Raw genomic sequence first — 119,582 nt, forward strand, 5'->3', positions numbered from 1 at the left:
AAAACACGTTCCCTTATTTCTCGCTTTGTCTCCCATTCGTTGAAATCGTCCAGCCAGTCTTCCACGTCTTCAAAAAGGTCGTCGTGGTAGGAACTTGGCACTCACAGGTTCTGCAGAGTGTTATGAGTTAGTACTGTCGCTTCCATACCTTCCACCGTAGCCATTGTGCTCCCGGATGGCGGTACAATCTCTGGAGCCAGTCCCTGAATTCTCCGGCTGGCACAGTGCACTGGTGTAAGCTCCGGTATGGCTCTGATGTTCTAGAAGCTAGGTTGGGTCTGTTGCATAGGTCAAGGGTACCCAGCGCGACCTTAAGTCGAAGCGTAGGGCCCTGGTCTCTAACCGCCGACCAAGCACACGAGAAAAAAATTGACCGCATGTCTGCTTGCTCCGTTGTAAATGACGTCAAAATACGATAGTTTTCTGCCACCCTTGATACATAACACCCTCTCTTCTCCCCCCTCCCACCCCTTTCAACATTTCCCTCCCTTCTCACTCCTCACATGATAAATGCAATCGAGGTTTTGCTGAATTCAATTCAAATTTCCTTCGTTCGCCCTGCTTTCACGCCATCTGTTTGGACCTTTTATTACTGTTGGCTTCCAGCCGGCTGCAATGCCGCGGCATCAGTCGGCTTGTTTTTCACGCGTAGCGTCTCTTCGACAACATTTCTAAACCGTTGATATTTCATTTACTAACGTAAAAGCCAGTCCAATGGGTATTCTTCATTGAATGAAAGCTGGGGATCATGGTTATGTACATCTATTTTGCCTCAAATAGGCCTGAGGTATAGTTTGCGCTGTATAATGTTGATGTGTACGACCCCAGGCCATCAGTGCTAGTAGCTCGCTTGGTTATGGCCGCGCAGAATCGGCCGGTCTTCGTCTGCCTCTTCACTGGCGTCCGTCAAAGCAGGTGCCGGCATATGGCACGTGGACTGGCGCGCGTTTTCTTGCTTCTAATTCTGTGCCACCTGTTGCAATGTGTGGCAATTTACGCGTTTCTACTTAGATGTTGCTTCGTCTGCGTTAAGTAATGACTGCGGTATTGATGGGATTCTGCGAAAACATGATCGAAAATACGCGTACAGTAGCTCACTTCGATGGTAATCAGTGCCAACGCGGTGGCGGGCTCCAATTTTTAAGGAATAATGCACTGATTTTTTGTGTTCAATACATTATAGAAAAAAATGTTTGAGTAGAACGCACGTAAAGCGCACAAAATGGATTTTAGAAATGGCGAGATCAATTAAAACCTTGCGCCCGAAAGCTGCACAGTTGGCAGTATTGGTTAACGTTACAATTTCAGAAAGTAAAGCACGTCGGCCATTTTCGTAAAATATCTGATCATTACGCTGGGCACATGGGTACGATACCAACTGACCACTTTTTTCTTCATTGGTTTCTCTTATTTCCTGTGGCAATTAGCCTGACGTTGTGGCCACCACTTGCATCTGACAAATCAAGACGACAGGAAATAGTCCGTCATCACTGTTGCCGGAATGCCACACGCTTCGAACTGTCGGGTCACGTGTTTAAGTACGGTTCTTTCGCCGTTCTTAGTTTCGCTACAGAGCACATTTAAAGCCAGCAGTATAAACGTATTGTCCAAACTTCGCAATAAACACACCTACAAGAAAATATTTATGTAGGACGCGTTGATTACTGCAATTTAGCCATTACATGATCTCCGTGGCAGAAATGGTTTCGCCCTGTCAGTTACACGCCCGAAAGAGAAACATAAAAATAAAAGTGAAAAAAATAAGCGAAATAGCTCAAGTAGAAAGTAAGATTCGAAGGAAACAGAACCCTAGATCACTGCGTGATAGGCAGAGACGTTACCTCACCGCCAAAGCTCGATTTTATGGGCTGCCTTTCAAACAATACTATCTTGCAAAGCAAGCGCTCACACTACTTGTATGAAAAAGGTATTATTTAGAGGGAAAATTTAATTGATGATGTCCAATACATGAGAGAAGGTCTCCGCTGAAGCTTTCCAAGTTACTTTATTGGCTGTAATATTATCAATCCCCTCAAAACTGTTGTGGCCTATGCTGTAGTATGCTGATTTCGGCTTTTCGATGGCGGGTTCGTTTACGCTTTGCGTTTACTATGCTATAATCTGTAGTTATATAATATATATTTAACTCATAGAGGCGCTTCTAAACACTTCTTATTTTAGTATAGCGAGCCTTCCGCCGCGCAAACGCTGATTTATGTCGAAAGGAGCCCCGGCACATAAGCCTACGTTCTTGTTTGTGGAGGTTCTTAGCTCGCACATGTGACGACGAGAAGGTGTACGTCTCTAATAAGCATGGCATTTACGTATTTTAACCGATGCATTTGTAAGGCAGTGCCAAGCTTCGCGGAATGCGGTCGCAGAAGAGCGTTCCCATTATGGATCCGCCATTCTGCCGACAAACTGGATTGAACGCGCGAAAGTCTGATGCAGCTGTAGTCACTTCGTTGTGTATTTCGCTCGGGATTTCAAGAGAAATCCAAGCTTTAGATGTTTCTTTTCTACTCTTATAGTTCATTTCATGTTTGTATCACACACGGTATGTGTATTAAAAAATCAGCACAACAAAACAACCTCATTGCTAAATAAATCGTATGGGTGGTCAGTACTTTCTTTGAATCACGCCGGAGATTTCAGCAGACAATACACGGATATAGAAAAATTTGAAGGTCAAAATCAATCTGCCGCGGCTCTTAGTCCTGTCTCTATGAAGGTTTCATAATGAATTTGGAAATTTTTACAAGCTTTATAAATTAAGACCACACCATTTAAACGCACTTGTAGACACTTGTTTATAATTGACGAGTTAGCGTTGCTTTCTCGAAAACGTGCGCAGGCATGGTTTGGGTCTTCCTTCTTTTCCGCCACCTTGCGACCTTTTAGCTGATGACACTTGTGTTGCCCTTTGCGTTCACACTGTATCCGTATCTTCTACGCCTAGCCTTTCAGATCATGAACCCTTAGGTGCTGTCGTCAGCACACGCACCAAGTCCACTCGCTTGTTCGAAAGTTGAAATTGCTAGATCTTTCTTTGTGCGTCAGGCGGATTCTTCGAAAGTGCCCGCACTTTGCTGCTCAGCGAACGTCAGTGAATTTTTATCCGCTGATGCTTCCGCGTGCCGTGCAAGTGAGTGAAATGGAAACCTCACACAAAACTGCCGAGCATGGACAGGTGAGGAGAGGTCATGTGTTTTTTTATCTGATAACAATAACAAATCACCAGCCCTTCCCTGTAGAGAAAATGGGGGTAAGCGAAGCTTGTCGTGTGTGTATCTGGCCTTCCTGGTGATCTTCTTTCCTTCTCTCTTTCTCTCTCTCTGTTTCTTTCTCTCTTTTTGCTTCATCTTTCTCTCTCTCTTTCTTCTTGTCCCTGGTATGTGCCATTGAGCTTGGACCCTTTCTGCACTACCACCAGGATCGGCCCACTTTTCAGCGTGACACCACCACCACCTTGTGAGCCTATAAAGCTTCGCATAATAGCTCACGGTTTCGCCTGAAGGGCGGATTGTTGCTAGCGGTACCAAATTTTAGCGTTGCGCTCGACCTCCTCGGACAGTGTTCTAACTATACGCGGGTGCGATACGTTGGCGCGACCGAGAGCACTAGGCGACTCCTGCTGGGCAGAAGGCACAGCGAGATGGCGGCTATGAGGCGTCTGACAACACTTGCAGGCGTTGCAGGGGTGGCACCTTCGTCGGACACGTGATGATACCGTCGTATAATTGTTGGCGTTAAGGAGCGCCCAGGAATATTTTATCCCTTTGGAGGGTTTACCCCCCGTTCCGCTCAGACCAGTTGGTGCATACAAAATTGGAGTAGGAACACTAGTGTGCTTATAATTATGTGTGCACAACGCGGATGTCAGCAGCTGAAAGTAGAACGCTGGCCTATACTCCATCTCACAAGTTGGTTGCAGCATTGCGGCAGCTACATGATTTCTTAGCCAATAGAAAGGCCGAATGTCCCTCGAAGTGTGCTCATCCGCGCCGCGTCGTCTGCTCAGCGTCTGCTTGCGATACTTACACGCTCCATGGTTGGTGGATTCACACGAACAACGTTTCGACGCCGTAACCGTAAGCCGCGTTTAAATGCATGCGACTGCAGGGCTTCGCTTGACCTGTAGGCTTTCCTAGCAGTTACCGTGCAGCCTTCTTAGCAAATAGTACGGTCGAATGCCCTTACAAATGTTCACCTGCGCCACACCGTCTTTTCAGCGTCTACTTTGTGTTTACTCGCTACCGTCTTCACGTACCATGCTACAGCAGGGTAGTAAATTAATGATGCAGTGAATAATTAGGCTTTTATAGCGTTCCACATCGTCAACGAATTAAAAATGTTAATTCTGTGGTGCCATCTGCTAAGTACAAATCAAACCAGTTTTACGGCTTGGTGCCGTGTCTGTAGTCCTAGGAGCGTGAAAACAAACATCCGATCTCAATAACTACGACTAAACATACCTAATCATTTGTCCTCAGATTGAGATGTGACTTAGCAACGACAAATTTTTCCACTTGTTTCATGCTGACAAGGTGGGCTGCCAGTAATAAGTGCGAATTGGTATCGAAGCGGGTGGTCGGCTCTGTACAAGCGCTACCATGTTGCCACGGTCAGGGTGGCTATTACGGTTACCGGCGGTAGCTGACACATTAGTACACGCTGTACGACATGCATGCGCGAAGGTCCTAACGTGTTACGTATCGCTGTTCGTGTCACGTAGTGAGCAAAAATACAAACTCTCTACTTAGCCAATAATCAGCCAGTTACGCCCGGAACTATACACTGCTGCGCAAGTATATTGCCTGTGTATGCCTCGCATCTTCGCAGTGCTGCAACGACCTTCTGAGATGGAGTGTAGCTTCGTCGGAGAAGTGGTTGAGCGTTTGATGCCATTGTTGTTGAAGCCTTTAAAGTATGGCACGTGACGGTGCGTCCACGTTTCTTCGTTGTCTTTGTAGCCCCTAATCTGTATAATAGCAATATTTATTACAAATGACATATTCATAAAGGTTTAGTTCTCAGGTAATAATAATAATAGTAATGCGAACAGGTTCTTAGGCATACGGTGGGAATCGGGCATAAGTGGAGGATTCTTTGATGTTTCCGCTGCTGACATCAGCGTTGTGCACACATAATTACAAGCACACTAGTGTTCCTGCTTCGATTTTGTATGTACCAACTGGTCTGAGCGGAAAGGGGGGTAAACCCTCCAAAGGGATAAAATATTCCTGGGCGCTCCTTAACACCAACAATTATACGACGGTATCATCACGTGTCCGACGGAGGTGCCACCCCTGCAACGCCTGCAAGTGTTGTCAGACGCCTCATAGGCGCCATTTCGCTGTGCCTTCTGCCCACCAGGAGTCGCCTAGTGCTCTCGGTCGCGCCAACGTATCGCACCCGCGTATAGTTAGAACACTGTCCGAGGAGGTCGAGCGCAACGCTAAAATTTGGTACCGCTGGCAATACTCCGCCCTTCAGGCGACACCGTGAGCTATTATGCGAAGCTTTATAGGCTCACAAGGTGGTGGTGGTGGTGGTGGTGGTGTCACGCTGAAAAGTGGGCCGATCCTGGTGGTAGTGCAGAAAGGGTCCAAGCTCAATGGCACATACCAGGGACAAGAAGAAAGAGAGAGAGAAAGATGAAGCAAAAAGAGAGAAAGAAACTGAGAGAGAGAAAGAGAGAAGGAAAGAAGATCACCAGGAAGGCCAGATACACACACGACAAGCTTCGCTTACCCCCATTTTCTCTACAGGGGAAGGGCTGGTGATTTGTTATTGTTATCAGATAAAAAAACACATGACCTCTCCTTTCCTGTCCACGCTCGGCAGTTTTGTGTGAGGTTTCAATTTCAATCACTTGCACGGCACGCGGAAGCATCAGCGGATAAAATTTTATTGACGTTCGCTGAGCAGCAAAGTGCGGGCACTTTCGCAGAATCCGTCTGACGCACAAAGAAAGATCTAGCAATTCCAACTTTCGAACAAGCGAGTGGACTTGGTGCGTGTGCTGACGACCGCACCTAAGGGTTCATGATCTGAAAGGTTAGGCGTAGAAGATACGGATACAGTGTGAACAAAAAGGGCAACACAAGTGTCATCAGCTAAAAGGTCTTAATAAAACTTGTTGTTGGGCTAGTTGGTACATTCTTCATACAACGATAGGACGCAACACATCAAGGAAAAGAAATACAGGTGAAAGGAAAGAGCATCACTCGCAACTAACTTTATTCCGGGAAAGCATCGCAATATATAGCTGAGCTAACACATGCGCGGCAAAGTTCCACGTATCCCCGATACGTGGAACCTTGCCGCGCATGTGTTAGCTCAGCTATATATTGCGATGCTTTCTCGTTTGTCTCATCTGGGTGGGGTGATACGTGGAACTATATATTGCGATGCTTTCTCGGAATAAAGTTAGTTGCGAGTGACGCTCTTGCCTTTCACCTGTATTTCTTTTCCTTGATGTGTTGCCTCCTATCGTTGTATGAAGAACTAAAAGGTCGCAAGGTGGCGGAAAAGAAGGAAGACACAAACCATGCCTGTGCACGTTTTCGAGAAAGCAACGCTAACTCGTCAATTATAAACAAGTGTCGACAAGTGCGTTTAAATGGTGTGGTCCTAATTTAGAATCTAAAGCTTGTAAAAATTTCCAAATTCGCGATCAAACCTTCATAGAGACAGGATGAAGAGCCACTGCAGATTGATTTGGATCTCCAATTTTTCTGTATATCCTTTTATTGTCTGCCCAAATCTCCGGCGTGATTCAAAGACAGTACTGACCACCCATAAAATTTATTGAACAATGACGTTGTTTTGTTGTGCTGATTTTTTAATACACGTACCGTGTGTGATACAAACATGAAAAAGAACAATAAGAATAGAAAAGAAACATCTAAAGCTTGGATTTCTCTTGAAATCCCGAGCGAACTACACAACGAAGTGTCTACAGCTGCATCAGACTTTCGCGCCTACAATCCAGTTTGTCGGCAGAATGGCGGATCCATGCTCTTCTGCAACCGCATTCCGGGAAGCTTGGAACTGCCTTACAAGTGCATCGCTTAAACTACGTAAATGGCTGCTTATTATAGACGTAAACCTTCTCGTCATCACATGTGCGAGCTAAGAACCTCCACAAACAAGAAGTAGGCTTATGTGCCGCTGCTCCTTTCTATAGAAATCGGTGTGTGCGTGGCGGAAGGCTCGCTAATCTAAAATAAGACTCGTTTAGAAGCGCCTCTATGAGCTAAATATATATTGTAACGCAGGCTGATGACGGAGGCTTGAAAATAGACGCGGCCCTTTAATGGCGGGCCAGAGGAAGAACGAGCAGGTTACGCGCTTCATCGTCTTACACGGCGCCGACCTTCGCGCGCGGCGTCCCATGGTGTGGAAGCCCCACCACTGTGTGAATTGCCCCCCATGCGAAACGCAACCGTCTCAGTCGCGCCAAAAAGTCCTGTCAGCGAAGTCGACGGCAAGAAATGGAGCTTCTGAGGTGCATCTGGACGTTCACGTACGCGCATGGTATGGTTTCATGCGCACTACATGAACAACTTAAGCGCGAGGACGACGACGGAATGAACCCGGGTCGGAACTGCAGGGAACGACTTCGTAGGTTACGTCACTGAGGTGGCGTGTAACCTTGTAGAGACCAAAATTCCTTGCGAGGAAGCACAGCGACGCTGACAAACAATCAGCGTCGCTGTGCTTCTTTCCAGATCGGTAAACAACGGTAATGTCGTACTCTTGTAACAGCAGGCTCCAACGGGCTAGTCTGCCTGAAGATCCTTGAGGTTGGCAAGCCAGCACAGGGCGTGGTGATCACTGACAGCCTTAAAGGGTCTGCCGTATAAGTAGGGTCGGAATTTACTAATTGCCCACACAACCGCTAAGCATTCCTTTTCAGTGGTTGAGAAGTCTTTCTCAGCCTTGGTGAGACTGCGACTTGCATAAACAATAGTGTGTTTCGCACCATCTTGCCACTGCACAATAACTGCACCGAGACCCGCATTGCTGGTGTCAGTATGAATTTCTGTGTCAGCGCCGAAATGAGCAAGTATTGGGCACCTTGCAAACGCTGGCGCAATTCATTGAACGACTGCTGTTGCTCGTCCGCCCAAATGAAAGGCACGCCGTCGCGTGTAAGCCGTGTCAGAGGCTCAGCAATTCTAGAGAATCCCTCGACGAAGCGCCTATAATATGCGCACAAACCAAGGAAGCTATGAACAGCCTTCTTGTCTGTGGGTGGTGAAAACTCGGCGACGGCAACTAACTTGTCAGGGTCTGGTCGGACGCCTTTAGGACCAACGACATGGCTAAGAAATTGGAGCTCTTAGAACCCGAAGAAGCATTTTTCAGGCTTGATGGTGAGGTCGGCAGTGCGGATCGCATCGAGGATGATCTCGAGTCATGCGAGGGGTTCGTCAAACGTGCTCGAGAACACGACGAGGTCTACCAAGTATACGAGGCAGGTTTGCCATTTCAGCATGCACGGAATACATCAGGGGCGTAGCCAGTTGGGGGGGTTCAAACCCCCCCGAAATTTTTTCCGCACCCCCCCCCCCCGCCCCACTTACCCACCCTTTGTACTCGTCGCTTCGCACAAACATAAGTCAAGGAACCGGTGCTACTATCACAATTTCATTCTTGGGCGCTTCTGTTTGGCTTGGCAATTTACAGCGAATCATTTCTGCATATGGAAAAAAACTGTCACGGTGTTTGTCAAGGCTTTGACACTCTCTGAGGTTTTGGGCGAGAATGTGGCAGCCGCATTCTGAAGCAACAAATGCGGCAGCCGCATTTTAGATGAAGGTGAAAATGCTCGAGGCCCGTTTACTTAGATTTAGGTGCACGTTAAAGACCCCAGGTGGTCGATATTCCCGGTATACATTTCCGCCACTTCCCTTCAGGTGCCGGTTAGGCCGCGCTCGCGCAGGATCTTAGGCTACGTTCACACTTGGTCTCGGAGCTGTCGGAAGCGGAAAAATCTTGCAAAAATCCACCCGCCTAGTCGGCAAAACAGGCAGAAAAAAAAGCGGCGAGCCAAATCGGTCTCGGACCGATTTTTTCGCTATGGCGAAGCGGAAACGCGGCGGAAAGTCGTTCTGCTCGACCGGAAGCTACACTAGCATGTAAACAACCGGTCGAAATTTAATTGAACATGGCACCAAAAGTGTAGGCTGTAATGCTGATCGACGCGATCAAGAACCAGCCCTTGCTCTACGACAAGCGTGGCACTAAAACGTACTGTCAGCAATACTCGCGATAGTATTCAATGTCGCGCGACCGGAGGTGCGGCAACGAAGCCTTGGCGTGACCCAACTTCTCGCGCTTTTGCAAAGCCAGGCGAACCCATCACCACCGTTTCCGAGGTGTCCGCGTCTCCGTTTATCCATTGTCCATTTCTAGAAAACAAGTAGGTAGAAGTATAAAAGCCATTTCTTCTTCCACTTCCATGGCAGACAGTAGTTAGGCAGATTCCTCGTTGGCGCTCTATAATTCTCCTCGCACGTGCACGGTATGTTGTAGAAGTCACCGGGTGCTTTTCTCGTCGCGACGATAGATTGGGAGCGTATATCTCACGTAGGACGCGCAGGCTTTGGCGAGCCCCAACACAAGGGCCAGCCAGGGTTTTAGCTTTGGTGTTCCCGTTGCCGCTTTGGTGTCCTGGAGGCGCCGACAATAATACGAAATGATGAAATGTTATTACAACTTGTAAATAAAAGGTATTAAAGAAATATAATCACGCCTAAGCACCAACCTGTGACTCAGCGCTACCGCGCCCGTGTGAGGAGAATCACGGAACGCCAACGAAGAATTTACCGAAGGTCGCAGATGATACGCGAAGTTGCGCAAAGTGATCACTTTTGATGACGGTTGGTCAATGAAAGAACATACCGCTCTAAATAATGCGATAATGAGCGCCACCACGCCGACAAACGTACGCAGACTAGATGGATGTGGACGAAAGCGGCAGCGGCGGTAGCAAAACAAATGTGAACAACTTGGACATGCGCGGAAAAGATTTTCCGGCCGATTTGGCCTTTCCGCCCGCTTGCCGCTTCCCAATTGTGAACGTAGCCTTAGTCTGCGCGCGAAACGTCTCTTGTTTGCGATTGCGCCCCTAGGGAAGGCTGGTAGTTACTGTTGTGTTGAATCCCAAACCAGCAATTACGCAAGGCTGGTAGTTGCTGTTGTGTTGTGGAATCCCAAACCAGCAATGTACACACGAAGGGGTTGATGCCAGCAGTGAAATTCCACCGACTCGCAACAGAATGCACGAAACAGACAGCCGACAAGCATGGATTACTGTTGTGCGCAGTACAGCGTAAGTAAACTCTTGTTGCATGGCGCTGACAGTTCTCGTCGGAGTTCACGCGTCCTGAGAAATTAATTATGTTCACTATGCACTGAGCAAGACCGGAGTTCATTCCTGCATCACTAGTACACCAAACAGTCGAGATTCTGTGAGGTACGAGGCCGCTTCCTGTTTGCACCGGCGTAAGTGAAGCAGAAATGAGTTGCACGCACTACTTAAAATGCGTACACATGCCATATCTATGCTCTGCGGTGAAATATTCTGTACACATTCTGAATCTGTTGACGTAAAGGCAAATGAGCTGCACGCTCGCACACAGCGGAAGACACAGCGGCCCATGCACTTGCCGCAGGAAAAGGCAACCCTCTCGTATGAGGGAGCAGGGCGACGAAAGCTTCGGAAAAAAAAAAGCCTTACGCGTTCTTGCGCGTACTTAAGTTTTCTAGCGCAAAGACGCAGCGAACAAGCTATTGCTATGGGAGTGCGCATGCATTTTCACGTGTATAGCCGGCCTTGACTTGTGAAACGCACTTCGCCCCGACGAGGACGACGCCATCTACGCTTAACGAAGATTAACAATTAATGATGTCTTCTCCGATCGGGCGGGTCGTCTCAATGATGCGTTTTCGAAGACTGGTCCATTCAGTGGCGCGATGCTGGACCGTTGCTCCTAACGCCCACTGTACCTGTCGTACTTCCTGTATTTTACTGAGCTTACTTTACTTTTTACTTCCTTTCTTCACAAGCACACGCGAGGGGGGGGGGGGGGGTCCCATGTCGTTGACATACATGTATAGAGTCTGCTTAAACTACCGATATTTATTATCGATCACGTCACGTAGAGGAAAGCAGACGCTTGCCACCCCCCCCCCCCCCCCCCGGTCGGGCCGGTGAACACCCCCCCCCCCCCCGAAAAAAATTTCTGGCTACGCCCCTGGAATACATCATAGCTCAAAGGTGAACAGAGACCGAAGGGAGAACTTTGAGCTCATAAGGCCAGTCGGGTGTCACATATGGATGGATGAAAACAACTTTATTAAAAATTCGGCGAAGTTTAACGTCCCGGGCTCAGGTCTCCCATGAGGGGACTTCGAGGCCTTGCCTCGTCGTCGCCACCCGGGCCCGCTGGACTGCCCACTTTTGTGTCATGAGGTTGAAGCTGCGTAGAGCGGCAGCCCACCTCGACGCAAAAGCCTCCGGAGCTACTGCCATTTTCGCTGCTATAACAGGACACTCCCACAACAAGTGCGGGAGTGTCGTTCGAGTAGCCTGACAAAACATGCAAAGAGCACTCAGGTATTGCGCGGGGAAAATGTGCCGCAACGCTGTTTTTTCACGATCCTGTTCATCAACTTCCATTTGCCAACACCTGGATTTAAGATCCTACGAAGAAAAAAAAAAGTCAAAGGCTTGGGCTGCACACGCAGGACAGTCACAATGTAAGCTGGTGGAGCGGCTCAAGAGTAGCTCCAATTTCGGCACCACGCACAACGCGGCCATCTCTTCCCCTCGTTTTGACGAGAACGATCTGAACTAACCGCCCGACGTTGACGGTGAGCTGCGGCTTGTCATGCTCTCTGCACAGCAGTCTGCTGCGCCCAATGATGTCTGGTTGTAGCCGCAGACGTAGCTCTACGATTCGCTTCTTCAGCAGCGGTTCGTTCCTTGCGAGGAGACGCCATAGCGTGTACCAAAGAGTTATCCAGAATACGTGGCGCACATCTCTCATCCCTTGACCCGTGGCACGGTACGTTGTTGTTGTTCATGAAGATGATCATGGCTCTTTAACCCACCGTGGTTGCTTAGTGGCTATGGTGTTGGGCTGCTAAGCACGAGGTTGCGGGATCGAATCCCAGCCACGGCGGCCGCATCTTCAAGGGGGCGAAATGCGAAAACGCCCATGTACTTAGATTTAGGTGCACGTTAAAGAACCCCAGGTGGTCCAAATTTCCGGAGTCCCCCGGAAACGGCGTGCCTCATAATCAGATCGTGGTTTTGGCACGTAAAACCCCATAATTTTTTTCCACGATTGTTTATTGGAATCTTCAAAACGGGCTGGTGACAAATAGTCACATAGCCTGCTTGAGTTGACCAGGTCCAGTTAGGTGAAGCATGCAACTCCTATATGCAACTTTCATGTCGGGCACGCTGCGTTTGCAGCACGGGGGAAGATTATTTAGGAGTGGAAACTCCGCTGGTTTCTGCGACCAGAAAAGGTCACAAGCCCGCGGAGCCACTATCAGGCTGTCGCCACCTGGCGGCGGAGAAAGAAAGTATCGCCGCTATTGTTGCCAGGGTAACCGGTCACGTGTGTTGCTCCCGTTCGGCCGCGCGCCCGTCGCCTGACAAGTTCTGCTGAGGCCACTCGCGAGCCCCACCTGCGCCCCATAGGCTAGCAAAGAAGGGCACACTGCGCGTAGCAGTGCTGTTAGTATTACGGCCCTCGAAAAGACACCGACAAGGACAGTTGCTGTTTGACGTAAGGGCGCACAAATTCAACGTTATGGCGTTCCCGCTGAAGCGAACGTCCGCGTCGTCTGCTTGTCATCTGTTTTGAGCTGAAGACAGCCGCCGCCGAAGAGAGCGCACCCGAGCTGCATGCCCGAGCGTCTGCTTTTTTACGGGCGAAGCTCCTTAGGGTCGAGCCTTGTCCCCCGTCAAGCCGTCGCGCCATTATAGCCACGCTAGTACTCGCCGCTCCCGCTAGAGGCAGCAGCTGTGCTCTCTTTCTCTCTCGTTCCCGACGCGCTGCTCTCGCTCTCTGTCTCTCTCTCTCGTCCGTAGCTAGGGGCGCTGCGGTGCACAAGGGCGCTCATTCCCGACGCGCGCTCTCTTTCTCTCTCTTCCGTAGCTCTGGTTTACCCGAATGATCCCCCGGTGCTCCGCCCACTCATCATCATTCACGTCATGGATATGCGGTGATTTTTTAGCAGCGAAAGCTACACTGACCGCATTCTCGCCGTTTCGCTGTGGCCGGTGGCAGCACCGCAAGCTGAGCCGTTGCCTATCAACCGCCGCAGCTGGTTGGCAGCGTTTCTTTCTCTATGGTCTGACCACCCCGCGGTGTCTTACCGGCGTCTGACCACGCCGCAAACGGCGTCTGACACGCGTCTTTCTCCCAGCGAACCGCTTCACTGGAGAGGGTTCGGAATTCCAAGCACGCGAAGCCATAGTCGGAGACTGAGGAAGAGCTAGCCGTTCGGGTTGCAAAACCCTTGGACTTGTGGGCTTATAATTTATACCTGGCTTATATCGATAAGTGTGTACCTAAGTATAATAATTACAGCTAAATCAAAGGCTAACCAAGTGAAACGAAGACTTATTCAGGCTAAACCAAGCTTTCGCTTTGCATATCCAGAATGAGCTGAGCTAAGCCGCAGCAATTTTTTAATGCGAAGCATTTCTTGCAGGTGGCAATTACATGCGCGTCCCCTCCCCCTCTCTCTCCTACACTTCCCCCTTTCTCTCCTCTAGGAATCCCGAACGGCGCGCACGACAGGTGGTGCGACAGCTGCATACTCCGCTGGGGGCGCCACGGTAGTTCCGCGGTATGAAAATGACGGAGCGCGCATGCCTCATTCTCCCTCCTGTGCAGCGCCGCGATGAGCGCTCGGGCCGCTGCCGCGAAACCATCTCCCGCTCAAGCTAACCATCTCCCCGCTGCTTCGCATCCACACATGGTTCCCTTTAGCGGGAGATGGAGTAATTTTTTTTTTCTCTGCGGTTTGCACTGACCCTCCGCAAAGCGCCGCCACTGCATGCGCCCCCGTCGGCGCAAAGCAATGGGACTTTATCTGGTCGCCCACACGCGCCGGCGCTGACGGGAGTTTCAACTCCTAAATAATCTTCCTCCGTGGTTTGCAGGCACCTTAACTAGATGGCGCCACCATACTAGCGGAAGCTCGGGATCGCGTTAATTGCGCGCCTCGTCTGAATCGCATCTCGTCGTCTGCGTCAGCGCGCCTGCCTAGAGCGCGTTTATAGGGAATTTTCCGCTGCCTGACAGCAAGCGCTTGCGTAGTACAGTGGTAGAGCATCTGACTCCCACGCAGCGGGCGCGGATTTGATCCCGGGGAGAACCCGGTGCTTTTTTTCGCATTTCCGGCTATAGCGGTTACGGACACGGCCGCCGTTGGCGGCGGACACCATCGCGAACTGAAACTGTTATTGGAATGAGCCCATACCAGCTTACGCTGTAAAATCTTTGCATGTTGTAGACGATCCAATGCGTCTTCGATGCGTGGCAATGGATAGACATCGCGCTTGGTGACACGGTTATACATTTTGAAATATTAAAAAAAAATAAAAATTTGAAACTTTAAAATCAATTAAAATTTTAAAATAAATTTTGGTTGGAGTTTTCCTTCTCCTAAATCCAGCTGATATTATAAACAAATTTGACCATTACTTATGCACGGATAACCAGCACTATCCCCGTATTATGCACCACCAAGAAACTTTTACAAATACTGAAGCAAGTATAATAATAAGTTACACCCCGCCGCGGTGGCTTAGCGGCTATAGTGTTTCGCTGCTAACCATGAGGTCGCGGGATCAAGCCCGGCTGTGGCGGCCACATTTCAATGTGGGCGAAAGGCAACAACGCCCGTGCCCCGTGCATTGGGGGCACGTTAAAGATACCCTGGTGGTCAAAATTAATCCGGAGTCCCCCACTACGGCGTGGCTCATAATCAAATCGTGGTTTTGGCACCTTAAACCTAGGAATTCAGTTCAAGAACTTACAAGTCGCACTTGTAAGTCTTGTAAAAAATAGGCGTAAATGTTAACGTAAACATTTATGCATACTTTTTCACAGCTCCGCCGTCATAGGGATGCACTTAATGTTAAAGAATGATCGATGCTTCTTGAATACCAGAGGAGGGATTGTGAAAGAGCAATTCTTATTGGCTGAGGTGAACATAATTTTTGGTCTAGCATAGAGTGAACGTAAGATATAAAAGAGCAACCGCGAAGAACAGGAGCCGTTATACCTACCCAAAGGAAAGGTACGTACAACTATGCTTATAAAAAATATATGCATATTTGTCGTTATTTACTGATATAACACGCATTTGAATAGTGTTCCAGGAAGAAAAATTGTTTTACTCATATTCAGTGGCGCGCTTTAGACGATTTGACTTGTGATTTTCGAGTTAATTTGATATAATGAGGTGTTACAGTTCGTCATTAACGAGACTGCGTGCACGCCTAACCTATGCTACTTTAGAGAGCCTTCGGGTTAACTTTGCAATCATGCTCACTCCCTATAGGTAGGTAGAAAAATTGTTTTATTCATATTGATTGTCGCGCTTTAGACGATTTGAATTGTGATTTTCGAGTTAATTTGTTATAATGACGTGTAGCACTATTTACCTAAAGTATTGAGAGATAGTTTCAAAAATAAAATAATTGGGTTCGCTCGAGAAGGCACGCAGCCGCCTGCGCGGTACGTGAAACGTCCAGTATGTGCTGCAGATGATGTATCGGCACTAGGGCGCAGATTTGTCGCTACGAACTGCACAAGTTGCATTTCTTCATTAACGAGACTGTGAGCACGCCTAACCTATGCCACTTGAGAGAGCGTTCGGGTTAACTTTGCAATCATGCTAACTCCCAATAGTTAGTGGGCCCCTTTGTGTTCCCGCGGGTGTTTGGTGACTCGAGTAATCAAAATGACCCCCCTACTGGTGGTGCCCAGACTGCCTTGCGCTGGTCAAGCCCCGCTGCACTCATGATGATTTGCAATCCTTTAAATGCATTTTGCACTTTAAATGCGAAAATGCTCGAATGAAAAACATGTATAGCATACCTGAATAACTCAATCAGGCTAGGGACTATTTGTCCCCGCCCCATCTCAAAGGGGGTGCAAATAAATCATCATCATTTCTTTGGAGACAGACACGTTCCGCCACGGTCTAAGGGTTGGATATCCCCTTGTCTTGCGCTCTTAACGTCATTGTAGACCCTACAAGTGAAACGTAGTGGGCCAATAAACGAGCAAGCGCGAAATTTCTGCAACAAAGTGCACACTTGCTGGCCTTATAAATTCTGATGAAAACCATTTTTAGTTTGATGAAATATACCTGAAAGGCCATAGTCAGCTCTCTAAGAAGACCATTCCTGCTCAAATGCAAAATTACACTGCTGACCTTCGGCTATACGAGTCCAATGCGCGAGCCTAAATTTAGCCCTGATTGCGTCATGGGTGGCGAGACAGTGGCAGCATCTGCGCACGCGACGCACGTCTGAACGCGTAGCGATGTCTTTCCTCTTCATGGCGATATCAAAGTAAAACATACAACAAACATTCACGCAATAAAAAGCATACATGCTTAACTTATGTACAGCTAGTGGGGGTCCCACGCTCTGAACTTTCAATCGTGTTCGCTCCCTATTCGTAGTGGCCTCGCCGTGGACAAATGGGGTGGGCGCAAACATGCATTCCTCTCTTGCAGCCCGAGTCTTCTAACGTCACTTCTGAGCCGTGCGTGTCAAGTGCCTTCACTGAGCAAGTGTGAAATTCCTACTAGAAATTGCACACTTGTACGTCCAGAACACGAGATGAGCACAGGGTTGACTTTGATGAATTACACCTTCTTTGGCTGAGTGTGCTCTGTTGAGAAAGTACTGCCGAGCTCTCCCCAACTGCGTCATGCTTGGAGTGACAACAGCGCCATCAGTGTACGCTTCTGTCCTCTACACAGCCATCTCAAGCTAAGGGGCATGGGCATTATGGTTACAAATATATAATCATAATATCATATGTTTTCGTTACATGTGCTTTTAGAAAGGGACTCCCGCTACGCAATTTTAAAAATGTTTCACGCCATAAAGACACTACAGCCATGATAGCAGGAAATTGATAGGTTTAGAGTATAAATTACAAATAGCGTAGAGCGGCACACGCTGAGTGACCCAAGTTGGCGAGACCTTCGATGAAGAGTTGCACATACCCACTGATTTGTGGCGCAGTCTAGAAATGAGTCGAGTTGCTGTCCTTGAAGAACCCTCATGACGTGGGGTCTGCTCCTCTCAGTATCACATAAATTCAAGCGACCGTTTTCGTCACTGCAGAGCAGCACATTCCCAGTGGCACATAGATAATTACCCAAGTTGGCGTTGAAGATGTTCATTGAATACCGTTACAATTTCAAGCCAAATTTTGTGCCATATTTTTACGCAATCCTTATCATCTGGCGAACAGCCCCTGGACTGAGAAATTGCAAAAGTTGTCCCTGTATTCAAGGGTGATAACAAGCACTCTCCACTGGTTGATGGATTTCTGGTTGATGGGTTTGTGATTGCCAGGGCAATCGCCGCCATCTCTGCCTCCTCTGGTGAAGAGTGCCTCACGAGCTGTAGCGTGAGACACTCTTCATCAGAGGAGGCAGAGATGGCAACGATTGCCCTGGCAATCAAAACCCCATCAACCAGAATAATCCTCACCGATTCTAAAACTGCATTCAAAGCCTATGACACTGGTAAGGTGTCCAAAGAGGCCGCCAAAATTCTGCAAGCAGGCAAGGAGAACGTACCCAATGACTTAATTAGAATAATATGGTCGCCAAGCCCATAGTGGACTCACAGGGGACGAGATCGCCAACGAGATTGCCAGAGGACTCACACACCGGGCCCCAGCACAGGCAGACTACTCCCTGTCCAAAAAGCGAGACTTAACCACATACAGAGAAATTCTACAACACTATATAATGGGCAGGAGAACCCTTCCTCCTCCCCCCCCCCCCCCATAGATTTCTCACAAAGAAGGAAGAAGTAATCTGGCGAAAACTGCATACGGGTACCTTCCCAATCCCGTATATCCTACACAAATGGCATCCTGAGGTGCACTCTTCCAAATGCGAAAACTCTGAAGGCATAGTGACCCTGAATCAGATGATCTGCGCTTGCCCAGTGCTAAACGGTCTACATGGGAACAAATAGTCATGGGAATCCTCCCTCCATAGCCAGGAAGAACAAGCCCAAAAACAAGTCATCTGTCAGGCCCAGGCTGCCACCGGAAGCCAACTGATTCCGGCCGACGTCAAGGGGCGAAGTAGACGGTGAAAGGAGGAGCTGCGTCTCACCCCGATCACCCATACTCTCTGAAGGGTGCAAATAAAGTGTTTTCTGTCTCTATCTCTCCACGAAATTACCGTCCCATCTCATTAACATGCATCTGCTGTAAACTACTGGAGCAAATCATAGCATCGCATATCCACCGCCATTTAGAATCAAACGACTTCTTTTATTTCAACCAGCATGGATTCAGAAAAGCGTTACCTTGTGAAATTCAGTTGCTCGAATTCACAAAAGAATTACATTCAGCATGAATAACAAACAGCATACTGACGGTGTATTCTTAGATTTTTCGAAAGCATTTTATCGTGTCGCTAATTGTGTTCGTGTCGTTTGATCGTGTCGCTAATCCGCGCTCCGACTAGATTCAGTAACTTTATCTTGGCTCCGAAAGTTTCTCTCCTTGCGGCAGCAGTTCCCTGTTGTTAATAACCACTCATCGCTTATTTCTGACGTTAATTCTGGCGTACCGCAAGGCAGTGTATTTGGTCCTATTCTTTTCTTAATTTTCATTAACGATCTTCCACAAAACATATCATCGCAGATAAGGCTTTTAGCAGACGATTTCATTTTATACCGTACGATAACAACATCTGACGACCTTTTATTATTGCATAATGACATTAACCTTGTCATTTTCTGGTGCAGTACATGGCAGATGACCCTGAACTCATACAAACGTAAAGTTACGTAGTTCTCACGAAAACATTCAAGCTCTCGCTTTTCTTACGTCATAAATAGCACCGCCGTCCCTCTGACATCGTCCTATAAGTACCTTGGTATTTAACTACTAATCTTTCCTGAAGCACACACATAACAGCTACCTGCGCGAAAGCTTCAAGAACTCTGGGTTATCTCCAACGGAACTTGCGTAAATCCCTTGCTACAGTTCGTAAATTAGCATATCTGACTATTGTTCGCCAACAATTAGAATTTGCGTCATCAGTATGGGCACTCTATCAAAATTGCTTAGTTTATATGCTAGAATCAATTCGATATATAGCAGCGCGCTTCATCACAAGTAACTACGACAGAACTTGCAGCGTAACTAAGATTAAAGCAGGTATTGCGCTCCAGCCACTTGAAACTCGTCGCACGATAAGTCTTCTTGGCCCTTTCCATAGATACGTTCGTAGTAATCGACCTCATGTGTTGCCCCATGAAGCACCAGCGCGCACGTCACGTCGCCTAAACAATATCCATAGTTTCATGCGCTTATTTGGTAATACGCCGTCATTTAACGCATCATCACTGCCACGTGTCATAACCGTATGGAACAGTCTTCCTGATCACATTGCGTGCTTAACAAATCGTGACGCCTTTCGCGAAGAATTGCAAAGCTTCCTGTAGAAACATTGTATAAGGATGTTATTGGCCTGCTTTCCTTCCCTGTTTTTCATAATTGTATTTTGCATTTTTTATGTGTATCAGTATATTACTGTGTTTACGCTGTTGAAAGCTTAGCCCAGCCAAACATCTCTTGAAGTTTGCTTTACTTATCTTGTGACTGCATGTATTATTATTTATATCCATTAGTCCAGTTGAAACACTTCATTTGTGTCCCCCCTTACCCAATGTCCTTAAATGGCCCTTTAAGGTATTTGAAATAAATAAATAATTAAATAAATAAATAAATAATAAATAATTAAATAAATAAATAAATAAATAAAAGAGCAGCACGCGCCTACTGGCCCATACCCAGTGACGAAAGTTGGCATCAAAGAGGTTCACTGGAGACTACCGATGACCGAGTGGCACATACCGAGTGCTCTGAGTCAGCGTTAAAAAGTTTCTTCAAACAGCGGTACTTACCTAGTCCTGCGTCTACCTAGTGACCCATGTCGGTGTGAAAACGATTGGTTCAAGAGCGGCACGTATACACCTTGCCACATACTCAGTGACCCAAGTTGGGCCTATGGTAGCTTTCGAACACTGTTACCTCAGCTAGAGTGTACTAGAACATGGACCAATTCGCGACAAATACGACAAGCATACATAGATACAAAGTAATAATAGACAGAAAGCCACAGGAAAGTGCTTGAGGCACCCTAAGAATGCACAAGCATTAAAAGGTCCCTAAAGTTTATCCGATGCGGAGCGGAATTGAACCCACATCACAAGTGTGGGTTCCCAAGGGAGCACAGAAGTCTTCGAAACGTCGTATTATTGGATTCAACGTCTAAAACAGATTTTTGACTCATATCGACGCATTAAAAACGTCTTAAGCAGGACAGCTTAAAGACGAGCGGTGAATAGGTTTCGAAAACGCTTTCATAAGACTAGCCGTATCTGTTCAATTACCTAGCGTGCCGGGTTTTCGACAGTGCCGTTCTTGGCGGGAGAATTCATATATCAAGCTGCACCCGTTGTGTCAATTGCTGCTGTATTCGCATTGCATTAGCGTGAGTTCAGATAGAAAAACGAAGCTTTTCGTGGTGTTGACCTCTCGTCAGAAGAGACGAAGGATAGAAAATGAAGTTGACACCGCAACTCGAAGTGTTTTAGACCACGAAGAAATGCAGCGGGAGTGCACTAACATTGAAGCCACTCTTCCTGACACGGACAACGGCTCCACATCGACCTGAGAGCAGCGCTGTCAGTCAGTAGACCATGCTGGCATTAGTGCTGATTCTTACAGCGGATCCACAACATCAATAGCTTTCGCTTTTTCATAAACTGTATCATCATCCAATCCTTTCTGACGCTATCTTTCAGTGCCTTGCAGCCATTTTTGCTCGCCGAGATCACCAGCGCAAAGTTAAACGACGAATATGTCGCTCTCATCGTTTTGAGAATTCATTTATACCACGCCCTATCGTCGAATAGAGCCACTTGTCATCGTACGTCGCTGTTGAAGGAAACGCAGCAAAACTCGAAGAGCTCCTCCACACTGAGCGCACTGCCTGACCGCACTGCCTGACCTAATTGATTTGTGATTACTTTTTTCGCGTTTTGTTTTCGCAGTTTCTTACAAATTCAGATGTGGTTCACCGATGACATTTCAATTTTTCTCCTATTCCAAGTTGTAAGCATTATCTACGCGCTGTATTTATTAGGCTTTATTCGTATTGCGCATAAATAAATGTATCGAGTTTAAGAGCGTTGCCACCGGAGGAATACATCGGTACAGCCGTTACAAGGAACGGTGTTCTGCAGGAAGTGTTGCGGCGCATTTTACTGTGAGCACCATGTATAGAAAAGAATGTGCAGAATACATCGTCGGTGATTGTCAGTGCAAGCGAATAGCCCGAACGAGTGAGGGAACGAAAGAACGAGAGAGATGCGAGGGAATTATAGTTAGCGAGAGCGAACCCACTAACGTTTTCGTTGTGAATCAACAGTCCGGTGACTGACCGCCGACATCTGATCAACCGTAAAAGCAGCCGAACACAGAAATCTGTGCGCTTTAATATTGCAGGAAGTCAACGGTATGAGCTAGCCACGCTTGGGTGCATAGCGTGGTGTGATCGCGCATGCTCAGAAGCGCCGATGGTCTCTTAACACGCTGCAACCACAATAATGCGGCAGTGGCAGCGTCTGGAATAAAGGAAGGGGAGGGGGCGGTAATGAAAGGCCAGCGAAACGCACAGTGGCGACTTCCAGTTCACCGCTCGTGCTTGAGACGGAGTGGCATCGAGCAAACGACCCAGCGCGCGAAAGAACAACGGAAAAGAGGGCGGCGTCTGGCTCGGCGCGACATGATTCACATATGAAAAATAGAAACGCGCCACGCGCACACCGAGCCCTCACACCGCGGCGTTTCAACAACCCATTGCCTCCGAGATTTGTACGCGCAAGGTATCTCGAAGGCTATAAATAACACGAAACAATATTACGCAACGTGGCGGAACCCTCGCCACAGCGGTCGCATGACCAAGCATGTGGCCGTGGCTGCCAGTGCCGGCTTCCCCGCGTGAAAACGGCCTGTGAATAGTTTCGTAATGGCGCTTGCTTTTCGCTGTCGTGTGTTTCTGCCTGTTTTCTGTTGTGCTGTCCTTTGTCATGCAAGTATTGCAGTGTTTTGTTGTCTTACTTGGCACTGCGGGTGCAGTGATTTGTTTGTATGGTTTTATTTGTAGAGCAGCTGAGTTTTTCATAGGAGAGCGCTGAGTGGAGTGCACTAATTTGCTGATTCTCATGTCGCTATGTGAGGCGCATTTTCAGTGATGATATAATTAAGGCGTTCACGTACCTCAGTATTCGGATGAAAGTCAGACAGAAGAAATGTTGCTTTTGTGTGCCTGGCGTCGGGGTCCGCCGTCATGTGTGCATTTAGCAAGTTTGTCACGATGCGAAGAAAGGCGGGAATTGCTGTCTCGGCGTACTTTGCCTATATCCCCTATAGAGCTGTGATCGCGGTATTTCAGTCTCCCGTTTCGCAAGAATGTTGCAGACAAGAGAACTGGCATACAGGCTCTTTGTTAATGATTCATTACGAGTACGGTAGCGCAAGAGATGAGGTCAAGTGCCTTGTGCTGTTTCCTTGCCTTGTGCTACAGCGCACCCATACAATATTGCGCGCACCACACTGTGCTGTTATCGCTTGCGCTTCAGGTTCTCGATTGTGTTTTGCCCCGTATTATCTCATGTGATTGGTATTTCATGGTCGTTAGAGGAACTTCGTGTCCAATGTGAGACGGGCTACTTCGATTTTCTTTGGCACCTCGGCAGGGTTGCGATATATTGCGCTGATATGAGCTTTCTTCTTGTTATAGTTTCTCTAGTTCGCGTATGGATACCGCATATACGCTGCATAACTCGCTAGTAGATACTGCATACGTGAATCGTGAATCCAGTTGGCGTAAAATATCCTGTTAGTCCAGGTAGTCAGGATTATTTGCAGTGTGTGACTGGTGTCGGACTCTACGCTGCGCGGCCTTCGCGACATTTAGTCGGCCGTCCGCCGAGTTCGTGCGTGTGCCAGTGTACGCATGGTGCTTGAGGAGTGCTCGCGCAGTTCTTTCGGTTTGTGCGCTCTACGTGCATATCCCGCAACAGGGATGCTGCGGTTCTTCATCCTTGTGCAACAAATTTTCGTTGCGTGCGTTTTGTAGAGCAGAGGAACCTCTATTTAGGCATGTCAGTGCACTAAGTGACTTGAATGGTAAAAGTGCATAGCATTTGCTGTTAGAGTTCATGTGATTGGTTGTTTACATAACAATTTTAACCATGGCAGTGCGGAATTGATTCGTGCGTGATTAGCTGCATAATAAATAATAAGTAGAAAATAGGATTACAGGGTGACAGTGTACCAATAACCGCAGCAGTATCGGACGAATGCATGGCGACTGAGCGTGGTGTCTTGAATGGCAGTGAGCAGTTAACAGGTGACCTAAAACGTGTTAACACTTTAAGGGCATAGTGTACAAACACAAGTCACACAAGTACACTTGTACTATACAATAACGGATCTCTCGCCTAGCAAGACAGAAATATGAAACAGAGCCTGTACAACAGGTATACAAAACTGTGACAGGGTAGCTTACATAGCGCAGACAAAACGCTCTGTTCATGACACAATAAACAAAATATGGGAATAATGCGGCAGGATTCACTACGAATCATCCAGGGAATAGGGAGTAGAAAGTACAGCAGTCTAGCTAGTCAGCCAAGGGTGAATATGTCATAAAACTGCTTGGAAGGTCTCCAATAAAAGCACATTAATTCTATGGAGTAGTGGGAAGAATCATTGTGGATCTGCATTCAGTCTAGCAGGATTTTTAAATACTAAATTTAACACTTAGTGTGACATTTTATTCTTGCAGAAACTGTTAAGTAACATTTGAACGTCGTGCGTAGATACTTTTTAGCATGCAGACATCGCACTCAATTGTCACGCCTTGATAAGACGCCCGCAGATGTTGCACAGAGTGCGCCATCTCCGACCTGCGCAAGTTTTTTTTTCTTGAATACTGTCCTTCAAATATAATTTGAAAAAAAAATGAAATCTTGGCAGGACAAGCCTTGTCATATTTTAACAATGACCAATGTGGTAATTTCGCAATGCCGAATATACCGCAGCTGGCAATTTAAACAGGCTATTCAAGAAGTCCTCAGCTAAAAAAAGACGTTCTTTTCGTGCGTGTTGGCTGCTTAAAGAGTGACGATATATTCAGAAAATCGGTATGAGGCGTCCCAATGTTGTGTGCACAAGCGAGAAGTGTACATATGCAGGGGCTGCTTGATCGAACGCCAACCCTAGTGTCGTCGTTGGGGACACTGCTCAAAAGATGTTGATTTATCAGCAGCGTAATGGTGGCGCAGTATTTCAGCCCACGGCATGTTTAATACTGTTTTGCCGTAGCTGAGGCGCCTCAGATCCGCTGCATTATCCTTGCAAGGTTTATGTCTTTGACAATAGGCCTGGTATTAATCCCACGATATTATTAACCATTCTAAGAAAACTGCCAAGATAACGCCAGAACATTGCTGCTGAGGTGAGACAAAGTGTACTGAAAGGTTGTTCACAAAAGTATTCATTTCTGTGGAGTAGGCAAAACGGTCAGAAACCGCCACTCGTTCAACTGTAGCGGCCAGGCCTAGGCAAGTCAGCTGCCGCCTTGTCAGGCAATGATGTAATTTCTTTCTGCTGCAGTGGTATGTTTTTCGCGGTGAAAACAAATTCTATCCAAACTTTTCTGCAATGGTTCCTCTTTTTTTATCCGAACCGTGCCTAAGTTCTGGCCAAACGTGTCAAGAAAGTTTCCATTGTGTGGTTCCGGTTCATGTGCGGTTCTAGAAATGGCAGCAAACAATTCCGTCCGTGTTGATTTCCAGTCCGGCAGCAATATTGCCGTTCAGTTTCCACTATGGTTTGGTTCTGGTCACACATTGTTTTCGGGTCTCAATCAACCATGCGGACCCGGTAAATGACGCTGAAACTAGCTCTTTCTCGCAACTTGGTGCAACCAGGCATAACCGCCAGTTTGTTTTCTTTCTCTCCACCACTGTGCGCGCTGCGACGTAAGTCTTCACTCCGATACAGTAGCACAGCGGCTCAGCCCCATCACCACCCCCCCTACCCCTTCATGACTGGCCCTACTCGACAAGACCGCGCTAGCAAACGTAAAGAAAGATGCAAAGAAGCTAACATCACATATTACACCTGAGCAACTGTAATGGGACTGTGATACGGCTGTTACAGGAGGTAGGACTATGTCACCTTAACCTCACCTACGATTTCCATTGCACAGTGTCCGTGATTGGGGGGCGCTACAAACTGCAATAAAATGCTGGCGAGGGCAGATATCGCGCCCAGGTATTATTGAAAGCCCTCCGAATCAGCTCCTTCGATGACATCGTCCTGTGTATAAGCGTGCATAGCTTTTGTAAGGGACAAAATTATGAAAAAGAAAATGGAAGTGGCGCCATCTGTTTTGCACTTTAATACTTCTCCTGTGAGGTCAGCACCGTCTGATTCAGAGAGAGCGCCATATAGAGAGGTCACATGGAGTTTACGTCAGCAGGTACTTTTGGGCGCTGGTGGTTCAAATCCAGGAACAGCAGTGGAACCATCAGCGGTGATTTCAAACGCAATAAAGTGGGACATTCGCACACACTGAAACAATGATTCGAGACGAACAATTTTGCGATCTAGTTTGACATATATTTCTTCAGTGTTCCTTTAAGAAGTAAGTGCGCTGACTATGTCAAAGCACTATTAATGTGGTTTTTCCGCGATTTATATGCCAAATATCACGTCGCATCTGGTGTTCTAAACGTTCGTTACTACTTAGTCATCCGTGCTTGGTGTTCTATGTTGAGCAAAAAAACAAAAAGAGATAAATGAATGCGTACTTCTTTAGAACACGACAATCGCTACGCGAAACTGCTCGTTATCGTTTCTCGTGGGTCTTAATACAGCGCGAGCTTTGCAGCTTGACCTGCAGTGACATTCTACATTACAGTTTTTCGCAAGTAAGCAGAACAGTCATGAAATTATTTTTGGGAGCCATCATTATTGCGACATATATCAGCATGCACTGGTGCGACTCAAGAAGTGGCTCCCTCAAGATCAAAAATGGCAAGTGTGCTGAAGTCTTGCTTATAAGACTGATTTCTGAATATTGATTCTTTTGTAGTGCCCTGGATAAGTAGCTGCTGTTTCAACGTGACATCTTAAAAACCGCGCGTAAGCTCGAATACCTTCTCTCCTTTACGGTATTTCCACGGCAGATAAAAAGGTAATAGAAATGAAGTAGAAAAAGACGAGGGGCCAGATTGACAAAGCTTTTCATTCGTAAGTTCACTTGGCCATTGGGTAGACGCCTTCGCTAATGATATGTCTGCCATCCGGTTAAGGTAAAATTCTCTTTTACGAAAAATTATAAGGTAAGAGGTCTTCCAGATAAGAAAGAATCCGGGGTAGGATTTCTAGTGCATAACAGCATAGCGGGCAACATTGATGAATTCTACAGCATTAATGAGAGGGTAGGAGTCGTCGTAATAAAGCTGAATAGGAGGTAAAAAATGTAGGTAGTACAAGCGTATGCCCCAACCTCTAGTCACGATGATGAAGAAATAGAAGAGTTTTATGAAGATGTTGAACTAGCAATGAGAAAGGTGCAAACTCAGTATACTGTAGTCATGGGCGACTTCAATGCAAAAGTGTGGAAAAAGCAGGTTGGTGAGCAAGCAATTGGCAACTACGGCATTGATTCTAGGAATGCAAGAGGAGAGATGTTAGTAGAATTCGCGTAAAAGAATAGGCTCCGAATAATGAATACCTTCTTCAGGAAGCGCAGCAACAGGAAGTGGACCTGGAAGAGCCCCAATGGAGAAACAAGGAATGAAATGGATTTCATACTCTCTGCCGATCCAAGCATAGTGCAGGATGTAGAAGTCTTAGGTAAGGTTAAATGCAGTGACCATAGGTTAGTGAGGTCTAGGATTTCTCTCAATTTGAAGAGAGAGAGAGTGAAATTACTCAAGAGAAAACAGGCCAACCTAGACGCAGTAAGGGTGAAAGCAGACCAATTCAGGCTGGTGCTCGCAAACAAATATGCAGCTTAAGAAGATGAAGATAACATAGAAGTAATGAACGAAACCGTAACTTGGCTGATCTCAGAAGCAGCAATTGACGTGGGAGGCAAGGCAAACAGTAGGGAAACGACAAAACATGAAAGTTTCAAACTCAAGAGATCAGATAGAATTCGCTGAACTGTCAAAACGAATCAACAAGAAAAAAGTAAGGGATATTCGAAATTATAACGTGGTAAAGATTGAGGAAGCCGTAAAATTTGAACGCAGCATTAAATCAGTAAGAAGAAAGCTTGGCATAGGACAAGGCAAGATGTATGCACTGAAAAATAAGCATGGTAATATCATCAGAAATTTCGATGACATAGTAAAAGCAGCGGAAGAATTCTATACTGACCTGTACAGTGCCCAAAACAGCCAAGCTACTTTCATTCGAAGTAGTGATGAGCAGGATACAGAGGCTCCTTCTATAACTAGCGATGAAGGTAGAAGGGCTTTGAAAGACATGACCAGGGGAAAAGCTGCTGGAGAAGATGGAATAACAGTAGATTTAATCAAAGATGGAGGAGATATCATGCTTGAAAAGCTTGCGGCCCTTTATACGCAATGCCTCACAACTTCATGTGTACCAGAGAGCTGGAAGAACGCCAACATTATACTAATCCATAAGACGGGAGACGTTAAAGAATTGAAGAATTATAGACCCATTAGCTTGCTTTCAGTATTGTATAAAATATTCACCAAGATAATTTCCAATAGAATCAGGGCAACACTTGACTTCAGCCAACCAAGAGAACAGGCTGGCTTCAGGAAGGGATATTCTACGATGGATCATATCCATGTCATAAATCAGGTAATCGAGAAATCTGCGGAGTACAATCAACCTCTCTACATGGCTTTCATAGATTATGAAAAGGCATTTGATTCAGTAGAGATACCAGCAGTCATAGAGGCATTGCGTAATCAAGGAGTACAGGAGGCATACGTGAATATCTTAGCAAACATCTACAAGGATTCCACAGCTACCTTGGTTCTCACAAGAAAAGTAGAAAGTTACCTATCAAGAAAGGGGTCAGGCAAGGAGACACAATCTCTCCAATGCTATTCACTGCATGCTTAGAAGAAGTATTCAAGCTCTTAGACTGGGAAGGCTTAGGAGTGAGGATCAACGGCGAATATCTCAGCAACCTTCGGTTTGCAGATGACATTGTCCTATTCAGCAACAATGGAGACGAATTACAAGAAATGATTGAGGACCTTAATCGAGAAAGTGTAAGAATTGGGTTGAAGATGAATATACAGAAGACAAAGATAATGTTCAATAGCCTGGCAAGGGAACAAGAATTCAGGATCGCCAGTCAGCCTCTAGAGTCTGTAAAGGAGTACGTTTATCTAGGTCAATTACTCACAGGGGACCCTGATCACGAGAAAGAAATTTACAGAAGAATAAAATTGGGTTGGAGTGCATACGGCAGGCATTACCAAATCCTGACTGGGAGCTTACCACTGTCGTTGAAAAGAAAAGTGTACAATCATTGCATTCTACCGGTGCTAACATATGGGGCAGAAACTTGGAGGTTAACAAAGAAGCTCGAGAACAAGTTAAGGACCGCACAAAGAGCGATGGAACGAAAAATCTTAGGACTAACGTTAAGGGACAGGAAGAGAGCGGTGTGGATCAGAGAACAAACGGGAATAGCCGATATTCTAGTTGACATTAAGCGGAAGAAATGGAGCTGGGCAGGCCATGTAATGCGTAGGATGGATAACCGGTGGACCATTAGGGTTAGAGAATGGATACCAAGAGAAGGGAAGCGCAGTCGAGGTCGGCAGAAAACCAGATGGGATGATGAAGTTAGGAAATTTGCAGGCGTAAGTTGGAATACGCTAGCGCAAGACAGGGGTAATTGGAGATCGCAGGGAGAGGCCTTCGTCCTGCAGTGGACATAAAATATAGGCTGATGATGATGATGATGATGATGATAAGGTAAGAAGTTTTTGTGAGTTCGGGCCGAGGTGCGCAGCTCTTCATTGAGAAAACGTGTGACATGCTCACCTGATAGCTGCCTCTGTAGCTTACCGGCTATGGCTAAGCAACAGCATATGGCTAAGCTGCTTAGCTCGAGGTCGACGGGTCGATCACTGCAGCCGTGGCCGAATTTTCACCAATGCGAATGACAAAAACGCTAGTATATGATGTAATAGTTCAGCGGAAATCCGCTAGGTGGAGATAAGTAATTAAAGAGAAACTGAGACATCCACCCAAATGTAGCAATTGGGTTTCCGGTTGGGTTTCCATAGTAGCGAATTGCTACATTTGGGTGGATGTCTCAGTTTCTCTTTAATTACTTATCTCCACCTAGCGGATTTCCGCTGAACTATTACATCATATACTTGCCTTTGCTTCGAGTTGTCGACAAATTCGACTTCGCCCTGCCATCTGCTAGCCGCCTGGTTAGCTCAGATGGTAGAGCGGCTGCCCCGGAAAGGCGGTGGTCCCGGGTTCGAGTCCCGGACCAGGACGAATTTTTCTTCAACTGCGAGGTTTTCTTTCGAGGAACCCGGTTGGGTTTCCATAGTAGCGAATTGCTACATTTGGGTGGATGTCTCAGTTTCTCTTTAATTACTTATCTCCACCTAGCGGATTTCCGCTGAACTATTACATCATATACTTGCCTTTGCTTCGAGTTGTCGACAAATTCGACTTCGCCCTGCCATCTGCTAGCCGCCTGGTTAGCTCAGATGGTAGAGCGGCTGCCCCGGAAAGGCGGTGGTCCCGGGTTCGAGTCCCGGACCAGGACGAATTTTTCTTCAACTGCGAGGTTTTCTTTCGAGGAACCCGGTTGGGTTTCCATAGTAGCGAATTGCTACATTTGGGTGGATGTCTCAGTTTCTCTTCAAAAACGCTAGTGTACTTAGATTTGGTAAACCTGTAAATGACCCGTTAAATCATACGTGGTATTCAGAATTATTTCCGAATCGGCCACTTTCGGGTGCCTCATCAACGGGGGAGCTATGCAGGATGCGAGGAGTTGGCGAAAGTCGGGATCTTCACGAGTTCTGGCGACGCCCTAAGATGAAAGAACTAATGGTACGAAGACAAAGCTTGTCCGTCGGCACGCCTCCGGCTTTTTGGTTTATCTAGATTCGCTCTGGGTGGCTATCATCCCTTGGATGTTACCTCATGGGCGGTCAACAAACGGGGGCTCACGTGATCATACCGTGGGTGCATAGTCGTGCCTTCTTTCACTTGTTTGTCGTTCCACCGAGTGCATTACAGGCACAAGCAAGTTATAAAGTAAATGCATTTAGTACAATATTATTCGCCACTTTAACGTGGTTTATAAGCATTTTAAAGTTCACGACATGTACACTGAATGTGTATTGGACTAATTTGTAGTTTTATACGTTTCGCGTTATACCAAGAGGGCACGCTGTCCCTCCTACTCTTTCCTCTGGATTGGATTGGCGCGGCTCGCTACGTGCTTGCGCTCGCATTTCCTAGCGCAGACTGATGTGCGCCTGGTTTTCGCAGTAGGTTTTCAACAGGGTGCTCGTCGCTCGCGCTAAAATAAGACTGCGAGACTAAGTGAGCGTCGGCTAGTGCAGAAGTGGTTTGCCGCGCGCTTACCGTGTAAGCACTCAGGAAGGCCGGAAAGCACTCGTACAAGAAAAGAGTAAGAAAACTACGCTTTCATTTCGTTTACGTCGTGATGCACCTTCCTACTGGCTAGGGCCGAGCGATTTCCTCTAACCGCAGGAAAAAGTCTTCATATTGGGGTAGCCCCGAACAATTAGTGGCTTCTAACAAACGCAAGAAAGGGTCCTTGCAGCGCACGTGGGCATTAAGTGACTGCCACCGCATCCATATCGGGTAGGACTCCAGCAACGGCGCACTTATCCTGCAACCACCGCTGACGAGGTGGCGCTTCACTTTTTGTCAATAATTTTCTTTTTTTGCGTGTGAACACCCATGATTGGGTCCACAAAGTTCACGCTGTGATTGACTGTCTGTCAATGCAGATGGAAGCTCGCCCCGTTAGCTTCGACTAAATTTGGGATACAGTTGTATGCGGCCCATTCGTCACTGTGAATAATGGTCCCCGGCTGAACATTGCCAGCAATGATGGGGACTGTCGACGCCGCGTCTCGTCGGTCGAACTATCAAAGTCGCAGCATCCTTGTGGTCGCGCAGACCATGGTGAAGACCCATGCTCCACGCTCTTTATCACCACCGTAATTTTGGTGGCTCGGCGGAACGTTGTCGCCCGTCATCAGGCGGCCTCGATTGTACTTTCGCTTGCCGCGAAGAAGGCGCTCGTTAATTTGCACTATCTTCCTGGGGCCACTGAGTGGAGGTCGCGCCAGCAGCTCGTCCCTCACGGGCGTAGTTTGTCCAGTCGGCTATGGCGTGCTCTGATAGAGGTAACAAGTCGCCTGCCATCTCCTTCAACAACCACACGCCTACGCTTTTGCTCAAGCAGTACGTGAGCCAAACCACTTGCCACATGGAGAAGTGCACGTTCGAACGGCCGAGGTGGTCCTTGTTGGCGAAGTAACTTCCTTCGCCTCTATGCCCAAGCAGTTCAGAGGTACTGTCTAACTGCGAAAACTGCTTTTGCCACCTGTTGCACGGGATGGCAGCCCGGTGACAATTCTGAGTCTTCCTGTATAACGTGACCACTTCGCCTTTGCAGGCTGGTTGGTTCTGTTCAAACCCCAGGTGCTTGCAGGTGCCCCAGTACTCCGATGACGCCACCGAACCTGGCCTGGCGTTGGGCCGTGATGGACGCGCAGTGCTCGAAGCCGGAGAGGGCCGAAGCGATCGCACGAACTCTTCCTCCGCAGCCTAGTCACACCAATCTGTGCTTCGAAAGCATAATTTACCCACCACGCTGTCTCCGCAGACGAAGGCCTTCACCTAAATCGTCACACAGCCAGCGCACTCACGTTTTGGAAAGGCGAAAATGACGCAGAAACTCTACGTCGGTCATGTAGGTGTACGGGTCCAGACGGTCATATTGAAGCTTGCTGATGCTGGATGCGATGAGACAGGCTGCTGCTGCCGCCACCATGTTCCCGAGTTCAACTCGAAAGGGGTTTCGCGATGTGCGAGTTTCGCACGAGTTCGCCTGTCAATCTAAACCATAGGTTACACCCTGCGCGAGGCATGTAACTCTTGTGCGCGCACCCATCATGGTTGGGCCACGCCCAACTTATTTTTCGGCAACAGTGACGCAGTGGTGAGCTGAGAGGCATCAACAATCTTGGCCGCCGAAATAAAACATGCACAACGCACTGTCATCGGTGATGTACTAAGCACCACTATCAAAAACAAAGCGTCGACGTTCTCTGGCTTGTGCATATATCTTCTTGAGCTGTGATGGCCCCACAACGCGGTTACTTGCCTGCATTGTGGTGACGTAGCACACAGAAATTATCGGCACGTCACTGTAGCTGCTTGCAAGGTGTCGATGCGCCGTTGTGGACGACAATCCTGAGGAGTGCGTAGTGTTTCCAACAATGTATCGGAGCTGTCGTTTGAGATGGCTGCTCTGTCATCGGTGATGTGTCAGAGCCGCAGTGTCGCAAACACGGTCAGCGTCGAGAATCGCTAGCTTTTCTAGGCCCATTTGGATGGCATTGCTTCATCACAAGCACTGCTCACTAAACAGTTGCAACACCTTCCTCTGTTCGAAGTCTAATTTCATCACTGCACCCAAGAGTCCTCACCCGCCAAAATGAGATTGCTTCGGTGTCGTTATGATATCCATCTGCGATCGCGGTTAGCTCAGCCGCAGGGGCAATCGGCAATCACCTTGGAGTGCATAACACACTCAAATAATGCGTACATGCGCACAAAGGCACCTCACTGGGCCAGCGATGACATGCGATGAATCGTGTCGCTGGGCAGCACGCTCTTCGCAACGCATCACGGAGGCTTCGCACACGCAGATGAACTGGCACACTCTCGCTGTGCTGCGTCACTACGCCCCCTAGAATACCGTACAGACATTTTCCAGACGCAGCCGTTGCTCCCGCCTCTATTGCTAAAGTGTCGTTTTTAGTTGGTTAAGCGGCGGCCTTAATAGATTCAGTGGAGCGCCTGCAGTGAACAGCCATGCCCCGGAGCTGCGTTGCCATTCCCCTAAGAGACAGGGAATGGACAGATCGTTGTCATGACTGACTTTATCGAGAAAAGCACTGCGTCGCCACTGGCGACTGATCACCGTATGAACTCCCTCGTGCGTGCGACCCTCTATAATGTATCCGCTTGTAAGCTTTCACCCCACTGTCACCACTCGCGGCAAACAAAAGTGCAAAATTTGAACGTTCTTTCGATCTCCGTTTGTCATCAGAAATTTATAGCATTCAAAACGAAAAACAGATACTTTCAGAAATAAAATGTTTGTTAGTTTATTTGTTCACTCTAAAAACAGTTGCACCCTTGGGGGTGCATTTTTTCCACACAACAATAATCGTCATCTGTCTTGCTTGCGTTTCCTATCTTGAAAACTCTGCACTTGCTACTTTCCTGTCGAAAACGCTGTGTCACGCTGATAACGCTCTTGTCATTCGTGACCGAGAAGTGCCGGGCGCACAGCATTAAAGAAAGGAAAGTCACGCCAGACAGATGACGATTATAGTTCTGTGGCAAAAATACGCCCCAAAGGGTGCAACTGTTCTTAGAGTGTTGTATTTTGAAGTATTCGATTGAGAGAAAGTGTAGGCACAAGAATGCACCGCATGTGCCCTGTTCGCATTCGACCGAGGATAGAAAGGTAGTGCTCGAAAGAGGAGGCACGCCACCCTTGACGCGCCCGAGAAAGGCGTGGCAAGCGGCGCACGGCTAAAGCCCCTCTAATAAAAAGTAGCGCCATTCTTAGATCTTGCCGCCACCGCTTACCCCGGCGTTTCTAAAGTCCCTATATAAGAAAAGTACCGCCATCCTTTGATCAACGCCGCTTCGCTCTCTCCTGTATCTCGGATTGGACGATGATGGCGCGCGCTTTGACTTCTTTATATTTTGTTTAATTTTTTTTCCGCCTCAGACCCATGTTGAAAGTCTCCTTGTCTTTCTTTTCCTTTCTCTCTCTATCTCTGCGCAGCCGCAGTTGCCGGCTGCGGCGGCGCGCGTCCGGCCTGCAAGTTTCAACGTGGACTTTCTAGGGCCGCCACCGTCGACTTGCTTTCGCAAGCAAAAAATAAAGAAAAAAGCACGCGCTTTAGGAAAGGAGACGATGGAGGAAAGACTAGATGGCGGTACTTTTTTTATATAGGGACTTTAGGCGTTTCCTCTTTGCCACCGCCTGTCGCCCCAGCCTCCTCCGCTGCCCCATTGGCCAATCCGTGTCACGTCGAAGCACGCCTCGCGCTTTTGTATATTTTTTTTCTTCCCAGCGCGCTCGGACCGCCATTCTCGGGTCTGTGCGACGTAAGTGTTGTACGCACAAACGAATCAAATGTGTTAGGGACAAGAACTTGGTTGTGATGGCATGCTGCTGCGCCTTCAGTTGCCGCAACCGACAAGGCGAGGGCGAAAGGCTTATTTTGTTTACAATCCGGCGAACGCAAACGCTTGCTGCGCACTTGGTATTTGTGCCACGTCGCATCGTCGCGTTGCTACTTCCAAAACGGCATTATTAAGGGCAGTTACTGACTGACGAAGCAAAATCGCGCCTCAAAAACTGCTCCGCAGGGCGCGATCGAAGTTTTCCGCGTATTTGATCTGGTCGTGCGTTAGCCATCGTCTGCTATGGCAGGGTCGACATGAGCGGCGCCACTGTGGAGATCGCGCCTCGATCGCGCTGGCCGCGCCGAGTGCGACAGTGGCGCCGCTCATGTCGACCCTGCCGCAGCAGACGAGCGCGACAGTGGAACGGAGGAGGAGAGAAGTGGTTGCCGTAACGTTTTATATAGAAGGGCCTTAGGCGCGATCACGCGCATGTTTTTTTTTTTTTATACCGCATATTCTTTTCTTTAATAATTCCTTTGGTGAATCTCAACAGCTTCGCTATAATCCACCTTCACAGCGTGGATTGGACCTACATTTTTTTTGTTACACGTGAGCGGCGCGCAAACAACGAGGTGGATAGAAGATGATTAGCATATTACGGGCCGGAGGACGAGTTGAGAGGGGAATTTCAGAACTATACATCAATGCAAACGCCAGGAGGGCTATTTTGTAGTAAAACTTTAGTTTTTGCCAATGAGTAGTATTATATATAAAAATTGCACACCACTGAACTTGTTCTTTCCGCCGAAGGTCAGTGCCTAATTGACGGGAAAGTTCTGAAGGACGGAGCAGAAGATAACAGTCAATGCCCATGTGAGAAATGGATATGTGAAACAAAGGAATCAGCAATAAAAGTCTCCGGGTAAGGGAAACGTATTAAGTATACACATAGTTCGAATAACATTCACTATTAAGCATGCACATAAAGGTAATATACAGGGTGTTTCAGCGAACACTTTCAAAAATTCTTAAAGGTTGCCTGTGGCAGATAGCACAATTCTAGTTGATGAGCTGGTCTACTTGAAGAGGCGGAGATTACTTGCACAAAAAATTGAAATGCATAATCAAATAATTAACAGAAATTCACTAATTAAGTTTTTAACGAATTACCTGAGGGCCCATATTGCAATTTACAAATTGTATCCATCGAGTTCGCGAGGCGGATCCACTTGGAACGAATTCTCGGGATGACACCAGTTTCGAGATATTAATTCCAGAATTCTGCGGAGAAATGCATTGGCGTTCCAGTTAGGTTCTTGAGAAAACGTCACTTCATGCATTGACGCTCAAAATTAACTGGAACGCCAATGCATTTCTCCGCAAAGTTCGGGAATTAATATCTCTAAACTAGTGTCATCCTGAAAATTAATTCTAAGTGGATCAGCCTCGCGAACTCCATGGCTACAATTTGTAAATTGCAATATGGGCCATCAGGTAATTAGTTAAAAACTTAATTAGTAAATTTTGTTAATTAGTCGATTTTGCATTTCAATTTATTGTGCAAGTGATGTCCGCCTCTTCGAGTAGACCAGCTCATTAACTAGAATTGGGCTATCTGCCACAGGCAACCTTCAATAAATTTTGAAAGTGTTCGCTGAAACACCCTGTATATTGCCACGGGGGTGAGAGTAGCCAAAAGGGATAGTGAGTGAGTGAGTGTACTTTATTGGGTCCACAATAGACGCGAGTAAACTCGACGTCACCTGGCTAGGCCCACTCGGAGACCTTTAGGTTAGAGCTACTGTATAGGCTCCGTTTAGGGAGCCAGAGTTGCGCCACGGTAGGCCATCTTGGTTTCCGAAGTGGTGCGGGAAAGCCACTCTCCGTATGCGTAGGAGCCGTGCTCGCGCGGCACTGCCACCAGCAATCTTTTTTTTTTTTTTAATGCGAATGCATTTCTTAGTCGGGGCATGTCAGGCGTCTGTTGGTGTCCGCGCGCCGGCAGGTGTTATCTCTCCGCTCTCACTCCCTCTCCCATAGCAACAGCTGCGGGCGCGCGCGCTTATCCTCGCCCCTAGCAACCGGAGCAGGTGCTGCGGGCGGAGTAGCGGAGAGTGAGTAGAGAGGAGGAGCGCGGTCTGGCGTGTGAGGGCGCTCGCATCGCGGGAACTCGATAATAATAATAGTAATAGTAATAATAGTAATAATAATAATAATAATAGACGAAAATGGAAAAAATAGCCTGGGAAGCGATCATAGACGTTTAGCATTAAAGTTTGGGAGAGATACCTGCGCAGAACATGAACCAATAGCCTCAGAGTTTTTAAAAATGAATGACGAGCAAATAACAGAGATCGCAAACAACATAGAGAAGAAAATTGAGGCTTTTCCTACAGCAGTCTGGGAATATAAGGAACTGGTGGAGGTTATGCAGCATGAAATAAGGCGGACACGGCAATACAATTGTTGGATTGGAAAGAGGAAACCACGTAAGTGGTGGAACAAGGAAATTAAACAAGCTATAGAAGAGCGTAAAGAGGCATCTAGGGTTCATCGAGAAGCCAAAAAGTTGGGATTACAAGAAGAAGAGGTGCTCCTTAGATGGAATACGTACCGAGAAAAGAAAAGGGTTGCGAGTGAGCTCGTGCAAGAGAAAATTAAATGCGCAAGTGAACGTTGGGTGCATAACATTCACAAAAGAGACAAAGGCGCCCCAAAAAGATTCTGGAACCATATAAAAGCACTCGGAGCTCCAACTAGAAACTCGCAAACGGCTATAAGGGATGAAGACGGTAACATCTATGAAGGCGATGATGCGCTGCGGTACATCACAGACGTTATCAGGCATAACTTCGGTACGAGAAAAAGCGTAGTTCAGACAACAGATCCAGCAACAACAGAGAGGCCTGAGAGATCAAAATTCAGCATAGAAAGCTTTTATTGGAAAAAGGCAGCAGAAAATGTCCCTAACAACACGGCAGCAGGACCCGATGAAATCCCAATACAGCTAATCAAAAACCTCGGTCCAAAAAGCAAGGCACTGCTGACTAATGCGATAGAGCAAGTGATTAGAACAAAGAATATTCCCGTTGGATGGCGTGAAAGCAAGATGAATCTTATCTACAAAGGCAAAGGAGATAAGGATAAGACGAGCTCGTACAGGCCAGTTACAGTAACGTCGGTGATACATAGAATGGCAATGCAAGCCATAAAATTAGAACTGTCGAAGTGGGTGGAAGAAAACGGTGTATTGGGGGAACTACAGAATGGGTTCAGGCCAGGCAGACGCTTAGAAGACAATATGTTTGTACTAACTCAGTGCATAGAGATTTCAGTAGCTCAGAAAAGACCTTTATGGATAGCATTTCTAGATATTAAAGGAGCTTATGACAACGTAGACAGGGAATTGTTGTGGGATATTCTTCAATACGAAGGCATAGATGACGATTTCGTGGAGCTGCTGAGGGAGATATATCGAGACAACCAAGTACAAGTGGCATGGGAAGGCCGAAAAGGAAATGAAATGGTGGGAATTCACCAAGGATTGAAGCAAGGATGCCCTCTGTCACCATTGTTGTTCACGCTTTACGTCAAGGGCATAGAAAGACGACTGGAAAACAGCGAATTAGGTTTTGATTTATCCTACATGCGTAATGTACAAATGGTGCAACAGAAGATCCCTGGACTGATGTACGCAGACGACATTGTGCTACTAGCGGACAATAAAAAAGATTTACAGATACTTGCGAATATCTGTGGGAACGCAGCGACAAATCTAGGCCTTAAGTTTAGCACAGAGAAATCAGGGATTATGATCTTTAATGAGCACACGAGTAACTTCGTGGTGTCAATTCAACAGCAAGTAATACCCATGGTGAAGCAATATAAGTACCTCGGCGTACACATAAACGAAGGAAAGAATTACTCAAGCAACCACCAAGATAATCTGAGGGTAAAGGGGAAGCGGAATGCAGCATTAATGAAAGACAGAGCACTGTGGGGCCACAATAAGTATGAGGTGGTGCGTGGAATCTGGAAAGGAGTAATGGTGCCAGCGCTAACATTCGCAAATGCCATTATATGCTTAAAATCGGATATATTGGCGGGTTTGGAAGTTAACCAAAGATCAGTAGGCCGGTTGGCTTTGGGAGCACACGGTAATACGACAAATGAGGCAGTGCATGGAGACATGGGTTGGGCTTCTTTTGAAGTCAGAGAAGCACAAAGCAAAATTAGTTTTGAAGAAAGGCTCAGGAACATGGATGAAAATAAATGGGCGGCTAAAGTGCACAAGTATCTCTACATGAAAAGCGTGGACACAGAATGGAGGAAGAGGTCAAGGAAGTTGGCAACCAAGTACAGGATAATCGAAACTGTAAATAGACAACCAGGGGTCATCAGAAAGAAAGTGAGAGAAATAGAGACCGTGAATTGGATGCAAAGAATGGAAACGAAAAGGACAATGGAGATTTACAAGAATGAGAAGAAAGAAATTAGAAGGGAAAATCTGTACGATAACACAAAGGGCAGTGCCTTGCTATTTGAGGCTCGAGCCGGTTGCCTAAGGACGAAAACATATCGGAACAAATATTCGGAATTAGATGAGACATGTGTATGCTGCAGTAAAGATCCAGAGACCACTCAGCACATCCTAATGGAATGCGACGGGATCCACCCAGCGAGAACCGTAGGTAACGTGCAACTCCCAGAAGCGCTTGGGTTTAAAGTGGAAGGAAACATAAACAGATCAGCCGTAGAGATCAGCAAGAGACGATTAGAGTACTGGTGGAAAAAAGTAGGGAAAAGATGGATGCGACCTGATCTCTTAAAATCATAGGCAGCGGTACAAGGTAAATTTTTGAAAAAGAAAAATAATGATAGGTATACAAAAATGCAAGATAAAGAACATGTATAGTATACCTGATTAAATCAAGCAGGCTAGGTGACTATTTGTCGCCGCCCCGTTTCAAAGGGGATGCCAATAGATCATCATCATCATCATCATCATCTCGGCGGAGCTCCCGCGTGTGTGGAGAGAGTGTAGGAGAGGGTAGGTGCAGTGCTTCGCCGCTCCTTCTCTCGACGTTCGCTCTCTCTCCTCCCTTCGCCCCACTCTCCCGTTCGCTCGCTCGAACGTATATATAAATGGACTGAAGCGCGCGCCTCACTCTCGACCGTTCGCTGGCTGGGCGCCTCTCAAGGCGATGGCAGAAGTCGGTGAAGGCGAATGTCTGACGGCAGCGGTACCCCTAGCAAGAAGTGTAATACAATCCAACCCGACCATTACACCCGAGCTGGAGGTGACGTCACTGCAGTAGCTTCAAAGTCATCATCAACCGGAGGAGAAGAAGCGGAAGACAAGGCTGCGAAGCGAAGAGCGCGTGCAGCCGAACGCAAGCGCGCGAAGCGAGCTGCCGATACCGAACTCCGTGCTCGGGAAGCCGCTGCGAAACGCCAACGCCGAGCCGAAGATCCGGAAATGTGTGCTCGATACGCCGCTGTGAGACGTCAACGGCGAGCCGAGAACGCTGAAGTTCGTGTTCGAGACGCGACGGAGAAACGTCAACGGCGAGCCGCCGATCCTCGAGTGAAGCGGCGCGAGGCCGAGTCCAAGCGGCAACGACGACAGGCTGATCCCGCTGCCGCCCGCGCTCTCGATCGCGCCACGCAAGCGGCGGCGCGCGCTCGGCAGTTTACGCAGCCGGACGGCCGTTTCAAGCGCGACTTCGCCGTGTACTCTCGGCGCAAGAAATGCATTCGCATTTCCTCACGATTCCCTTCGGGGAGGTGGGGGCAATTTTTTTTTTGCTTTCTTTCTGTTTTTTATCATGTTGCGAGTAAAACTATATTGCTAACCTCACGTTTACGAGCCTGGCATTTACGCTTACGTGCCTTAGTATGCAATCATTGCTTAACATACAGCGTGTGACGAACATACACACCGGTGCTATAATTCTTATAGTGGCACTTTCCATCATCACACTTTTGATCGCGATTGAGCCAGATCGGGATAGAACTTCTCGGTCGCGATTGGCGCCTTTGCACTAACTGGGGAAGGAAGCCAATCGCAGTCGAGAATTTTTACCCGGATCGGTCTCGATAGTGATCGAAAGTGGCCGTGTGACACCAATATTAGGCGTGCATGCATGCGGTCATAGCCCGCGACAGCTAAAAATGTGATTGCGCGATTCAACAGCGCTGTTGCGTCCAACATTCCTTGTGTCCAAAGTATGAAAGCTGAATTCAGGCGAATGACGCGAGAAATTGCATGCATTCTTAAAATATTTGCATTGCGCTGCACCACTATGCTTATTGTAATGATTCCAGTATAGCTAGCTTCCTTGTCGCGTTTTACACGTCACGGCAAAAATTACATCTGTTATGGGTCTCAGTTAATCGACAAACGCGCTAAGGCTGCATGCGTTACGTATTGTACGTGTAAAGTTATTCTGGGGTCACTAAATTGTGCAACTTCTGTAGTGCCGTGGTTAGGCTTAAAAACAATCCACGCTTTTATTTCTTGCTTGTTCAACACACTACAATCTTTATATCGTTTTGACAGGAGCATGCGAATAGCAGGTTTACTGAAGCGATGCCATAGGCATTTGCCAAGGCTAAGTTAAGCGTCGCAGTACAGGTGGTTTATAAGGATTTTTATACACATGCTGAGATTCCAGCTGATAACGCAGATTAGAATTAAATTATGGGGTTTTACGTGTCAAAACCACGATCTGATTACGAGGCACGCCATAGTGGGGGACTCCAGAAATTTGGACCACCTGGGATTCTTTAACGTGCACCGAAATCTAAGTACACGAGTGCTTTCGCATTTCGCCCCCCATCGAAATGCGGCCGCCGTGGCCGGGATTCCTTCCCTTGGCCTCGTGCTCAGCAGCCCAACAACATAGCCACTGAGCAACCACGATGGGTGCGGATTAGAATGGCCCGCAGTGTTTGGTAATGCTATAAGCCGCTATTGGGAATTGCTAACGAGCCAGACAATAAGGCAAATTTTGTTGCAATTTCTGGTTCCCAACATATTGCCGTGAACTAAACAAAAACACAAGCACACTAACGAATCGCAGTCCTCGAAAGCCAACTAACAGTTGACAAGCAATGAAGCAACAACCATCCCTTTCATAATGTGAAGTGAACGAGACCGGCAAAACGGCAACACTTGATAATGCAACGTTGCTAATTGTTATCGTTACCCTGTAATTATTTTAATAAACTTCCAGTCCGCGCTCGTAAGTAAAGCAATTTTCACACTTCACCCGAAAGTGAAAATGGTACGAGCGCGAAAACAAATACTTCTCCTAGGCCGGTATTTTGTAGCGATGGGTTATGCTTTATTCTATACTAGTCTTATCATCCACCGCTCACGGCCGGCTGATCCCGTCGATAACGTGAGTGGACCAAGCACGAAAAGCGCGAAAGGGCATTAGCATCGGAAAGGCATCGCTACAAAATACCGGTCCTACACACGCGCACAGACTGAACCTTGATACAGGCGGTAATATCTACGAATACAAGAACGACATTAATATGGAGCGAAGGGCAGTGACATCGCCTATTCTCGGTCTTTTCGGAGTCTGCCTGTCATGGCCCATAGGCAGCAGCTATTGGAGTCGGCGGCGTATCCCAGATTTCGCCCCTGGCACCGCGCAAAATGCCTTACTATTGTCGGTGCGGTTGCGACAGTTCGGCACGCAACGCCCCGTTATTCTAAAAGCGCTGTCAATGCGTCATATTCCATTGGTCCTACAATTCACGCGAGAATACACTTGTGATCATACGTCTCTCGACCAGCAACATCGAAGAAGCAAGAACAATAACAGTGCCGATGTGAATTGCGCTTAGCCTGCCGGAGCCCGCGGAGTGTTGGCGTCGCCTGCGTAGTGTTGGCTTCTCCGCAGCGCAGCGGAACCACTTTTGACCACGTGATGGCACTCGGCGAATAGTGGCGCTGGAATCACTGGAGGCGGAGCGAGCGGCGCGCGGAAAACAGTGGCGCAATTCTGGCTCCCTAAAGGGAGCCCATACAGTGACTCTACATCAGGTCAAACCTGACGGCCCTCTCCCGGGCCTTCTGGACTACCAGTATTTGAGAGCTCTGATCCTGGGCCTTATTAAGCGGCGTCATTTCCTCTTGGGTGAAAGGGGGACCGGCAGAAGCGCAGCCCCACAGGACATGCTCGAAGTCCGCATAACCACCACACAGGGGGCAGTCCGGGCTTTGGAACCGTTCTGGGTACATTGTGTGCAGTGCCGCAGGGCTCGGGTAAGTGCTTGTTTGTAGAAGTCTGAGAGTGACTGCCTGGGCCCTGCACAGCGAGGAGTGCGGATGAGGCAGGGGTCTTCTTCATAGGTAATTGTGTTGGCAGTTCTCGTTGTACGAGCAGAGAGGCTCGGGTCGCCCAGGAGAGGACGCATTACCCGGCACATGGTCAGTCAAACCTCGTGCAGCCGAGTGTGCCTCCTCGTTGGAGTTGAGCGAGGCACCCTCAATGTTTCCAAGGTGCGCAGGGAACCAGGCCAATGAGTGATTTAAAGGTCTTTAGCGTTTTGGATGATACGTAGGGCCTGGGGAGCCACCATTCTCATCTGAAAGGCCCTGATAGCGGTTTTGGAGTCTGAATAAATCGTGTCATGTATACCGTCCGTCAATGCAAGAGCAATGGCAACTATTCCGCAACGCTGGAACTAGAAGTGCAGATGGTAGCGCAGCTGATTATTTTCGAATCACAGTTGATGACCACTGAGGAGAAGGCTTCTTCTTGAGCGTACGAAGCAATTTCGATCATTGTCCAAGTGGGCACTGGCGAGCAGAGCTTTACCCCTGGCTCGTCTTCGTCATTCGTTGTAGGTGGGATGCATATTGCGTGGCATCCGGTGTATGGAAATCTTGGATCGTATGTCGTTGGGTAGCTTCACAGCGTCGGGACCGACGACCGTGGGGTTACGTCCCAGCATGCCAAGTATAGCTCGGCCCACTGAGGTGCCGGACAGTCTGACAAACTGAGAAAACTCTTGGGCTTCAACAATTTCTTCGAACGTGTTGTGGATGCCCAACTTGAGGTATTCTTCTGTGTCCGTTCGGACGGGAAGGCCAAGGGCAAGCTTGAATACTCTTCTGATTAGGGCATTGATCTTGTTGCGCTCCGACACGAGCCAATTGTGCATAGCCTCCGAATACGCGAGGTGGCATAGCACAAATGCGGGGATAATCCGGATCAGGTTGTCCTCCCTGATTTCGTGGTACCTGTTGGCGATCCTTCGAATCAGTCCGAGGGCGCTTTCGGTCTTGGAACAAATGCGTTTGACGGCGGCTCTATTGGCCCCGTTAGACTCGATAAACATTTCTAGGACCCTGATAGCGTCCACCCGTGTAACTGGGGAGCCGTTACCAGTGAATAACGTAATGTGGCTCTCCGTTGCTGGCTTCCAGGACCGGTGATAACCGCCTCTGGGCCTCTTCTTGTAGAGTAAGAGCTCGGATTTGGTGGGCGAGCACTTTACCCTAGTGGGGATGAGATACCGCTCCATCACATCAATGGCCTCTTGCAAAACACCCTCGATCTGACCCTCACATCCGCTGGGGCACCAGATGGTGATGTCGTCCGCGTAGATCGTGTGGTTAATGTTCGGGATCTTGTTCAAGGCCCTCGACAGGCTGGTCATGGAGATGTTGAACAGCGTCGGATGTTGAACACCGCCCCTTGAGGTGTTCCCTTTCGCCCAAGCTGAATTTCGTGGGTCAAAAGCTCGTCAATCTTGAGTCTAGTGGACCTCGAGGAAAGGAAGGAGCGCACGAAATTGTACGCCCGCTTGCCAACATCAAGCTCTGTCAGGCTCTTGCGAATAAAGGCGTGCGATATGTTGTCAAAGGCCTTTTCTATGTCCAAGCCGAGAATTGCCTTAGTGTCCGCGGAGGTGGAGTCACTGATCTGGTGCTTGATCAGCCTCATGGCGTACTGAGTCGAGAGCCCCGACCGAAAGCCAATCATGTTGTTAGTATAGCATTCGTTAGACTCGAGGTTCGACATTTAAGAAAGGATCGCCACATATGAGTGTTTAAGTGCGCACAACAAATGGGATCCGACAATTATGCTGGCTAACTTGGTGTTCTACCTGCAATGCATCGCGAAGGTGTGGTATGATAACCATAAGGACGAGCTTAACGACTGGGACAGCAGCCCGCAGAAGCTGAGGGGCTTGTTTGGCCGTCCCGCCGGGCTGAAGCGTGCCGCTAAGAAAAAACTAGAGAACCGCGTCCAAACGTCTACAGAATCATACGTCTCTTACACCCAGGACGCACTGGCTCTGTGCCTTAAGGCCGACCGCGATGTGACTGAGTCAGACAAGGTTCGCCATGTACTGAAAGGGATCGCTGACGATGCGTTCAGCCTGCTCAAGTACAAAAATTGTGAGACAGTACAGGGCATCATAAGAGTGTCAGCGTTTTGAGCAGGCCAAGCGCCACCGCATTTCAACGCCGTTCGCATGTCTGCCGAACACAGCTGTGACATCCTCTTGTGACGACAGGCTCGGAATGCAACGACCGTCATCAGTAAACGACCTGACGAGAATTGTGCGGCGAGAACTTGAAGCCATGGCCCCTGCAGCCCCTCTTTCCCGCCCCAGTGCGCCCAAGAACTTGCCTACAGTGCCATTTGTGCAGTCAGTAGTCCGCGCAGAACTTGCTAATCTTTCAGTTCATTCTGTATGTGCCGTTGCACCTTCTCAGCTGTCCAATGCTCCTTGTCGATCAACTGATCAGCGGTATCCGGAATGCGACCGAAATCCGGCCGAGTGGCGAACCGCAGACGATTGGCCAATCTGTTTTACCCGCCAGCATATCGGTCACATTGCGCGTCATTGTAATAACCACCCAGTCGCCTCCCCTTGACGACCGCCATTAAGCAGTGATGATCACTCTCACCAGAGCTAACGCCTTTCGCAGCCTCAATTTGAACCGCAACAGCCAAAAAATGACGCTCGTGCCGCTTGGAACATTCCCTCGTCGTCATTACGACGTCACCAAGCCCGTTCGCCATGTACCAGCTCGTCGACAATCGTCCCGGATGCAGCCCCGACTAAAGCCCCTATATATAAAAAGTAGCGCCATTCTTAGATCTTCCCGCCACCGCACTCACCCCTGCGTTTCCTCCTCGCCACCTCCGATCGCCCCAGCCTCCTCCGCTCCCCCATTGGCCAATCCATCACGTGGAAGCACGCGTTGCGCTTTTGTATATTTTTTTCTTTCCAGCTCGCTCCGACTGCCATTCTCGGGCCTGTGCGACGAAAGTGCTGTACGCACAAACGGATCAAACGTGTTAGGGACAAGAACTTCGTTGTGATAGCATGCTGCTGCGCCTTAAATTGCCGCAACCGACAAGGCGAGGGCAAAAGGCTTTTTTTGCTTACCATCCGACGTGCGCAAACGCTTGCTACACACTTGATATTTGCGCCGTGTCGCATCGTCGCGTTGCTACTTCCAAAACGGCATTTACTGACTGACTAGACCAGTTACTGACTGGCGAAGCAAAATCGCGCCTCAAAAACTTCTCCGCAGGGCGCGATCGAAGTTTTCCTCGGATTTCCTCTGGTAGCGCGTTAGCTGTCGTCTGCCACGGCAGGCCCGACGCAGGCGGCGCCACTGTCGATATCGCGCCTCGATCGCGCTGGTCGCGCCGAGCGCGATAGTGGAACGGAGGAGAAGGGAAGTGGATGGCGCTACTTTTTATATATAGGGGCTTTAGCCCCGATGCCTGTCTCCGGAAAACTAACCCCCGTATTCAGAAATGCAACTTCGCTTCAAGTCCGTGCTTGACTTGAGTTAAGTGACGCCTATTGTGAACGTGCCGAAGCAAACGCAATGAGTGTCCATGGCATGTTCACGCCAGGCGTCCTTTAAATCAAGTCAAGCTTGGGCTTCAAGCCAAGTTGCATTTCTGAATACGGCGGTAAGCAATGCAGCTCCCGAAGGTGACGCTGCATTGACGACTCGACCGCAAAACCATCTGATCAGTTTGCCGACCAAACAGAACTTGATGCACGTTGTAGTCGATGGCGTCAGTTTCCTAGCTCTCAGTGACACTGGCGCGCACAAATCCGTGATGAGAGCCCAGTTGCGCCGACGACTGAAAAAAGTTGTCACAGGTATGTCTTTTTGGGCTAGTTGGTTATATACATCAGAGGAGGTCATAGCGCTAGAAGACACGGACAAGAACGAGAGAACAGGACGAGCGCTAAGTTGTCACACCCGCTGCATCACGCACTCTCCGCGTCGCGGACGGAAGAACGCCTACTGTGCTTGGTATGTGCACTGCTCGCATTGGCATCGCGCGGCACCTCCCCACTGTGTTGTTTGCCGTTTTGGAACCATGTCCCGACGACGTTATACTAGGCTTAGACTTTTTGTCGTCCCATTCAGCCCTCTTTGACTGCGCGTCTAGTGTCATTCAGCCTGAGCTACCCCACTGCTGCTATAGTTCACCATTCACACAGCCACGGTTATGATCAGCCGAAGACATCCGCCTGTCGCCTCAAGCCACTACGTACGTCACTCTCATGTCGGTTCCATCTGTTCCTGACAGCGTCTATGCATGATGTCCCACCGGTGAAATACTGCTTGAAAAGAATTTGGTCGTTTCCCATACCGTGCTCACTATTACAGGCAATCAGACTTCGCTCCCTCTGCCTAATTTTAACTGCTCGCATCGAATTGTTCCCAGGGGCATGTCCTTGGGTGACATTTTGTCTGTCAACGGATGCGAGATATTGGCTTTTGACGCAGCAATTCTGTCGAACTCTAAAGGAACCTCCGATTCACCTACTCTAGTCACAGATGATCTGAGCAAGATGATTGCACCTGGCCTTCCTGCACAAGTTGCTGACCCCCGCCGTGTTTTGGAAACCTAAAGCGACATTTTTTACCTTTACGGCAGCCCTGTAGCGGTGGTCACCCATCGTCTTTACACCGGATACGCCAATCCGATACGCCGCCTGGCGTGCTGTGTTTCACATGCTGAACGACAAGCGATACAACGAGAAGTTGATAATATGTTGACTAAATGCGCTATCGAGCCATCTTGCAGTCCGTGGGTATCCCCTGTTGTCCCTGTCAAGAAGGACGGCAAGAAAACTGCCTTTGTAACACCTGATGGCCTCTACCAATTCAAGGTTATTTCGTTCTATCTTTCTAATGTCCCTTCAGCTTTAAGAAGAATGACGGACTCCTAACTTCGCGGCTATACATGGTCTATAAATGTGACAGTCTTTTTACCAACTTTTGCGGGTTATCTATCGTTCCTGTCGGCCATTCTTCCTGTTTTTCGACGTGCCGGCCTGCAATTCAACTCATCCAAGTGCCACATTGGACGTCCGTCAAACTACTGTTCTTGGCCATCTCGTCAGTGTCGCTGGCGTTCAACCCGACCCTGACAAGATTCGCGCTGTCCATAACTTTCCTGTTCCATCTTGCCACCGCAGACGCAAGAAGGCTTGCCGGACTCTGCTAGTACTTCCGTCGCTTCATCAAGAATTTCACCGACACTGCTCGCCGACGTACCGCCTTACTTAAGAAGAACGTTGCTTTCACATGGAGCCTTGCTCAAACAAAACCCTTCAGCGCCCTCGTACGATTGCTAATGGCTGCCTCATTTCTAGCTCATTATGATCCATATGCCGCTTCTGAACTTCACACGGATGCCAGTGGCCATGGAATTGTGGGTGTACTCGTTCAATGGCAGCGTAACGCAGAGCGCGTGACTGCTACGCCAGCCACCTCCTGTCACCCGCCGAGAGGAATTATTCAATTACTTAACAGGAGTGCCTGGCGTTAGGTTTGGGCAGTAGCCAAATTCCGCCCCTACTTGTACGGCCGCACATTTTACGTGGTTACCGATTACCACGCCTTGTGCTGGCTCTTGCCACTTAGACTCCACTGGACGATGGAGTAGATGGGCGCGACGGCTCCAAGAATACTCAAATGCTGTTGTGTACAAGTCTCGCAGCTTGCACAAGGACGCCGACTGTCTCTCCCGTCATCCTGTCGACCGCCTTGAAAATGGTGCGCATGACAGCGACGTTGCGTCCTAGTTATCTTTGATCTGCGTCACATTCGCACTGAACAACGGCGTGATGACTCCTTACGTGTTCTCATCGATCGTCCCCATGCTGGACATTCGGAGCCCACTCTGCGCATGTTAGTACTCCGCGACTACGTTCTCTTCCGTCGCAGCTTATGCCCCGACGGACCAGATTTTTTTTACTCGTTGTGCCACGCCATCTCTAGACATCTGTGCTTCAGCAGTTGCATGACGCACCTACCGCAGGCCACCTCGGCGTTTCTCGTACTTACAACCACGTACGACACCACTTCTACTGGCCAGGCCTGCACCGCATTGTGCGCCGCTACGTTGCAGCCTGTGCGCTCTGTCAGCGCCGCAAAACAGATGTTGTGCTGCCAGCTGGACGTTTCTGACCCCACCGATGTGTTTACAGAACCATTCTTTCGCTTCGGTCTCAATCTTCTCGGCCCTTTTCCGACGTCGACATCTGGCAATAAGTGGGTCGTTGTCGAGACTGACTATGCGACCCGGTACGTGATTACGCAAGCTTTGTCCACAAGCTGTGCAACTGAGCTGCTGGCAGAATTTCGTTTACAAGGTGTCATCCTCCATCACGGCGCACCCAGGCAGCTCCACAGTGGTCGTGGCCGCACCTTTTCGTCCCGCGTCGTTGAAGGCCCACTTCGCTCCTGAAGTGAAAATACATGCTAGCTGGCGGCGCGCCTCAGTGCTCCTCGCAGCGGCACAATGATGCACAGAGGGCCCACTCAAATGCATCCGTACGCTAAGGAATGAAGGTGTCGAAGGTGTGACGGTTGGCCGCCATACCGCAGAATAAAGGGAGACAAGCCAATGGTGGTATGCGTAGCAGCGTTGTATAGCTAGGTGAAAATGATGGACAGAGATCCTAATTTTTATAATCAAAACTGAGATTTGTTGTAAGCATGTCACCAATGGTACTGTTCAAATGTTTCGTAAGCCAGTTAGCTTGAGGCTTGTACGTAGTGGTCCCGCGACGAACAACGTGGTACTCTTGAAGTATGTGGCTTCAATGACTTGATCGATGTGCAACTTCAGGGAGACCGTGATGCACAATAAAATGGCAAAGGAGGAAAGAGGCGGCATAGTGCCATGGAGCTATTGGGAGGGCGGTGGTTTCAGCGTATTTTATGAGATGATCTACTTCTACGTTGATCCTGCGGTCGTCGGTAGATATCAGTGCACGTGGCTCCTAAAGATAAATTCAAGATGCTCAAATGGTAGGGGAATGCCAGGTAGAGGCTGCGAACCACTGGGCGACTGGTGCGACGATATCCGGCGTTAGCAATTAGGACTGTACTGCACAGGCTTGTAAACATTGTCATTTTCCTTCTGGTAGGGCAAGGAAGGTCGAGGGTCAAGGCATCGGTGTCAGAATGCTAGCACTACTGCAACAACTTACACAGGTGTCGCAATTATGAAGGCAAAATGCTCATTGGGCAGGGCGGCCTAAAGGACTGGCAAACGTAATTGAACATCCTTCGCTAAGGATTGCTGTCGAAAGCTTTGGTTGGTATGGGAATGCCAGTTTGTGCGCGCTAAGGATCAGAGTGAAGGACAGGTAGATTTGGAAAGCAATCAGCGAGGTATTACAAATAACTAGTGGGGGCTGTGTAAAGAACAATGGCACAGGTACAGAAGCTCGTGGCCAATAGTGAAATGAAACATTTGACAGGCTTTGCGCAAGTAGTCGGTTGTATTGGCGAATCAGGGCAATGGTCACGCATGGGGCGATTCAGAGGTCGTTGCGCTGCTCGGAAGTGATGGTGTCGATGGACAAAGTAGCAGACTGAGAAATCGAGGGACTGTCATTGTCGTCTGTCAATGGGGAGGGTGAGAGGGATTCGCTGTCAGAATGCTAGCATCCGCTGCGGTAACTCACGTGGATGTCATAATCTTAAAGGCGAAGTGTCATTGGACAAAACAGCCCAGGGGATTTTTCAATGATTCGAGCGAACAATGTTCGTGGTGATGTGTGATAAGATCGATAGGGCGGCCATGCAGACAGGGACGAAATATAGCAAGTGGCCAACCGATGGTCAGGGCATTCTTTTACCGCTACGGTGTAATTGGCCTTGGCTTTCGTCATTGTGCGGCTCGCATATGCAATGATATATTCAGTAAATCAGGGCTTCCGTGGTTGTGAGATGCGGAGCATGCTGCTGGAACTGCGGTGACTTGGCAAACGGCAATAACGAGAGCAGAAGGGCCGATTTCCTCAGGCACGGTTGTTTTGATCTCGGCGAGCAGCGTTAGCCAATCCAGCAAGGTGTTCGCCGTGCAAAGATGACGACGGGACAAAAACTGTTGCTTGCACAGCTCTTCGTAATTATAGCTGAGCACAATGATTTCTCACACAGCGTGTGATCTTTTTGCAGCATGCACATGCAACATGTCGTCATCTGCTCCCTTCCCAGCGTTCTCGATTTTATTAGATTCCGTTGTGGTCTCGTTGAGTTTCTTGCACGGATTGAGAATGTCTTCAACGCGGCTTTTTAAAATTCCTGCCGGTTGTTCTCATTCCCCCAAACGCCGCTAATAGCGCCGCGTGCTCATAGCAAGGCAATCAAACACGTTGAGAATGAAAGTCCGAAACGTTAACCGGCGTCGGGAAATTCGTCTCGAGATTCTTACAGCCGAACTCGGTCACACCCACAAGATTGAAATTCACGTTGTTCACTTAAGTAGCATCTGCAGGATCTCGTCGTACGAGAATCAGTCTTCCTCAGGATTTTTATCTGCGCAGCCGAAGAAACCGATTTCCCATAGACGTAGCACACCGGAGCAGACGACTGGTGGTGATGGAAGCGCACGCTCGGATGCGTCCTTGGGCACGGTTCATGGAGACGTATTGGAATGAAGTTCCATGGTGGATATTTTCAAAATACCTCACACAAGCGTCGATTGCTAAACTGTTTTGTTTTTTACGTTCGCAGCGGTGAACTGGCGCTCAGGATTGTCACATCAAAGCCGAGCTGGAGCGGTAATCTCGTGCTTAACGCTGGTGGTAACCTTTCGTCAGCACTCGTCGTCTTCACTACAGTACCTTGCTTTATGGCGTTCGAAAACTCAGGCGCCCTAATGTCAAGATATTTCAGATTATTTTCATTTCGTTTCCTTCATTAGCACATTGCGATCGGTGAAGCGCTTTTTGGAACCACGCTCACTTCTGTCTGTCCCGAGACGTCAGGAAAACCAGGAAAACTCCCCAACCCAAGATGATGTGTACACACTGATTATGCATAATTAGGCCGGACAACAAAACAACACCTCTTTTAAATTTTTTCTAATTCAACGCTTTTGTCTGAATTAACCTTCCGCAATAGGTGAAAATGGTTTCGGGCCATGCCTAGTACACCTGTCTGTTACGCGACGTCACAAAACAGGGGAATCTCACCAAGCCCAATTAACATGTGTGCATTAAAAATGCATTATCATGTCAAGAAAAGCTGAAGGTTTTTTTTTAAATAGGGGGGAATACCCCATTCCGAGTGGAATAAAAGATGGCTGCCCACTTATCTCTCTGGCGATCTTTACTCAGAGGTGCTGGTGTGAACTGTTTCTTTGCATATATTAACAACTTTGCATGGTGTTATAACGTTTCGCATGCCTTGCGGCACGTATACAACATCGCTCTGGCTAATATTTCTCACCGAGGATCCGTTTTGGCGGCATTTTTACTGCCCCGTTTCATACCGCTGCAACCGTCGACGAGCCACCGCAAGGACTGCAAAGGGAAGCGGACCAATCGTAGACGCCAGCACAAGTATTCCTGACCCGGTTGTCTACTTTCACTGTGTTAACTCAGCCCGACCGAAACACTCTCCTCCTCTGCGTCCTCAGCCATCTCGTCAGCCAATTCCATAAGGAAATCCCGTCGCGGTAGACAGTGTTATCCGCTTTGAAAAAAAAATGTCCTCTCCTATAAACAAGAAGAATGTTTTATTGGGCTGTTTAAACAACCTTGCGGGTCACCGCTTTGGATTTCGTCGCTGGTTACGTAAATTTATAGTCAGCAGGTTGGAATAAAATATGAATGGAATAACTTTATGTTATATCGTCCAGGTTTCGCTCAAGTAAACGCCCCGTGTAGACTACAAAAGAGAACATTGCAGCGTATCAGGAGTAAAAGACAATTGATAAAGCACTCATTCAGCCGCAGCGTTAAGAGGCTATTGGGAACCAAGAGTCAATAAAATCTGGTAATATTTTGAGGGCGAAATGTGTTTAGCAAACTTTAGTTCTTCATGTGCTCATTTTACAGTACTGAAAGTGAACAAACCTTTCTTTCTTACACTAGATGTACACCATACGACGCCTCACTGTCCGGTTACGATGTGCCTTATCCAGGCTGCTGCGGAAAAGTTTACCGATAACATATTTTGATGAGTGAACATTGCTGAGAAGCTTGAAATTAAATAAAGATTTCCTACGTTTGACAAACCTCGATTTGAATGTTCTCATTCAATGTAATATTTCTGCATTTCACCTGGTTCACGATCAATAATCGCTTATATTCCCGGGAGAGGAGATGTGGGCCTAGGCATTTTCACGTGATGAAATTTCAGAGATCCAGTGTGTACTCGCGAACACCAAATTGTAAAAAAGGTGTTTTTCAAAACGTGATAGTCAAAGCAGTAATCTACAGTAGCCAGTAAAATATATTTTCATGTACGAGGTGACCTGTCCGATCTGTTTGAGTGTAGAACTACAGTACCCGGCAGAGAATACCCCAGACACACCTAAGCAGATGTACACTCTATTACTCTTCATTGGTTCACAATTTCATCCAACTATAAGTATTCTTGCGTTATAGTTCTCCATTTACACTCCGTATAGATATCAACACTTTGCGAGTATTCCCTCATAATCGTTAATAAAACCATAAAAAACCTGCCTGATATTACCGATAGCGTAAGAAAAAAGTGAAAAATTCGATAATCAATAAAAGCAACACTCACTCCTTCTGATGTCTCATACATCCCGAATGACGTTTTAAAAAAGAAGCAATCTCTCCCATGTCGATGAAAGCAAACGCAAGTCCTTGCATCAAACTCGAAAAGCGTGTAATGTTTTTGTTGCCCTGATCAATGAGATTATATAAGAAGAAATAAGTTATTTAAAATATGAGCAATACTCAAATTATGTTAACTCTGTCTTATACAACACATCTAAACATTGTTTTTTTGTTTTTTATTTGCATAGGGTGACAGCTACACAGACTCACAACCCCCCCCCCCCCCCCTCCCAGTTCACGACTATTTTTACTCGTTTTTATTATATCCTCCGTTGCGGACTATTATACCGTATTTTCGGCTTGGCGAGGTATCATTCCATATCCTTGTCATGTTCGTACGACATCGGCAAGTCGAACATTTGCAAGTTATTTTTTTTCGAGAAGTAGTTACAGTATACCCAAATCTTAGATTCGCCACATCCATCTGATGTCGGCTAAGAAGACTTTGTCTTCAACGCTCTATATCACTCGTGAGCGTTATACATGAGAAAACGTGGAGAATGTTAGGATAATTACGCAGGCAAAGTTTGAAGTATGCGTATCAAGTATGCGTTAGATTAAAATTTCTAAACGCAGTGTATTTGGCCTAGCATAAGTTTGAAATGTCTAGAATAATTAAGTCTTTTGAAATAGTCATTTAATTGTCGTGTTCTGAGAATTTCTTCACATTTCACAAGGCATGTAGCTGCGCTCCACGGTCTCCGCCTTTAACATTGCTTAACATAGTGTTTATATTTCGTTCAAGTAGGAAGCAGGTTATGAGTGAAAATAGATTCATGTTTCATCTGTGTAGGTTAATTAGCGCATCGTGAAAGGCTATTCCAAGAATTCGATTCTATTCAGGCGTTATGAAGAATGTTTCTCGGAGTTCTAAAAAAATGCAAAAGACACCAACATCGATTTCAGTGAGAACAGTAGGAATGTCATGTGTAATGCATGATAGAGCACTGAACGGGCCGATTTTTTCAGCCCGGGCCAGGCCCGGGCCCGTTTTTACGTTGGGCGGCCCGCCCGAGCCCGATCAAAACTTTTATGGCGAGACCCGGGCCCGGCCCGGGCCCAGAAATAATATACGTTACCCGCCCGGCCCGGCCCGCCACCCCTTTACCTTAGGCCCGAGCCCGGCCGGAGCCCGACTCGAAACCGGCCCGAACCCGGCCCGAGACCGAAAAATAATGTTTTTCAGAGTTGAGATGACCGAGAATAACTCGCTGCACGTTACATGCACACCGCCAGAAAGCCCGAGCCCGGCCCGGGCCCGCGTCAAAAAACCCGAGCCCGGCCCGGGCCCGGGTCAAAAAGCACACGCCGTGCCCGAGCCCGGCCCGAGCCAGTGAAAAAACTGTTCTACCCGGCCCGGCCCGGCCCACGGGCCGGGCCGGGCTCGGGCTTTCGGGTAAGCCCGAGCCCCTGCAGTGCTCTAATGCATGATAAGTTCTCCGGCGAGTTGATGTTTGCTGTAAGGCATGTTTTCTGTGACTCAAAAATTCAGAAAAGGAGGGACTTGTGATAGGAAAAAGCAGACAAAAAGGCGGTAAATATTACTCGATTCCAAAAATCTGTGGTAGAAACTACGTCGGGAAAACTGGCCGTAGCTTCAGCGACCAAAGGACGGGACATGCAATGAGTGTAGAGAAAAGCTGGACTGTGCATCTTTAAGCGCATTGCCGACCTTGCCTTTGTGAACTACGGCTTTCTGACGTGAGGATCCGGTGCAAAAGCAACAATAAAGCTCCGCGGGAATTGTCGTATGATCGAAATAAACAGCACAACTCTTTCAGGCAGACCGTAGGAAAGGAAGACGCATACAACCGCTGAATGGCTTCCTTTCCTACAGTCTGAGTAAAGCCAGACCTTAATTTCTTTGCATGGTGCCTAAATGCAGTTGATAAGTTCTTGCCGTTGACGGCTTTCTCTGCGCTTCACCACCCCTTGTTGTCGCGCGTTTGCACTGTTTAGGTGTTACATTTATTGCATCAGAATAAACAGCTACGAGGTAGCGCCTCCCTTTCTGTCTCCTCTTTATTTTAAGTAGATTTTCTTTTTCGGAATTCTTGCGCTATGAACATCATATCTAATAATGTTCAGCATAACGTATGGCGACACTCTCTCGGCACAGGCTTCGAAGCGTCGCAAATAATTACTTCATCCTCGTTGTTTCCCGCTTTTTCATGTGTCATGCGCGGGTCGTAGTTGGCTTATCCGGTGTCGTCAGTAATCTTGACATTGCACATTCTTCATAGTTTGTGAAAATAATTTCCATGTTATCGGTAATGTCTAATCAAAGCACACACGTTGTATTAACATCCATGAGATGTGCTTGGTTGGACTTATGACTCACCTATGAGGCGTTCCTTATTAATGCGTTAACATTCTTAGGATACTTCACGCATTTTCAAGTGGCTAACTATCAGTCTTTGTATGTATGTATGTTCATCTCTAAGCGGTTTCCCGCCTACCTGGGTGACTGGGTAATCCATGGTTGAATTGGAAGTGCACTCGGCTGCTGTATTAAGGGAAAAGGGTTCGAAATTTCGGTCACATTGTTGGTTCCAATGAATGCACATGTACCACTCATCAACGAAGTTCTTTCACTGCGACATGGATCACTGTATAGATCAGGCAATGCGCAGGTACCGCTGTTGAATGCAACTATGTGACCCCGTATTGGAGCAATCGGTATGTGTCACTCGGTCTGTGCTGGTCGTAAAAAAATGTTGCAGTTGCGCCCGAAAGGCGAAGCATCGATTGCGATAGCAAATTAGTAGACAACTATATTGCTACACGCGTGTTGTATTTATTTGTTTGAACGGGATGCCTGCGGGCGCCATCGCTCGAGAAAAGAGGAGCAAGAACGAACTGGGCTCCCGCTGTGAATCCAACCGGTCAGCGCTGCAACTGCTCTTGTAAATATATTCTGTAAATAGTTGCTCGTCTAATTGACTCGTCCTTTGCGTAACATTTGGGGGTGGAACCTTCCCGGTCCTCGCCACGGAGCTCTGAAGCGGCCGCATCGTCTTCTCAGCCATGGCTTCCGATGGAACCACCCCGTCGCCACCTACACCTGCGGCGCGAACCACAACGTACGTTACGGTTCCCAGTCTCCGTGATCCTGGGACATTCTCCGCTCAAAATGGCGTTGACGTCAACGACTGGCTCAGCATGTATGAGCGTGTTAGCCCAAGCCACCATTGAGACCCTACCATAATGCTTGGTATTGTGATCTTTTATCTGGACGGGACACCGCGTGTCTGGTTTCACACCCCTGCGGCCGAGCTCTCCAGCTGGGACATTTTCAAAGAGAGGCTTCGCGACCTATTTGGAAACCCACCAGGTCGCCAACAGGCTGCGCGAAAAGAGCTTGCCACCCGTGTCCAGTCATTGACCGAATCGTATGTCTCTTACATCCAGGAAGTGCTCGCGCTTTGCCGGAAAGTCGACGAGCACAAGGCCGAAGTTGACAAGGAGGGCCATATCCTAAAAGAAATCGCGGACGACGCCTTCAATTTGCTGGTCTATAACGACGTTTCTACTGTCGACGCCATCGTAAAAGAATGCTGCCGCGTCAAGGTAGCCAAAAGCCGCCGCGTCGTCCCACAGTATTCCCTGCTCCCAAACCCAACTGCCACGTGCTCTTGCTCCGCTCTTACCGCCACACGACCATTTCAAGGGAATGTCACACGTATTGTTCGCCGAGAGATTGAAGCGGCGAGTCCGGCCCCACTTTCCCCACCACCTCTTGATGGTACCTTTGACTAAGTGGCTCCGGCTATTTCCGTTATTCAAGCAGTTGTGCGGCAAGAAATTGCAAACCTTGGCATCCCTACCGCCTGCTCTGTCTCCCGACCTGATTCTGCACCCATTCCCATGGCCACAACCTACAATGATCAGTATTTCGCTCCCAGACCACACAATCCTGCTGAATGGCGAAACCCAGATGATAAACCGATATGCTTCCGCTGCCACCGAGTTGGTCATGTATCCCGCCACTGCCGCACCCCCTGGATGCCGCCATACAGGAGCTCATTCCCTGCTACTCACCCATACATCGACGCTCCCCGTTATTCACCTCGCCGTCTGTACTCTACTTCTGATGCCCCTGACAGCCGCTCCTTCGTGCGATCAACATCACCTCAATGCCGTCGCTCCCCGTCACCCCAACCTCGCCGCTTTCCCTCGCCAACCTGCTGGACGGAAAACTAGGCCATGCAGCTCTTGTAGGTAGTGCTGCATCACGTTCGTCCTGTCCAAATCCTCCGTTGACGCTCCTCACGAACACGAACCTAATTTAAGTAGACGTAGATGGTGTTCCGTTGACCGCATTGGTTGGTACTACAGCCCAAGCGTCCATAATCAGCGCTAACCTATGTCGTCACCTCAAAAAATTTTGACGCCCACAATCAATCGAGCCGTACGCGTAGCCGATGGCGCCACTGTTGTCGTCAGTGGTATGTGCACTGCTCGCATAGGAATTGCTGCCGCCAAGTTCCAGTCCTGTTCGCCGTGTTGACCTTCTGTCCCCATGACCTAATCTTCGGGCTCGACTTTCTGACGACGCATTCTGCCCTCATTGACTGTTCCACCGGTACGCTGTGCCTCGAGCGTCCTCTTCTTTCAGACGTTCGCCCCGAACAACCGAACACCCTCTGCTGCACTGTAACGTTTGCTCGCTTACCTCCAAAAGCCTTACCCTTCGTCGAATAGGCCTCAACGGCAACCGTGCCTGATGGCGACTATGTCGACGCACCTATTCTTGAGGTCCTCTTGGTGCGCGACATCTCTGTGCCACACTCCGTCGTAACCCTTGCGCTAATCGGATGTGCCTCTCCGTTACGAATTTTGGCTTGACGAAGCAAGTGTTACCTGAAGGCAAAGCGGTGGCCACGTTTCGGTGAATGACAGACGACCACGTTACTGCTTTTGCAGCCGACGCGTCTCCAGATCCTCCGATTACCCGCAGGATGCCATGAACCTCCGGACCTCGCACCTGTTCAAGCAGACGTCCTATATCGCCTTTTGTTTTGCTACCGCGACATATTTGACATTTACAATCGACCACTTGGTCAGACGTCCCTTCTTAAGCATCGGATAAACACTGGTGAATCTGTTCCCATTCACCGCCGACCGTATGGCGTGTCCACGGCAGAGCGGCAAGTTATTCTGCAGGAAGTAAACAAGATGGTCGCCAAAGGCACTGTTGAGCCCTCCTCGAGTCCTTGGGAGTCGCCGGTTGTGCTCGTCAAAAACAAAGATGCACGTGGCATTTCTGCGTTGATTACCGCCACCTGAACCGAATCACTAAAAAGGACGTTCACACTTTACCACGAATCGACGACGCTCTTGACTGTCTTCACGCTGTCAAATACTTTTCGTCCATAGACCTTCGATCTGTTTATTTTCAGATTTCCGTAGATGAGCAAGACCAAGAAAGGACCGCTTTTGTCACTCCAGATGGCCTTACCAATTCGAAGTTATGCCCTTCGATATATATGCAACGCCCCCCCCCCCTCCCCACGTTTCCACGAATGATGGACTCTCTACTTCAAAGTTTCAAGTGGCCAACTTGCCTTTGTTACCTCGACGACGTCCTTGTGTTTCCTTCTACATTTGAGATGCACCTAGAGCGCGTCGTGGCTTTCCTTGACGTCTTCCGCAAGGCTGGGCTCCAATTAAACTCATGGAAGTGCCACTTCGGGCGCCGACAGATTACAGTGCTAGGCCATCTCGTCGATGCTTCCGGCGTACAGCCCAACCCGGAGAAGGTTCGAGCAGTAACGGCTTTTCCTGTACCTCAGTCTGTCAAAGACGTCCGGAGTATTGTGGGGCTCTGTTCTTATTTCAGACGGTTTGTGAAAGATTTCGCAGCAATCGCTCGACCACTCACTGAACTTTTGAAGAAAGACGTGCCATTTACGTGGGGTTCCCCTCAGGCTGCCGCTTTTTACGCCTTATTACGATTCTCACCAGTCCACCTGTCGTGGCCCACTTTGACCCGTCCGCACCTACAGAGGTCCAAACCGATGCCAGTGGTTATGGGATCGGCGCCATCTTAGCGCAACGCCAACATGGACAAGACCGTGTTATTGCCTATGCTAGCCGGCTCCCGACAACTGCAGAGCGCAACTATTCGATCACCGAGCGCGAATGTCTTGCTCTCGTCTAGGCTGTTTCAAAGTTCGGCCCAGATTTATATGGCAAGCCCTTCTCAGTAATCACAGACCATCATGCGCTCTGTTGGCTTTCGTCGCTCGAGGATCCTACTCGCCGGCTCGGTCGTTGGGCCCTCCGACTACAAGAATGTCCCTACACAGTGACATACAACTCGGGACGCCAACATCAGGACGCAGACTGCCTCTCTCGCTACCCAGTCGAAGACCCGACCTCTACATCTGATACTGACACCGACGCCTGCGTTCTCTCTGTATTTTTTCGACCTACAACTCCAGATGAAGTGCACGCTAGTTTTATGTCTCTAAAAAACACCCAAGCACGCGATATCGACGGACTACAGATAAAGCCGATGAAATTTGTTATCGACGCCCTCCTCCCAGTGCTCACTCTCCTGTACAATGTTTGTCTGTCTACTGGAGTATTTCCGTCAGGCATGGAATGTGCAAAGGTTACTGTGTTGTTTAAATCTGGAGACAGAAACAGCCTTTCAAATTATCGGCCCGTGTCAGTACTTCCAGTAATTTCAAAAGGACTTGAGAAAATCATCTGTAAGCGGGTTGTGTCATTCTGCGAGAAACATTCTCTGTTAACTAACCACCAATTTGGCTTTGGTCACGGCATGTCAACAGAAATCGCTCTGTTAACGCAAAAAGATCTCATATTGACAAGGTTTGAGGAAAAGAAAACAACACTAGGTGTTTTTGTAGATTTCTCCAAAGAATTCGATAGGCTTAATCATATCACGTTATTTATGAAATTACAGCATTACTGTTTTCGCGGTTTTCCTCTTGAGCTTCTTAAGTCGTACCTAAACAAAAGAAAACAATGTGTCTGTATTGGAAATGTTCGCTCAGGTTTATTAAACATACACTCAGGGGTTTCTCAAGGGAGCATATTAGGGCCCCTACATTTTATTATATATATAAAGCCTTAATCAACATTAACTATGACGCCCAATTTATAATTTATCCTGACGATGCAGCTCTGTCCTTCCAGTCATATTACATAGAAAAGCTGTCACAATTAGCGAACACCGTGTTGCGTAATCTATTCCCGCGGTCTAAAGCAAATTCATTAGATATAAACACATGAAAAACAACCGCAGTACTATTCACTCCTGTAGAGAAACATGTAAATCGTGATTTGGAAATGTTTCTTGGCAATGAAAAAAAATTGATATTGCAGCTAGTGTGAAAACACTGGGGGTAACCTTCAATCAACATGTAAGTTGGGATGAGCATGTTGAGCGCGTAACTGCAAATATGGCTAGAGTGTGTTGTATACATTGTAAATTGCAACACACTCTTCCCCCAAAAATAAAGCTACTGCTTTAAAATTATATATTCGCTTCTCGTGCAAATTACTGCAGCCTAGTGTGGGGAAATACGTCAAATAAATTTCAGTAGGCTATCTGTCTTACAAAAAAAGAAAGCTTTGCGCCACGTTTCTCAGGTTGCGCATGAAGCTCGCACGGGACATTTATTTTCAGCGCTTAATGTTCTTCCCCTTTATCAGCTGCATTATTTCAATCTCACAATAAAATACGTGAAAGACGAAATCATACCAATTTTCTTAATCTTTGCAAGATAGAAAAACCTGGTGAAGTGCAGTACAACATTCGAATCGCGAAATATGGGCGGTTCCTTTTCACGGACTAAGCAAGGGCGTAATAGATTAGTATGCAGAATGCCGGTGTTACTAAACAACTTTACAAAAAAGAATATCAATATAAGCACAACTACCCGGCAGAAATTAAAAGGACATTATGCACACTGTGAATACCATAGGTCGGCACACTCACTCATGAGTGCACTCACTCGCACTCATTTCAAAGGCGTGAGTCCGAGTGCGAGTGAGTGCCACTGAGTGTGAGTGCAGGTGAGTGCGAGTGCGAGTGAGTGCTAGTGAGTGTGAGTGCAGGTGAGTGCGAGTGGGAGTGAGTGCCAGTGAGTGTGAGTGCAGGTGAGTGCGAGTGAGTGCCAGTGAGTGTGAGTGCAGGTGAGTGCGAGTGCGAGCGAGTGCCAGTGAGTGTGAGTGCCGGTGAGTGCGAGTGCGAGTGAGTGCCTGTGAGTGTGAGTGGAGGTGAGTGCAGGCGAGTGCGAGTGAGTGCCTGTGAGTGTGAGTGGAGGTGAGTGCAGGCGAGTGCGAGTGAGTGCCAGTGAGTGTGAGTGCAGGCGAGTGCGAGTGAGTGCCTGTGAGTGTGAGTGGAGGTGAGTGCGAGTGCGAGTGAGTGCCAGTGAGTGTGAGTGCAGGTGAGTGCGAGTGAGTGTCAGTGAGTGTGAGTGGAGGTGAGTGCTAGTGCGAGTGAGTGGAAGTGAGTGCGAGTGAGAGCCCGTGACTGTGAGTGGAAGTGAGTGCGAGTGCGCGTGAGTGCCAGTGAGTGTGAGTGAGTGCCAGTGAGTGTGAGTGGAAGTGAGTGCGAGTGAGAGTGAGTGCCAGTGAGTGTGAATGCGAGTGAGTGCCGGTGAGTGTGAGTGGAGGTGAGTGTGAGTGAGTGCCAGTGAGTGTGAGTGGAGGTGAGAGCCAATGAGTGTGAGTGGAAGTGAGTGTGAAAGTGGTGAGTGCCTGTGAGTGTGAGTGGAGATGAGTGTGAACGTGACTGAGTGCTGTGTGAGTGGAGCTGAGTGTGAACGTGACTGTGTACTGTGAGTGTGAACGGGGTGAGTGCTTTTGGGTGTGTAGAGGTGAGTGTGAACATGAGTGTGAGTGCAGGTGAGTGTGAACATGAGTGAGTGGTTGTGAGTGGAAGTGAGTGTGAACGTGGTGATTGCTTGAACGATAAGCAGAGGTGATATCGGTTCACCTTGCTTGCGGAAAAATGGAGGCACGTTGTGTGCACAAGCTCACTCGCGGTGATGACTTATAGCACTAGAAGATTCTGCACGCCAAGATAGAAACCACTCAATAAGGTCGTAATAATCCAAGATCAGGGATGAGTGAGACAATGTATAATGAGATGAGCGGATATATTATATTGCGATAGCAATTATATGGACACTCCAAGCGAACTTCTGCCGGGGTCGTGGACGTCGTTGTGAGGTTCTGTATAAAGTCCAAACACGGTAAAATCGTCGCAGCGTGCCGGCGGTACGCTGCGTGTGCGAGTGCAAGCTTACGAGGGTCAGCCGACACTTGCTGCTCAATCTCGCGCGCGCGAGGGAAAAGGCGAGGCGGAAGCGCGCTGCTTCTGTCGCGCGTCAGGCATTGGGGGAGGGGGTCGTCTTGCTGCGGCGGCGGCCGCGTGGTTGTCGCACATCGAAAGCGATCTGCGACGTGGAAAAAGGGCGCGCGCGCGCGCGCCTCCTCTTCAATGCGATTTGCGACGTGAGCTATGTTCAGCTAGAGCCGGTGACTTCGTATGCGCTGTGTTTTCGACGTTTAGTTCGCTTTGAAGCGAGAGGCGGCACGAAGGTCAATTCGCTCGCGGCTATAGCTGCGCCTCCTTACTCCAGCGTTCTGACAGCGAGTTTCCGCGGTCATCCAGCGAGATGCGTGCATGTTTACCTGTTCGCGCGTGACACCGTGCTTGTCTATTTAGTTAGTAGGCGAATGTTTACAAGTTTATACGGCACATTAAAATACTATACTGGCTTCGCATAGCTCTCTACTAATTTGCTATCGCAATCGAAGCTTTGCCTTTCGGGCGAAACTGCGACATTTTCTTTAATACACCAGGGAATATGTATTGGCTGGAGCGCTGGTGGCAGACATATCTAAATCATGCCCGGCTAATTTTGCCATGACTTCCAATGAGTGAAGACGTTTAATAACGTGGGATTTGCTACAGCTTCGCTGGTCATCCGCCTTCAGAGGTTGGAATGGCTCCTCATTTTCTTCCTGCTTCCCTCTTAAACGTATACGTACAGGTTCCTTATATAAACAGGCAGAGCGGAAGAGGGACTAGCCAAGTTAGCACAGAGTAACAGACACGCACGCTCGCATATATGGATAAAAAGCGAAGATGCAATGATAGATACAGCTTTGTTCTCCCTTTTGTGTTTGTTTCGGCGTTAAGTGGTTGACTAAGTATACGGACAGTCAATCTCTCCCTCTATTTCCCGCTCTCTTGGCTCAATCCGACCGAAGGGGAGCTAAGCGAGCATGGGCGGCAAGCATGCACACGTCTAATGTCAATGACAGAGAGATGGACAGAGAGGGTTTGGGGCTGACGTCAATGTTTATGTCGCCATGAATAAATTGAAACTAAAATTTTAGTCGTGCTAGTTTTGCTCTACTTTGCAGTGTTAATAAACCAGCTCTCTTTAATAATTTGATCAATGAATCTGTTAATTTGTACTTATTAAAACATAACCTTATTGCCTTCCTCTGCACCCCTTCCATTCTTGCAATGAGTTATTTTGTGTACGGAAACCAAACAATATTGGCGTGCTCCAGCACTGTTCGAACAAGCATTTTGTAGGCCAGCAAATTTTATCTGGGGGCGCAAGACGAAGGTGTCTTCTCAGAAAGAAGAGTCGGTTTAGTGCTCAGCATGTACATTGATTTCCACTTGAGGTTATTTTGTTAACATGGCTTTCCCATCGGAGAGCGTATGTTAAAGTGACACCTAAATATTTACGCTGAAATGCACAAGTGAGAGGTGTGTCATTAATAATGTAAGTAAACTCAGATATCTGTTTCTTTCTTACTGTTAGCGTTACAGATTTTTCGGCATTTAGAGTCCTGACACCAAGAAAAGGGAGAATTTTGTATATGGTGATTATCACTGTGATTAATTTCGCGGTATGAAATACAATAGTCAGCGAATAGACGGATGTTACCATGTAATCGGGAAGGCAAATCATTTATGTATATTAAAATAAGCCTGGGTCCAAAACACTGCCTTGGCGCACTCCCGATGCAACAGGTGCTAAATTGGAAACTTCGTTATGAATATACACGAATTGTGAGCGGTATAGATCGGCACAGTGACTCATGAGTGCACTCACTCACACTCGCACTCATTTCGAAGGGCTGAGTGCGCGTGAGTGCCAGTGTGTGTGAGTGAGTGCGAGTGAGTGCCAGTGAATGTGAGTGTAAGTGAGTGCGAGTGCGAGCGAGTGTTAGTGAGTGTGAGTGCAGGTGAGTGCGAATGCCAGTGAGTGTGAGTGCAGATGAGTGCAAGTGAGTGCGAGTGAGTACCAGTGAATGTGAGTGTAAGTGAATGCGAGTGCGAGCGAGTACCAGTGAGTGCGAGTGCAGGTGAGTGCGAGTGAGTGCCAGTGAGTGTGAGTGTAGGTGAGTGCGAGTGAGTACCAGTGATTGTGAGTGCAGGTAAGTGCGAGTGCGAGTGAGTGCCAGTTAGTGTGAGTGCAGGTGAGTGCGAGTGGCAGTGAGTGCCAGTGAGTGCGAGTGCGAGTGAGTGCCAGTGAGTGTGAGTGCAGGTGAGTGCGAGTGAGTACCAATGATTGTGAGTGCAGGTGAGTGCGAGTGCGAGTGAGTGCCAGTGAGTGTGAGTGCAGGTGAGTGCGAGTGCGAATGAGGCCAGTGAGTGAGTGCAGGTGAGTGCGAGTGGGAGTGAGTGCCAGTGAGTGTGAGTGCAGGTGAGTGCGAGTGCGAGTGAGTACCAGTGAGTGTGAGTGCAGGTGAGTGGGAGTGCGAGTGAGTGCCTGTGAGTGTGAGTGGAGATCAGTGCGAGTGCGAGTGAGTGTCTGTGAGTGTGAGTGGAGGTGAGTGCGAGTGCGAGTGAGCGCCAGTGAGTGTGAGTGGGAGTGCGAGTGCGAGTGAGTGCTGTGAGTGTTAGTGGAGGTGAGTGTGAACGTGAGTGAGTGCGGGGCCTGGAAAAAATTATGGTGAGTGAGTGTGAGTGAGTGTTCTCCCACACTGCCGACCTATGGTGAATACACAAGTGCATATACCATAAACGCAACTTCTTTACAGAACACTTCCTTTTATTCCTTGCAAAATTATCAAATTAGTTATTACAATGTCAGATATTATGTATATCTTTCATGTATATCATGTGTGTTTTTAGTTTTTTATATTTTCTTTTTCTTCTGGAAATTTTCACTGCCAAATACAATCAGGGCCAAAGCCCTTGTCAAGCTGCTGGAACGCAGCTTTTTGCTCCGGTCCTGGCATTTTGTCTTTGTAAGAACTGAATGCGAAATAAAGTGTGCGTCCGTCCGTCCGTCCATCCGTCCGTCCGTCTGTCTGTCTGTCTGTCTGTCTGTCTGTCTGTCTGTCTGTCTGTCTGTCTGTCTGTCTGTCTGTCTGTCTGTCTGTCTGTCTGTCTGTCTGTCTGTCTGTCTGTCTGTCTGTCTGTCTGTCTGTCTGTCTGTCTGTCTGTCTGTCTGATCATCATCGAACGCCTGGAATCATGACTTGCTGACAGTTCCCTTCGCTTATTCATATTTCAAGATGGCGTACTCTACCGCCACAACCTTCACCCTGACGGCCCAGCATTACTCCTTGTGATCCCTAAACACCTTCGCTCAGCTGTTCTCCACGAACTTCACGGCGCTTCTTTTGGCCAGGGCTTGCTCGCTCCGTTCGAGGATACGTAGCAAACAAGACACCATCGACGCTCCCTTTCGGGTACCTTCAACCACTCGACATTCCCGCGGAGCCATTCTTTCTGGTTGGTTTGAGCTTACTTGGCCCTTTCCTCTATCTACCTCTGGGAACAGGTGGATCGCTGTGGACACGGATTACACCACGCGCTACGCCATCACCAGACCGCTTCCCACAAGCTGCGCCACAGATGTCGCCGATTTTGTTCTACGCGACGTGATTTTATTCCATGGAGCTCCACGACAACATCTCAGAGAGCGTGGCCGGACATTCCTATCAAAAGTTATCGCAGACATCCTGCAGTCCTGCGCAACGAGGTACAAGCTATCCACGTCATACCATCCGCAAACAAATGGCCTAACGGAGACTCTCAATCGCACTTTCACAGATATGCTGGAGAAGTATGTCTCTTCACACCACACTGACTGGGACCTCGCTCTACCGTTTGTCACGTTTGCTTATAATTCCTCGCGCCACGACACAGCCGGTTATTCCGCATTTTTTTCTTCTGTTCGGCCGAGAACCAGCACTGCCCGTCGACACAACCCTCCCTGTTCATGCAGCACCGACCAGTGAAGATGCACTTGGCGCCATCGCCCGCGCTGCCCACGCAAGGGAAATTGCCCGTGACCGCCTTCTGACTCCCAAGAGGGTCAAAGGCGTTTGTACGACCGGCGACACCGAGACGTGCACTTCCCGCCTGGTTCTTTGGTGCTTCTATGGTCTCCGTCGCGTCAGGTCGGACAGTCAGAAAAACTGCTGTCTCGCTACATAGGCACATACCGAGTGCTTCGTGCCGTGACTCCCGTCACCTACGAGATCGCCCCAACATCTGCTTCCCAGTCCAGTGATATCGTGCACGTTACACGACTGAAGCAGTATCACCCTCCCAGTGATGACATTTAGACGCTCCGAGACATCGCTTCTGCCGCTGGGGGATTATTCTACACACGTGTTGTATTTGGTTGTTTGAACGAGGCGCGCAGGCGCCATCACTCGAGAAAAGAGGAGGAAGAACGAACGGGGTTCGCGCTGTGAATACAACCGGTGAGCGCGGCGGCCGCTCTTGTAAATATATTCTGTAAATAGTTGCTCGTCAAATTGACTCGTCCTTTGCGTAACAATATGAACTAAGGATAGTAGTTTTATCGGCCGGATGAACTTTTAAACGTTCGCTTACTAACTAAATTAGCATGCATGGTGTCACGTGTGGACACGTAAACATGAACGCATCTGGCTCGATGACCGCGGAACATCGCTGTGAAAACGCTTTAGTGGGGAGGCATGGCGTCAGCAACGAGTGAATTGACCTTCGTGCCACTTCAACGGAAACTAAACGTTGCAAGCACAGCGCATACGAAGCTACCGGCACTAATCGCACTTTGTCCACATCGCAGATCGCTTTGAAGATGAGGCCCGCGCGGGCGCGTGCGCCCCATCTTCATGACACCCTGTACTTCTGTCATCTCATCATCTTATGTCACCCTGTCCAAGGTGACATAAGAAAGGACACCCTGTATTATTCGCTATTTAATTAATCCACACGTTTGTGTAATTAACCGCGCTATAGAAGGCGAGCACTATGTAGACAAATTATCACTACAGTTCATTTTTTCGACATTTATTAAACTATTTCGATACAAACGCAACACAAACTGGAATACTTTGCTGTGAAATTCTGTAATAGTAAGTTAATCGTTGTGTCAAACATAAAATGTGAATTAGTAAATGACAGTCTTGTATGGGTACTCGAAAATGTCCTTCAATAAATTACATTGACCCATTTACCAGAGAGCTGTGCAGGCAGGTCACTTGACTGATTCTGCTATGGTCGCACTCTGGTATCCGAAATGCACACATGTACTACGTAAGTTTCAGAAATGGGACATGTATAACTATTGTTTGGGTGCTGGATATTGGACCAGATGCTGCGTGGCCTCTCAAGAACTCTTTAAGCATTGTACGTATGAACAGGTTCGGATAAATCCATGCTTTTTCATGACAAACACTAAATACGCATCGCACATGCAAACGCATTCTCACATTACTTAGCCTCAATATAATAATCGCGAAAATCTGCCGCTAACGGGGCGAAATTCGCCTTTCTTCAAATTAACTTAGGCGGGTCACCATGACTGCAACGTACATACAACCTGCGCATGGCATATACAGGCTGTCCCAACTATCATGCACCAATACTTCTAAATATGCAAACGCCACGTAGCTGCACAGAACCAAGGTAACGTTGTTTGCCGTCACTTGGAGACAGATACTCAGAATATTTTTGCATTCCGCCTAATTACATAATTAGACCTAATTAATTATTCAAGTTATCAAATATTATAATTTTATTGGTTGACGAAGCCCGCGAATACACGACAAATTGCCGCGTGACTCGCCGCTCGAGCCACTTTGCGTGTATTCGCGGGCTTCTTTCACGCTCGGAAAAACACTTTTATGTAGCACGTATTGAGCAACATAAATCTGTATTGGGAGTTTTTCATGTTGCATTACAATCTTCTTATTGACATTTTTCATCTAACTATAATATTAGAGAAGTTTATTACTAATTAGGACAAATTGTGTAATCAGGCGAAATGCAAAAAAAATAATCTGACTATCTTCAAGCGACGGCAAACAACATCACCTTGGTTCTGTCCAGCTACGTGGTACTTGCATATTTTTAAATCTTGGTGCATGATAGTTGGGACACCCTTCATGTATGGTACGCTACGGGCACTGCGTGCGCACAACGGTGCTTAATTCTCTTAAGTCTCTGAAGTCACTTGCACGACAAGCTATGGCATGCGAACCACAAGACATCAAATTTAGGCCGCGCTGTTATGTCGCTTTCAACAGATCGAAAAGCGCAGAGCAACCTCTCGAAACAAAGAAACGGAGCCCCGCTTACGTGCTCTCCTTCCAAATTAACACTACAAAAGATTTGCAACGTGCCGCATTAGACATTGTCCGCGCCAGTCAATATATTGCGAAATGGAGACACGTACAGACCTGCGCTCAAATTTCGTATTAATCGGTGAATATTTCGTCGGTGAATATTGTAATATTTACCAGTGAAACAGACAGCCACTACGAAAGCAAGATATGTTCGTGATATCACCGAGCGCACTTTGCTTTACTACTCGTATTTTCCTTCTTTGTTTCAGAGTTGAATGAAACGCGAACTTCAGTTTGTCGTCCCTACAAGCAAAATTGCGAGCCAGCTCTATAAGAGTCTACAAAAAATGAGGAAGGTATGGTTGTTAATAGTGCTGTCATTATCAACGTCCGTTTTGCATCTTGCTTCGGCTACGTACTGCGACTATAAGAAGAGCTTACACCGCTTTTGGAACGGTGAGTTCCCTTATTCTGATTTATTCAAAGAACCAAATCACACCCTCTACTGCGAAGACAGGAGGAAGAGAAAGAACGTCGAATAAGAGGAAAAGCGCAGATTTTAACCGCCGGAGTATGTACATACCTGGCCTGCTACTCCGCATAGGTTTTAAGGGGAAACACGCACAAAATTCATGAAATTTTGTATACCAGAAATAAATTTTATATACCACAAAATTATAACGCGCCTCTCAAATCACGCGACGAGAGCGACCGCCAAAGTTCCCTATAAAGTCCAAGTGCGATAAGATACTATCGCGCTTCGCGCACTGTGTGCTTTAGGTGCGATTAAAAGCGTGTGAGTGTGAGACAAGAAAGATGGTGCGCGGCTGCAAGTGCGGCTGAGCGCACACGCAGCCGCGCACCCCCTACTTTAGAGGCTCATCTGCTGCGTGTGCAAAGAGTGGGCCTGCCTAGACGGCGTGGCATTATGTAAGCTTTTCTTCCCGCGTGTTTAGTACTGGAGGAGGTTGCGCAATCTCTAGTTTGGGAGACCCGTTGACGCGAGAGGCAGACGAAGCATTAGCTCCCGATCGACTGCCGGCGCTTTTCATGATGGCGTCGTGCCAGTGCACGCGACGCCATTAGCCGCGGGGGTCGGAGTGGACGAGAAAGCGTGGCTGGCTTCGCTTAATTCGTACAGCCGATGTGAAGATATCGTCGACGTGGCATGAAACCGTATCATTCGTCGCCGACTGTCAAGCTCAGCAAAATGAACTGTTTTCTCATTTCAAGTTTGCTTTTTTTGATAGCCCAATAATTCGGAAAGTTCTGCGGTCCTGCCCCGTGTAAGAAAAATAGCTCAGCGATAAAAGGTCGAATTTCAATTTATCGGAATTTCGCTATAACGAAGCATATTGCTGATTTCACCGAATTCGTTATATCGAGGTTTAAGTGAATTAACGTGTATATTGTACGCCAAGGATCACTCGAAGTAGCAGGGTCTGTTGGCTTCAACGATTACTGAGGGAAAGCTGAAACTTAAGTTTAAACTTAAGTCCAGTCTATGGAGGCAATCGTGGCAATGATTTGTTCTCGCCCAAGTTCTTTCCTGCACTGTTGTCATCGAATGTGAAAGGGCTGTAATTCGGTTTCGTAAAAACGTGATTCGTATCGAAATGCCTGCTGTGCTTGGCAAGTTCCCTTTTGCAAGGTGTGGGACCGAGCAAGCTGTGCACATCAACATCATCTATGATGATGCGCATAACTCGACAGCAGAGAAAGGACGGACCGGCATTTGACTGTGTGGACCGTTCCTTATCTCCGTCGAGCCTTTCCGCTCTTTTTACAGTGAAGCTGTTAACGGCTAGCTTCCAGGAGATCGCGTCCGTGTACCGACCGTCGTGTACAACAGTTTCGGCTCCACGTGCGTGGCGGTTTCCCATTAGTTGAGCCTCGCCACATGTGTCAAAACGGATGATGGAAGGCCCATTGTTATACCCCTCACCACCGCCGATGCCTCTTTCACAAGTGTCGCTATACTCGGCGGTGGCACGTCCCACCAATCATAGTGCCGCTTTGTCTCGTGACGTAGAGATCGCGCTGTTAGCAGCAGTTGCCCTTTGGACTCGCTATGGGACGGACGCACGTTTAACCACATCATTCAGGATCCTGACGTCAGGATCCTGACGGTGCCGTGCAGTGTGCCGCGCCTATGAACGCTGTGGCTCATGCGCTCGTCTATGACGATGGGGCGGACGTGGCGCAGCAAACGCACTACTTGGCCATCGCGCCGGGAAAAAACACGACGCCGGTGTCCTTGCTCTCAGACGAACATACCGAAGACGTTCAATATAGTCAATAATGATAACATATAAATTCACTATAGCAATATTCACTCTAGCAGACCCACCATAGTCTCCGCTTCGCTGGCTTCCATCTTCACAGTAGTCGAAGGGCTCTAAATTTTTCTGCTGTCGCGCTCTGCACATAATTTTCGCTTCAGCATCAGCTTGTTCATTGCCTTGTTCATTGCAACATGCCCAAATGATAAAAGTTTATTATCAAAATGACTGTTCGTTAGTGCAAACGTTGCGTGCATTGCGCCCATTTTCTGGCAGACGCGGTGGCCCTTCTAAGTCCACTCTCCAACGTTTGGTGGCCAAATGTGAGACGACCGGTTCGGTAAACAATTAGCCAACATCCGTACGTCAAAGGAACGCCGGATCGGCCGAGAGCATCGCCGCGATCTAGGAAAGTGTGCAGGAGAATCCGAGGCAGTCAATTCCTCGCCGTGCACAAGAACTCGGCCTTTCGTAGACTTCAACTTGGCGAATTTTGCGCCAGGACTTGGGCCTACACCCGTAGAAGATCCAACTGACCCAGGCGCTCAAAGTTAATGACCATAGACAACTCCGTTTGTTCGCTGAATGGGCGTCTGGGCGTTTGGAAGAGGATCCCACTTTTGGCCGAAATATCATCTTTAGCGACGAGGCGCATTTCTGGATGAATGGCTATGTTAAGAAGCACAATTGCCGTATATGGGATGACGCTAACCCACCCGAGATTCCCCAGCTGGCAATGTATCCACAAAATGTGACTGTTTGATGCGAATTTTGGGCCGGCGGCGTCATTGGTCCGCACTTTTTTTGAAAATGACATTGATGAAGCCGTCACTGTAAATGGCAAGCACTACACAACGATGATAACTGGCTTCTTTTGGCACAAATTGAACGATATGGACACGACATGTGAGTCCAGCAGCACGGCGCTACGTGCCACCCAGCGGACGTCACGATGGACATTCTGCATGAACGATTTGAGGGTATGGTTATCTTTCGCAGAGGTGACGTGGATTGGCCACCAAGATCGTGCGGTTTGACCCCGCTAGACTTTTTCTTGTGGAGTTTCCTGAAGTTGCAAGTCTAGGTCAATAAGCCGCAATCAACCGATGCCCCTAAAGTCAGCATAGACAAGGCCATCGCACAAATTCAGCCGGATCTATGTGGCAGAGTCATTGAAAATTGCACCACTCGGATCCGTGCCATAGTGAGAAGCCGCGGCAGGCATTTCAACGATCTTATAATCCCTACATAATGGCATACATGGGCCTTTCGAATAAAAAAAGAATTTCGTTAATACCTGACTTATAGCTTATTTTACTCCATTTCAACATCAACCTGCCCTTATTAAAAAACCATTCGTATCTCGTATAGCAATAAAGTACAGAATAATTACAGATGGTATGCTATAAGTATGCTCATAGACATATTATATTGGTGAAGTACAGTAACATTTTTTTTCAGAAACATTCGCGGGAAAAAAATAACACATAATTGAATTCAGTACATAAGAGCTCATTTCGAGAACCTGATTTTTATACTATCAGCCGAGTAACTGCGTAGGTACAATTCTTTCGCAATTCCTGAGCATAGTGCACTGTAGTGACAAAGGTTTATCTGATCCGCTAATATATGCGTGCACAAAATACTGAATCGGTCGATATGTGGGCGACGCAACAGCAGCGACGACAATATGCTCATCCGCACTCTGATTTTTGCGCAGTCTTGCTTCTGCCTTGCTGATCGAACCATCTACTTCACTGCGCCGGTTGTGGAACCCTGCGGCCTACAATCTGGCCTACATGCTTCACGGAAACGGGTTCAGCGCGCGGATTGCTTCTGCTTGCGCCTGGACAGCCCTATCTCCCTGATGGACGATAGTCATGGTTTGTCTAATTGCGCTCCAAGCGATCCGTATTCCTACGTCATCGAGTCGTGCGCCAAGAGTTGCGGCAAGCCTTATCCTCACCAGTTCCATGTCCAGAGGCACGTCCACTGAGCTATGCCGACGGGGTCCGACGTCCTCCCCCTTCACCGGAGGTACCGCCATTTCAGCCTCGGACCGTTCCCGTGCCGTGGTGGCAACGGGAGTCTGTGAGACGACCAGGATCCTGTTCGCCATACTGACTTGTGGCGCACGGCCGAGCGTCGACCACTCTGTTTCCACTGAGGTGAACCTGGCCACATTGCCCGTTACTGTCCCTATCAAGATGCTGGGGTGGGAATATTTTCGCCTGCCGTTTCTCTGCGCGCTGATGACCGTTGAGGCCCGAAAGTGATCACCTGTCGACCAACTAAACACCTTCACCACGTAGTCGCTGGCAGTCCCCGTCAATCTGTACGTTACACTTCCCCAAACCGCCAGAGTTTCGTTGACGTCGTCAGGGGTGCTCGTTCCCCTAGTCCGCGCCGGGGAAACTAACGGCAGCGACCTCCGGGGGGTAGGTTGCCCAGTGTCGAGACGCCAAAAATACCCCCTACGCTACCCACGAAGACGATATGACGATGACGAATACTAACGCCGACGATGTTGCCCGTGCCGATTTCAGCATTTTGATAGATGGACATCATGTCACAGCACTTGTTGATACTGGCGCAGAATTCTCGATCATGCGGCAAGAGCGGGCCGACCGCATTCGGGAAGTGCAGACGCCGTGGACCGGGCCACACATTTTCTGCGAGATCACGGCGCCGCCATAAACGTTCCGGAACATATGGCGACATTTTCTGCAAGCCTCTATGTCGATACCATTCATGACGGGCAACGTGAAGTCTGCGAATCTCCGACGATGGGACCATTCAACCGCGCTCCTGCCGCCTTGTATATGTCTCATGACAGAAGCCCTACCATGGGAATGTGATCGCGGAGCAAATCGTTGCCCTATTTCTCACGCACAGCGTTTCGATTGCTAGAGGCGTACTTGACATGACTCATGGGCATGCGGAAGTCCTTCTCACGAAATTCAGCAACGAACGCCGTCACATCCATAAATACACCGCAATTGCGTACTGCGACGACATCACCCAAGTAAAAGATTGTTTGACTGTACAACGTCAAGAAACGACCGTTCCGGCCTCGACACGTTTGTCTGTCGACGTCAGCTCCACCCTTTCGCCTTCCGAGAAACAGTGCCTCCTGGAGCTGATACATCAGCTCGAAGATTGCTTTTCGACTACGTCAAAGGTCAAACAAACACCACTGGCCAATCACCGTATAATCACAGATGATACCACAACGTCGATTCGACAAAACCCCTACCATGTAGCACCACAGGAACGTGAAGAGATTCGAAGCAAGTGACGAAGATGCCCGAGGATGACCTGATACAGACTTCGAACAGTCCCTGGACGTCACCCGTGGTCTTGGTCAGAAAGAAAGACGGCAGCTTGCGCTTCTGCATCGATTACCGCAAATTAAACCAAGTCATGAAGAAAGACGTCTACCCGCTGCCACGCATAGACGATTCGCTGGTCAGGCTGCGTCATGCACGTTATTTTTTATCAATGGACCTACGAAGCGCGTATTGGCAGATAGAGGTCGATGAGAGAGATCGTGAGAATACTGCCTTCGTGACCCCTGACGGTCTCCAACTCCAACGCAAGTACTATTCGCCAAAGGTACCCGCTGCTGTGAAACATCATGTACAAACGTGTGCCGAATGCCAAAGGCGCAAAGCACCTACCGGCAAGCCTGTAGGTCTCTTACAATCCAGTCGAGGTACCAGAACAGCCTTTCGCCCAAGTTGGAATGGATTTCCTGGGCCCATTTCCAACTTCTGCAGCAGGCTCAGATAGATCATTGTCACAACCGATTACCTAATGCGCTACGCGGACATTAAAACTACGCAGCGGGGCACAGCAGCCGAAGCAGCTCATTTTTTGATCGAAAACGTCGTCCTTAGGCACGACGCCCAATAGACAATTCCATCACAGACAGGAGAACTGCCTTCACTGCAGAACTCCTTGGCTCGGTTCTCGGACTCAGTTGTACAAGCCGCCGGAACACAACCACATATCATCCCCGGACCAACGGACTAACCGAGCGCCTTAATAAGACCCTCGCAGACATGCTATGCATGTAGTATGTCGACGTGGAACACAAGAACTGGGATCAGATTTTGCCTTACGTAACCTTCGCATACAATACCGCTCGACAAGAAACTACTCGAACGACACCCTTCAGCTTGGTCCATGGTCGCGAAGCCACGACGACGTTGGATGGTATGCTGCCGCACGACGTACCGACCGACGTTGATGAATTTACTCAGCGCGCCGAAGAAGCCAGACAGCTTGCCCGCGTACGTATCTGCTATCAGCAAAACCAAGATACAAAACGGTACGATCTTCGACACAGGTCCGTTCTCTACACTCCCGGTGATAAAGTATGGGTTTGGCTATCCATACGCCGTCGTGGACTTTCTGAAAAACTGCCAAGACGGTACTTTGGGCCGTACAGAGTGATCCAACGCCTGCGCGACGGGACCTAGGAGGTCGTTCCTGACAGTGAGAATAGCTCCAGTCGCCGCAAGCACTTACCTGAAGTTGTGTATGCGGTGCAGATGAATCCGCATCTGTCGAACTAAGTTTCGTTTGTTCTTTTTGGTTGTTTTTTGTTGTTTTATTTTGCGAGTGTTTCTCTTCTGTGCCTTTGTACACCGCCCTCATACGCTTAAGTTGAGCATCGGGATGATGCTTCCTTCGGAGGGACGCAAATGCCGCACCTGTACCAGCCCCCGGAAAGTAAAGCTAGTTTCGGTTTCAAGGCATATGCGCGCTCCTAGCGGTTGCCGGACATACTAAGTTATTTTTCTTTTTGTGAATTTTAAATCGGGCGAAGCGCGGGAAGTGGTCGCCATCGTTCGTCCGTCGAGCTTGCCTCCGCTCACCCTTGCCACTCGCTCAGCGATATCACAAGTCAGATCGCGCTTGGTCGTCTGCTTCGGTTGTCGTCCCAAGTGTGAATATGCGAAAGATAAGACAGAGAAGCTTGATCTTCTCTATGCTTGATCAGGCGTGCAACAAATGGAAGACGCAGGAAACCAGAGCCGCTATTCTGGACTTTCCGCCATTTTCTTCGAAGCGAGACGTACGCGCGACGTTTACAAAATGGCGCCGATAGCCCCGATTTGCTTTCGTAACGTGACGCAAATTTGACGTTTCGCCTAAGAAACTGTAATGTAGGCATTGAACATAGCGTGGCTGATAAAGCAAAACAGTTTTCCTCCCCATTAAAAATAAAGCAGCTAGCTCAAAGCGTACGATTATTCCATCAAAATCGTTTCTCGCTTCCGTCGTCTGCATGCGCGCAGGCTGTCGTCTGCTTCATTAGGTAGGATGAGTGTCCTCGGGAAACGGAATGAGTCATCGTATATTGGCGCCCACGCGCTTGCTTTCTACCTTGAGACAACATACGCGACCTGTCAGTGATGATCAGCGCGAGCTCTAGGCCGCGTTATCGCTATCTCGTGATCCGCAAGTTACTCAGCCCGACTCGTCTGGCTGAGAAGCGGCCGAATATCATCGATAGCGTTGCGCGCGCCACAGGTATCCGCTTGCGCGACGCAAGCGTCGGCACTGCCATCTCTTGTGCACTTCGCTGCTTACTCGCACCGCGAGATGAAACTTCAAGACGCCGCCTTGCGTACATTTATTTTTATAAATTAAAAAGTCGCCATTGTCATAGCCTTTGATGACGCGAAAAGACATTAATATTGATTACAATACAAACGCTGTGGCGAAAAGTGCAAAATGTTGCAAGAAGTTTGCTAGTTCCAACCAATATTATTTCAAATAAACGTATTTTCAATAAAAATCATGGTTCAAAACACAAATGCCAACACCACCCGAGAGCGATGCAAATGCTATGAGCACGCGTTGTGAACAAAAGATTTTCATGGCGCCAAATGACAGGGAAAATGCGGCGATACGCATGCCTCTCGACCGCCGTTGCATATGGCCGCTCATTACCATAATTCGGGCGGCTCGTCGCACCACAAATTATGGCGGAAAATCTCTGCAATGGCGGCCCAGCGCAACGTCACGCGACGTCAAATTGACGTTTACGAAACAGCCCTTCCTGTGACGCTCCTCGCGGGATATTCCTTCAGCCAATTAACAAGCTGACATGCCGGCTATCTTGGAACGCCACCACATATTCGCGAAATTGTAGATGCGCTGCACGGGCTTCTGCACGCTACCGTCCACTTTCTTTTTAAAGCGCTAAAGTCGCAATATAGGTGCCAAGGGCCACAAAAAAGTATTAGTCGATAAATCTTGCAGCTCCACGTACGTTTCGTCATTCTGACGAGAACGCAAAATTGCATTTTGCAAAATTTCCGTTTCCCGGCACAAATTTCAAAACACGTTGCCTCTGGACAGCCAATGAGACAGCCAAGATGGCGGATAATGACGGCCGTGCAGCCGCCATGCGTGTCCAGAATAGAGCCTCACGTCGACCAAGCATTAGATGAAGATGGCTAAATCGGGGCATCACACGAGGTCGATCCAAATGGTCGCGAAGCTTCGGGCGAAAAGCGGTTCAGAACGATTTGTCACCGCCATCAGCAAGGGTGGTTATGGGAGCAGCGATTGAAGCGCGACTATGTTTGGAGGGAACAAACATTGCGAAAGAAAAATGTTTTTTGAATTAAGCGATACACAGTAAGATTCATTCAACGAAAATAAAACTTCTAATCAATTTTATGTACGCATGGCGAGAGAAGAATAACTCTATTTTAGTTGATCATTATTAATAAATACCTTTTTTCAGCGCCCACCGATAGCGGCGGGCGTTGACGCCGCTATCACTTGAAATGCAATGCAGCTCTTGAAGTGGGCAGAAAGGCGCACTCGTAAAGTACGCCTGTTACAATGCGCCCCCCTCACATGTTGTGTTGCTTTGCTTGTCGATGTTTGTCTGAATTTGGTGACGTGTGTAGTTTCATTGTTTCTTAACCTGTTCAGTCAAAAGTAGTAAGTTGCGACCGCCAGATAATTGTTCACTTTAGGTGTTTTCGTGGGACAGCGCTGGCCGACGGGCTTGGCGTCCGACGAAACGATGAGCACTCTACGCCCAAAGCGTTCGTCGGCCTCCAAACAAAGGGCTCTATTCTGGACACGCATGGCGGCTGCACGGCCGCCATTATCCGCCATCTTGGCTGTCTCATTGGCTGTCCAGAGGTCACGTGTTTTGAAATTTGTGCCGGGAAAAGGAAGTTTTGCTAAATGCAATTTTGTGTTTTCGTCAGAATGATGAAACGTGACGTGGAGCTGCAAACTTTATCGAGTAATACTTTTTTGTGGTCCTTGGCACCTCTATTGCGACTTTAGCGCTTTAAAAAGAAAGTGGACGGTAGCGTGCAGAAGCTCGTGCAATGCATCTGCAATTTCGCGAATATGTGGTGGCGTTCCAAGATAGCCGGCATGTCAGCTTGCTGATTGGCTGAAGGAATATCCTGTGAAGAGCGTCACAGGAAGGGCTGTTTCGTAAACGTCAATTTGACGTTGCGTGACGTTGCGCTCGGCCGCCATTGCAGAGATTTTCCGCCATAATTTGTGGTGCGACGAGCCACGCGAATTATGGTAATGAGCGGCCATATGCAATGACAGTGGAGAGGCATGCGTATCGCCGCATTTTCCCTGTCATTTGGGGCGATGAAAATCTTTTGTTCACAACGCGTGCTCATAGCATTTGCATCGCTCTCGGGTGGTGTTGGCATTTGTGTTTTGAACCATCGTTTTTATTAAAACACATTTATTTGAAATAATATTGGTTGAAACTAGCAAACTTCTTGCGACTTTTTGCACTTTTCGCCACTGCGTTTGTATTGTAATCAATATTAATGTCTTTTCGCGTCATCAAAGGCTATGACAATGGCGACTTTTTAATTTATAAAAATAAATGTACGCAAGGCGGCGTCTTGAAGTTTCCTCTCGCGGTGCGAGTAAGCAGCGAAGTGAACAAGAGATGACAGTGCCGGCGCTTGCGTCGTGCAAGCGGATACCTGTGGCGCGCGCAACGCTATCGATGATATTCGGCCGCTTCTCAGCCAGACTCGTCTGGCTGAGTCACTTGCGGATCACGAGATAGCGATAACGCGGCCTAGAGCGTGCGCTGATCATCCCTGGCAGGTCGCGTATGTTGTCTCAAGGTAGAAAGCAAGCGCGTGGGCGCCAATATACGATGACTCATTCAGTTTCCCGAGGACACGCATCCTAGCTAATGAAGCAGACGACAGCCTGCGCGCATGCAGACGACAGAAGCGAGAAACGATTTTGATGGAATAATCGTTCGCTTTGAGCTAGCTGCTTTATTTTTACTCGGGAGGAAAACTGTTTTGCTTTATCAAGCACGCTAGTTTAAATGCCTACATTACAGTTTCTTAGGCGAAACGTCAAATTTTCGTCACGTTACGAAAGCAAAACGGGGCCATGAGCGCCATTTTGTAAGCGTCGCGCCTACTTCACGCCTCGAAGAAAATGGCGGAATGTCCAGAATAGTGGCTAAAGTATGTTCTGCGCAAGGGTGCGGTTTCGACACCCCTATGGCTGAACTTTTCCTGCATCAGTTTCCGCGATGAAAATTCGAAACGCCCATCACGTCGAATGGCGGGGCATTCGAATATACAGCTCTAATGGCAGGCCCCCGGAAAGAAAATTTCGCGCCTTGGAGAACAAAATTGCGTCACTTCTGTTTTTAACGGATATGGCGTCACATTATTTTTTCTTGTGCCGGAAGTGTTCCCTCCTCACACAGATGGCGCTAAACCCCATGAACCGCCGATGAACCGCCATGTTTTTAACGTATGGGCTTCTATGGAAGCTTCGCTACCAGGTGTATTTACCTTGCATCACATGTGTTGCGCCGCTCTGCAGTGTTCGAACACCGAGAATTCCAGTTCTGCGAAGTTTTTCAGGTTTCCTAATGACCATGGGTAAGCACATGTATTTCACTCTATCTTCCGAGCAGGTATTCATTTTGCATGAGTAAACCAGTTCTGTGCAAGCCTGAGCGGACTGACATAAGAGCAGTGTCGCTCGACTCATTAGTCATGACGGCAGCCCATCTGTTGCCGGTGAAACACCTGTAATGAAGGGCTTGAGTGCGCGTTTTTGGGCTATACATTTTGTTCATTCTTTGTCGACGTGCATGTTTCGTTATGTCTCTTTTAGTGGGCGATAGAACACTGGACTTGCGTTAACGGGGGTTAACTGGGTTTATTAAGCATGGAGTACATAGGAATGGGTGTGGTTACATGGAGGCACAGAGAATAGAGTGAGTAGACGGTTCGGCCGACGAGCAGGGGAGGAGCAGGAGGGCCAGACGCAACTTGATACTTCGTCTGCTCCAAGTTCATAGAGGAGGAATGTGCCGCGACGGACGGAGTGGAGGTTTCAGAAGGGGCGCGCGGCCAGTGTGTACACTACTGTAAACAGTGTACGTAAGGAATGGTGGCGCCATCTCTTGAACCTTCTTGTAACAGTGCACAGCCAAGGTTAAAAAAAAAAGAAAGACGTAGCCGTGGTGGTTAATAATTTTTGCATTGGTTTCGATCTTCTGGAATATGTTTTCACTCATTATGTACAAATTTCCATTGCGAATGAAAACTGCTTCTGTTGACTGCCACTTTCGCACTGCGTGGAGGTCAGTCTTTTTCGAGTACTGAGTGTGGGAATAAAAACAAAAGCGTTCAGCTTTTACTTGTGTTGAGTTTTGGTTGGCTGAGAAATCGGCAAGCTTTAGGTGATCCACTTCACAATACACGAACAAAATTAACAATTGATGGTTCCAGGAAGTTATTTTCTTCATGCTACCCCCCCCCCCACCCCCAATATCTGTGGACTAGTTGAAGCGTAGCCTAAGCGTAACCGCAAGCTAGGACTTTCAAAGCGACTACTCTCACTAAATGACGAAATGTGATGTAATTAACCGGGAATAATGGTAATTAACAACAGTTCGCTATATAAATATTCTTCATTATAATTGCTTGGCACTGGTGCGTACGAGCAATGTTCCAGTGGTTTAGAAAATGAATAGCAGCTTGCAATGTAAACCTGCTGGTAGGAAGAAAGCGCTTCCTAATACACGACTCACTTCAGCGGGTTCTGCCCCGTGATTAGTCCAGGGGGCATTTGTCGCCGCCCCGTTTCAAAGGGGATGCCAATAAATCATCATCATCATCATCGGCAGGGGACCGGGCGTCCCATGGGAGGTATAGGGAGTTTCCGGCTCCTGCCTGTACTCCGATGAAGAAGAGGACAATGCGAATATGCATGAGCGTTTTTATCTAGGCGCAGTGAAGAAGAAGTCGCGGTAGCACGCAGTATTCAAAAGGCGACCCGCTGCTGTTCCTCTTGATCAGTGCTGTGCGACCTCTGTTTTTGACGTTGCGACCATATTATTAAGGATGAATATCACGGCCAAGGCAAACAATACCAGTGATTTTTACTATAATGTTATGTGAACTAACTTATTGTGAAGTAACCCTAGAAAATTCTGGACCGCAATTTTTCCCAACGTAAGTTCTAGCAGTACTTTTTTGGTTAACAATGTGCCCTCAGTGATCCTAAGCTAATCGCCACCGAAGTTAAGGCGCATTTTCAATCTGTTTTCGCAATATACAACCGCGAAATTCCTCCTTACAGCAGTAATGTGCATCACCGTATTGAAGATGCCTTTGTCTCTGAGGATCCTGAACGTTGATATGAAAAAGAGCTGCGGCCCAGATGAGATTCCCAATACTTTTCTGCGTCGTTATTCTCTTTAGTGGTGTCGCTACCTAACGCTTATATTCAAGAAATCACTATCAACTAGTACAGTCCCTTCGTCATGGAAAACAGCAATAGTTATTCCGTTACATAAATCTGGCGACAAACAGTGTCTGTCAAATTAGAGGCCGATCTCTCTTACATCCTACTCGTGCAAAATGTTGGAGCACGTACTACACAGGCATATTTCTGACTACCTTGTTAATAACAACATTTTATTTAACTTTCAACACGGTTTTCGGCGTGGTTACAGTACTATTACTCAATTGATAGAATTTAGACACGACATTGTCAGTGCGCTTGATTTAGGTTACCAAATTCATTCTATCTTTATCGACCTCTCGAAAGCTTTTCATACAGTTACTCACTCTAAACTTTTATGCAAGCTTGACTCGATAGTTCAAAATCCCTCTCTTGTTAACTAGATCGCTAGTTTTCTCAGTGGCCGTTCACAAAGCGTTTGTTTCAGGAACACAAACTTTTCTGCTGTTGACGTAACTTCCGCGTTGTGCCGCCGTGTTCTGTACTGGGACCATTACTCTTTTTGCTGTATAATAATGATTTACCTTCTAACATACCTGTCAACATACGTTTAAACGAAGACGACTGCGTGCTTTATCAAATTTTAAACTCACCTAAAGATCATATTCTTCTTCATGATTCTTTAGACAATTTCTGCCAATGGTGTAAAACCTGGGAAATGACTATAAATTTCAATAAATCCGTGGACATGTCATTTTGTTTCCACCCACGTTTCCTTATGCATTTAACGGCTGCGCACTGGAAAGAGTGTCCGAATATATATACCTGGGTCTTTATTTTGCTAATAACATGTCATGGTATCATCATATAAATTATATTGGCAACAAAGCACTTAAAAAGCTGGGCTACTTACGGCGTACTTTGCGCACAGCTCCTTTAAATACTAAAGTAGTCACTTACAAATCAGTTATCCGGCCACTTGTGGAGTATGCCTCTGTGCTATGGAATCCACATAAGAAATCAAACACCATGAAGTTGGAAATGGTTCGGAAAAACCTATCCGGTTTATCTACCGTCGATATGACAGGAACTTTTCTCTGTCTTCTAAGCTTTCAGAGTTAAATCTAACAACTCTCAGCATCCGTCGCAACATAGCATTCACTAATTAACTCATTGAACACTTCTTGACTTAGCACATACATAAAATTTGTGGAACCTTCCTCATCTAGGAGGTATCACCATATTAATATTGTACCGTATCGGTCACGAACTTATGCGTTTAAATATAGTTTTTTTTCCCTTTAACCATTGAATATTTCACACCGCCGCAGTGTCTCAGTCAGCTAAGGCGTTGCGCTGCTGAGCACGAGATCGCGGGATCGAATCCCGGCCGCGGCGGCCGCATTTCGATGGAGGCGAAATGCAAAAACGCCCGTGTGCTTGCGTTGTAGTGCACGTTAAAGAACCCCAGGTGGTCAAAATTAATCCGGAGCCCTCCACTACGGCGTGCCTCATAATCAGAACTGGCTTTGGCACGTAAAACCCTAGATCGCACGATTGAATATTGCAACTCTCTGCCTGGTGCCATTCCTTCCTTTCCGCTGGACAATTTCTTGCTTAAACTTGAATGGTATTGATCTGTCTTTTGTGCTGTTTATGTTTTTTTGCTCTCGGGCTGCTTATATTTGCACTTTGTATGCGCTCTACAACTGTATAATTCTCCATTCATGCCATAGCCCTTACAGGGCTGCAAAATGTTAAAATAAATAATAAATAAATAAATATATAATATAACAAGAGAAAAAATTAACAAGACTACCACGTGGCATCTATAGACCTACTGAGGCAATCACGTTGACACAACCTCCAAGAATTTTCACTCGCACAATGCAACCACCTGCTGCTTCACACGTACCCTCCTTCATACCTTCATTACCTAAGTGATCAAGCTACTTCTAAGTGCTTCAGCTTGGTTTGCTGTGTAGTGGTTTGCGAGTTCTCACCCGTGTTTCTTTCCTACGTATTTTTCAATCGGCCTCCGCTTCGCCGAGGATGCTCAACCGTGTTTCCAGTAATGTTGCAGAAACTATTATCGACTGTGTTCATCGACTGATGATTCAGTGACTGAATCGATCAAATAATTTATCGCATTACAGCACACGATGTTCGTCAAGCCAAATTATCCGTTTCTTACACTCAATATTTCATTTAGGAAATAACGTATTTGTGTTATGCAGTAAAACACAAATGCAGCGAATGAAACGGTACCTTATAAAAGAGAAATTGTTAGTACAAATTATGTCACAAACCACAGCAAGTGTTTAAACATTTGGCAAATTTTCCGGTGCAAGAATATGAGCGAACTTGTCGTAAAACAGACGTGAATTTAATGCTTCCTCTATTGAAATCAGGGGCAGGTCTTTTTAGCACGTTCAGATCAAAAAACAATGAATCTGCAAAAGCTTTACATAATTCGACGAATCCAATATCGAAACCAATATCGTTTGTCTATTTCTTCGACTCTAGGTTCTTGCTTGTTCAGGCATGTTTACTTGAGGGACGGAGAAAACCATTTCCCAAGACACCGTTGCGAGAGGTGGGAATGCAGTGAAGGATATATAACGGTAACAGGGTAAGACACTAATTTTAGAGTACTTGGATTTTTTTGTGCGTAAATCACTGCATCATCATGGCGGATAGCATATTTCAACGGCTGGACGTTGTCCACTTTCTTGAGCATTTATGCTTATTTGTTTGTAGCTTAGCCCCTGTAGCTTTACCTAGCAGCAATATTTGTATTAGAATTGACACGACGTGGTCAATGCTTGCTGACTTAGCGGCTTTCTCGTTGTGCTGCTAAGTCCCAAGGCGAGCGATTAAGACTCCGCTTTGGTGGCCGCATTTAGATGGGCCGAAATGCAAGGACGCCCCTGCACCATGCACTGAGGGTACGCTCAGGAAACCTAGGTGGTCGAAATTATTCTTGAGTGTCCCCCTACGGCGTGCCTCGTAGTGGTTTTCAAACCATGGTTTTGGCGCGTAAATCTCCATAATTGATTTCTTTATTAGCATCGAATGTGAATCATCCAATAAACAACATGGAGGAGTGTGCTGGTCTAGGCTGGTTGGTTCATCATTAGGACGAGAACAAACAGCGCTAGGACGGGACCAAGTGAGTAGACAGACAAGGCGCTGAACTAACAACCACTGGTTTATTGCTGGGAAAGCAATATTTACAATGCACAGGTTCAGCGCAGAAGGCCAGAAAAACACGGTTTCTGCGCCGGGAAGGGAATGAAATCATCACATCATGCACGTCGTCATAGCAGGTTATCATGTTTATAACAAGTAGTTAATCTCGCAGCTATGCAGAGAAACAGAGGGTACGCTGACGCGGGAGTTTCCGTGCGATTGAATGCAAAACGCTTCTCAAATCTCGCGTGCTCTTTGATCTTTATATTTACCTAGTATTGTGCAATCCTAATACTGCAATGAGAGGTTTGCAGCCGCATTCTTTGCAGTGCTGGGCTAAGCCATTTGGCTGTACCCAGCCATTTAGCCCAGCACTGCAAAGAATGCGGCTGCAAACCTCTCTTTGAAGATCGACGGGGTCTCTGCAAATACCGGATTTCCATCGGCTGAAGGACTTTTTGCCGTTCAGTGAGTGTTCGAACCATGGCGAAAAGACGCGGGTAGGCTTAGGCCTACCCGCGCCTTTCGCACCGTGGAACCGCGCCGTGGAAAAAGAAGAGATTTCTCAAGAAGAGGCATGCGACCCGGGTAGAAGGTGGCGTACGGTCGCCGGCCCCGCAGGCGCAGGGAAGAATATTCTTCGGCTCAAGACGGTGGCAATACACGTGGCAGACGGAGGGATGGCGGCCGCACCGACGCAGCGCGCCACTCGATACGACGTGTCACTTGACCGCCGAGGGACACTTTTCGCGTCATTGTCAGACCGAGGGATGGCCTGAATGTTAACAAGGTCAGTAAAACACGCTTTGAGCAAGCCTTCGCCATGGCGGCAGCCTCGGCTCAGGTCGAAATCAAAGAGGACACGATCTGTCCCAATGAAGTTCAGGACATTTTTGTGGTATGCACACCGCACGAGAAAAACGCGGACGCGTATGCCAGAGTGCAGCAAATCAGGCTCGGCGAAGGCACGTTTGGGGTGGCGGCGTACCTGGCCCCACCCGAGAATACGTGCTAGGGAATCAGAAGAGTAGTTGACGTGGAAGTCAGCAAGGCTCAACTCAGACCGAGAATTGTAAATCATCGGAAGCCGGGTGCTTTGGAAGCCAGGCGGATCAAGAAAACCACGGCGGTGGTGGTGCTTTCGAGGACATGAAGGTGCCCAACTACGTGGCATGCGGTGCGAGCATATTTCGCTGCACGCTCTACCGACGCCACACGGAAGTCTTTACGAGTGTGGAGGCATGGGACACCGGGCTCACGTGTGTCCCAACCCGGGCAGCAAGTGGTGTCGCACCTGCGGCAAAAGATCGCCGGCGAAAGATCACCGGTGCGATCCGAAGTCCACGTTGTGCGGTAGCCCGCACCCCTCGGCGGCCTAGGAGTGCAGGGAGAAATTTCAAGTTCCCGATATCGTCAGAAGACAACGGAAGCAACAGCGCCGACGCGCCGAGCAGCCGCAGCTGGGACCGACGTCAACACGGCGGGCGGCAGGTGCCGCTCGCGTACGCCCGGTGTGCGGAAGCGCGGCGCAACCAGGAACCGCTCTCGATCCAGAGGGCGTCGGTGTCCAACGTGAGGATACAGGAGGCGCCTAGCTGAGCGGATCGTGTCAAAGGGAAGACGAAGAAGGAGCGGCGTAGACCCGTGGAGGTAACGTGGTCGGCTTCGCTAGAACATGTTAGTAGGTCGCTTAAATTAAGGAGCTTAGAGAGGAGGTATGTCGACTCAAAGTCGCCAAGGCAAACACGAAGCCCGGTGAGGAGGAGGTGAAACTTTATTAATAGAGTAAGCTATGCGCGGTTTATTCCTGGGTGGTTCCCTCTGACGGGGCTCCACTGGCAATCGCGGCTCGCCGGGCCTGGTCGAGGGTCGCCAGTTGGCTTCCCATTTCCAGTTCGGAGAGTCTTGCCTCCCAAGACCACGTAGTGAGCTAGTGTGACGTGCCTCGTGGCGAGATTGCCTCGTCCGGTCTGTCTGTGCATTGGTGTGTTATGTGCGCGAGTGTCGCTGTGTGTATGCTACACCAAGGACATGTCCGAGATGGCGAGTAGGCGGGACAAGTGCGGGTATGTGTTTGTTTGCAGGCGGCGCCAGTCCCTAGCCTGGAGTCTATTGAGAGCTTTGTGCGGGGGAGCGTATTGTCTTCTTGCAAGACGTTGGTCCTCCAGTATTTGTTGACTCGTGGTTAACTCATGGGTCGCTACTTGGTCTGTCGGGGGCTGAAGGACGGTGTAGTCTGCCGCTCGGCTAGTGAGACCTCTAGCTGCGTAGTCCACCTCTTCGTTACCCCGCAGGCCTTCGTGCCCGGGGCACCAGACGGTCCCGTGAATCCCCTCTAGTGAGCGGCCCAGGATTCGAATGGCCTGTATAGGGAGTGTTTCTTTCAGGTATAAACGACACGCCGCTTATGAGTCCGTAAGGACGCGAGCGGATCTTTGCTTGCTCTCGGCGTCACGAAGTGCGAGAGCGATCGCTGCTGCTTCTGCTGCTGCGCTGCATGTGGCGCGGATGGAGACAGAGGCAACGAGGTTCCCCTGATTGACAGCGGTGATCGTGTATTTCGTCTCGCGTCGTAGCGACGAGGGATACGGGCTAGCGTCCGTGTAGTATACATCTGGGTCTCTGAAACAGCGTTTGTGCAACATGCGGGCATGCGCTGCTCTCCTACCTTGATTGTGAATTGGGTCCATGTTTTTGGGGATAGGGTCCACTGTAATGTTTTCTCTAATTTGGTTAGGGACGAGTAGTGTTTGTTTTCTTCGCCGTACTGGGGTGTTAGCGGGTACCCTAGGCGTTGAAGGTGCCTTCCCTGTTTCGTCTTGTTCTAGGCGCTCCCTCCGCGCTCCGGGTGCGGAGCAAGGCATGGTATTGTAGCATCATGGCGGATGATGACAGATCTGGTAATCTGGCAGTGGAACTGCGCAAGTTTTCAAAGGTGCAAGGCTCCGCTACGGCAGTTCTTGGCGAATCAGGTGAAAAAGCCGCAGATTTTATTATTACAAGAGACACTATGTGACGTCCCTACCCTCTTTGGCTTCAAAGCTTTCTCGGTCAGGAACAAGGGAGGCAGAGGACTAGCCACGATGATCAAAAACATTTTGAATGCGGTTGCGGACCAACGCAGGAAGATTTTTATCTGCAGATCGAGTGCGCGACGGTGGACGAGCTGGACGCGCCCTCCACAGAATCGGAGATCAGGGCGGTGCTCCACATTTTAAGCAGCAGATCGGCTCCGGCTCCGGACAAGGTTTCTAACAGGCTATTAAGAAACCTGGACGCTAAGGCAGTGGAGCTACAAACTAAGGAGGTCAATGTGGTATGGGAGGCAGAACAGGTGCCCAGCGGAAGGAAGGAGGCATCAGTCATACTCACCCCAAACGTGGAAAACCCCTTGATTTAGACAACATGAGACCGATATCGCTAACTTCGTGTATAGGCAAGGTAGCGGAGCACGCGATTTCGAACAGGATTTCCGGCAACATGGACTCGATCTTCGCCCCTCGAACAGGCCGGACGTGTTTCGAGCGAGCTCCTCAACAACGACCACCACCAAGGCCAGGAGCAGGGAAAGCAGCGTCCGTCTCGGCTCCCTTTTTTCCTCGACCTGGCGGCCGGCCAATGACTCCGAGTTCGTCGCCGTGTTTTAGCTTTGCGCGGCCTGAGGAGACGCCCTAAAGATGGAGGACAGCGACGCTCATTCTTCTAACACCATGGACGCCGATGTTGCCTCAGGTCCGGACGATGACAGCAACTGGTTTCTTGTGGCTCGCAAGAAAAAACGCTCAAGTTGCTACGATCCCATCACCTGCCCCGGTACCCCGCAAGACGAATGCGCACCTCCCTCCACTGCCATTTGACCACTACAAGGTAGTGTTCCCTCTGAGAGATGGTCTGAACCTCGGTGCGTGGCCTCAACCTTCTGTTGCCCAAGCCATTGGTGTAGCAGCTGGGCTTGATGCTGCTGTACTAAATGAGCTCATTATCCGAATCCGCACTGACCAAAACCTTGCGGTGATTAGCACATTGGATGAGACCCTCACGGCCGAACTTCAGAAAGTCCAATCTATCAGTTTGGGCCTCAACCAGCACGCCGTCCAAGCCTACGTAGCTGCACCTGACAACTCTTGCAAAGGGGTAGTGCCAGGCATTGAACCGAACACCTCTGTGAAGACGCTACTAGAAAACTTGCGCTGCTCAGAGGCTCCCATCCTTCACGCCCGCATGATGGGATCTACAAATCAGGCCCTCGTCACTTTCTCCGGCATCCAGGTACCCCGTCACGTTCGCTTGTACGGAGCAGAGCTCCGCTGTTACATATACCGACCCCGCCAACAGATATGCAGTATGTGCCTGTCCATGGGTCATCGAGCGGACGTGTGCCCCACGCCCGACAAACCCCGCTGTGTAGCCTGCGGTACCTCCAACCCACTACCAGAACATGAGTGCACACCTAAATGCATACATTGTGGAGGCGATCTCCCGCCACGGACCCTCGGTGTCCATCGCGTCAACAACGGCCGTTCAATAAGTCGTATGTGCTCCAGGAACGTCTCAAACGCGAGAAGCTGTGTCCCCCACCTGGGTCAGCACATAGTCAGCCTAGGACGACTGCGGGCTCTCTGCGGAATTCGGACCAACCGACCAAGACACCAGCGAACTCCGCTGAGCAACCCCCAACTAGTTTACGCAGCAGTACTCATGGCCCACCTGGACATGATCGACAGGTAGACCGGGGCCGTCCAGGCAACCCCTCCAAGGAGCGCGCTGCTGGCAGTGGCCATCCGAAGGAACATGGCCAGCAAAAAGATGCCCACAACAAAGAACAAACGGTAAGCTGGGCAGAGCAGTTCCCCCCTCTACCCCCCTCTTCACTCCTTTCCCACACTCTCACGCAAATATCAACGCGACAACCTACTCCGCAACCCATGTCAGTCGACACACAGCATCGCCTTCACAACCCACAACCTACGGTCCGCACAGACTACTGCACACGAGAGGCGTTAAACGAAATGGCAATTTCACTAAGGAAAGAATTCGCCGCTATGATGCAGGTAGAAATGCAGAAAATGAAGGATGGCATTATGGCCGAACTAACAGCTCCGCTCCAACAGCTAATCCAACAGGCCCTGCAACCTGCCGTCCAGCAGATAGTAACAGACGTTAAACTTAACAGATAGCGGCAGCCCTTGGCCAACTCCCTATTGCTCCACCTGCACCCAAACGTGTGTTGTCTCCCACACGCGACACACAACGAACACATCCTTACACCCGCCCATCCTGTTTGCTGTCACCGTCTCGAAAAACCGCCCCACCAACCACAGCTACGGCAATCCCACTTCCCGCCACCCTCCACCAAGATTTAGAGCCGTCAGAAGTGCCTCCGTGTAGCAACGAGGCCACAGTATTGGATGATCATGGCCAGAAACCATAAGTCAACGCGTGCATCCCCCCAACTCCTACGCGTATGGCAGTGGAATTGCAGGGGCTACCGTAGGAAACGTGGAGCTCTAACGCAATTCATTGCTACACAGCCGAATTCTCCTGATGTAATAGCGTTACAAGAAGTGCAATGTACTCCTACACTTACCGGCTACCATACATACACGGACGTAACAAACAATACACCGCATCGTACAGCTACATTAGTTTCTAAACATATTACCGTCATCGAACACACCCTCCAAAGCTCCTCCATCTCGCATGTACTTCTCGAGTTGGTCCCGTGCTCTCGTTCCAATAGCAGCCTGTACGTGCTTAACATCTACAGTGCACCGAACGCAAGGCTGGACGACTTTGGTCATCTATTCGCACAACTATGCAAACAGGGTAAACATATATTGACTGTAGGCGACTTCAATGCCCCCCATACGGCCTGGGGATATGCAACGGAAACACCCAAAGGCCACCGACTTGATAAAGCTCTCACAGTTCATCGCATGAATCTGCTGACGGAACCAGATCAACCCACTCGATTAGGTAATAGCGTCATCAGGGACAGATGCCCCGATCTCACGTTAGTCAGAGGGGTTAGTCACCACTCTTGGTGCAACCTCATAGTGAATCTGGGCAGCGATCATCATATACTAGCTACATAGCTTCAGGTAGCCGCCACGCGCGCCCCAGAACGTATCATAAAGATAACAAATTGGGGTGCATTTAGGCTTAACCGAACATCCACTACCCCTCAAGACTCTCCCTCTCTTGAAGATTGGATGAAACAGCTCCAGTCCGATTTGAAAACAGCAATGAAATGCATCACTGCGACGACGGAGACGCCGGATGTGGATCGGCATCTGCTCCACCCCTGGGACGCCTACAGGGGCTTGACACGGTGGTGGCGGCGGCAGAAGCATAACCGAAAACTTCGTCTCCGCGTCGCCAACCTAGCCGCGGAGGCAAATGACTACGCGAACACCCTCACTAGTAACAATTGGCATAACTTCTGCGATCGCCTCAACGGCACACTAAGCACACCTCGAACGTGGCGTATACTCCGCGCATTGTTAAATCCCACGCAAACAAAAACACACTCTGCTAACACAATCCGCACCATCCTCCACAAATCAGGGCTCGACGATACCACCCTACTGCGCACCTTACAGCAACGCTACATAACCACGGGCGCCTGTCCCGCCCACCGCGATTATCCACACATACACAATACACCCCTAGATGCCAATATTACAGAAGCAGAGGTTAGGGCGGCCTTGCAGAACATTAAGCGTAAAACAACACCCGGGGCTGATGGGATTACATACACACTTCTACGTAATTTAGATGACCAGGCCATCCAGCATTTAACTGCTTTTTACAACGAACACTGGAATAACGGCACGCTACCACAGGACTGGCGACACGCGGAGATCATACTTATTTCTAAGCCTGGCAATCCGCTATCCCTCCAGAATCTCCGACCTATATCTTTGACTTCATGTGTAGCTAAACTCTTCGAACACGTTGTACTCTCCCGACTCCAGCCATTTCTCGAAGACACTCACTTTTTTCCGGATACACTCTTCGGCTACCGTCCCGGTATTTCTACACAAGACGTTCTGATACAACTTAAGGAGGACGTGTTGGATAGCCCCACTTCAAATCAGGTAAGGGCAATCCTGACCCTGGATCTCAAGGGGGCTTTTGACAACGTCTCCCACGACTTAATTCTCGACAATCTCGCTTCCTCCCAGTGTGGCGCACGTATCTACAATTACGTCAGGGCCTTTCTTTCTGACCGCACGGCCACTATTGGGATTGGAGATCTCCGGTCGCACGTTATAAGTCTCCCAGGCAGAGGAACGTCACAGGTCTCGGTCCTCTCTCCCACCCTGTTTAATGTGGCTATGGCTAAACTCCCCCCATTATTACACAAGATCCCCAACATCCAGCATGCCATTTACGCAGATGACATTACAATCTGGGCAACCAAAGGATCAGACGGAACCATTCAGGATGCTCTCCAGGAAGCTGCATCTGTTGTACAATACTATGCTGCCACTGGGAGCCTTACGTGCTCAGTCGAAAAGTCAGAGTTGTTAGTGGTACACAAGCGGCGCCGCAGAACCGACGATTCTTCTGATATTTCACTGGTCCTTGATGACCGTCCTATCCCTCAAGTACCTCGACTCCGTATTTTAGGCCTCCACATTCAGGCTGATGGCAAGGCCTCACACACTAGGCACCTTCTCACTCAGCAGATAACACAAATTACACACATGATCCACCGCATGACCAATCGCAGGAGAGGCCTTCGCGAGAAGGATGTCCTCCGCATAGTACAAGCTCTCATAGTTAGTCGGCTCACCTATCACCTTCCCTATCAAAATCTCACGCTTACTCAAACCGAAAAGATGGACGTCCTTCTACGGACGGCGGTGAAGGCGGCTCTCGGCTTGCCTCCACACGCATCTACACGACGCCTTCTTCAGCTTGGTGTCCACAACACCATAACCGAACTGCTCGAGGCCCAGCACAACAGTCAGCTCCAGCGTCTTAGGCAAACCCGTCAGGGTTGCGCCATCCTCTCTCGTCTTGGCTACCCCATTCCTGAAAAACCCACACAGGTACCGCAACATAAACTCGCTCCTAATATTCGCGCTCTCATTAATGTGGCTCCGATTCCACGCAACATGAATCCCCACCGCCATGCCGGCCGTCGACGTGCCCGAGTTCAGGCCATGACACGTGTCTTTGGCGATGGCACTACAGACTTGCAAGTTCTTTACACTGATGCGGCACGCTACCCAGAAAAGCCCGCCATGTGTCTAGCGGTGATAGACAACACAGACGCGCTCGTGGCATCTGCCACACTTCGCACTACGGACAGTGGTTCGGCAGAGGAGGGAGCTATTGCTCTGGCCATTGTCCACGCCTCGACATTACCGTCACAGGACACCCCTGTCACCATAGTGACAGACTCACAGGCTGCTTGCCGTACCTTTGCGCAGAGACTTGTGGCTGCGCATACTCACAATATCCTGTTTTCTGTCTCGCCGACCACTTTGCGTACGGTGCGCATCGTCTGGACTCCTGGACACGCCTCTCTCCATGAAAATGAACGCATTCATGCGGTTGCCCGAGCTCTGACCAGCCGGGCTCCATCGAAAGAGCTGTCCAATTCAGACGACGCACCGACAGAACCACTAAACTACAACGCAATGCTGGAGTACTACCGACAGCGACGTTATACGTATCCTCCTCCCCATCCTTCACTTAACAGAGCAGATGCCGTCGCTTGGCGGCAACTGCAGACTAATTCATTCCCTTGCCTCTATATGCTGCATCTCTTTCATCCCACTCATACCCTTCCTACTGCCCCTACTGCGGATCCGAACCAACAGTCTATCATTCCACGTGGGAATGCTCTAGTCCACGGGGCCTTCCTCCTATCCCCAACCCCACCCTTTCCTCTTGGGAGTCGGCGCTGCTCAGCTGAGGCCGGCAGGAACAGCAACACCTGGTCCAGCGGGCTCGCAGGGTCGTGCAAGGCAATGGAGCCCTGGACTGAGGGCCCCACCCAACGAGGAAGAATTACCTTGCCTTTGTGAATAAAAGTTTATTCTCTCTCTCTCTCCGGCAACATAGAGCGCATGGACCTCTTCCCACATAATATGGTTAGTTTTCGGCCCGGGCTATCGACGCAGGAGGTTATGCTAATGCCGAAGAAGCAAACATTTAGATAGCGGCGCTCGGTACGTGAGAGTGATTCTCGCCCTGGATCTCACTAAGGAGCGGTCAGCGGTTACAACGGCCTCCCGTTAGGGGGTCCTGACAGTAGCTCCTCAGGATCAAATAAAGTTCGTTGTCTGTCTCTGTCTGTCTTCTACGGCAGACACGTCGCGCCCCCTGTGGCTCATCCTATAGCCTGTGTAGCTGTCACCCACGCCAAAACTACAACGCAAATTCATGCAAGGACCACATCAGCAGAAGATAGGCGCGCCACGCTACGGGACTTACGCCCGCACTCGCAACACCAGTGCACAGAGGACACCCGAGAACGCGAACCCACGCCATGCACTGAGAAAAAGCAAGACCACGGCGCTACAACGTAAAATGATTCCAAACTGTTTTGATTCCAAACTTCTGACGTCAAATTTACGTAACCACCGACGCAAGCATCGAGCGGTGACCCGCAGCGTTGTCTGACCAACCCAATCACTCTCCTCGTTTATAGGAGGTCACCTTCGTTCGTTTTCAAAACCAATAACAATGTCTACATTCAGCGGTTTTTCTAATCTAATTGGCTCACAAGAGGCGGGGAGCACGGTCTAGTGGAGAGGGTTCCAGTAAGACTGAGCCAGCACAGTGAAAATAGATAACCGCATGAAGAGGGTGGTGCCGGCTTCTCCGAGTGGTCGGCTTCGCCTTACTTAGCTTGCGGTTGCTGGTCGAAAATCGCGGCGGCGTGCAACGGAAGAATAAGAATGCCGCTAAAACGGATCCTCAGCAAGGAAGAGTTGGCAGAGCCATGTCGTATGCATGCCGAAAGGGCTCGATAACGTTTTACTGCCACGCAAAAAGGTTTATCATGCGCAAATGAATACATGCTCACCGGCAGGTGCGAGTAGCGAGGGCCTGAGAGATCGGCAGGCAGCCATCTTCTATTCCTTTCGGAACGGGGCAGTCTGTGGCTATTCAGGAAAATTTTCAGTCTTGTTCGCATATTAATGCATTTTTTTCGCGTGCACGTCACTTTGACGCGGTGAGTCTTCGCAGTTTTGTGAGGTCGCGTGACACACAGGCGAAGTGGGCGTAGCCAGAAAACATTGGACCAATAGCAGAGGGCTAATGGTGAAAAGGCGTCGAATCAGCAATTATTATTTTCCTTTGTGCGGTTTAATCATGCATAATCAGTGTGTACATGTTATATCAGATGGGGAGCTATCGCGGTTTTCGTGACGTCGCGTGACAGACAGGCGAAGTTGGGAGTGGCCCGAAAATGTTTGACCAATCGTGGAGGCTGATTACAGGAATTGTATTCAAAACAGTCTGGGTCTGCGGGTCTACGGGTAGCTCATTGTCTAATGGGTAGAGCACTGGGCTGTCATGCTTAGGGAATCGGAATGGGTTGCTGGTATGTGCCGCTTTTCAGTGAACCTCTTTGACGTCAATTTTGGCGATTGAACATGTGCCACTGGGTATGTGCAAGTCTGCAATGACAAGAAATTCGCCTGTGCAGGTCGGACCAAAATGACATACACGTGCCACTCGTAAACGTCGTGTGGGTGTCACTGATAGCATCGCATGTCCAGAGGAGAAGCGAGAGAGTGGAACTCTGCTGCACACACGCATCATACCTGAAGCGTGTTTCAGGCGGAAATAGGTTGTCACTACTCGCCGGCACCAGCGATACCATTTTGCAGCGAAGCTCTCTATGGCTAGGATGTGGCGTAACATTACACATAAAACAATGGTGGGCCGATCCCGGCGGTAATGCAGGGCAGAGCAATGCTAATACCCCCGTAAGACGGAGGCTACAAGCAGTGACTCGTCAATGACTGATACCCCCGTAATCAAGCAAAAATGCAGTGGTTCATACCTCTTAAGGCCGAGGCTACAAGCACTCAGCAAAGGGAGCTAAATGTGCGTACATTCTGTGCAATCACGCACACAACATACAGAACCGCATCCATTTCAATAAACAGCAAGGATAAAACAAGCATCCGAACCACATAATTAATGATAAGGTGCTACTGATAACAATGCGAAGAACGTAGTGCTCCCCGCATACGTTTCCCACTAAAGACTACAGTTGCGCAGGCTGCCGCGGAGACGGCAGCTTGCGACGTGGGGAGCGGCGTCCCTGGCCTTTCGCATACAATATAACCAGCCAAGCAATTGATTTCAATGTTGTTGCAACACCGCTATGGGCAGCGGCGTGCTTTCAAAATTACCACTACTCATATTACCACCATTACTCTAAAATAGTATTACTACCATTACTCTAAAGCCATGCAGCATTGCATACCCCCCTCAGCAGTTGTAGTACTGGTTTCGCAGGCCGGGATGGCGAGTAATTTTTGTTCTGCTCTATCGTTAGTGTTTTCGAATAGCGTGTCCGTCCGCTCACCAGAGCTGCGTGCATTAGTGGCGAAGTCCCGAACAGCCAGAAAACAGCCGCTTAATAGCCAGTGTGTGTTTGGTTTCTATCTGCTAAGAAAGGCAGCATGTACAAGAAATGTATAAAAAAGTTGCGATCTCGCGGTCAATTGCAAACTAATGGCAGTGTTTTTTTTTTGTCTCTACTATATAGGTGCCCAAAACCATCAGATTATAACCAATGGGGACCACCCAATACCGATCCATACATGTGGGAGAAGTGGCCTTATTGTTGCTAATGCAATAAAGTACTATTCATTCACTACACTCAATGCTTCTGTATATCTGAAAAAATCATCGCAGATGCCATTCAACGGCACTGCCAAAAGTTGCAGGAAATGGTCGACAAGTCAGTTGGCTTAGCTAGAGATTAATTTGAAAGGAAGGAAGTCCTTTTTTGTTTTAAATGACAATATTTGTTTAGTGCAATAGCAATTATAGGGATACCCCAGGTTCTCCACTTTGGCGGCGGTTTCGTAAGACACGACTGAGTGCGGCCACGCGGGCCTTATCTTGAAAGCAGTCTGCGGTGAGTGCAGAGTGTAGGTCGGCCGAGGGCTGATAGTTTCGTGTGCTCTGTGCTCCCTCCGCTTAGTTCGCTTTGAAGTGAGAGGCCGTACGAAGCTCAATTCGCTCGCTGCTACTGCAGCTCTTCCACACCCCAGTGTGTTGACACCGAGTGTCTGCGCTCATCGAGTGAGTTGTGTTTACGCTTGCCTGGTCGCGCGTGAAACCATGCTTGTTAATTAAGCTAGGAAGCGAAAGTTTACGAGCTTATACGGCCGATGCAACAGCTATCTTTACATCGTAAGCTGTCTACTTATCTGCTATCGCAGTTGGTAATTCGCCTTTCGGGCGAAAGTCTGACTTTCCTTTCTTTTGGAGACATTGCTGCTTTTTTGCAGTCCCCTTCGTACGTACGCATAAATAGCTATACGCATCACATATTTCAAGTAGCTGCTCAAGAAAACACTGCGATGTATTTAATTTTAATAATTTATTTATTTGTTTAAATCTCTTGCCTAAATGGTCCCTGAGGAAGGAGTATTACATAAGGAGTGGGTTTCGTGTCAGCGGTTGATTTCTGACAGCAATGCCTCAAAACTAGGAACGTTAGGGAGCGACAGTGTTACAGGTGGCAGGTCAGCCATGTGGCTTAGTGCCTTGGATAAGTATTACAATAGGTGGGTAGATGTTAGCGGGTTGACATTGATGCATAATAATGACCTATATTAACCAGATTAAATGACTGAATTACTTAGATGAACTCTTGCTACACTACGAAACGACAGGGTCATGATTTAGGTATTTGGTGTAAGAATATAGCCGCTGCAGCAATAGGAATACTTCTGAAGACATATTTCACAGCCTTATATAGCAATAGGTGATTGCTTCGGGGACTCAAACTGCGTATGTAGAGACCTAGTTGGAAAAAACGTGGGCATTTAAATTATCCCAGCAGTTTAGTAGGACTGGTGGTTAAGCTTAAGTTACATTCTAGGTAACTACGGATACAGTCCCCTTTATTGGTAGTGTTCGGTCCGTGTAAAGATCAAAAAGCATTTCAATTCATCAACAGAAAAAAAGTTAACAAAAATTATTGTGCATGTTCGTGATGTGCCAGAAATATGGCGATGAAATGAAATCAGAGAGGTTTTCACGGTGCTGAGAGAAATGAGAGAATTGTGGTGTCCGTAAACTTCCTACCGTTTACAGATTACCGCGCTACCGAAGCCTTTACCATCAGTAACAAATCCTTTAGGGACACGAGATGACGCCTCCTCTAACAAAAATGACTTTGAAATGTTGTTGTGTTCAGTGCTCTTATGAGGGCGATTATCGAAAGAAATATTACTGTGATTGCACATACATTGTATAGAAGCAAAATCATAAAACGAGTTAACGAGTATATCGCTGCCAGCGCTTTGCACAAACAGGTAAGTAGAATGCATCTGGTCATTGCAGTATTCATTTTGTGAGTTCTCTGGTTAACTCTGCGTCAAAACATATCGGTACAAATCTAGCTGCGGCGCACCGCATTAGTAAGCCAGTATCCTACAAATGCTAATACAATTGCACAAAACCTATAAAGTTCATATGAAGCAATCAGCGCACCAAGTTTACATACTTTTAAGATCACCATAAAGGTTGTGATCTAGTTAGTACTAGCAGAGTCTTTCTATGCTTTAATAGTGATGAAACGCCCACGTAACGCTAGGGTAGACATAGGCTTGCGGCACGTAGCAGCAGCATCGCGCTGCTAGCACTGAACAGAGGGGAGCCTATAGTGCGGCTGCAGCAGCTGCTGTAGCTAGCGTAGCGATTGTCCTCATTCGAGGTACTTTTGTGCTTGAGGGAATTCGCAGCCGGTGAAATGGCATAATCAGTGCACCCAGGGACGCTACGGTGATAGTCACCATTTCCTGTGTAACCGTCTGCTTCTGGCTACAGTGGAAATGACCAGGTCTAGGAGAAGCTTTATCGCTGCAGTACAATGTCCTAGCACTTTGCTAAAGCTGGTCCAAGAATATTTCAAGGGATTCCTGTCTACCTGTCGACGCCGGAACTACGAAACTACCGTCTCAGTCTCTATCTCAGTGAAATTGAAAGCTTGGCGAGTTAGTATAAGTATATTTTGTTCGAAACTTCGCAAACACCTTACTAGGGTAAAGCCTTTCCGAAGTTTAGCCCATACCAATATCGCCGACGTTTTTCGTCGTCACGGACCATCAAGCGCTCTGCACGTTGTCCTCACTGAAAGATCCTACAGGACAACTTGGTCGGTGGGCGTTACGCCTACAAGCATATTCCTATTCTGCCATCTACATGCCTGGCCATCTCCACAATGACGCTGTTAGCCTGTCTCATTACCCAGTCGACGAGCTGGACGATGTACACGGCACCAGCACCAACGGCATTTTCTCTGTGTTTGCCTTTCCTAACATCGCCGACGAGCAGTACCGGAATCTACAGCATGAAGCACTCATCGAGCTTCTGCACAGTTTACTTACCGAAGCTTCTGTTCGCTGGTATGTGCTCCAGGGTGGGATTATATACTGCCGGAACTACCACTCCGACCCGCCTGATCTTCTTGTCCTGCCAATACAGCGTCGGACTGTGCTCTCACACCTGTATGACGAGCCCACTGCAATACACTTTGGGGTTTCTCGCACGTGCGACCACATCGCTTCTATTGGCACGGTTCCGCTCGCTCTATCCGACGCTATATTACTTCCTGTGGTTCCTGCCAGTCTGGAAAAATTCCTGCTGGTTATCTCCGGCCGATCACCATCCCTCTGAAAAAGTTCATTAGTGTTAAATTAGATCTCCTCGGTTCCCTTTCCCACGTGATCCTCGGCGAACGAATTGGTGGCCCGTTGCAACTGATTACGCTACGCGATGCGTCATCACCCGGGCTGTCTCCACCCGTTGCGCCACTGATGTCGCAGACTTTCTTTTGCTCCACATTGTGTTTCTACATGGCGCCCAGCGACAGCTGCTTACTGACTGTGATTGTCAGTAACTTTTTAACGCGATAGCGTCAAGGGCCTCGTGTCGCAGAAAATCTGGTGTCGGCGTCGGCGAAGTCTGTGAGCGAAAATATCCATATATATTGAGCTTTATGTACATACCACGCCTTCCTATATTACATGCGGTATATGCGGCCTCTATTGCCACGCCATTCTATCAGTAAAGGGCCGTTAATAGTTAGACGTAACGCGGTGCGCGCGCGCACGTACGCTACGCTACGTTGGCGAAACGACTCCCTCTATGGGCACCGTGCACTGTTCAGAGGGCGCTACGACGTTTTCATGTTTCACCGCAGCGTCGCCGACACCGGCCGCTAGAGAGTTGATGAAATTGATACGCCATTCCAAACGATAATCAATTTTCGTCGCTCGTCTGAGTGTTGTGCCATGCGCATGCGCAGTTTTAACGTTTTCACAACTCGGACGCTCTTGCCCCGTGAGAAGCGATCGAAAGTGTAAAGGCCATTTCACATGCTGTGATTTTCATCGCAACGAAAGTGCCATTTCCGTCGCATGCGACGAAAATCGCAGTTGCAGGGCCGATTCTGCGATTTTCGGCTGCGACCAACCGGTGAGTCGCAGCGTCGCAACGTCGCAGCGATCGCTGCGATTTTCCGTCGAAATTGCGCCGAGAGCTATTTCGTGGTCTGTTGGAAAATGGCGGCGGTCGCCCAGCGCAACGTTTATAGATACTTTTTTTGTCTAGAAATATTGGCTCAACAAGCCTCGAACAGTGCAACTAATTGAATGGAGCCTTGGATTGCGCAATAGGTACGTAACATCAGCAACGACACGCGAACAGTGCAGATAAAAACGCGTAGGTCAGATTCGGTTCTGTGATTTCTTGCGTTTGTTGACAAGCTACGTTGCTAATCACGCGACGCTTTTTTTAGGTTGGCTTCGGGTGCTGATAGTACGTCCTTTTGCGTGATTTTCCGTTATTCACACGCACTGCGAGTTGGTAAATACTACGAGGTGTCCCTCATGGGAAGACATGGCCTTCGGATGTCGTCCCAATTTTGTGGTTGTAGAAACAACTCGCGATATACGAAAACGCCACAGTTGTAGCGCGGTATGCTTTTGCGGACGGAACAATTTAAAGAATATGTAACTACGGACAAATGCTACGGTCAATAGGTCACGCTATACGCGCGACCATTTAGTTGCAGTCGGTTGGTTTGGGCTTTCATGTGCATTTTCCCCAATGAATTATCTCATTTCAAGGTTCTGTTACTTCCGCTGAGAGATGCGAGTGCTTATCAAGCTCGCAGAGCGAACGTGCAAACTATGTATCGTAATGAATGTTCTACCATAGCATATTTAGCGCTTCGGCTGGGAATAAACAGTTTTGTCAATTTCTTTTCGAAGAAATATTTAAACAGTTTGTTTTTCTCATTTTTCTGATGTATCATTTTTCTCCTGCACAAAAACCAATAAACCTTCAGTGTGTTCCATAATTTGTATCCTTAATGCATCTGTATGAGCCCTCATATTAAAACGTTATTGCATATTTCGCTTACTTCAGTGCATCAAATTACTTTTGCTTATGCTGGTTGTAAGATATCGCAGTATTCTAAGAAACTACTTCGCCATAAACATCCTTGCCTTTTCTTTATTCTCTTTGTCTACTTCCTGTAAAACACATGCAATAATGCGAAAAGCAGGCAAACACCTTGTTTTCATAAGCAGTTGATAACACATTAAACAAAACCAGATCAATATTGTGCGGTCAAGTCAGTCGGTTGCATTCCTGAATTCCTGTGAATAATATCATATTTTCAAGTGTGGGTGGTTCTTGCATTTCCACAGCTCATAAAGTGTGCAGACTCATCACGAGGCATGGGTCTTGCCCGTCAAGATGGAGGCAATGTTGCTAATGAGTCTGCAATTACATGTATTACTGCATAAACACGTATAACCATATACCATTATGGCGAGCCGTCAGCGTCTCGATGACGACGACGTTGTTGCGCCTCGGCTGCTACGCACGTTCGAGCTGAGCGCGGGAGTAGAACGGCGACAAGAAGGCAAGAGCGGCGGCAAGAGCAACAGTGCCTGTGATAGTGCATAAATAAATGCGGGCAACCAAACGCCATCACGTCTTCCCACAAGTGGTCACCCTGGACTTCCGACGGCAATACGCAACCTGCTGGTTCTGTCGCCAACGCACCGAGTGTCCACGGTAAACACCTTCAGCCTCGTTCATTCCGGCTGATCATGGACACCACACCCAACAGCGACGTCACACCGAATCCCACGGTACCCGAACCTGTCATCGCTGCCCTCAAGCTACCGGAGTTTTGGCAGTCGGACTCAGAACTGTGGTTTCTGAGCGTCGATCCTCTCTTCCGACGACATCGAGTAACATCGCAAACAGCAAGGTACGACTACGTCATCGGAGCTTTTCCACCTGCTGTAATCGCCATCGTAAGGGACATTCTGCGCTCTCCGCCTTCTGACACACCCTACGACACTCTTAAAACAGAGCTTATACGCCGGACAACCGAGTCGGAACAGCGTAGGCTGCAGCAGCTACTCACCGCGGAGGAGCTCGGTGACCGAAAACCCACGGAGCTTCTGCGTCGCATGCGGCACCTGATTGGGGACCAGTCTGCTGCATTGGACGCATCCATTGTACAGGAGCTCTTCCTACAGCGACTGTAAAAGCAGGTGCGGATGATCTTAAACGTGTCCTCCACGGAAACCCTCGACTCACTGGCACAAATGGCCGACAAAATTATGGATGTCGGCACCCCGGCCATATCTGGAATCGGGAGACAACGTGACTCTACCCTCTTTGCGCCGGTCCGCGACGACCGCTTGGACCGTCTCTTTCAAGCTAACGAGGAGCTCCACCGCAAAGTGGATCAGCTGGCCGCTGAAGTCAGCTCGCTCAAAGCAGACCACCGCGGCAGTGCGTCACGACAGCGACACCAAAGCCGCGACCGATCACCAAGTCTGCCTCGCAGCGTCTGCTGGTACCACCGCCGATACGGAGCACGCGCTTGTCAGTGCAATCAGCCATGCCAGTTTGCGGGAAACGCACGGGCAACGCACTGACGGCGGCCAGTGTTTCAGGCCCGCCATACAGCCGCCTATTCCACGTCATTGATCGCGTCACGAAAGTCCGCTACCTCATCGACACAGGTGCCGAAGTGTGTGTCGTTCCTCCTACGCTGGAGGACCGCCGACGACGTCAGACCACGCCGCCTGTCACTTCTGTCAATGGTTCAACCCTTCGGACACAGGTCCGTTACGCTTGACATTGGCTTGAGACGCACGTTTCGATGGATTTTCTTAGTCGCTGACGTGCGTGTACGAATCATCGGTGCAGATTTTCATTGGCATTTTAAGCTTATGGTATACCTACGACATAGCCGTCTCCTAGATTCTGACACCCACCTAACAGTTCAAGGCGTCACGTCAAGTTTACCACCTTTGCGTCTGGTGCAAGCTCATGCCAAAGTCTCTCCGCCGTTGTCTACACTTTCGGAAGACTTTACCGATCTCTTCCGTGCTCCATCTCTTGAAGACCCGGTACGCCACCATGTCACTCACCACATTGTGACAGTAGGAGCGCCGGTGTTTGCACGTGCTCGTCGTCTCGCTCCTGGCCGTTACAAGATCGCAAGGCATGAATTCGAGCATATGCTTGAGCTCGGATACGTCCGCCCCTCTTCTGGTGCCTCGTCATCACCGCTACACATGGTCCCCAAGTCATCAGGTGACTGGAGACCGTGCGGTGACTATCGCGCCCTCAACAAAGTGGCGTACCGGACCGCTACCCGATACCACACATCCAGGACTTCACGGCATTGCTGCAGGGTTGCACCGTATTCAGCAAGATCGACTTAGTGAAGGCATACCACCAAATACCTGTCGAGCCTTCCGACGTACCGAAGACTGCCATATTAACACCTTTTGGCATGTTTGAATACATACGTATGCCGTTTGGTCTACGAAACGCCGCACAAACCTTTCAACGGTTCGTGGACCAGGTTCTTCGTGGTTTGACGTGCTGCTTCGCGTACATCGACGATATGCTCGTCTTCAGCACCTCAGAAGCGGATCACGAACTTCACCTGCGTCAGGTTTTCACGCGGCTCCGCAAGTACGGACTAGTCGTCAACGGACCGAAGAGCGAGTTCGGAGTTTCTTCACTGGACTTCCTTGCCCATTGCGTGGATTCCCGTGGGATCTCTCCACCAGCCGCGCGCGTGGAAGCTATATTGCAGTTTCCACGACCGACAACTACGAAGAAACTGCGTGAATTCCTCGGGCTTGCCAACTATTACCGGCAGTTTATTCCCCACTGCGCTGTTATCTTTCACCCGCTCCATGCACTTCTGTCCGGTCAAACAAAGCCGAACGCTTCCATCTCCTGGACAGGCTATGCCGAGACAGCTTTCAGTTTCATCAAGGAAGCGCTCGCCAACGCAACACTCCTCGCGCACCCAAAGTGCACCCAGCACGTCACTCACCGTGGATGCCTCGGACGTCGCCATTGGAGCAGTCCTGCAGCAGTTGGTCGATGGAGTTTGGCAGCCGATCGCTTTCTTCTCCCGGAAGCTCTCACAGACCGAGCGCCGTTACAGCACATTCGGTCGCGAACTGCTGGCGGCCTATTTGGCTGTCAAGCATTTTCGCCACTTCTTCGAAGGTCGGCAATTCCATATCCTCACCGACCAGAAGCCGCTCACGTGTCTTTCGACCGCTACCAACTCTTCCCACACTCCACGTGAGATCCGCCAACTTGCCTATATATCAGAGTTTACCAGCGATATCCGACACATCAGTGGCAAAGACAATCCTGTTGCTGACGCACTATCCCAAATAGGAATCAACTCAACGGTGTATGAGCGCCCACCATTGGATTTTGCAGCCATGGCTACTGCACAACGTGAGGACAGTGACCTTCAAGTTCTAGGACTCCAAGAGAACTCCCTCAAGTTCGAAGATGTCCAACTTCCAGGCTCCGCTATTCCACTCATTTGCGACACCTCTACCGGACGTCCTCGCCCGTATGTTCCAGCGCCATTTCGCCGCAGCATCTTCAACGCCTTGTATTCCTTGTCGCACCCCGGCATACGTGCCACTCAACGCCTCGTCACAGAGCGATATCTATGGCCACGAATGAACATCGACGTCCGCCGCTGGACATGTGCTTGCCTCAAATGCCAGCAAACCAAAGTCCAGCGCAACACAGTGAGCCCACTGGGTACCTTTACGCCTCCCGACTGGCGGTTCAGTCACGTGCACCTGAACCTCGTAGGCCCTTTGCCCCCATCGAACAACAGCCGGTATATGTTAACGTGCGTTGACCGGTTCGCGCGTGGCCTGAGGCACTACCGCTCACCAACATCACGGCAGAGTCAGTTGCCCGCGGACTCATCACCGTGTGGATAAGCCGTAACGGAGTTCCCAAGACCATCACAACAGATAGAGGTCGTCAATTTGACTCCGCGCTCTTCCGCATTTTGTCCCGTATGCTTGGTGTCAACCACATCAAGACGACGGCCTACCACCCGATGTCGAACAGGATGGTTGAGCAATTTCACCGCCAACTCAAAGCCTCGCTCATGCTCACGGTCACTGATACCCTGGACAGAGCGATTACCACTCGTCCTCCTAGCCCTTCGCAGCACGATACGTACGGACGCGTCCTGCTTGCTCCTCAGCTGAGCTCCTTTTTGGCACGACCTTAAGGCTTCCTGGCCAGTTTGTCGAGGCGTCACCTATACCACCACTGGACATTGCCGAATATGCCAGCCGCCTCGGGAATGCCATGAGAGACGTGTCTCCTATTCTGCCGCGTCAACACTCACGCCCATCTTTCACCAGTCGTGCTCTCCGCGATTGTACACACGTATTCGTACGGCACGATGCAGTCAGACCGCCACTGCAGCCGCCTTACGACGGGCCCTTTAAAGTCGTCAAGCGTTGCCCGAAGCATTTCGTCCTGCTTCTTAATGGACGCGAAGACAGTGTCTCCGTTGACCGCATAAAGCCGGCCTTCCTCGACACCGACGCGTTCCTGAAGACGAAAGGCCATTCACAAACACCAGACGAATGCGCTTCGCAACAGCAGAACCTACCAGCTGCTCATAGAGATCGCTCCTTCGCACACTGGCTACCTCGCTAGAGGGGGGGGGGGGGGCTATGGCGAGCCGTCAGAGTCTCGACGACGACGACGATGTTGCGCCTCGGCTGCTCCTGACGTTCGATCTGAGCGCGAGAGTAGAACGGCTACAAGACGGCAAGAACGGCGGCAAGAGCAACAGCGTCTGTGATAGTGTGTAAATAAATATGGCCAACCAAACGCCATCACGTCTTCCCACACTATCATTACTCAGCCGAGCTTGCTCAGAGTCATATTCGCCAAAATTCTACTTATCCGAGCTTGCTCTGACTCATATTCACCAAATTATACTCAGCCGAGCTTGATCTGACTAATATTCACAAAGAATCTACTCAGGCAAGCTTGCATCGAGTCATATTCACCAAAAATCTACTTAGCCGATCTTGCTCTGACTCATATTTACCAAAATTCTACTCAGCTGAGCTTGCTCATTCATATTCATCAAAATTCTACTCAGGCGAGGTTGCACTGAGTCATATTAACCGAAAATCTACTTGACCGAGCTTGCTCTGACCCATATTCACCAAAATTATACTTAGATGAGCTTGCTCTCACTTATATTCATCACATTTCTACTTAACCGAGCTTGCTCTGACTCATATTCACCAAAATTATACTCAGATGAGCTTGCCCTGACTACACGTGACAATATTCACTAAACGTTTACTCAAGCGAGCTTGCTGTTACACTTATTCACAAAAATTCTACCCGCCGTGGTTGCTCAGTGGCTATGGTGTTGGGCTGCTGAGCACGAGGTCGCGGGATCGAATCCCGGCCACGGCGGCCGCATTGCGACGCGGCCGAAATCCGAAAACACCCGTGTACTTAAATTTAGGTGCACGTTAAAGAACCCCAGGTGGTCCAAATTTCCGGAGTCCCCCACTACGGCGTGCCTCATAATCAGATGGTAGGTTTTGCACGTAAAACCCCACAATTAATTTTTTTTGACAAAAATTCTACTCAGCCAGGCTCACACGAACTCAGACTCATGGTTTTCGAAGTCTGAGTGAGCCGACGTTTGAGTTCGCCGTGCTATGTATACATTACACTATGTGACCTGTGCGGTGAATAAGCAAACATTGTATATGAGTACCTGTTGGATCGGATGAAATAAGGACAACTATACACACTGCAATTAGTTTTCTAGAGTTTAACTCACCGTTGCGTGAAAGCTTCGCCTCATGTCGATTCAATCAAGTGCATTGGATCTGCATCATAATTTTTGCCAATCCTGCTGGCTGTCTTGGCCATTACTGGGTGGCCACATTTTGTACATTTCAACACAAAGTCGAATAAATTACTGTGGGGCAATATATTAAAAAAGATGCTTGCATCACTGCAAGCATAACAATCAGACCATGATAGAAACACATGCACATAAGATGCACACAAATGCTAAATACATAAACAGACGGAATCAGCTGGCCACCACCTATTGAAAAAAAAAACGCACAGGCCAATGCTGCAATGGGACTAGGTATAACCATTCCCCTTGCCAGGCACATGGGCTATAGGAGAAAAACACGTGCAACCTAGCAGTTACCTTAAGGTAGCAGCTTTGGACGCTTTTGCATTCGCAGCTGGCCACTCAACCACTGAAGTGTCTTCAGTGTGTACTTGTACTTAGGCACACTTTTTATTGTCAATATCTCAAAAAATTACTGTGGCTCCTCAAAATTTTGAGAATGTTTGAATTCTGAGGCTTGCAAATGTAAATACTTTTATTCCGTTCTCGTTCAAGGTGAAAGCTCATACAAAAGCTTAGAGATATTGTCAGTGCCCCTCACTTTCCCTCAGAACATAGTAGTCTGTTATTGAGATTCTAGCAGCTTTTCAACAGCAAGAAAGGGAATCAGCTTCCCCTGTTTTCCGCATTGGGTTAACGCAGGCAGTTCAGGGAGGCATAAAGTTTTGCTAATACAATCGGTTCGGGAATACCAGTTTAGATTGTACCTTGGCGCTTTCCTTGCACTTTCTTTTTTATTGCGATAGCAATTATATGGACACTTCAACCGGATTTCTGCCGTCGGCGTCGTCGTCGCCGTCGTCGTCGCCGTCGCCGTGAGGTTCCGTATAGATAAAATTTTCGCCGCGCGCCGTATGCCCCAGAGGCAGCGTGCGGGAACGCGCGCTATCACGGAGAGCGAACGCACTCAATCTGCCACGCGCAAGCAAGGAAGCGGAAAGCCAGCGCCGGAGGGAGCAGGGGGGGGGGGGCACTTCTCTGCCAACAACCGCGCTCGCCGCTCGTCCGCACAGTCTCTTATCTCTCCCACGCGCAAGCAAGGAAGCGGGAAGCCAGCGCCGGAAGGAGCGGGGGGGGGGGGGGGGGCGCACTTCTACGCTGCCAACAACCGCGCTCGTCGTTCGTTCGACCGCACCGTCTCTTATCTCCACACGGCTCTGACCTTTATGCGCCGTCCAATCGCCGCTCAGTTACCGTTGAAGCGATAGACCGCACGTACCTTCGCCCGCTGCTGCGGCGTATATATGCGCTTGCTGCCAGCGTTTTGACAGTCGTTGTCTGCAGTCATTCAGTGTGATCTATTCATGTTTGTTTGTGCGCGCTCACACCACGCTTGTTCAATCAGTTAGTAATAGTCGGGCCACATTTTCCAACGCACGCTACACATGAAATGCTGCCCGGGTCGGCAGTGCAGCGCTACAGGTGTGTCCCTTCGCACGCGCTGCCCACGGGAAGCGCTTCTCATCAACACCACCGTTTCACACACGCCTTTTCGTGGTCATCGAGTCTCTCTTCATGTCGGTCTACTTGCGCCGCAGCACACCTGCTTACTTAATCAGCTCATGTTTACTACAATTGTTATTGCTACCAAAGCCGCTCACCTTACTTCGTATGACACTGCTGTGTTGCTATCGCATTCATCGCTTCGCCCTTAGGGCGAAACTGTGACATTTTTTGGTCAAATAATCTAGTTTGAAGCGGCTCCCGTTAGCATGCTCTAACATTGGTCTAATATAGGTTAAGTACATGACTAGCTTAATAGACTGGAAAGGAACCATAGTGTCTGCTCCAGTTGCATATGTTTTTGGTTATCTGGGGTTTTCAGCCTCACCTTTAAGATAATGTGCTCAAGCAGGTGGAAGCGCACGCATGCTATTAGTGAATAGTTTCGATAGCTTCTTGCTTTACACTTGCGACTATAAATACAAAATTTTAGCTTTCGATTTTGTCATTAAACGAACAAACGTACTCCTAACAAGGTATTTAATGTTAGCTGTGGGGTTACGTGGCTGAGCTACGTACTGCACTATATTAACTTAAGCTTCTTGATACAGATTCACAACACACTAACAGTGCGAGAAATAGGACGAGAAAGTTGACGACGCCAATATCTGTTAGAATGCTATGGTACTACGTACACAAGTGACTGCAGCTCCTAAAAAAATGTGGGGTCGGCTTTTACGCATTTGGAAATATTCAGAGAGCACTTGTATGAATAATTACACCACACGAGCCGCGACGGACGAACCAGGCTGGCGCTAAGATTAAAGTTCACAACACAAATTTTATTGCACGTTCAGTAATTACACACAGATCATTTGCAGCTTCCTTCCGGGGCAGACGTGAGCTTTTGAGTTGGTGCTTGCTGCTAAGTTTGGTGCAAGAATATTGCTAGGAGCAGGAACCGCTTATGCACAATCACGAGCAATATACACACACCTTTTTTTTTCAGAAGCTGACGTTAAGCGCGGGCAGCGCGATGTTCTCTGCGTTGACATGACGACTTCGCTGCAGTCGAATTCCGAATACTGCATATGCGATGACAACAGGTATAGGGGCTTGTTGATAGGTCCTCTTGTAAATGTTGTACAGCTGGAAGAACGACACGGGCATGAAACACACACGAGACAACACGCAGCGCTGAACGACCAGCTGCGAACAGCTGTTTACGTCCGCCATTTCTCCTGGTACTGAACTTCATAAACCGCTGTTTCGCACTTCAAAACAAATTAAACTTTGAAGCGTTTTTAACTTACAAAACGCACGTATTCTTTGGCCCTAATAAAGAGAGGTCAATTATATTATAACGCCCACGTATTTTTAATTACATTAAAGGAACTATGCGGTGTGTCAGTTGTAACACGTGGCACAGAAGGTAGGATGGCGTCAAATGGCAATGTTGGGTCGCGACCATACAAAAGATAAAAGGGTGAATATCCTGCGGTGTCATGTCTGGACGAGTTATACGTGAATGTCACGTAGGCCAGCGTGGCGTCCCAGTCGCGGTGACCATTGGAGACGTACGTCGACATCATCTCTGTGAGTGTTCGGTTGAGACGTTTCGTAAGACCGTTCGTTTGTGGGTGGTAGGCGGTGGACAGCTTATGCTCTGTGGCACAAAAGCGGAGGAGGTCGTCAACAACTCGGGACAAGAACGAGCGGCCGCGGTCGGTAAGTAACTGTCGAGGTGCACCATGGTGGAGGATGACGTCATGGAGGAGAAAATCTGCGACGTCAGTTGCGCAACTAGTCGGCAACGCCTTGGATATCGCGTAGCGTGTCGCGTAATTAGTAGCGACGGCGATCCACTTATTCCCTCGAGTCGTCGTCGGAAAAGGGCCAAGCAGGTCAAGGCCTACGCGATAGAAAGGTTCAGAGGGAACTTCAGTTGGATGGAGTCATCCGACAGGTGGCAGGAGAGGTTTTTTCCGGCGCTGACACAATTCGAAAGTTGCGACATAACGACGCACAGAGTGGTAGAGTCCCGGCCAGAAGAACCGGCGTCGTACGCGGTCGTATGTGCGCAAAACTCCAAGGTGTCCCGCCGTTGGTGCATCGTGAAATTGTTCGAGAACGACGGATCGTAGATGACGAGGAAGGACAAGGAGAAACTGAGGGCCCTCAGGGTTGATATTGCGGCGGTAGAGGATGCCGTCGTGCAGCACGAACATGCGGCATGGGCCGTCGGTGCTGCCAGAGTGCACTGCGGCGATGATGGCCTGCAAGGACTCGTCACGATGTTATTCAGCGCGCATTCCGCACATGTCAGTGAAAGCCAACACGCACGTCTCCGGATCATGTGCAACAGGATCAGGAGGATCCACGGGATGACGAGAGAGGCAGTCAGCGTCCTTGTGCAGACGTCCAGACTTGTAGGTGACAATAAAAGAAAATTCCTGGAGCCGCATAGCCCAGCGACCAAGCCGTCCTGTCGGGTCCCGGAGGGAAGACAGCCAGCAGAGGGCATGATGGTCTGTAATGACCGAAAACGTGCGGCCCGTACAAATATCGCCGAAACTTGGCGACAGCCCACACTAAAGCCAAGCACTCGCGCTCGGTGATGGAGTAATTCCTCTGAGAAGGTGACAGCAGGCGGCTGGCGTAAGCTATCACGCACTCGGTACCATTCTGCTGCTGGGCGAGAACAGCACCGATGCCGTGGCCGCTGGCGTCAGTGTGGACTTCGGTCGGTGCAGATGGATCAAAGTGGGCAAGTATGGGAGGGGTGGTCAGAAAACCGACGAGAGCGGCGAACGCGTGAGCGTGCTCCGAGCCCGATGAGAAAGGCTTATTCTTCTTGAGAAGACCTGTCAAAGGGCGAGCAACGTCGGCGAAGTTTTTGACGAAACGTCGAAAGTAAGAGCACATGCCGACGAAGCAGCGCACGTCAGAAGCAGAACGAGGCACAGGGAAACTGCGAACGGCATGAACTTTATCCGGATCTGGTTGTACACCGGTTGCGTTAACAAGATGTCCAACACGGTAATCTGACGGCGCCCCTATTGACATTTCGTGGAGTTTACCTGAAGGCCGGCTTTTCGGAAGACCGCAAGAATTGCAGCGAGTCGCGTAAGGTGGCTGCTGAACGTGGGAGAAAAAACAATAACGTCGTCAAGATAACAAAGACAGGTGGTCCATTTGTAGCCTCGCAGAAGAGAGTCCATCATTCGTTCAAATGTCGCAGGAGCATTGCGTAGGACAAACGGCATCACTTTCAACTGATATAAACCATCAGGTGTTAAGAAGGCAGTCTTCTCGCGGTTCATTTCATCAACATAAATCTGCCAGTAGTCGGATCGAAGATCATTGGTCGAGAAGTAGGTAGCTCCGTGTAAGCAGTCCAGGGCGTCATCGATGCACTGGTAATGGGTAGACGTCTTTTCGCTTGATCTTGTTTAAATAACGATAGTCGACGCAAAAACGCCAGGTACCATCCTTTTTCTTCACAACGACGACTGGCGAAGCCCAAGGACTGGCTGATGGTTCGATGACCCCTTTGCGGAGCATTTTGTCCACTTCTGATTGGATTACTCTACGTTAAGCATGTGATACACGATAGGGACGCCGACGAATAGGATTCATGTCTCCAGTGTTTATACTGTGGTGAACACCAGATGTTTGGCCGAAAGGGCGGTCGCCGAAATCAAAGATGTCACTGTACGATTCGAGCAGGAGATGGAGGTCCTTGGCCTGAGCAGAGGTGAGGTCAGGTGCAATCATTTTGGCGAAGTCATCCGTGAAAGAACCAGAGCTGTGAGCTGCAATTGGTGCTAATAATACACTCTCGGCATCCATACTCTCAATGTCAAATTCGGACGTACTAGAAATGCTGGCCAAGAGCATGCCAGCCGGAAGCACTTGAGGGCACAGGCTGAAGCTCAGCAGCGGGAGAACGACGTCATTATTCGTAACCGTGATCAGCGTATGCGGAACAGCAACGTTTCGGTTCAAAAGCACGTCGATGATGGGGCGAAGCACATATTCACCGTCAGGAACCTGTGGCTGTGTGGTCAGAGTGACGTAAGTGACGGCCTCGGGTGTCAGACGCATATCTTGAAGCGAGTACAGGCGCGGTGGCGCAGTGCTTGGAGCATCGGCGAGTTGAGGCAGTTCCAACTGAAGGACGCCGTTTGCGCAGTCGATGAGAGCATAATGGTTGGATAAACAGTCCAACCCAAGGATAACGTCGTGAGGGCAGTTGTCGATCACAGCAAAGAGAACAGAAGTAGGGCGGCCGGCTATACTTAAACGCACAGTACACATGCCGAGAACAACCAGCACGCCACCATTGGCCACAGGAAGCACTTGTGCAGTTGCTGGGGTGAGGACCTTCTTTAAACGTCTACGTAGGCTAGCACTCATGACAGATATGTGGGCTCCAGTGTCGACGAGTGCTTGGACAGGTACGCCGTCTACTTTAACGTCAATTATACTTCTCTTTGTGGGCACAGATAGAGGATTTGCTGCAGTAGTTGTCGATGCAGCACCACCTCCGAGGGCTGCAGTGCTTAGTTTTCCGAAAGAACGCGGTGGAAAGCCACAAGGGACGAAAGGCGACGTGGCTGCGGCGAACGGGAAGATGGGCGACGTGTTTGTGTTGAACGAGATTGGTGTCCGCGAGGCGATGGTGAGCGACTGTACCACGTGTTCCTGGCAGAGTTGTGGGCACTGTTAGACTCGGCGGAGGGCGAAACACGGCGGGAATTTCCATCAAAACGGTTCAGGCTAGTCGGCGTGCGAGGTGTTGAGGGCCACGAGTTGCGACAGTATCGGGCGACATGACCAATAGGGCGACAGGTGAAACCTATCGGCTGGTAGTCCGCAGTTCTCCGCTCAGTCGGGTTGCGATAACGCGGAGGGAAGCGTCGTGGTGGGTCAAACAGAAAAGAAGGGCGTTCGTTGGCTCTGGGGTTGGCGACAGCACAGACAGAATGTAAACCCATGCTTTCAAGTTCCTGGCGAACGATGGCTTGAACGAGGGGAACTGAAAGAGGGGTAGCGTCAGGGCGACGCGAACAGAAAGCTGCGGGTGTTATCACTTCCAGTTCACGTCGAACGATTCGCACCACGTCCTCTGATGGCGACGCATGCTGCGGTGTGGGCTGATCTTCACACGTCGACGTTGCGGCAGTATTGGGAAGTCTGGCGAATGGTTGCTCGACGCGGCGGCTTTTGGCCTGCTCTAATTGTCGGCACTCTTTGATGATAGCATCAACTGAAGAACAGCCTTTGCACATGAGCAGATTAAAGGCGTCGTCAGCGATTCCCTTCAGCACGTGCCCGACCTTCTCAGCTTCAGTCATGTAGTGATCGGCTTTGCGACAAAGGGCCAGCACGTCCTGAATATACGAAACACAGGACTCTGTGGGGGATTGGGCACGGGAGGCGAGTTCCTGTTTTGCGGCAATTTTACGGCCGGATGGTTGGCCAAACAACTCTTTTAGCTTCTCTTTGCATTGGTGCCAGCTGGTCAGCTCCTCTTCGTGGTTTTCGTACCACACCTTTGCCGTGCCTCTTAGGTACAACAACACGTTACCTAGCATAAGCCTAGGGTCCCATCTCTTGACTCTACTCACGCGTTCGTACATAGCCAGCCACTCTTCAACGTCGACGCCATCGGTCCCACAGAAAGTTTCGGGATCCTTGGCTTGTACAACCACAACCGATGGGGACGACGACGTAGCTGGCGACGGTGACGTTGACGTTGGAGGCGGCAACGACGTTGATCCTGCGTGCTCACCGTCAGTCATAGTGGAGACGGTGATGCGACGTCCACAGCGGAGCTCCGTTTCCAGCCTTGGTACCCAGAACCTCCCACCAGTATGTTACGGTGATGTTGGGAGTGTAGACTGGATGTATTTACAATATATACACAAGTAGAGTTAGTGCGGTCAAGATAGCTGACCAGCAACAACACGGAGCAGCCAGTGTCTCTCGATCTTCTTCTTTTCTTTCCTCCTATCCTTCCGTAACAATATCTTAGTTCGCTATAACAGAGGGGATGGCATTTCGGCTGGCGCCGCGCAACCGGCGTAGCGTGCCTGGCCGCGTACGACGCTCGCCCGCGCGACTATACACGGCCCTTAAAGTTGCTCACACCCTGTCTAAAATTCTCGACAGTTTAATTCTTCAGAATTTTGAGAATGACAGCCCACAAACCCGTCTTGAGACAAAACACCGACAGCGCATGACATGTATGTTAACTCTTCTCAGACATAACTAATAAAAGTACGAAACAGTAAGAGAAACCTGAAACTGATGTAATTTGTTGGCGCGGCTGTGCACACCTCCGGGATCGGCCCGAGGCAGCGCTTCTTCTATAATTATAGAAAGCTCGCCTTCATGCATAGCGTTCGCCGCCAGCGTTTCACGGTAAACATTAAGGCTACATAAGCGACCATTGCCGCGAAGCGTCATAAGCAGTCACGGACCTTTGAATGCTATCGAGTTCCATTCTTAAAGGCGAAGCTTAAGCATCCTCCAATTTTTGTGCAGTGTTATCGCCGAAATTCTGCGTTCCTGCTCACTCAACATAAACTGGCCGTCTCATCCCATTCTCCAACAAATGGTCTGACGGAGCGGTTTAACCGTATCATTACAGATATGCTGTCCGTGAACGTTTCCAAGGACCACAATGACCTCGACGTCGCTATTCCTCACGTAAAATTGCGTAAAATTCACGTCAGGACACTGCCGCATTTTCTCTATTGTATTTTATCGTTGGGAACAGACATTGTTCCTTGATACCGCACTTCCTCCTGTTGCCACCTGAACAAGCGGGTATGGGCGCGACGCGACCACCCTGGCCGACAATACGCGCCAGCTTGCCTGTAATCTACTGACGGCCTCGCACGTCGATGCAACGCCCGCTGTCGTGACGCACAGTTTCCACATAATGCGTGTCGTGCTTCGTGCTCCTGAGGTCACCTCATCATTTCAGACTTTCAGAAAAGCTCCTTTCCTGACACATAGGGCCCTCCCTACTCCGTGCTGCGCCAGGTGGCACCAGTGACCAAAGAGATTGCTCCCATAAATTGTACCTCGCCCTCTACTCTGGCGCACACTGATGTCGTACACGTCAGTAAGCTTCACGTCACGTCAGTATTCATGATGGCGAAGAGGCCAGTGCTCTGAAGACGACTATAGTGATTTTTCAGCTAAAAAGGGCTGCTACCTTTTGGCTAAGTGAAGTGCACTTGTTTGTAATGTATATTGCTTGTCGCCTGCGTCTTTCCACTTAATAGTATAACAAAAACCCCACTACATCCTTCTTTCTCGTAACGCACGATGTTTTTTTTTTTTTTGAAGCGAAAGCTTTCTTTGACTCTTTCGAACGTTTTTTGTGGTAGGGCAGAGGTACGACAGCACTCGGACTTGGACCAGGGAAGGCGAGTGAACACATCAACTCAAATGGCGCATGCTTTCGGGCAAGGTCTCGGGCAATTAAAATTGGCAAGAAGGGTAGGGAAGAAAAGAGAGGAGTGCACTGTCGCCTCGTTAGCTTTCTCGAGATAAAGGAAGTTGCAGCGAGGGGCCAGGTGGTTAAGTAGGGGAGGCTGACGGTTACATGTTCAGCCGCTCATTCGCCACAAGTCTCGCCTGCCACCCGGCATCGGCCAGCGTATCGGGCACTATGCGGCGCACGAGAATTGTTGACGGATTCTCGAATGCAGGCGAGAGTTCAGTCGAACGCTGAAGGCGTCTGCACCGATGCACGAGAGATATCAAGGAGTGGAGGCATCCGTTCTTCATGGCTGTCACTAAAGGGCTCCGGGAAGGCGAGGGATTGCTCGAGGGCAAGGGTGCGTGCTCTCCAGCAACCTTAGCTTCGGGGATGGGCAGCAAGGGGTACGGAACTGTCCCCTCACTCGTTCGTTCGTTTGTTCTTTCGGGCTGTTCGCTACCATTCTCAATCATCGTCGATAGTTATTGCATATTTTTTATTCTCTTTAATTTACACATTCAGTCTACAGTCTGCATCTGTGAACACGCTCCTAAGTTCAACAGGGATGGTCTTGACTGGCTACAGTACTCGTCTACTGCTCGTCCGACGATGGCCATCCTGACACAGTATTGAAAGATTAGACACTTGTTTTGCATAACCATGGGACACTAATATCGAACGCGGACTGACCTCCAAGGCTGTGACAGGCACCAAAAACCATGGGCTCCACTGCAGAAATGACCTTTGCTGTTTTGATTATGTTCATAGTTAGAAGACTCTGCATCAGTAACGTGTACCTGGTCTCCTGAATGCCCATACAGCTCCCGTGGTAAAGTCCCTAAAGGCGTTAATAATATTGCAGACGTTCTTACAACCTACTAAAGTCAAAGACATACTGTATCTCGGGCAATCAGGGAGGACGGATAAAGGACCTGATGTCCATTTTTGAGGCCAGATATGAGGCTTCGCCCTTTTGGTGGCCCGTCCTCCTCTTTATTCTCTTTGTACTTTTTTCGTCACACCCTTTCCCAAAGACCCACCAGTGAGTCTCGCCTCCCCTTCGCTGCAATGTTGTGCAACCTAGCTTGCGTGTGAGAACTTGCATGACACAGTGTCATAACGTGCGGTGCCCACTGCAAATATTTCAAAGTACCAGGGCGGTGCAAGTGCAGGCAGGCCCCCTATGCACAACGGTCGTGAACATCGCACGCGTTCGCTCGCATGACCAGGGAATCGAGGTGTGATTGTTACGACAACATTGCTGTATGTGCCATTACTACGAGTGCTCCTTTGCAAAAAAGACAAGCGACTCCCGGCACATTTTCTCAATCGCAGCCGGGCTGGCCGGCACCTCTCCTAACTTTTCCTTTTTTCAAAGTAGGTTAGACCCTTAAAATACGCAAGACAGCTCTACGCGCTCGAATCTAGCAAAAAGACGCTCTTGAGAAGCTAAATATTAATCCAATAACTGCGGCACCATTGGCAACCGGGCATGTGGTCCTAACGCGACGGGTCCTGTGCCTAAACATACAAGTTTTATTAACCAAGGGCCTAGCGCACTCCTTCCAAAAACCAAGCAAACATTCTCCTGTCGCGGGATACGCATTGACTGTCCCGTTAAATCTGACCCCAACTAATTATTAGCCAAGCCTAACCCTCCTTACTGGATCTATGAAATCAACCAATTGAATTGACAGCATTGAAACACATTATTTAACATTCCCGCTATGCGTCTTCTGCAAAAAACGTCCATGTGCCATATAACGTGAAGATTGAACTTTAAGCTGAGTTCAGATTTGGATCTTTTCGGCACATTCGGGGGCGAGAGTGGGTAAACAAATGTACGACGCGGATATCGCCAAAAGAGGCCTCTACTCGTCTTTGCACTGCCAAAATAACTGAATGCAGATTGTGCGCATTGATCAATGTGGCCACATAAGTTATTATTGACAGCACCAGCAGACACAGTATCTTCTGTCGGAAAGCCTAGTTTTGCGTTTCGGCACCTCTGCTGTTTTAGCGCTTCCACAAACATTGGCACATGATCAGGACGATGCGCTGTTTTGATTATAATAGTCGACTTCACTCAAGTGCAAATTCATTTTTACTGGCACTGCTTTGTTTTTATCCATTACTGTTTCGACAATAAATATGCGGCGTATTATTAGAAATACTTCCTGTCGTGTAGAGTTTTCACTTACACAAGAGTACGCAGTTCATCACAGGCCAGCTTATCATAGACGCGTGGGTTGCTGTCTAATCTGTTATTTTTATCACGATCTCACGATGACTGTAGACGGTAGTGCGTTTAGCGTTGAAGAAATGCAACGACACAACGCAATCCCAAC

The 119,582-nt window shown here is 48.7% G+C and overlaps 1 protein-coding gene and 1 long non-coding RNA gene across 2 annotated transcripts; both read left to right on the plus strand.

Annotated features, from left to right (window-relative positions):
- The first annotated feature begins 15,308 nt into the window (after positions 1-15,308).
- LOC125945941 (uncharacterized) lies at positions 15,309-97,606 on the plus strand. Its single transcript, XR_007467244.1, has 4 exons — positions 15,309-15,342; positions 69,830-70,016; positions 85,115-85,220; positions 97,530-97,606. It is a non-coding gene; the product is annotated as an uncharacterized LOC125945941 (long non-coding RNA).
- A 5,516-nt stretch (positions 97,607-103,122) lies between these two features.
- LOC119454308 (uncharacterized) lies at positions 103,123-103,569 on the plus strand. Its single transcript, XM_037716273.1, has one exon. It carries the CDS (start codon positions 103,123-103,125, stop codon positions 103,567-103,569), a length of 447 nt encoding a protein of 148 aa, XP_037572201.1.
- Positions 103,570-119,582: the final 16,013 nt, after the last annotated feature.

The sequence above is a fragment of the Dermacentor silvarum genome, chromosome 5 (genome assembly GCF_013339745.2).
Source record: "Dermacentor silvarum isolate Dsil-2018 chromosome 5, BIME_Dsil_1.4, whole genome shotgun sequence".
NCBI lineage: Eukaryota > Metazoa > Arthropoda > Arachnida > Ixodida > Ixodidae > Dermacentor > Dermacentor silvarum.

What these genes read in the sequence shown, in the direction of transcription:
- LOC119454308 (XM_037716273.1), top strand. Translation starts at nt 103,123, where the DNA reads ATGGACACCACACCCAACAGCGACGTCACACCGAATCCCACGGTACCC.